The 143,313-nt window shown below is 44.8% G+C and overlaps 3 protein-coding genes, 3 long non-coding RNA genes and 1 pseudogene across 12 annotated transcripts; 3 read left to right on the top strand and 4 right to left on the bottom strand.

The window, feature by feature from the left end:
• Positions 1-21,877: 21,877 nt before the first annotated feature.
• On the top strand, positions 21,878-30,421 carry LOC309852305 (uncharacterized protein). 3 transcript variants are annotated; one of them, XM_082708625.1, is made up of 4 exons: positions 21,878-22,329; positions 24,769-24,895; positions 25,366-25,488; positions 26,124-30,421. In XM_082708625.1, exons 1-4 carry the CDS (start codon positions 22,237-22,239, stop codon positions 27,713-27,715), a joined length of 1,935 nt encoding a protein of 644 aa, XP_082564751.1. In that variant the 5' UTR covers positions 21,878-22,236; the 3' UTR covers positions 27,716-30,421. The 3 variants fall into 3 exon arrangements, with proteins under 3 accessions (XP_082564751.1, XP_082564753.1, XP_082564752.1); XM_082708627.1 differs by lacking the exons at positions 21,878-22,329; positions 25,366-25,488 and adding an exon at positions 25,683-25,734 and having other exon boundaries at positions 24,860-24,895; XM_082708626.1 differs by lacking the exons at positions 21,878-22,329; positions 24,769-24,895 and adding an exon at positions 25,683-25,734 and having other exon boundaries at positions 25,377-25,488.
• Positions 30,422-50,771: 20,350 nt separating this feature from the next.
• Positions 50,772-64,160, top strand: LOC309852303 (uncharacterized protein). 2 transcript variants are annotated; one of them, XR_014305163.1, is made up of 5 exons: positions 50,772-51,230; positions 53,674-53,800; positions 54,271-54,393; positions 55,026-57,126; positions 62,455-64,160. XR_014305163.1 is itself a non-coding variant. In XM_082708622.1 (4 exons), exons 1-4 carry the CDS (start codon positions 50,973-50,975, stop codon positions 56,531-56,533), a joined length of 2,016 nt encoding a protein of 671 aa, XP_082564748.1. In that variant the 5' UTR covers positions 50,772-50,972; the 3' UTR covers positions 56,534-64,160. The 2 variants fall into 2 exon arrangements, 1 of the variants encoding a protein (XP_082564748.1); XM_082708622.1 differs by having other exon boundaries at positions 55,026-64,160.
• Positions 64,161-89,171: 25,011 nt separating this feature from the next.
• LOC309852322 lies at positions 89,172-89,899 on the bottom strand. Its single transcript, XR_014305171.1, has 2 exons — positions 89,780-89,899; positions 89,172-89,572 (listed from the first exon to the last, which is right to left on the bottom strand). It is a non-coding gene; the product is annotated as an uncharacterized lncRNA (long non-coding RNA).
• Positions 89,900-90,172: 273 nt separating this feature from the next.
• Positions 90,173-105,642, top strand: LOC309852319. Of its 2 annotated transcripts, none has more exons than XR_014305167.1 (4): positions 90,173-90,295; positions 96,632-96,741; positions 97,693-97,814; positions 101,205-105,642. It is a non-coding gene; the product is annotated as an uncharacterized lncRNA (long non-coding RNA). The 2 variants fall into 2 exon arrangements; XR_014305168.1 differs by lacking the exon at positions 90,173-90,295 and adding an exon at positions 94,586-96,185.
• A 3,574-nt stretch (positions 105,643-109,216) lies between these two features.
• ZNF599 (zinc finger protein 599) lies at positions 109,217-125,671 on the bottom strand. 2 transcript variants are annotated; one of them, XR_014305164.1, is made up of 5 exons: positions 125,260-125,671; positions 123,082-123,208; positions 120,955-121,050; positions 110,120-112,040; positions 109,217-109,759 (listed from the first exon to the last, which is right to left on the bottom strand). XR_014305164.1 is itself a non-coding variant. In XM_082708630.1 (4 exons), exons 1-4 carry the CDS (start codon positions 125,275-125,277, stop codon positions 110,518-110,520), a joined length of 1,764 nt encoding a protein of 587 aa, XP_082564756.1. In that variant the 5' UTR covers positions 125,278-125,671; the 3' UTR covers positions 109,217-110,517. The 2 variants fall into 2 exon arrangements, 1 of the variants encoding a protein (XP_082564756.1); XM_082708630.1 differs by having other exon boundaries at positions 109,217-112,040.
• Positions 125,672-130,587: 4,916 nt separating this feature from the next.
• LOC309853231 lies at positions 130,588-133,085 on the bottom strand. Its single transcript, XR_014305587.1, has 2 exons — positions 132,430-133,085; positions 130,588-131,198 (listed from the first exon to the last, which is right to left on the bottom strand). It is a non-coding gene; the product is annotated as an uncharacterized lncRNA (long non-coding RNA).
• A 5,450-nt stretch (positions 133,086-138,535) lies between these two features.
• On the bottom strand, positions 138,536-141,565 carry LOC309852277 (histo-blood group ABO system transferase pseudogene; annotated as a pseudogene). The gene has a single exon. The product of its transcript is annotated as a histo-blood group ABO system transferase pseudogene (transcript).
• Positions 141,566-143,313: the final 1,748 nt, after the last annotated feature.

Genomic DNA, 143,313 nt, shown 5'->3' with positions numbered 1-143,313 from the left:
ACACTCTCTGTGTGCGTAAGGTTTCTTCCCCAGCGTGTCTGATTTTAGCAGATTCCTTCCCACACTCTCCACCCTGGAAAGTCCTGAATTCTCTGATGTCCTCCCCTTCAATTCCTTGCCTGCATCCTGAGCGTTCTCCCTCTGGGCTGTACCATGTTCAGTTTCTACAAAACAGATGTGTGCCAGGTGGAAACCAGCTGCCCTGAGACAAGTTGGACAGTTCCCTACCGACCGCCCTCGCCCTTGACCTCCCAGTCAGTGTTGTGGGGTCCTCCGTTTCTCGTGAACTTCTGCTTTGTCTGTTCAGCGTCTTGGATGGAAATGTCATTGCTGCTCCTCTCACAGCAAAGACACCCAACCCAAGACAATGACCTGCCCCTAAACTTGGGCTCTCTGGAGAGGAAGCCTAGCATACCTCGAGTTGCCCGTGGATAGGCCCCTTGACAAAAACAGGGCAGGAGGGAGGAAGAGGGATTTTTTTTGCATGTTGTCAACCAGAAACTCCCAAGGGTTTCTTCCTTCTCCCCAGCACCTAGCTTTCTGTTTTGCATTCTCATTTTACATATTTTATTGCCACCCTAAAAACCAAAAGGAGGGGCCCAAAACACGGTCTAAGAAAAAGTGGCCTGCACGCCTTCTCGAAACCTGAAAAACCACATTTTTTTGACCACTTGAGTTCATTTCTGCAAGGAGTTGCCGGAACCAAGTACAACATTTTCTGTAGGACTCATAGCTGCTTTGGGAGTGACCTGCAGCCTCCCCGTGGAATGTCCGTCTGTTTCCCCAGGACTGGGAACTCTCCAAGGAAACTTCCAGATTGAAAGCTTCCTTTCAGCAGCGATGATAGGGAGTCTTCGGATAAACGGCAGCGACATTCTAGGCTGTCCCCTACCCCCTGACACACATTGTCAGCCTCCTTTCTGGAAAATGGAGATCAAGCCTGGACAGAGACACAACCCCTGTCGTCCATGAGTTTACAGCCTTCCCCTGTGAAGTACGGCAAACAGAATCGCCCCCCTCAAGGGGTTCAGAGAGATTATGATAAGATAATATAAATGAGGGGCCCCTGGGTGGCTCAGTCATTAAGCATCTGCCTCCCGCTTGGGTCATGATCCCAGAGTCCTGGGATCGAGCCCCGCATTGAACTCCCTGCTTGTTGGGAAGCCTGCTTCTCCCTCTCCTTGTCCCCCTGCTTGTGTTCCCTTTCTCGCTGTGTCTCTCTGTGTCAAATAAATAAAATCTTTGGGAAAAAAAAAAAAAAAGATAATATAAGTGAAACGCTTAGCCTGGGCTTGAGCACACAGTGAATGCCCAATCGATGTTTTAATTTTTATTACATGTTCCGGGGCAGGGCGCGTTGGGGATGGTGTTTGAATGGACATCTGTGGATCGTGATTTTAGCAGCCACACTCCCAAGATGCTGGAAAGCAGGTGCTGGGGAAATAGGGCAAGGAGTAATGGAAGAATTCTAGAATGCTGGTCATGTCCCTGTGGTGGCTGGGTTTAACTCAGAGTGTCTTTCCACATCACTTATTAGGCAAATTCTTTTTTTTTTTAATTTTATTTATTTATTTGACAGAGAGAGAGATCACAAGTAGGCAGAGAGGCAGGCGGTGAGGAAGCAGGCTCCCCACTGAGCAGAGAGCCCAAAGCAGGCCTTGATTCCAGGACCCTGAGATCATGCCCTGAGCCGAAGGCAGAGGCTAAACCCACTGAGACACCCACGTGCCCCTATTAGGCAAATTCTTAAAATGAGAAAGATGTGCACCCTTGGAGCGGCCAAGGGAGCAACTGGAAGGATTTCATTTTGCTCCGCAGTCAGGCCTGTGAGGCAGAGGGCCCTCCAAACGCGCCAGCTTTGGTAGGGTTGTTTTGTTCCGTTGTGGTTTGTTGTTGTTGTTGTTGTTGTTGTTGTTGTTTCTGCTTTATGTACTGGGATTATGCATCTTTTTTTGTTTTATTTAAAAATATTTGGGGCCCTTGGGTGGCTCAGTGGGTTAAAGCCTCCGGTCATGGTCCCAGGGTCCTGGGATCGAGCCCCACATTGGGCTCTCTACTCAACAGGGAGCCTGCTTCCCCTCCTCTCTCTCTGCCTGCCTCTCTGCCTACTTGTGATCTCTGTCTGTCAAATAAGTAAATAAAATCTTCAAAAAATATTTTAAAAATTAATTTAATTCACTTTTAAAAACTAATGTAATAGGAAACAACCGTCCTTGCCCCTCCAAGCCTGAGCAAAGGAGGGACAGGCGGCGGAAAGCTGGCCGCACCAGCAGATGCTCAGGCCACTAGAGGAACAGACAGCTCTGGGTGGGACACAGCTCTCAGAGGGAGCCCACTGCCACCGATGAGGTTCGCACGTCCATGCGACAAGCCCACTGGGGCCACTTTCAGCTCTTTGTTCGCTGGGCAGAACACTACCTACTCTGGGGCACGAGAATTCTGTCTGCCTTCAGCTCAGGTCATGATCATGGGGTCCCGTGATCGAGCCCCACATCAGGCTCCGTGCTCAGTGGGGAGCCTGCTTCTCCCTTTGCCTGCAGCTCTCCCTGCTTGTGCTCGTGCTGTCTCTCACTCTCTCTGTCAAATAAATTTTTTAAATCTTGGGGGAAAAAAAAACCTACCTATTCTCAGAAACAGGAGAAAAAGTTGGTCTGATTTAGGAAACTCTGCACTCCAAACACTTGTAAACATTTCATTTGGAATGTTGTGCACATTTCAAACAAATCTACATGGATAGCAATACAACTAAATTCTAAATGACACTTGTATTCGTTTCCTGGAGGTGCCATAAAAATCACAAACTTGGGAGCTTATGATCACAGATTCATGATCTCAGACGCCCAAAGTCAGGGGCTTTGCTTCCTCTAGAGGCTCTAGGGCAGAATCCCTCCGTGCCTCTCCCAGCTTGTGGGGGTCCCAGTGTTCCTTGGCTGATAGTTTTGTAACTCCCCATCTCCACCTCAGTCTTCAAATGGCCTTCCCCTCCCCACTGTGTGTCTCCCATAAGGACATTTTGTCACCAGATTTGGGGCCCACCCATATAATCCAAGATGATCTCATCTTGAAATCTTTAACTTAATTACATCTGCAGAGACCCTTTTCCCAAACAATGTTACACTCACAGATTCTGAGGGTTCAGCTGTGGACATATCTTTTGTAGGGGAGGGCCATCATTGAACCTAGCTTGTCACTCCAGAGAAAAGATGGTCAATATCCACCAAAAGAAATGTGCAAGAAAATACTGGCTTTATTCACAGTAGCCCCAGACTGAAACAACCCAAAGGTTCATCCACAATAAGTAGGGTCTCTGGGTGGCTCAGTTGGTTAAGCATCTGCCTTCAGCTCAGGTCATGATCCCGGGGGCCTGGGATCCATTCCTGCATTAGGCTCCTGCTTAGCAGGGAGATTGCTTCTCCCTCTCCCTCTACCCCTCCCTTCTGCTCGTGCTCTCTCTCTCTGTCAAATAAATAATTAAAATAATTTTTTAAAAAAGAACTTATTTTTTAAAAAAGTTTAATTACTGGCACCACTCCCTGAACTCCCCCATCAGACCACACACACACAAGCACAGACCAAACTGTTTTAACAGCGAGTTCTGCCAAACATAATAGGAAAAAGTAATTCCAATTTCAAATAAAATTGTTTCCAGAAAGAAAAGCAAAGAAAGGGGTGCCTGGGTGGTTCAGCTGTTAAGCATCTGCCTTGGGCTCAGGCCATGATCCTAGGGTCCTGGGATCGAGCCCCACATAGAGCCCCATATTGGGCTCCCTGCTTGGTAGGAAGCCTGCTTCTCCCTCTCCCTCTCTCCCTGTTTGTGTTCCCTCTCTTGCTGTGTCTCTCTCTGTCAAATAAAATCTTAAAAAAGAAAAGTGAAGAGAGCTCTCCCAACTCATTTTATAAAGCCAGCATTATCTTGATACTAAAATACACAATCTCATTATGAGAAAGGAAAATTATACTCATTAAGCATAGATGAAAAAAAATCCCCAAAATATTAGCAGACTAAATCTTGCAATTGGGTTTATGCTATGAATGCAAGGACGGTTTAACAAAGAAAATTGATAAATGTAATTCAATATATTAACAGATCAAAAGATAGGGAAAAAAGCATTCCAAAAAATTCAACATTAATTCATGATTAAAAACTTGCAGCAATATGGAAATGGGAATGGAAAAGTACTTCATATACACTGTAAGTGTTAAGCCAAAAAAGGAAACTCCTAGAAAGCAGAATGTAAGATATAATGGATAGTAAGAGAAAAGGTAAGAAAATTAGAGGATAGGGTGCCTGGGTGGCTCAGTGGTTTAAGCCGCTGGCTTGGCTTGAGTCATGATCTCAGGGTCCTGGGATCCAGCCCCACATCGGGCTCTCTACTCGGCAGGGAGCCTGCTTCCCCCTCTCTCTCTGCCTGCCTCTCTGCCTCCTTGTGATCTCTGTCTGTCAAATAAATAAATAAAATCTTAAAAAAAAAAAAAAAGAAATGTTACAAGAAAAATCCCACAACCGAAAATTGGAAGGGACCTACAAAGTGTGGAGCACAATAATAAAATTATACCTATACTCCAATTATACTCCACAATTAAAAAATACAATAATGATACTTCAGAACATCAGTTCTAAAAGCTTCCAGAAAGAAAAAGAAATTACAGTTGAAGCATTATGGATAGAAGGGCACCAAACTATCAATCAATAGGAAACGGGATTAGAAATTTTCAGACATAGGATGTCTCAAAAAATTGCACTCTTTTTCTCAAGAAGCTTCTAGAAGATATGTCCACCAAAACACAAGGGAGTAAACCAGGAGGGAGATGAGAGGGGAGTCAACCTAGCGAGAGGGTGAAGGGAAGTCCCAGTGAGAGAACTCTGCAGCCTGTGAAAGAGCCACCAGGTCAGTGGTTCAAAAAAAGCAGGTTCAGTGATTCCAAAGGGGGGGGGGAATGGTAAATGGTAACTTCAGTTGTAAAGAAAAACAAAAATCTTGCATGGGGACAAAATGGAAATCACTGCACACTACATAGCTCAGCTCTAACATTTTCCTAATCATAATCACAGAATCACTGAGTGTTGATTTCATAAAAATCATGAAATAATGACGACCTGGGGAGGTTGGATGGGAGGGAAGGATATTGGTGTGTGGGAAAGGATGTGTGTAAATATGTATTATATGTGTGTAAGACATAATTTATCATCGTCCAGTAAAAAGTCAACGGGTAATATATACAGCTAAAAAATCAAGACTGTGTATAAACTTTCTATTTGAAAACATGAAGAGTAAGACAGAAGTGTCCACTAAAAGAGAGTGGTTGATTCTGGAGAGTGGGATCAAGGATGAGAAGGCATGAGGTGAAGAAGACAACTGCATGCTGAATTATTTTACCTTTTCTACTATGTGTGTGTGTATAACTTTGATCAAAATAAAAATTTTTATATTTTTGTCCTTTTTAAAAGATTTTATTTATTTATTTGAAAGAGAGAGATCACCAGTAGGCAGAGAGAGAGGGGGAAGCAGGTTCCCTTCTGAGCAGAGAGCCCAATGTGGGGCTCGATCCCAGGACCCTGAGATCATGACTGGAGCTGAAGGCAGAGGCTTTAACCCACTGAGCCACCCAGGCACCCCTGATCAACATAAAAATTTTAAAGATCTGCATTTGTTCAGCCCAATAATTTTAATTCTAAGCATCCATGTGATGGAACTATTAATAATGTACATAAATATTTTTATGCATTTTTAAACTTCTCTAGTTGTAATACTCTGTCTTTTCATCCATGCACTTACGGAAGCCCTCCCTGTGATCTGTGAATGGAGAAACAAAGCTTTTCTTCCCTTTCACTGGGATACGGGAGATGGTGGGAGGGAAGCAATGGGAGAAGGGACAGGGTAGCTGGTGTGTGTGTGTGTGTGTGTGCAGTGGTGGGAGAGGGTCTTGGGGTGGAGCCTCAGAGAAGAAACATGGGATGGAGGCAGAGCACATCGTTCCACATCCCTCCTCCAACGTCTGGTGAGGGGGAGTTGTTTGGGGACCCCGGAAGGAGAAGGATTTCTACCCAAGATGAGTAAGGCACTTGACAGAAGAAAGAGCTGGAAGTTCCTACTGAAGAAGTCAACATCTGGAGGTTTTCTGAACTCTTCAAAGAACTTTACAGCATTGAGGGCCTGGGTGGCTTGGCAGGTTGAGCGTCATCAGACTCTTGGATTCAGCTCAAGTCATGATCTCAGGGTCATGAGATCGAGCCCCAGGTGGGGGCCCATGCTCTGGAAGGAGTCTGCTTGAAATTCTCTCTCTCCCTCTCCCTCTCGCTTCCCCTCTGATCACCCTGGGCCTCTCTCTCTCTTTCTCTCTCTCTTAAATAAAGAAAGAAAATCTTTAAAAAGAACTTTACAGCATTTCATGTGAGCAGAAAATACATCCAGACTTTAACTTCCTTTTTCTGCACCACAGAAAAGGAACAGGAACAGGAAAAGGGAGTAGGACACAGAGCATTGGCCATTATTTGAGAAGACGAACCCAGCTCTCTTCTGTGGTGCTGACAGTGTGTCTACACATGCCATCTCTCAGGGCACCACAGCACTTGAGTGCCCAGGGCTGGATTGCTTTTCTCTCTCTGCATATACCCCTACTCTCTCCTCCCCCATTTAACTTGGCAAATCCCTCCACTTGATTCGTGATTCATTCGTTCCATAAATATTTTGTTAAAGTGCTGGCGATATGACAGGAAATCAGTGTCCTTGCATTCAAGAACGCTATAATGACATCGTTATCATATGTATATGCTAGCATATACTGAGAATTTAGCGCATCCTTGGTGAAATTTGTGTCGAACATGAGAAATCATAGAAGTCAGTGGACATTTAATAGAAGATTAATTGATAATTCTAGAATAAAAAAACAAACCCTCAATTTGGGGAAGATCGGAGGAGGAAGCACAAGGCTAAAGTCCCCAGAAATGCTCCAGAACAGTGAGTGAGGAAAGAAGTCGGCTATTGCCACATCCCGGAAATAGCACTTAGCAAATGAGGACATTTCGTAAAGTGATTTCTTGTCCTAAATTTGCCTGACTCATCCTGCAAACTCCAGCTAATCCATTCACCTCCCTGTCACTCCGCTTCCCACATCTGTCGTTAACCTAGTCTCAGCCTATGCGGTGGGTCTAGGTACAGTGCGAATGAAGTCCTGTACCTTAAAGGGCAGTGGATTACAAAGCACCTTATCAATGGGGAAGGAGAAAGGTTTTTAAAAGTTCCTCCTAGGGGTGATGGGGTGGCTCAGTCGGTTGGGCAACTGATCCTTGATTTCAGGTCAGGTCATGATCTCAGGATCCTGAGACCAAGCCCGACCTCCAGCTCTGCGCTGGGTGTGGAGCCTGCTTAAGATTCTCCTTCTCCCCTCCTCTGACCTCCCCTGCAAAGAAAAAAAAAGTTTTTTTAAGTTCTTCCTAAAAAAAAAAAAGTTCTTCCTAAGGGGGCTGAGCTCCTCTGTCCTCCAGGTACTTTCTTTCTTGAACTCCCCCTCCCTGGTTCTACCATTCCCAGGAAGGGGGGTGGGGGGACTTCTACCCCCAGCAGGGGTGCCTGGTGCTAGTGCCAGGGTCATTAGCCTTGTGCATGGTGCTTCCTTGGCAGACACTCTGCAGGGGAGAATCAACATGTCTCCTGCTTTCAAGGTGACAGCCAGGAGGCAGCGTCATGACCAAGGATCACAGACCAAGAGGTACCACCACCAAGCAAGAGGCGGGGAACTAGATTTTCTGTCTGAGGAGTGGGTGTTTGAACCCCGTCTTAGAAGCACTTTGAAGATGTGAGAACACTTTTTCAGTCTTGCACATTGGCCCTGACTCCACCACAACCCCAGGGGTCCCAGAGGTCTGGGTTTGCATCCCAGGAGAGCCCCGAGGATGGTACTTGGCGTCCTTCTCCAGTGTCCATACCGAGGCGGTGTGCCCGCTTCCAGCATAGCTCTGTTCACATGCCAGGCTCTCTACAGTCGGGAATGAGCTAGACTTGCAGAGAATCTCGTCCTCGGGTGCATGTGAAAAATCCCCGGTGGAGCCTTTAACACTCTGGCCTCCGGGTCGTTAAAATCAGACTTTCTGGGAGGTCGGGAGCTCTTGCATGGGGAGTGTTTACACCCTCCACCCACCTTCCCACCCCGGTGATTCTAACGTGCCTGGAGTGAGAACCACCAAAAGGCAGCACCCATCAAACTTTCATGCGTACACGAATTTCCTGAGGGTTTTGCAAAACGCAGATTTTTGATTCAGCAGCTCTGGATTGGGGGCCTGAGATTCACCTTTCCAAACAAGCTCCCAAGAGACATGCTGCTGCTGGTATTCAGACCAGGGTGGCCTAGGGCAGCGGGAACTCAGGCGGCAGGGCTCATGGTTCTTGCGCCCTCTGCTGGTCAAAACCTCCCTAGCGGCACCCTGCCGACGAGAACGGATGTCCGGAGTCTCCCGCTATAGATTCCATTTCCAGAGTATTTCCAGATCCTTCCCCAGAGCCCGGCCACTGACGTCTTCATTTCAGCGTTGCAATAATCTGCGCGCAAACCTGCCTGGACTCCTGACCTACAAAACTGTGAAGTAATAAGTGGGTGTTATTTAAGCTGTTAAATTTGTGGTAATTTGTGATGCAGCAATAGAAAAGTAATATAGGGAGTTTTATAGGCTTTACGATAATAGGCCGAGGGAGACTCTCAAGCCCACAGGCATTGAGCCGTGGCCCTGCACGATATCTTTGATGGATCTCTTCCCAGCCTCCCACTCAATGCGAGAAGCGGGAGAAAGGATTGTATTTTATTTTATTTTATTTGCGAGAGAAAAGGGGAGGGGCAGAGGGAGAAACCAAGCGGACTAAGCACTCAGCATGGAGCCCAACGGGGGCCTGATATGGGCTGTCGGCGGAGGGGGGTGGGGGGCGGGGGCTCCATCCCATGATCCGAGGATGAGACCTGAGCCAAAACCAAGAGTGGAAGCCTCAGCTGACGGCACGCCCCAAATGCCCGCTTGTATTTCTTGTTTATCAGCATGACACCTGCTTTCTTATTTCTCATGACGACACACTTCTGTTCACATCATGAGGTCTGTTGTCACTGACTCTCAGGAAGGCTCAGGAACGGAGTGGGGCCCACTTTGCTTTCGGTGGCGGATTTTATCTTCCAATGACAAAACCCATCCTACCTGCCCTTCTTACGGTCTGACCTTCTTACCATGGAGAGACTCCTCCATCAAGATGTGGCATCTATGTTCCCTCCCCCTGAGTTCAGCAGGCCCAAGACTATGGTGGGGATTGCCCTCGGAGTCTTTTGAGGCTAAGTCACAAAAGACAACACACCCTGCCTCAGTTTCTTCCAGGACCTCATCCCCAGAGCCCAGACACCACGCTATGAGGAAGCTCTCTAGCAGCCACATAGAAGGGCCGCCTGTAGGTGTCCTGGTCACAGCGCCCCCTCTGGGAGGCAGCGTCAGTTGCAGACATGTGAGCCAGAGCCTGGAGAAGTTTCTAGCTCCCTGTCCTCAGGCTGGCCGCCCCCCACCCCCTTGCTGATGTTGAGTGCAGCAGACATGACCCGCCCCCGAACATCCCCCCCCCCCCCCCGCTCCAGACCTGTCCAAACCGCAGATCTATAAGCAATACAGATGTTCTACGTCACTGAACTTTGGCTTATTGTTATGGGGCCATCGGTAACTGGTACTCTTTCAAACTCTCCCCTGGGGACAATACTCTAAATGTGACCAGGCAGCATGGGGTGGTGGTGAGTTTCAATTAATTACAGGCGAGTTACCTATTTTTCATTATTTACTATTTTTCCAGGGCCGTCTCAATGCTTAGAAACTATCAGGAACGTGGCCTTAATGTATTTTAGAAAGACTGACATTTTTATAACATTTCTCCTTTGCCATTTAATTCATTGAAACATTTGACTCCTTAGAAACTATCAGGAACATGGCCTTAATGTATTTTAGAAACACTGACATTTTTATAACATTTCTCCTTTGCCATTTAATTCATTGAAACATTTGATTCCTTCAATAGTTCTCAAGAATAGGGATTTTCCTACAGATTCTTCCTCCCTTGTGGAAGGCCAACTTCTAAGAGGCCCTGCCATGCCCTCCCCCAGCACCTGTCCTTGGACTTGCTGTAATTTCCATCCCTGGTGGACCTGAACTTGGGACTGGCTTCTCCTGAATAGAACACGGCAAAGATGATGGGCTGTCCCTCCCTTGATCAGACTTCAGATATTGCGACTTCTGTCTTGCTAGCTGACTCTCTCAAGTGCTTCTTGGCTTAAATGCTTTGATGACATGGCTGCCATGTTGGAGAGAAGGACCCAAAGGCAGCCTCCAGCCAACAGCCAGTGAAAAACTGAACCTCTCCATCCCATAGCCCACGAGAAAGGAGTGAGCTAGAAAGTGGCTCCTTCATGGCTGAGCCAGGAGAGGCAACATCAGCCCTGCCTGACACTTCCATTGCAGCCGCAGGAGAGACCCAGAGCATGGCACCCAGCTAAGCAGTGCACGGACTCCTGACCTCGGAAACTGGGGGTAATACAGGTGTGTTGTTTTTAAGCCACTAAGTCTCTGGGTAATTTGTTACGCAGCAGTAGCTAACTAACACACCACATCTCCTCTCGTTGCCTGCATGTCATCGCTTGATCAGAATCCCCAGTCACTCTCAGCCTAAACACGTACCCACACTGACCACACACGGCAGAGTTCTTGCCAAGCACGAGGACCTGCATCTAAGTGAAGGGAGTACTCAGTTCCACTCCAGCCACATGGCTTCTTTCCTGTGTGTCTCTATCCGTGTTGGCCGAACCCGTCTCAGAAGACTGACTCTCTTCACCGCCCCTGTAAGTCTTCTCCCCTGGAGCCTGGGCTGGATTCTGGTAAAGCCTCAGACTCACACTTCCTCCCTGAATATTGCAAATTCATGCTCTCCCCCACGGGGCCAGGCAGAGCTCAGACCTTGCAGAACGTGCGGCTTCCTGAGGATGTCCTGGCTCTTCCGGTGGCAGGAAGAATCATTTCCTCTGAGCTCGTTTCCCTTTGAGCTCTGGCTTTCCTTCTCTGACAGAGCTGGACTGGGACCCTTGGATCAGAAGCCACTTAGTGCTCCTTGGCATGGGCATCTGAGAAGTCTTGCCAATCAGAGAAGTTGATTGATTGGATCATCAAGAGGACAGCAGCAGCACCAGGAGCAGGGGCGGAGTTTTGGGCTGAGTTTAGTGGGAGAAGGACATTTTAAGGCAGCTGGGGCCACTGGAGTATCTCTGACCCCCCCACACCCCCATACACCCACTTACATATCATGTGAGAACAGAAATTGTTTTCCCCGCAAAGGTTGCCTTCACACCCCTGACCTTTCTTCTTGTCTTCACACATTGTGTTTTAAATTTGCATTCTGTAAACCGGGACTACACACCACAAACCCAGAAAAACAGACCTGTTTTGGTTCTCTAACGCTAGATTTTCCCCCCAGGACTTCTGGGATCACATCTTCTGCAGTTTTCCAAGTCAGACAAGAAAGATGTTTCCTAGATCCTGGAGCCATGGAATCCTTTAGTGACCTCCCCACATTATGAGAAAGGATGACTCAGCAAGGCTGGTTAGGGAACCACCCCAGAGAAGGCAGACAGCGTGATCACGGTCAAGGGGCTTCTTGCCCCGGGGAGAGACTACAGACAGTCTCCTTCTTGGAGAAATGTCCATGCACCTTGCTCTGTGGGGACAGGCTCTGAGTGAGTTTTCCTGTGAGAAAGAAGAGAAATGGAAGGCGCACCCTTGTGTGAGTGCCTTCTTTTGAGTGTGGGCCTGACTTCCTGTCTTGCTTTTAACCAATGGAATATGGCAAATGCGAAGGGATGTCACGTCCATGATGAGGTTACAAAAGACCGTGACTTCTGTCTTACTAGAAGCCTCTTTCAATTCCTTCTGTCTTAGTAGTAGCCTCTTTCAATTCCTTGGACACCTCAATGATGTGAGCCGCCATATTGGGATTATATAGTATGGGGGCCAGTAAAGCAGCATGGGCAACAGGAAATAATGGTTTGGGGAGAGGATGTATTGGCAGAACTATGTGTTAATTTGTGCATCCATTCCGCAAATATTCACTTGAGTATCTACAAGGCATCAGGAACGGTCTTAGAAAGTGGTGCTCCAAAGGAGGATAGGGCATAGAGAGCCATTCTCTCAAATCAGGATCCAACAGGAACAATGCAGAGCCCTAAACATAAGGCATGGGAATCCATGAAATACGTAAGTTAGCATGCCATAGTATTTGTAAAGATCAATGTCAGCTTTGGAGTGTTCTTTCTTTGTATGATGTCAGAAATGTAAAGCCATAAATAAAACACAAAAAGCTAGAAATAATTGCTCTTCATATAACAATGGGTTAATTTGCCACCTATGTAAAGAACTCCTGAAAATCAATAAGAAAAAATAATAATGATATCCTAGAAAATGATATCCTAGAAAAGGTCAATCTAAGGTGTCTAAGACTTAAAAAACCCACTCAAGCTCATTCACCTTGAGAGAAATGCCCATGGCCTTCTACATACGTGCACTATTTTCCACAACACCTTCTGTGTCAGAGAGGCCAGGACACTGCAGCCTCACCACCTGCACACCCAATGCCAGATCACAATTTTGCTTTTGGCTCCTCCCAATATCACTTTTGGCCTCACAACCTGTTTATTTACTGTGTCATCCGTGTATTTATTCATTCGGAAGACTTTTTACGGCCGTAGTGTGTCTTGGCATTGAGTAAGATCTTACTTATCTGTCAATAAGTAAGGTATGTTCCTTGTGCCGAGTGAACTAATGAAATATTTCTTCCTGTAGATAGATCTCACTGAGCAACCATCATGACTAAACCTTTTATATCGAAGTAGAGGTTTTTGCAAATGCTGTAAATTACCTCCTACCCTTCCCCTATGTTGTAGCTAGCAATCTGAAGGACAGAGAAATTGGGTGACCATTTCACAGTTTTTATGCATTCAAATCAGCCTTAGGAGACTCAAAATTCCTATTCTTCACCGTTTGCCACACTGGATTAAACCGTGACTCACTCTGGATGACCCAGGCCCCCCAGGGCTGGACCCAGGCCTGGACGGAAGCCATCCCACACAGGGAACCCAAACCAGGGCAGCCAAGGGGAATTATTCCCTAGTGTTTTCCTTTTACCCACTTTCCACCCAGCCTGCTGTCCGTACCTGCTCCTGTGGTATGCATAACTTCCTTGGGGTCTGCTCTGGGTTGACACCATTCAAGGACTCTGCTGCTCCTGTCAATAAATTCGAGCAGTATTTTTTATTTGATGGATCCTTCAGCATCAACATTTTAATTTGAGAGTCACCTAAGAAATGATAACAACTAATGGCATTTCTCTAGTGCTTTAGAATTTACAAAGTGGTCTCACATACAGGATCCTAGGCAACCCTCATCCGAGACACGAGGAGCCTAAAGCCTAGAGGGAAAATGCGTGGCTTGAGGGAAAGTTAAATCCGGAATTAGAATCCAAATCTTCAGACTTTTCTGTGACAAAACTTCCATGTTCCCGCGGAAGACGTTCTATAAGAGAGAGAAGGTTTGGGAATGATGGCAGGGGATTGGCAAGGTGTGTGACAAGAGGCATGAGGAATTCTGTAGAAAAGGGGGAATCTTATAAGCTAGTAGACATTTTGTAGAAGAATGAATGAAAAGCTAAATACGGAGGAGGAAATAGGGCAACGTGTCTAAAATGATGAGAGGGAGCAATGAGATCGTAAAAGAGAGAATGAGGACACAGTTCTCAGACACTCATCTACACTGACCAGGAATGGAAGCCAGGAGCTCTCTCTTGCTGTGTCTGGAACAGAGCGTAATGGTTGGAAGCAGGTAAGCTAGACCTCGGATGAATGCTGCCTTATCAACCACGTGCCATCAGGATACTCTCTTTTTAAAAAATATTTTATTTATTTATTTATTTGAGAATGAGAAAGAAAGCATGTGAGTAGGGGGAGGGGGCAGAGGGAGAGAGAAAGAAAATCCTCAAGCAGACTCCCTGCTGAGTGTGAAGCCCAAGGAGGGGCTTGATCCCAGTACCCTGAGATCATGAAGTCAAGAGTCTGACACTTAACCTGCTGAATCCCCCAGCACCCTAAGGTCCGGTTCTTATAAGCAATCCCTTATCTCAGTCTCTTCAGAGAAGTTCTGCTTCCCTCGCTGAATTCAGATAGATAGACAGCGATAGTATGATGAGTGGTTCGGGAACAGAAACTGAAGGATGGGAATCTGGACCAGGTACTCTGATTTGATTTGATTTAACCGTGTTCATGCCCCGTTTCTGATGGTAGAGGAGACGGCAGTTGTCCATGGTGGGCAGTGGCACACCAGTGACTAAAGTTATTGCCTGCTGAAATGTAATGCCTGATGTGAAGCGCTGATTGCCAAGGTCTCCATTTCAATAGACATCCGTTCCAGATAAACATATCGCCAGCTGTAGGACGCAGCTACAAGTAAAATAACTAGATAAGGAACTAGGCACCCCCACACCCATAAAGTTCTCCTTTCAGAAGACACTGGGTGATGGCGAAAACTGGCATTTCTTGGGGCGCCTGGGTGGCTCAGCCTGTTGTGTGTCTGACTCTTGGTTTTGGCTCAAGTCATGATCTCAGTGTCGTGAGATGGAGGCCCATGTCGGGCACCCTGCTCAGCACAGAGTCTGCTTTAAGATTCTCTCCCGCTGCCCCTCCTCCGTGTATGCCCGCTCTCTCTCTCTCTCTCTCAAATAAATAAATACATCTTTAAAAAAAAAAAAACAACTGATGCTCCTTGCATGACCCTGCCTCAGTCTCCCGTGCCCTGATTCCCACTCTAATGCTTCAAATGAGCCAATATAGAGTGACCTCGTGAAACCTAATAAAGACCCTAGTAAGACCATAATAAAGGCAGAGCCCCAGGTCTATATTTTCTCTTTCTCTCTGTCTGTGACCTCACTCTGAGGCCCCGGCATGCCAAGACTTCTGAGTTATAGTCTTGTTTTTCAAAATTCCCAGACAGTTTTCCACTAAGTGCATCCTGCAATCAAAGTAAGAGCAACAAGATCCAATCCAGCCACAATACGGGCCCTGGGGGGGCAAATGTCTGGGCCTCCTACAAATAATACAGGCCTGGCAAAGGCCTCAGGTGTTCCTCGCTGAGAACATTACCTTCGGACAGGCTGGGACCAACACCACACCTGTAATCAAAATACCTGTGCTGAAGCATTTCTGGGGTAAGGCTCTAGATGACCAACCACATCATTATCTGCGATAACTGTGATTTCTGCGGCCACAGCTTATTTTAGCAAAAATTTAAAAAGGAGTATAATGAGGTCTCTTGGTTGCTTCAAAGTAAAGAAAGAAGATGAGCTCAGGGCTTCAAATTCTCAGCTCAAGGTCAAGGTAAGGGATAGACAGCTTTTATGGCTGTCCTAAAAGAAACCCTTATTTCCCTCCAAGTTGAGATTTCTGAAACCTGAACCCAAAGTCTAATCCTATAGATGGCTGGATTATAATATAAATTGTGTATTTTGAAAGGAACAGCATCAGAAACACTCCTGGCATAAAATGGACATCTTGATTACTAGTAACTTGGTGGCTTTATATCCATTTTCTTCTGAAAGTTCACAGCAGCTGAGCCATGAATCAAACCCGTGCCTGAGCAGACTCACAGATGTGAAAATCACTGTCCTTCCTCTCCTGAGATGTCATAAAACAAATTTCCTTAAAGACATACAAAAGTACACTAGTAACTTAAAAACATAAATGACAAACATTAATTTTGGAACTATAATTTGCAAAGACAGTCTGAAAAAGAGGGGGGATACCTAAAAAGAGATATAAACCCCCAAAGAAATCTTAAAAGTAACCTGAGAGGCACTGTTTCCACACCACAGACAATAAGGGATCAGACCCAAGCACCTTGACAACCAAGTCTCAAGAAAAGTGCTAGGGAATTCTTTTTGGATGATTTGAAAGGGGATTTCTAAATTCAGTGGAAAGAATTGAGAAGGAAATAGTAATACTTTGAAAACAATCAGTAATAAAGAGGCACTAGAAGACATCAACAGACATTTCTCCAAGGAAGACAAACAGATTCCCAATAGACACATGAAACAATGTTCAACATCACATTGTCAGGGAAATGCAAATCAACAGTACAAGGAGAGATCACCTCACACCTGTCAGAATGGCTAAAAAAATCAGCAACACAAGAAACAACAGGTGTTGGCAAGGAAGTGGCAAAAAAGGTGCCCTCTTACACTGTTGGTGGGAATGCAAACTGGTACAGTCACTTTGGGGAAAAAAGTATGGAGGGTCCTCAAAAAGTTAGAAATAGAATTAACCATATGATCCAGGAATCGCACTACTGCGTATTTAGCCATAGGACACAAAAACACTAATTTGAAAGGATACAGGCACTCCTTTGTTTACAGTAGCCAAATTTTGGAAACAGCCCAAGTGTCCATCAACAGATAACAGATAAAGAAGGTGTGGTACACACACACACACACACACACACACACACACACACACACACACAACGGGATAGTATTCAGCCATAAAAAGAATGAAACTTTGGGGCACCTGGGTGACTCGATCGATTAAGCTTCCAACTCTTGGTTTAAGCTCAAGGGTCCCGGTTCCGAGCTCAGGGTTAGGCCCATGTTCAGTGTGGCGTCTGCTTGAGATTCTCTCTCTCTCTTTCTCTGCTCCTCCCGCTCATTCTCTCTCTCTCTCTCTCTCTCTCCATCTCTCTTTAAAGTAAATAAATAAAATCTTTAAAAAAAAGAATGAAATCTTACCACTTGCAATTATATGGATGGAATTGGAGTGTATTGTGCTTAGTAAAATAAGTTAGGCAGAGAGAGACAAATACCATGTGATTTCACTCATATGTGGAATTTAAGAAACAAAACAAGTGAACAAAGAAAGTAAAGAGACAAACCAAGAAACAGACTCTTTACTAGAGAGAACAAACTGATGGTTCCTGAAGGGAAGATGGGTGGGCAGCATATGGCATTACAGATTTCCAGAACCCAATGAATATGAGACTTAGCCCAACACAAAATCATCCAGGGAAGAGAATTCATCCCAGATAGCAGAACTTGGCATTCTCACAAGGGCCTGCACTTTAGTTAAGACTAGGAAAATTAATATCTGCATAGACACAGACAGTAGATCGCTTTTGAGCTGTGAAATGTCACTTAACATGGAATTGGGAGGCCAGAAGGGGGAGCTCTCATACTGTACCACTCCTCACAGCACTTTGCAGAGCCAACAGGAAAAGACCTACTTTGCATTTTCCAACAGGAGGAAGCCTCCTTTACTACCCCAGGATGGGGAAGGAAGATTTCCTCCTTGCCCAGCAACAGCCCAGCCAATGAGAGACTGTCACAACTCAACTAATGAAAAGTGAATAGACCTTGGACTCTCCCTTGACTCCAATGGACTTTTGTTTACAACAGCCTCTCCCAACTCCCCCCTTTTCTCCATAAAAGAGCATTCTTCTCCTTTGTTCTTTGGACCTGCCTATGGTTTATGATACAGCCAGTAAAAAGGATGAGCTCGTGAGATTTGTGACAACATGGATGGACCTAGAGGGTAGTATGTCAAGTGAAATAAGTCAGATTGAGAAAGACAAAAGCATTTCATTTCACTCATATGTAGAATGTAAAAAAAATATAATTCCAAGTGAATAAACAAATAAAAAGCAGAATCAGACTTATAAAAATGAATTATGATTAATCCTTCAGGGCATTTGGGACATTAAAAATCTCTGCTAATCTGAATGTTTTTTTCACATTAATTGAATGTAATAGTTGATGTGGTTGGGTTTTGTGGTTTTCTTTGCCTCACTTGGTCTTTACCTAGTCCTTTAAAAATCCTTTCTACTCATTTATAATCCATAATTTTTTTCTAGTTTGGAAAGCATATGCTTTGATTTTACTTCTTCTTTTAAGCTAAAAATTATAAAACTTATCTTAACATGCTGGTGCACAGAGTTATAAATACCTTTACCTTCCACCTGGGCAATATAGGGAACTTGGAATATTCATCCCTTTGTCCCATTTTGAGTACCATGATTTATTTTTAAAGATTTTACTTACCATTTGAGACAGAGAGAGAGAGAGAGAACACAAGCAGGGGAGGGTCTGAGTTAGAGGGAGAAGCAGGCTCTCTGCCAAGCAGGAAACCTGATATGGGGCTCAATCCCCTGAGATCATGACTTGAGCTGAAGGCAGACGCTTAACCAACTGAGCCACCCAGGCGCCCCAAGTACTATGATTTTTAGGATATGCATGGTAATGCCTTTGTTCTAACTCCACAGGAGATAATATTCACATTTGATACAGAGAATATACTATTAGAGGAAGCCACAGACACATGCCTTTCTCAGAACCTCACCACATGTCCCTGAAACACAGGTTGTACTAGGAGTGAGAGGTGACAAGTAGCCTATTTTGTTAGAGTCTCCTGGGATTAGGTTAGGTTAGGAGCATAAGTACTAAGACTGAGATTGAGGCAGTGACTGGATAGGGTTTTGGGGCTGTCACATAAAAGAGAGGCAATGAGTGTTGAATGAACAAGAGGAATAAAAAATGCATATTTGGATACCAAATTGATGGATTGTCTTGAAACTCGTAATACGCTCATCCATCTCTCTTTATAAAAAAGATTTATTTATTCATTTGAATGAGAAAGAGAAAGAGTGAGAGTCGGGAAAGGCCAGAGGGAAAGGTAGAATCTCCAACAGACTCTGGGCTGAGGGTGAGCCGGACACAGGTCTCAACCTCACAGCCCCTGAGACCATGACCTGCGCCGAAATCAAGAGCAAGATGCTTAAATGACTGAGCCACCCGGGTGCCCTCAGCAATCTCTTTTCCTCCTTCTGTAAACCCTGCTTCCCTTCCCTTTCATTTGGACCACATAAATGAGTTTGGGGCAATGAAAAAGGGACAGAAGGGACTGTGAGATTATGTCCTCATTATGTCTTCATGTCGTGCCTTGTTCTGGTATGGCCTCCTTGGGCCTTGGTGTCCAGTTCTCCAGGAATCAGTGATCTCTGGTGGGCTACAGGTTTGAGTGGTGGACTGATGGAGCCTTGATGAGGACAAGGCCTGGTAACCTCCAGCTGATGGACCTCAAGGCTATCTCATGATCAGATATTTGAACCTGGCTTTGGCTCTTCTGAAGGCCACAGGATAGTCAGGAGAGGGGCAAGTGTTGGTTCCTGTGACAAAGATATTCTCCTTGACCAACCTCTACTTAGGCTCTTCTGAATTCTCTTCTCAATGAGGCCCTGACATTCAGACTTCCATGTTACTGTCTGCGTTGTAGCAAGAATCCCAAAGTCAGTTTGACCAGAACTACCCTCTGTATCTGATCACTGGTGATATCTGATCAGGTCCCTCATTCCCCAACACCCCCTACCTGACAGCTGATAATCCCAGTGGGCCTTCAGCAAGAATCCTGTTAGGTTTAGCCAGAACCTCTCTTACCCTTCTATGTCTTCTCTTAGTAACTTCCCATCCCCGAGCCCCCACCTGTTCCTTGACTATTAATTCCCACTTTTCTTTGTTCTACCTGGATCTCAGCCCCCCCTCACTAGAAGCTCCTATGGTAGTGGTCCCTATGCCTAGCACAATAGGGCTTGAGAATTGAGTCTGCCTTATCATTCCTCAGCAAGTGTCTTGAATAATTTTTTCTTCAATGCCTACGAATTAGACATGAGTGATGACATGACACCCTGTGTAATGAACTTGACACCATGTCATTTCCATGATGTCCACTCAAGCCTGAGGTGCTAACATCTAACCCTGATGTTCTCCAACGTTGAATCATGTGGCCTGTAAGAAGCTGTCCTTACACAATAGGCCTACCTCTTGTTTATGAAACTCTCCTGCGTGATGTATTTCTTTCTGATGTATTTTAAGTAATAAAATAGCCAAATGGTAAAAAGGGTGCTTTCATGTAAACATTATCACTATCACCCATGCCATTTTTTGCTGAATTAGAGAGTCATTATTTTGACAAATATCCCAGTTATCCTGTAGAGAGCTGTCTCTGATTCGCCCTCCCACAGAGGGACTTGGGATGACAACGTTTTTGCTGCTGCTGATGGCTCTTACCTACACAGCAGTAAACATGTGTGGGCCCTGTACCAAGAGAGAGACACAAAAACACACGCACACACCATCACGAGACTGGGCCCCACCTGCACAATTTCCGAGTCCCTAGGTTTCCATTGTAGCCCAAGACCTTGCATTTTTAACAAATGGTGCTGCTGCTGGTTTGAGGAGCACTGAATTAGAGCTACCTTCACTATGAGTACACAGACCCCGCAGATCAGGTGTTGATTTTTCATTAGTCAGTGTGAACCTGGGTCCTCCAGAAGGTCTGAAAGTGTAAGGGCCTACTTAGCCAGATCAACTCCACGTCAGTGAAACAGCCATTTTGTTGTTTGTGCAGTAAAACTTACACTGACCCTGTCCCCCCGCCACCCTAGAGGAGTTTACTTAGAAGCAAGTCTGGGAAATCAGCAAAATATGGTCGACCAGTACCTGATAACAGAGCCCAAACACAAGGTCGGGTCAGGTCGGGGGGGAGATAACAGAGCCCAGAATACAAGGACGAGTCACGCCAGGGGGAGACATCCAATCCATAAAGCGCACAGACTATCTTCGGAATCACCAAAGAATGTAAACCCTGCCTTTTGGGCGCGAAACTTGGGCGTCAATTCTGACCAGAGTGATAGGTTCGTTCAAACAGCTACTACAAGGTAAACTGTAATTTAATTACCCACCTAACATGACTAATGCAACTCTCTCTGTGTGTTACAATCGCATTGGCCAGGCTCAACCACATGGCCTTTGCTCTATAGAAGCTAGTCTGTGAGCCTGCGGGTGGTGGCCCTCTCCACAAGAGACTCCCCGCTGGTAGGTTTCATCTTCAGTGCTGGCGCCAAATAAAGCTTAGTTGACCTTCGCTTTGTATCTATCTTGCTGATACAAAGAGTTATAAATACCTTTACCTTCCTCTTGGGCAATACAGGGAACTTGGAATAGTCATCACTTTGTCCCATTTTGAGTACAAAATTTTGATCACGGACCATTTTGATCACCATCCCGGAACCCATGGTGGAGCACTCACCTGCACCCACGCACAAATTTGTCTCCCGTCAGAGTCCCCTAAGGGCGACTGGGACTTGGCTCCAGACAGAGCAGTCTGGGGATGGCCAGTGAAGAGGATAAAGCTGCGGGACCCCCGAACATCGGAGAACCAGCAGGAACCAGGGAGAAGCAGGAAACCTGCGCACGCACCGCCCCTCCGTGGTATCTTCTCCCACCTAACACCGCCCCCCCCCCCCCCCGGCGCAGCTTCCAAGCACCGCCCACTCCCACCGTCCCCAACACAGCCACCCCAGCACTACCAGCCGGCTCCGCGCAGCCCCTCGCGCCCCCCACATCCCGCACCACAACCCAGCCCCGGCCCCTCGCGCACCCCTCCCAGGTCCGCGTTCCCGGGACCACCTCCTATCAACCCGCCCGCACCACCACCCAGCGCCCCCGCCCAGGACACTCCCCCAGGCGCATCGGTACCCAGCGCCGCCGTCCCAGCACCACCTCCTAGAACTGTACCCCCCGACCACCATCCAGCACGGCCCTCTCGGACCGCGCTCCCAGCACAACTACTTAGCCCCGACTCCCCCAGAACCGCTCACTCAGCACCTCCACCACCACCGAACCACCACCCGGCATCGCCCTCCCAGCACCGCCTCCCGGGACCGCCTCCAGTCCCCCCACTCAGCACGGTTCCCCAGTACCCCAACCTTGCACCGCCCACCGGCGCGGCCGTGGGCGGGACGGGAAACGCGGTCGCAGGAGACTGAACCCGGAGTCGCCTGGCGCGGGGCCAATAACAGGCCGGGAGCGCGGCGCCGCTTGGGGCCGGAACTTCCTGCGTTCCTGGCCAGCCATTCCCGGCCCGGGCCGGGGGTCGCGCACCCGTGTTACCCGGCCTCTCCTGAGCTAGGGGGCGAGACCGGGAGGCTGGGCCCCTGCTGCGCCCGGCACCCCAGAGACGCGGGTCCGCCAGGTCCGCCCGCGCCTGGCGTCGCACGCCGGCATCAGCTGGAAGTCCCAGGGCCCGCCGTGCCCCGGGACAGGCGAAGCTAACCGGTCTCCACCGACTCCGCTGAGAGCCCCGGCACGGATGGCGGCACTGGGGGCTGACCTGACTCCGGCGGCTCCGCTGCGAGCCTGGGCAGCGATGGTGGTGGCGGCGGCGCTCAGGGTCCCGGCACAGGTGAGTGCACAGGTAGCCGCCGCGACCCCCACGCCCTTGTCTGTCGCTCTCCTCTCCCATTTCTCCTCGGATTTTGAGTCTGGGGGCGCTGGAGGGGAGCTACGCCCAGCCTGGGGTGCTGGATCCAGGCCGGAGGTGGTACCTCCAGAGCGCTTCGCATTTCCGAAATCTAGTGGCAGGAGGCGAGGAGAGGTGTCCTAGACACAGGCACCAGCGTTGCGCATAAGCTTGGCGGAGAGATTGAGCTGAGTGTTTGGAGAGCAGGTGGGAGACGGTGAGGCCCCGAAAGGCGGGCTGAAGAGCTGTTCTGAGGGTGCTGGTAGCCATAGGCGGTTTCCAGTAGAAGAGGGAGGTGATCTGACTTGGGTCTTGACGGGCTCCCTGTGGACTCAGAGTGGAAAAAGGACTTGGGGATAAGGTGGAGACAGGCAGGGCAAGAAGCGCGTTATTGGAGTAGTTCAGTTGAGTAGTGCAGGTGGCTGGAGGCAGAAGTAATTGGATTGTGGATGCCTCTTTTAAGTCAGGCCGACCAGATTTTCCGAGGTGGAAAGTGAAAAAGAGAAGGGATGGTTTTTGGCTGCAGCAGCTGGAAGGATGGATGCGCCATCAACTGAGATGGGGAAGTTGGTTCTAGAAGGAATTTTCATTATAAGAACAGAAGTGAGGTTTTGGCCCTGCTGAGCTCTGATGTCCCAGAGACCCCTGAATGGAGTCGAGCGGGCAGCTAGACACCGGATCTGGTGTGTGAGGGTGGTATAGGTCAGGTCAGGAGAGGCCTAGTACACAAAGGGACAAAGGCCAGACCATATATAAAAATAGAATTCTTAACCCACAACCTGCAGGGAACTGCCCAGGAAACCAACCTCTTTATCTACAACAAAGAACCCAGGACTCTAGCCCACTTAAATTACACTCTCAGGAAGCCAGATTGCTATCTCTAGTGACAATCCAGAAACAGTACCTTCTGTAACAATCCACCCCACACGACTAGGGCTGGATTAATAACTGCCAGCTTCTCTAATTTTTGTTCCTACTTCCAGTCTGGGACCAAGGAGAGAAAACCAAACACGCACGCCTAACCAGTCACATAGGATACCCCGCATCTAGCTAGCCTGCCTACAGCCTCTCCTGGCCAGCAGGACCCCAGTCAGGGCACATCTGAAGCCTTCCCTTTCCCACTAAAAGCTTTCCCACTCCTCTGCCTGCCTTTGAGTCTGCCAAAACATGAGTGACAGGGACTCTCTCTTCCTGTCGCAAGCTCAGTATCAATAACCTTTGCTCTTCTTACTTGGTTAGTCTTTCCACAGTTAAAATATCTAAAATGTGGTATTTGGTACATGGACAAGAGTGTGGTTGTGTGTCCAGTTCTAGAGGGTGAACCTTCAGGTCATGGTGGCAGTGGTGTTAGAGGGAAAGAGGAAGGCAGGGCCTCTGATCGGAGAACGGGGTCTCTCGCTGGGACACCATGGTTGGTTTGTTGGGCGTCATGGAGACAGACATGGAGGAGTAGTTGTCTGGGTGAGGGGGGCAGGCAAAGGGGTCTGGCAGGTGGTGTAGCTATGGGAGGGATGGGTAGGCTTAGTAGTAATGAAGGTAGTATTACAGCGAACCCTACGCTGGTGCTTGTTCACCACTTTGCATTCTCAGCAGGCCCTGTGGTGCCCCTTGATGGGGCCCGGGGGTTTTCATTTGGGTGGGGAGATTAACTCAGTGGCAAATGGGGTCAGCTGGGAGTGGGTGACCCTGAGGGTGAGAATCGGAGAACCCATGTGCAGCATAGAAGAGGGAGAGTCCCGAGGGTATCTGATGTCTGTGTGGCTCTGCGTGGCTCAGGCTGAAGCTAGGAAAATGCTGGGCGAGGAGCCCTTCAAATCATGGGCAGGTGTTGCTCTTGGCAGTGGGAGCCATCCAGGGGTCTGGATGGGATCATGGTTGTGTTTGCTAAGAACGTTCTGGTTGTCGTGTGCAGAGTGATGACATGTGAGGGTCTGTAGTGAGGCTGTGATGTGGGCTGGGATGGGGAGAGGGTACAGTGACAATGGGGATGCAATGATGATGTCCAGAGTCTGAGGAAGGTGCAGTCCAAGAAGTGATACGCATATAAGGAGTGAGTGTGAGCTGTTGGCCCCAGGGCCTTGGTCCTGGCCGCTAAGGGAGGAGATTGAGTCCATGTTTGTATATGGGAAAGATAATGTTGGTGACTTGGGAGGGGCCCACAGAGGAGGACGTTGGGCCCTGGTGTCTGTCTGCCTCCCTGCCCGTTGATGCTGTGGACTGACACAGAGGTCAGGTGAGGCATAGAAAAGAGCAAACAGCAGTGGAGCTAGGGCCTGGGATCTCCTGTGAGTTGGGAAACTGGGGAGGAAGGGGAACAGGGGACAGACGGGAGTGCCTGTGGAGAGAAGCTGATCCTGGAATGAACTGTCCCCGTTATGGCAGGGCTGTGTGACCTTTGAGGACGTGACCATTGACTTCTCCCAGGAGGAGTGGGGGCTCCTTGATGAGGCTCAGAGGCTTCTGTACTGCGATGTGATGCTGGAGAACTTTGCTCTAATAGCCTCGCTGGGTAAGGCCTTCACCCCCACTGGGTGCCTGAGCTCATTTCCACTTTTCCCCTTTTCTTTCACTTCACCAGCCCTATTGGCACCGCTTCTTTCCCCACTCTCCCAAGATATGCGCTGCACGTTCTGGGCCCAGGCCGAGTGCAGTGTCCCAGCCCCTCCAGGAGCTGCGCCAGTACCTGCTGCCGCAAAGCATTGTGGGGTGGGGCCGGGAATGAGGAGTCCTGCGGGTGGCCCAGTGGAACCCGGCAGGCTCGGCCACTCCCTGCCTGGGTGAGCACATCCTTTAGCTAACGTTTCCTGGGGCCTGACCGCCACTACGCTGATGCGGTTCCCGCTTGCCATGACCACTGGGATGGTCTTGCCGTACCTCTTGTGTGTTCCTGTTGTACTCTTTACTTTCTTTCCTGTGGTCTGTCATCAGGTGGGTCACCTGGCCAGGTGCTGGCCACTTACCTGCCCTGTCTTTCTTCAGGTCTGACGTCTTTCGGGTCTCACGTAGTTGCCCAGCCACAGATGGGGGCAGAGCCGTGGGTGCCTGACAGGGTGGATATGACGTCAGTCATGGCAAGAGGGGCGTACAGTGGACTTGTCTCTGGTGAGTGGGGGATGCGGGGACAGGTGATGTCACTGCTGTCTTCAGATCCTACCTGCAGTGTTTCCTCAGGCTCATCATGGTTTTGGTGCCAAGCCATTGTCCACATCTCTCTTCTACCTTTCCTTTCCTGCTCTTGATGCACAGCCCATTTGTTTCTCCTCTGATTTGCGTCCCCCGGCTCACTCTTTACACAGCTCCCTCTGAGACTGTCTCCAGCGTGGAGCTACACTTACTATGTCATGATAGGTGCGTATTCCCTTTCATAGTTTGTAAACATGAGCTGCTCAGTTGTAGTCAGACTTTACTGGGCCTTGACCCACCATTCTGCCAGGGACTCGTGTGCTAACAGCGGCCAAGGCCCTGCCACAAAGCCTTTAGAGAGGAGGGAGTTGGAGACCCCACCTTCCAGCCCAAGACTAAGCCCCATCCTTGTGTCCTTAGGCCTGGCAAGGCCTCCCCTGGTTCGTAACCCTGCCAGGCACGGTACTGCGGCAGACCATTCCTTACCCCGACGTCAGGGTCCTCCTCCTGCCAGCAGTCCCAAGGACTCATGCCAGGGTCAGACATGATTTGTCACGGGCTGCTTCCTTCCCTTAGGGATCCTGGGAACTTCACCAGCATTTCTCTGCTTTCAGGTTTTGGCTGTGGAGTGGAGGGTGAGCGTAGTGTGTCTGCAGAAGGAGTGTCACAGGACAGGAAGCTCAAGGAGGCTCTGTGCAACCAGAAAAACTACTCACGTGACACACGTGGCCTGCCCTTGAAAGACGTTTTGCACCTGATTGAACACCTGGCAACACATCCCAGGCAGAAACCAGATGCATGTGAGGCTACTGGGAGAGGGTCGGAGTCCAGTACAACCCTTCAGCAGCAGCAGAACATAGACAAGCCTGGCAGAAGGGATGAGGACAGGGCCTCCCTTGTGAAGACCTGCAGAGATGACACATCAAAGGAGCCTCTCACAGTCAGGGCAGATGGGAAGGACTTCGCGGGCGGTAAGGCCACATCCAGCTTTCTCCAGCGCCAGGTCGTTCACAGAGTGGAGGAGCCTCCCCAGAGCACTGGTCCACAAAGTCACAACAAGTGCAGTGAATTTGGGAATGCTTTCCCTGACAAGCCCGCACCTGTTCGGCACCAGAGAACCCACACTGGGGAAAGGCCTTTTGAGTGCAACAAATGTGGGATATTCTTTAGCCACGCCTCCGGCCTCTCTCAGCACCAGAGAGATCACAACAGAGGAAAGCCTTATGAGTGCTCCGAATGTGGGAAGTTCTTCAGCCAACACTGTAGTCTCATGAGACATCAGAAAGTTCACACTGGGGAAAGCCCTTATGTGTGCAGCGAATGTGGGAAGTTCTTTAGCCGAAGCTCCAACCTCATTCAGCATAAGAGGGTGCACACTGGAGAGAAGCCTTATGAGTGCAGTGAATGTGGGAAGTTCTTCAGCCAGCGCTCCAATCTCATTCATCATAAGCGGGTCCATACGGGCAGAAGCGCTCATGAGTGCAGAGAGTGTGGGAAGTCTTTCAACTGCAACTCCAGCCTCATTAAGCACTGGAGGGTTCACACTGGAGAAAGACCTTATAAGTGCAATGAATGTGGGAAAGTCTTCAGCCACATCGCCAGTCTCATCCAACATCGTATCATCCACACTGGTGAACGGCCTTACGGGTGCAGAGAATGTGGGAAAGCCTTCAGCCGGAGCTCTGACCTCATGAAGCATCAGAGAGTCCACACTGGGGAGCGGCCTTATGAGTGCAGCGAATGTGGAAAATTGTTTAGCCAGAGCTCCAGCCTCCATAGCCATCAGAGACTTCACACTGGGGAACGGCCTTATCAGTGTCCCGAATGTGGGAAATTCTTTAACCAAAGCTCCAGCCTCAATAACCATCGGAGGCTTCATACCAGTGAGCGGCCTTATGAGTGCCTCGAGTGTGGGAAAACCTTCAGGCAGAGGTCTAATCTGAGGCAACACCAGAAGGTTCACAAACCAGACAGGCCATATAAGTGCGGTGAATGTGGAAAAGCCTTCAGCCAGAGGCCTACCCTCGTCCGGCACCAGAAAATTCACACGAGAGGAAGGAGTGTAGAGAGTGTGCACCCTCCTCCAGCACAACGATGTGCACAGGTGATAAGCTCTGAGAACAGTCTTGATGAGGGGGCCATCAGCCAGAGGGTGAACCTTGTTCATCCCATTGTCCACAATGGGCAGAGTCCCTATGAATGCTAGTTCTTCTGGAAGCTTTCTGGAACAAAGTAGCATTTTTCTCACCATGGACTCTACCAGAGCCTTGCCACTGTGAGTGTTTGAGGTAGAAGCCATGGAGCTCTGGCAGGTCTCCAAGAATATGTGTCAGCCAGTCCTTATGTTCGGACCTCTTCCTTTTCTGAGAGGGAATCCTGAGTAGCCTGAGGCCAAGGAAGATGTCATTCCTTCCCTCTGTGACCAGTGTAGCTATGAACATGACCTGTCTTTGACTGTGAAGACCTGAGCTGGGTTCTGCTGGCAGCTTGCAGAGAAGGTTTCCCTTCTTTCAAAGACATGGCTGATCTCATATGATGCTCATGGTAGATTTATCCAGACTCCACATTACCCATCCCAACAAGCACCTACTTTACATTGCCTTAATGATCAAGCCACCTATAATCAGATGTGTTTTGATCACTGTGAAGTGGGTTGAAAACACAGTTAAGGTCTACCAAACGAAAAGGGTTTCTAAATGTATTGCCTTGGAGAAAGAGCAGGATGGTGGAGAATAGCTCTCGGTCCAGATTTGGCCTCCATTGTGTTGCTACTCAAGGTCTCCTGGGAAAGATGGTAGGACTTTATGGGCCAAATGTTGGGATCTGAGTGGCGTGAATTTTTGTGAGCCAGGGATGACCCTGAGGACGGGGCAGTTATGACAACCTCCTCTGCATCTGGGAGCAGCATGAATAGGGCCCCGTGTTTCCACAGGATGCCTCACGTTCCCTAGCACTGTTAAGTAGACACTGTTTACCTGACACTTTCCAAGGAGCCATGTGTCTTGAAGTTTAGCCTCTGGTAGACAGGTGTCCTAACTGTCGGATATACTGGCCCAGTGAGACTATAATTTGTATGGAAACACTGGACGTGAGAGTAGAATAGGTGAGTCTGTAGCAAGCTAGAGGGAATGTACCTGTTCTAAAAGTACATCCACAAATGTTCCTTTGAATAAGACTGTGCAGGATTCAGGCTTTGCAGAAATTCTCAGGACCTCCAGACCTCTGTTCTATGACTTAGGTCACTGACAGAGCAAATATCTAAAGATTTTGTGGGTAATAAGGCTCCCTGCACTTTTCGTGCCACAGCTGTTGCTGCTTTGGCGGGAGAATGGGGCTGGGAGAAGGCAGATCCTGTACTCCAGGGGTGTAGCATTTGTCACATAGCCATTTTTGCTGCCAAGGCATGAGAGAGAGTCAATGTAGGATTGCCAAATCCTCTAATTTCTGACATGAACGAGAGATCAGATTTTTATGTGCAACAATTTCTTTAAATCTTTGTTGAGATACAGTTGTCATGCAACAGTCATCCGTATTTGATCTGTACTGTTTAAGAAGTTGTTCAGTATGTATACACTCAGGGAACCAACACAGAACTGGGACAACAGACCTATCCATCACCCACAAAGCTACCTCATGCCCTTTACTATCCCTTCTTGCTTTCCCAGTAAACCATTGTTTCATCTGTTTTCTTTTACTACGTAATTATATGGAGAATTATCCATGCTGTATGTATGTACAGGTCATTCTTTTTGCTGTTGCGTAGTGCTCTCGAGTGAATCCACTATTTTTTATGCTTTATTTTTTAAATTAAAAAATTTCTGGTAAGATACACATAACATAAAATTTACCATCCAGACCATCTCTAAGTGCATAGTTCAGGAGTATTAAGTACATTCATATTGTACAGTCATCACCACCATTCACATCCCGAGCTCTTTTCATCTTGCAAAACCAAAAGTCTGTAGCCATTAAACAATAACTCCAAAGTCGCTCCCTGCTGCCAAGCCCCTGGGAACTGCCGTTCTACTCTCTGTCTCTCTGAACTTGATTACCCCAGGTACCTTCTATGAAGAGAGTCATCTAGTATTTGTCTTTTTGTGGCTGGTTTATTTCACTTAGCATAATGTCCTCAAGGTTCATCCGTGTTTTATGCCATTGTCAGAATTTCTGACGATGTATTTCTGTGCCATATTTTGCTTATTCCCTCATCTGTCGATGGTTATTTGGTTTACTTCTACCTTTTAGCTGTTGTGAACCATGCAGCTGTGAACATGGTTGTACAAATATCTCTTTGAGATCTTGCTTTCTATTGTTGTTTTATTTAAGATTGTATTTATTTGACAGAGAGCAAGCAGGAGACAGAGAGCAGGAGTAGGGTGAGCGGCAGAGGGAGAACCCGACTTCCTGCTGAGCAGGGAGTCCAGTGTGGGTCTCCGTCCTGGGATTCTGGGATCATGACTTGAGCTGAAGGCAGACAGTTAACCAACTGAGCCACCCAGGCACCCCCTCACTTTATAGATATATCTGGAAGTGGTAATTATATTTTTAATTTTTTGAGGAACCTCCATACTGTTTCCCACAGTTGCTCTATCATTTTATATTCCTACCAATGGTATACATGGGTTCAAATTTTTCCACATCCTCAGAAATGCTTGTTTTATTTTTTTAAAAAATTGTTTTAAATGCTTGAATAGTATCTGGCTTGATAGATATAGTTTCCTTCTGTCCTAGCTTATTGAGTGTTTTTATCATGAAAGGATGTTGGATTTTTCAAATGCTTTCTTTGAGTCAGTTCATAGGGTCCTGGGGTTTTTCCTTCCATTAATGTGTATTACACCAATTTTCATATGTTGAAACTTCCTTGCATTCCAAGAATAAACATGGTATATAATCCTTTCAGTATGCTGCTAAATTCTGTTTACTAGTATTTTGTTTGCTAGTATTTTGTTAAAGATATTTGTACCACTGTTCATAAGTAATATTGGTCTGTACTTTCCTTGTGTATCATTTTCCGGCTTTGGTATCAGGGCAAATGAATTAGGAATTATTCTCTCCTCTTCCAAGATTTTAGAAAATCCTAACAAACATTAGGGCTATTTCTTTAATGTGTATAATTTCCCAGTAAAGTCACTGGGTCCAGAGCTTTGTTGTGGGGAGGTTTTTGGTTTTTATTCATTATACTTACTAATTATAAGTTTATTCAGATATTCTCTTCATGGTTCAGTATTGACAGGATTTGTGTTTCTAAGGATTGTTTATTTCATCTAGGTTCCATTGTGTGTGTGTGTATATGATTGTTCGTAGTACTCTCATAATTCTTTTTATTTCTGTAAAATTGGTAGTAATGTCTCCACTTACATTTCTGATTCTAGTAATTTGAGTCTTCTCTCTTTTAGTCACTCTAACTAAAGATTGGTCAATTTTGTTAGTCTTTATGAAGAACCATCTTTTGGATTTGTTTGTTTTTCTCTATTTTTCTATTCTCTATTTTTTTTAAAAGATTTTATTTATTTATTTGACAGACAGATCACAAGTAGGCAGAGAGGCAGGCAGAGAGAGAGAGAGGAGGGAGCAGGCTCCCTGCTCAGCAGAGAGCCCAATGTGGGGCTCGATCCCAGGACCCTGGGATCATGACCTGAGCCGAAGGCAGAGGCTTTAACCCACTGAGCCACCCAGGTGCCCCTCTATTCTCTACTTTTAAAATCTCTCGTTTAGTACTTCTTAACTTTGTCTACTCTTGGTTTAGTTCTTTTTCTAGTTCTCTAAGTTGCAAAGTAAGGTTGTTGATTTGAGATCTTTTAATATAAGCCTTCTTCCTTCCCTCCCTCCCTCCCTCCCTTCCTGTGCACGTGCCCATATGGGCAGGAGGTGGAGGGGAGAAAGAGAGGAAAAGAATCTTAAGCAGACTGTGCATGGAGCGTAAAGCTTGACCTGGGGCTTGATCTCACAATCCTGAGATCATAACCTGAGCCAAAATCAACAGTTGGACACTTAAACGACTGAACCACCAGATGCCCTGTGTTTTTGTTTTCTTTCATCTTGGGTGTTTTCTCATATTCCAAGTGATTTCTCCTTTGTTCCATTGATTGTTTAAGCATGCATTATTTAATTTCCACAGATAGGTGAATTTTCCAATTTGCCTTTTGTCGGTTTCTAACTTCATCCTTTTGATAGTTTGTATAGTATCTATTGAAACCTATTTAGCTTTAATTTGTGACCTAATGTGGTCTATCATGGAAATGTCCCATATTGCACTTGAGAACAATGTTTTCTCTTGATGGTGGCTAGAGTATTGTGTACATTTCTGTTAGATCTGATTGGTTTATTGTGGTGTTCAAGACCTTTATTTTCTTAATGACTTTTTTCCATTATTGAGAGCAGGATATTTAAGTCTCCAACTATGGTAAAATTGTTTTTTCCTGTCAGTTTTTGAGTTTTATATTTTCTTGGTCTGTTAATAGTTTTATAAATGTTTATCGTTGTTATACCTTTTGCCATATAAAACCTTTTATTAGGATAGAAAAATGTCCAAATTTATGTTGTATACTTACTTGTATGGAATGTTTTTCCATCCTTTCACTTTCCACCTACTTGTTTCTTTGGCTGTAAAGTTGGTCTCTGTAGACAGTATATAGTTAGATAACTTTTTGAACAGCCATTGTGTCAGTCTGTGTCTTTTGATTGGAGAGTTTAATCTATTTACATTGACATAATTATGATGAGGGATTTACTTCTGTGATTTTGCTATTTGTTTTCTCTGTGGCTTTTTTGTCCTCCATTTCCTAGATTACTGTCTTTTGTTTTTTTATTTTTGTAATGTGAAGTGTTTTAATTCCCTTCTCATTTCCTTCTGTATATATTCTATCGCTGTTTTCTTTGTGGTTACCATGGAGATTATCTTGAATATTCAAAAATTATTGACACTCTGGGGTGCCTGGGTGGGTCAGTGGGTTAAAGCCTCTGCCTTCAGCTCTGGTCATAGTCCCAGGGTCCTGGAGTAGAGCCCCACGTCAGGCTCTCTGCTCAGCGGGGAGCCTGCTTCCCTTCTTCTCTCTCTGCCTGCCTCTCTGCCTACTTGTGATCTCTGTCTGTCAAATAAGTAAATAAAATCTTCAAAAAATATTTTAAAAATTAATTTAATTCACTTTTAAAAACTAATGTAATAGGAAACAACCGTCCTTGCCCCTCCAAGCCTGAGCAAAGGAGGGACAGGCGGCAGAAAGCTGGCCGCACCAGCAGATGCTCAGGCCACTAGAGGAACAGACAGCTCTGGGTGGGACACAGCTCTCAGAGGGAGCCCACTGCCACCGATGAGGTTCGCACGTCCATGCGACAAGCTTACTGGGGCCACTCTCAGCTCTTTCGTTCCCTGGGCAGAACACTACCTACTCTGGGGCACCAGAATTCTGTCTGCCTTCAGCTCAGGTCATGATCATGGGGTCCTGTGATCGAGCCCCACATCAGGCTCCGTGCTCAGTGGGGAGCCTGCTTCTCCCTTTGCCTGCAGCTCTCCCTGCTTGTGCTCGTGCTGTCTCTCACTCTCTCTGTCAAATAAATTTTTAAAATCTTGGGGAAACAAAACTACCTACTCTCAGAAACAGGAGAAAAAGTTGGTCTGACTTAGGAAACTCTGCACTCCAAACACTTGTAAACATTTCATTTGGAATGTTGTGCACATTTCAAACAAATCTACGGGGCGCCTGGGTGGCTCAGTGGGTTAAGCCGCTGCCTTCCGCTCAGGTCATGATCTCAGAGTCCTGGGATCGAGTCCCGCATTGGGCTCTCTGCTCAGCAGGGTGCCTGCTTTCTCCTCTCTCTCTGCCTGCCTCTCTGCCTACTTGTGATCTCTCTCTGTCAAATAAATAAATAAAATCTTAAAAAAAAAAACAAATCTACATGGATAGCAATACAATTAAATTCTAAATGACACTTGTATTCGTTTCCTGGAGGTGCCATAAAAATCACAGACTTGGGAGCTTATGATCACAGATTCATGATCTCAGACGCCCAAAGTCAGGGGTTTTGCTTCCTCCAGAGGCTCTAGGGCAGAATCCCTCCGTGCCTCTCCCAGCTTGTGGGGGTCCCAGTGTTCCTTGCCTGATAGTTTTGTAACTCCCCATCTCCACCTCAGTCTTCAAATGGCCTTCCCCTCCCCACTGTGTGTCTCCCATAAGGACATTTTGTCACAAGATTTAAGGCCTGCCTATATAATCCAAGATGATCTCATCTTGAAATCCTTAACTTAATTACATCTACAAAGACCCTTTTCCCAAACAATGTTATACTCGCAGATTCTGAGGGTTCAGCTGTGGACATATCTTTTGTGGGAGAGGAGCACCATTGAACCTAGCTTGTCACTCCAGAGAAAAGATGGTCAATATCCACCAAAAGAAATGTGAAAAAAAAAAAAAATACTGGCTTTATTCACAGTAGCCCCAGACTGAAACAACCCAAAGGTTCATCCACAATAAGTAGGGTCTCTGGGTGGCTCAGTTGGTTAAGCCTCTGCCTTCAGCTCAGGTCATGATCCTGGGGTCCTGGGATTGAGCCCCACATTGGGCTCCCTGCTTGGTAGGAAGCCTGCTTCTTCCTCTCCCTCTCTCCCTGCTTGTGTTCCCTCTCTTGCTGTGTCTCTCTCTGTCAAATAAATAAAATCTTAGAAAAGTGAAAAGAGCTCTCCCAGCTCATTTTATAAAGCTAGCATTACTTGATACTAAAATATACTATCTCATTAGAAAAGAAAATTATACTCATAAGCATAGATGCAAAAAAATTCCCCAAAATATTAGCAGACTGAATCCTGCAGTTGGGTTTATGCTATGAATGAAAGGACGGTTTAACAAAGAAAATCGATAAATGTTATTCAATATATTAACAGATCAAAAGATGCAAAAAAAAAAGCATTCCAAAAAATTCAACATTAATTCATGATTAAAAACTTGTAGCAATATGGAAATAGAAATGGAAAAGTACTTCATATACACTATAAGTGTTAAACCAAAAAGGTAACTCGTAGAAAGTAGAATGTAAGATATAATGTATAGTAAGAGAAAAGGTAAGAAAATTAGAGGATAGGGTGCCTGGGTGGCTCAGTGGGTTAAGCCGCTGGCTTGGCTCTGGTGATCTGTGATCTGTGAATGGAGAAACAAAACTTTTCTTTCCTTTCATTGGGATGCAGGAGATGGTGGGAGAGAAGCCATGGGAGAAGGGACAGTGTAGCTGGTGTGTGTGTGTGTGTGTGTGTGTGTGTGTGTGTGTGTGTGTGTGTGTGTTTGCAGTGGGGGGAGAGGGTCCTGAGGTGGAGCCTCAGAGAAGAAACATGGGATGCAGGCAGAGCACATCATTCCACATTCCTCCTCCAATGTCTGGTGAGGGGAAGGTGTTTGGGGACCCAGGAAGGAGAAGGATTTCTACCTAAGATGAGTAAGGCACTTGACAGAAGAAAGAGCTGGAAGTTCCTACTGAAGAAGTCAACATCTGGAGGTGTTCTTAACTCTTCAAAGAACTTCACAGCATTGAGGCCCTGGGTGGCTCGGCAGGTTGAGCGTCATCAGACTCTTGGATTCAGCTCAAGTCATGATCTCAGGGTCATGAGATCGAGCCCCAGGTGGGGGCCCATGTTCTGGAAGGAGTCTGCTTGAGATTCTCTCTCTCCCTCTCCCTTCCTCTCTGATCACCCTGGGCCTCTCTCTCTCAAATAAAGAAAGAAAACCTTTAAAAATAACTTTACAGCATTTCATGTGAGCAGAAAATACATCCAGACTTTAACTTCCTTTTTCTGCACCACAGAAAAGGAACAGGAACATCAGAGGAACAGGAAAAGGGAGTAGGACACAGAGCGTTGGCCATTCTTTGAGAAGACGAATGCAGCTCTCTTCTGTGGTGCTGACAGTGTGCCTACACATGCCATCTCTCAGGACTCTGTGCCCACCACAGCACTTGAGTGCCCAGGGCTGGATTGCTTTTTTCTCTCTGCATATACCCCTACTCCCACCTCCCCCATTTAACTTGGCAAATCCCTCCACTTGATTCGTGATTCATTCGTTCCATAAATATTTCGTTAAAGTGCTGGCGATATGACAGGAAATCAGTGTCCTTGCATTCAAGAACGCTATAATGACATCGTTATCATATGTATATGCTAGCATATACTGAGAATTTAGTGCATTCTTGGTGAAACTTGTATCGAACATGAGAAATCATAGAAGTCAGTGGACATTTACTAGGAGATTAAATGAGAATTCTAGAATTAAAAAAAAACTAAACCCTCAATTTGGGGAAGATCAGAGGAGGAAGCACAAAGCTAAAGTCCCCAGAAATGCTCCGGAACAGTGAGTGAGGAAAGAAGTCGGCTATTGCCACATCCCGGAAATAGCACTTAGCAAATGAGGACATTTCGTAAAGTGATTTCTTGTCCTAAATTTGCCTGACTCATCCTGCAAACTCCAGCTAATCCATTCACCTCCCTGTCACTCTGCTTCCCACATCTGTCGTTAACCTAGTCTCAGCCTATGCAGTGGGTCTAGGTACAGTGCGAATGAAGTCCTGTACCTTAAAGGGCAGTGGATTACAAAGCGCCTTTATCAATGGGGAAGGAGAAAGGTTTTAAAAGTTCCTCCTAGGGGTGATGGGGTGGCTCAGTCGGTTGGGCAACTGATCCTTGATTTCAGGTCAGGTCATGATCTCAGGATCCTGAGACCAAGCCCGACCTCCAGCGCTGAGCTGGGTGTGGAGCCTGCTTAAGATTCTCTTTTACCCTCCCTCTGCCCCTCCCCTGCAAAGAAAAAAAAATTTTTTTAAGTTCTTCCTTAAAAAAAAAAAAAAAAAGTTCTTCCTCATGGGGCTGAGCTCCTCTGTCCTCCAGGTACCTACCTTCTTTCTTGAACTCCCCCTCCCTGGTTCTACCATTCCCAGGGAGGAGGGTGGGGGGATTTCTACCCCCAGCAGGGGTGCCTGGTGCTAGTGCCAGGGTCACTAGCCTTGTGCATGGTGCTTCCTTGGCAGACACTCTGCAGGGGAGAATCAACATGTCTCCTGCTTTCAAGGTGACAGCCAGGAGGCAGTGTCATGACCAGGGATCACAGACCAAGAGGTACCACCACCAAGCAAGAGGCGGGGAACTAGATTTTCTGCCTGAGGAGTGGCTGTTTGAATCCCATCTTAGAAGCACTTTGAATATGCAGAACACTTCCTCAGTGTTTCACATTGGCCCTGACTCCACCACAACCCCGGGGGTCCCAAAGGTCTGGACTTGCATCCCAGGAGAGCCCCGAAGATGGTACTTGGCGTCCTTCTCCAGTGTCTACTCCCAGGTGGTGTGCCTGCTTCCAGCACAGCTCTGTTCACACGCCTGGCTCTCTACAGTCAGGAATGAGCTAGACTTGCAGAGAATATCGTCCTCGGGTGCATGTGAAAATCCTCAGAGGAGCCTTCAACACTCTGGCCTCCGGGTCATTAAAATTAGACTCCACAACACCTTTTGGGTCAGAGAGGCCAGGACACTGCAGCCTCACCACCTGCACACCCAATGCCAGATCACAATTTTGCTTTTGGCTCCTCCCAATATCACTCTTAGCCTCACGACCTGTTTATTTACTGTGTCGTTGTGTATTTATTCATTCGGAAGACTGTTCTTACAGCCGTAGTGGGTCTTGGCATTGAGTAAGATCTGGGGTTGTTCAATAAGTAAGATGTGTTCCTTGTGCCGTGTGAACTAATGAAATATTTCTTCCTGTAGATGGATCTCACTGAGCAACCATCATGACTAAACCTTTTATATCGAAGTAGAGGTTTTTGCAAATGCTGTAAATTACCTCCCACCCTTCCCCTATGTTGTAGCTAGCAATCTGAAGGACAGAGAAATTGGGTGACCATTTCACAGTTTTTATGTGTTCAAATCAGCCTTAGGAGACTCAAAACTCCTTATTCTTCACTGTTTGCCACACTGGATTAAACTTTGATTCACTCTGGATGACCCAGGCACCCCAGGGCTGGACCCAGGTCTGGACGGAAGCCATCCCACACAGGGAACCCAAACCAGGGCAGCCAAGGGGAATTATTCCCTAGTGTTTTCCTTTTACCCACTTTCCACCCAGCCTGCTGTCCGTACCTGCTCCTGTGGTATGCATAACTTCCTCGGGGTCTGCTCTGGGTTGACACCATTCAAGGATTCTGCTGCTCCTGTCAATAAATTCGAGCAGTATTTTTTATTTGTTGATCCTTCAGCATCAACGTTTAATTTGAGAGTCACCTAAGAAATGATAATAACTAATGGCATTTCTCTAGTGCTTTAGAATTTACAAAGTGGTCTCACATACAGGATCCTAGGCAACCCACATCCGAGACACAAGGAGCCTAAAGCCTAGAGGGAAATTTTGTGGCTTGAGGGATAGTTAAATCCGGAATTAGAATCTAAATCTTCAGACTCTTCTGTGACAAAACTTCCATGTTCCCGCGGAAGACGTTCTATAAGAGAGAGAAGGTTTGGGAATGATGGCAGGGGATTGGCAAGGTGTGTGACAAGAAGCATGAGGAATTCTGTAGAGAAGGGGGAATCTTATAAGTTAGTAGACATTTTGTAGGAGAATGAATGAAAAGCTAAATACGGAGGAGGAAATAGGGCGACGTGTCTGTAAAATGATGGGAGGGAGCGATGAGATCGTAAAAGAGAGAATGAGGACACAGTTCTCAGACACTCATCTACACTGACCAGGAATGGAAGCCAGGAGCTCTCTCTTGCTGTGTCTGGAACAGAGCGTAATGTTTGGAAGCAGGTAAGCTAGACCTCGGATGAATGCTGCCTTATCAACCACGTGCCATCAGGATACTCTCTTTTTAAAAAATTTTATTTATTTATTTATTTATTTATTTGAGAGAGAGAGAGAGAGAGAGCATGTGAGTGGGGCAGAGGGAGAGAGAGAGAATCCTCAAGCAGACTGCCCGCTCAGTCCAAAGCCCGAGGAGGGGCCGATCCCAGGACCCTGAGATCATGAAGTCAAGATTCTGACACTTGGAGTGCCTGGGTGGCCCAGTGGGTTAAAGCCTCTGCTTTCAGCTCAGGTCATGATCTCAGCATCCTGGGATCGAGACCCACATCGGGCTCTCTGCTCAGCAGGGAGCCTGCTTTTCCCCGCCTCTCTCTACCTACCTGTCTGCCTACTTGTGATCTCTGTCAAATAAATAAATAAAATCCTTTAAAAAAAGAGAGAGAGTCTGACACTTAACCAGCTGAACCCCCAGGCACCCCAAAGTCCGGTTCTTAGAAGCAATCTCTTATCCTAGTATCTTCAGTGAAGTTCTGCTTCCCTCGCTGAATTCAGACAGATAGACAGTGATGGTATGATGAGTGGTTCTGGAACAGAACTGAAGGACAGGAATCTGGACCAGGTAGTCTGATTTGATTAGATTTAACCCTGTTCACGCCCCTGTTTCTGATGGTAGAGGAGATGGCAGTTGTCCGTGGGGGGCAGTGACACACCAGTGATTAAAGTTATTGCCTGCTGAAATGTAATGCCTGATGAGAAGCGCTGATTGCCAAGGGTCTCCATTTCAAAAGACATCTACTCCAAATAAACTTATCGCCAGCAGCTACTAGTAAAATCACCAGATAAGGAACTAGGCACCCCCACACCCATGAAGTTCTCCTTTCTGAAGACACTGGGTGATGGTGAAAACTGGCATTTCTTGCGGGCACCTGGCATTTCTTGGTTTTGGCTGAAGCCATGATCTCAGTATCGAGAGATGGAGGCCTGTGTTGGGCACCCTGCTCAGTACAGAGTCTGCTTTAAGATTCTCTCCCGCTGCCCCTCCCCCTGTGTATGCGCTCACTCTCTCTCATTCTCTAAAATAAATAAATACATCTTAAAAAGAAAACAACTGATGCTCCTTGCGTGACCCTGCCTCAGTCTCCTGTGCCCTGATTCCCACTCTAATGCTTCAAATGAGCCAATATAGAGTGACCTCGTGAAACCTAATAAAGACCCTAGTAAGACCATAATAAAGGCAGAGCCCCAGGTCTATATTTTCTCTTTCTCTCTGTCTGTGACCTCACTCTGAGGCCCCGGCATGCCAAGACTTCTGAGTTATTAGTCTTGTTTTTCAAAATTCCCAGACAGTTTTCCACTAAGTGCATCCTGCAATCAAAGTAAGAGCAACAAGATCCAATCCAGCCACAATACGGGCCCTGCTGGGGCAAATGTCTGGGCCTCCTACAAATAATACAGGCCTGGCAAAGGCCTCAGGTGTTCCTCGCTGAGAACATTACCTTCGGACAGGCTGGGACCAACACCACACCTGTAATCAAGATACCTGTGCTGAAGCATCTCTGGGGTAAGACTCTAGATGACCAACCACATCATTATCTGCGATAACTGTGATTTCTGCGGCCACAGCTCATTTTAGCAAAAATTTAAAAAGGAGTATAATGAGGTCTCTTGGTTGCTTCAAAGTACAGAAAGTAGATGAGCTCAGGGCTTCAAATTCTCAGCTCAAGGTCAAGGTAAGGGATAGACAGCTTTTATGGCTGCCCTAAAAGAAACCCTTATTTCCCTCCACCACCAAGTTGAGATTTCTGAAACCTGAACCCAAAGTCTAATTCTGGGATGGCTGGATTATGATACAGATCCAATCCCCAACTTCACATGGTCTCATGTTAAGGCAAAAGAATCTCGGAGGTTGGAAAACCCAGGGGTTATAAGAAAACAGCTGGTTGACTCAGGGATGTGTATCGGCTGTATTTGGGTTATATGTGAGGGAAAAGGAAGATACAGAATGTTCGTGAATAGTGTGGCGATTCCATTTAATCCTCAGGGGCTGGAATCCCGAAGAGTGGTCCCTGTGAGCAGAGGGTGGCTTGGCTGACGTTTTGGAGAGAACAGTGAGAAGCCATGCAATGCTGGCATGTAGTTTGGGGTTCAAGTCTTGCAAAAATAGATAGCACTATCTTTTGAGGCAGTTGTTGGTAAGAACTTGTGTATTTTGAAAGGAACAGCATCAGAAACACTCCTAGCATAAAATGTACAGCTTGATTACTAGTCACTTGGTGGCTTTATACCCATTTTCTTCTGAATGTTCATAGCAGATGAGCCAGGAGGCAAACCCATGCCTGAGCCCAGACTCGGAGATGTGAATATCACTGTCCTTCATCTCCTGAGATGGCATGAAAACAAATTTCCTTAAGGACGTACAAAAATATACTAGTAACTTAAAAACATAAATGACAAACACTAATCTTGGAACTATAATTTGCAAAGACAGGCTGAAAAAGAGGGAGGACACCTAAAAAGATATAAACCCCCAAGAAATCTTAGAAGTAACCTGAGAGGCACTGTTTCCACACCACAGACAATAAGGCATCAGACCCAAGCACCTTGACAACCAAGTCTCATGAAAAGTGCTAGGGAATTCTTTTTAGATGACTTGAAAGGAGATTTCTAAATTCAATGAAAAGAATTGAGAAGGAGATAGTAATACTTTGAAAACAATCAGTAATAAAGAGGCACTAGGAGACTTCAACAGACATTTCTCCAAAGAAGACAAACAGATTCCCAATAGACACGTGAAACGATGTTCAACATCACATCGTCAGGGAAATGCAAATCAACAGTACAAGGAGAGATCACCTCACACCTGTCAGAATGGCTAAAATCAGCAACACAAGAAACAACAGGTGTTGGCAAGGATGTAGCAAAAAAGGTGCCCTCTTACACTGTTGGTGGGAATGCAACCTGGTACAGTCACTTTGGGGAAAAAAGTATGGAGGGTCCTCAAAAAGTTAGAAATAGAATTAACCATATGATCCAGGAATCCCACTACTGGGTATTTAGCCATAGGACACAAAAACACTAATTTGAAAAGATACGTGCACTCCTTTGTTTACAGTAGCATTATTTACAAGAGCCAAGTTATGGAAGCAGCCCAAGTGTCCCCAAACAGACGAACAGATAAAGAAGGTGTGGCACACACACACACACACACACACACTCACACACTGGAATAGTATTCAGCCATAAAAAGAATGAAACTTTGGGGCACCTGGGTGACTCGATCGATTAAGCTTCCAACTCTTGGTTTAAGCTCAAGGGTCCCAGATTCCAGCCCACAGTTGGGTGCATATTCAGTGTGGCGTCTACTTGAGATTCTCTCTCTCTCTCTTTCTCTGCCCCTCCCGCTCATGCTCTCTCTCTCTCTCTCTAAAATATTAAATTTAAAAAATCTTAAAAAAAAGAATGAAATCTTATCACTTGCAATTATATGGATGGAATTGGAGTGTATTGTGCTTAGTAAAATAAGTTAGGCAGAGAGAGACAAATACCATGTGATTTCACTCATACGTGGAATTTAAGAAACAGAACAATGAACAAAGAAAATAAAGAGACAAACCAAGAAACAGACTCTTTACTAGAGAGAACAAACTGATGGTTCCTAGAGGGAAGATGGGTGGGCAGTATATGCCATTACAGATTTCTAGAACCCAATGAATAGGAGACTTAGCCCAACACAAAATCATCCCAGGGAAGAGAATTCATCCCAGATAGCAGAACTTGGCATTCTCACAAGGGCCTGCATTTTAGTTAAGACTAGGAAATTTATTATCTGCATAGACAGTAGATCGTTTTTGAGCTAAAACAGTGAAACTGAATAAAAGGAAATGTCGCTGAACATGGAATCAGGAGGCCAGAAGGGCGGGGCTCTCATACTGTATCACTCATCACAGCACTTTGCAGAGCCAACAGGAAAAGACCTACTTTGCATTTTCCAACAGGAGGAAGCCTCCTTTACTATCCCAGGATGGGGAAGGAAGATTTCCTCCTTGCCCAGCAACAGCCCAGCCAATGAGAGACTGTCACAACTCAACTAATGAAAAGGTACTAGACTTTGGACTCCCTGTTGATTCTAATGGACTTTTTGTTTACAACACCCTCTCCCAACTCCCCCCTTTTCTCCATAAAAGAGCTTTCTTCTCCTTTGTTCTTTGGACTTGCCTAAGGGTTTTGTTGTTGTTGTTGTTTTTTAAAGATTATTTATTTATTTATTTGACAGACAGAGATCACAAGTAGGCAGAGAGGCAGGCAGAGAGAGAGGAGGAAGTAGGCTCCCTGCTGAGCAGAAAGCCCGATGCAGGGCTCAATCCCAGGACCCTGGGATCATGACCTAAGCCAAAGGCAGAGGCATTAACCCACTGAGCCACCCAGGCGCCCCTGGACTTGCCTATGGTTTTGCTGTAGTTTGCCAGTCTGGAGTTGTAATTCTCTGCAATTCCTGAATAAACCCATTTTGTTAGTAAAATTACTGACAGTTTTATTTTCAAGGTTAACCCAAGCCAGAGCTTGTAGTGAGTATTAAGTGTCGGACTCCAAGTTACTGAACCCAGTAGAACTTAGAAGGTCCTCCACATATTGAGTGAGCATTGAATTACAAGAGAAGCCCAGAGTCTTCAGATTTACACAAAATATTCAGGTAAAACAAGTGGGGACGTTGGAAAAACCCTTGAGCATGACAGTCTAGGTACACTGTTGATTTTCACATAGGAAGGCGAAAAGGCCTTGGGAGTTACATACAGGGGGTCTGCCGAAGAAAGCAGAGTGTAAATCAACCATGATGAAAGAAGTGGTGTCAGAGGGTATAAAAGCAACGATAGTGTTGGGGTTGGGAAAAATAATACGCATTTTACAATTTTATTTATGGCTCGTAATTCTTGTACAAATTTGCAATCCTTTCCATGAGACAGGTAGGGAGGGTCAGAATTGAGCCAGGTTTGTAGGACACAGAGTCAGTGTCTACTGAGAACTGGAGAACTGCATGTTGATCTTGCAGAGCTCAGAAATGGACCGATACAAATGGAGTCAACTTATCTGTGATAAATGAGCAAAAACAGTTTGATGGAGAGAGGGTAATCTTTCCAACAAATGGCACTGGAACAACTGGACATCCCCATATGAAAATAAATAAGTAAAGAAGGAATTTAGACACAGACCTTTCATCTACACAAAAATTAACACGAAATTGTTCACAGTCCTAATTTTTTTAAGGATTTTATTTATATATTTGACAGAGAGAAATCACAAGTAGGCAGAGAGGCAGGTAGAGAGAGAGAGGGAGAAGCAGACTCCCTGTTGAGCAGAGAGCCTGATGTGGAGCTCGATCCCAGGACCCTGAGATCATGACTCGAGCTAAGGGCAGAGGCTTAACCCACTGAGCCACACAGGTGCCGATACAGTCCGAAATTTAAAGCACAAAACTGCAAAACAAAATCTGAATCACCTTGTGTTTGCCTGTGACTTTTTATATACAGTACCAAAGGAAAGCCTAAAAGAAAGAAATTGATGAACTGGGCTTCCTTCAAATTAAAAACTTCTGCTCTGTGAAAGGGACTGTCAATAGAATAAGAAGACAACCTTCAAATGTGGAGGGCATTTTGTACAAAATGTGTATCTGATAAAGGACAGTGACTAAAATGAAGGACTTCTAACTCGACAGAGAAAGTCAACCACCAAATAAAAACTGGGCAAAAGGCTGTACAGACACCTCCCCAAAGAGATACAGAGGGTGAGTAAGCATATGAAAAGATGCTCAGCACCACATATCTTTAGGGAAATGCAAATTAACACCACAGTGTCATACCACTACACACCTCTCAGAATGCCACAATCCAAAACACTGACAACACCAAATGCTGGTGAGGATGTGGAGCAACAGGAACTCTCATCCATCACTGGTGGAAATGCAAAATGGTACATTGGCTTTGGAGACAGTTTGGCAATCTCTTGCAAAACTCAACAGAGTCTTAACACAACTCAGCAGTTGCTCTCCGTGTATTTCCTCGAAAGAAGCGAAAACTTCTGTCCATACACACAAACTTGCATATGGATGTTCATAGCAGCCTTATTCATAATCGTAGAAACTGGAAGTAGCCAAGATGTCATTCAGTAGGTGAATGGAAATGTAAACCATGGTCTATTCAGAAATGGAATATTACGCAGTGCTAAAAAGAAATGACCTACCAAGATATGAAAGACTTAGAGGAAACATAAGTGTATACCACTAAGTGAAAGAAGCCAATATGAAGAGGCTAAATAGTGTATCATTCCAACGAAATGCCATTCTGGAAAAGGAAAAATCATGGAGGCAATAAAAAAGGCCAGTAGCTCTGAGGAGTCCCTGGGGGCAGAAGGGGTGGATGGGTGAGTAGATGGAACACAGGGGATTTGTTTACGGCAATGAAAGTACTTTGTATGCAAGTATAATGGTGACTACAAGATGTAGAGGTCACTTTTAGGCAAAGAGGCCTGACCAGTGGAATGTAAAAAGGGCCCACAGGGACTCCCCGGCTGAATCCAGACAGGCCCATCAGGTGACCCACCTCAAAATCTCCACAGGCCCTAAATGACCACTGGACTACTTAGAACCAGGCACAGTTACCAAGAACGGAGAATTCCATCCATCCATACCTCTTCATCTCCCTCCTTTAAAAACAGTCCCCACCCACTGCCTCTTTACACGCAGCCTCTCCTCTGCTGTCCTGCCCCTTCTCCACTGCGGTGTATCAATACATGGAAATCTCCTTTGTTCTGCTTCAGATGAACACTTTCACGGCCCACACCACCAGCTTCCATCCAATTGTTGCTCCACATCTGGGGGCCTCATCTGATCTGGAGAGACACCCCATTTAGACACCACATGTGATAAATATTTGTCAAATCCCATAGAAAGTGAGGCACGTAGGCGAGGTCTGAGGACCCAGAGGGGGACCTACAGGACCAGCCAAGAGCATCCTTGGCTTTGTGCAGGAAGGAGATCAAACATGAGCCCTCAGGAAGTAAGAGCAGGGTTTATTGAAGGTGTAGAGAGTAGATGCAGAGAGAACATCTGGAAGACTCGAAAGGAAAGGAGAAAGAGTCATCTTCGTTTGGGGGCTGGACTTTCTATTGGCGATGGTGATCTGGTACACATGTCCTCTTAGGCATCCAGGACCTGGTCTAACAAGGGTGAGTGCTCAGGTGTCCTCTCTAAGTCACCTATACCCTGGAGCCAGGGGTCTTGGCCTCAAGGCATCTGGAGTCAGTGGCTTGGAAAACATACAGGACAACCTCACCTGATCAAGACTTTAGATGTTAGCTATTCTGCTAGAAGACTCCGAGAAATCATGAACTCCTTGACCTTCACAAGGACGACATACATCAAGGCCTGTGTAAGGGGGTGCAGGTCCTAGGAGGAACAGAGACAAGAAAGGGGCAAAAAACCAGTTTTGTTTTGTTTTGTTTGTTCTTTAAGTAGGATTCCTTCAGTTTCCCTTTCTCAGAAGTACAACACAGGGAACTCTAATGTAAACTATGGATTCATTTTGTTTAATACTGATGTGTCAGTGTTAGTTCATGGATTGTAACAAATGCACAACCCTTCCCATATGTCAAAGGAGGGAGGACCTGCGTGCATTGGGTGGGGGAAGAGGTATATGGGGACATGTGTGTTCTGCTCAATTTTGCTGTGCATAAAACTGCTCTGAATATAATACCTGTTATTTAAAAAATTAATCCTTCACCTTACGCCTCCCAGATTGGCTGAAATGAAAGAAACAGGAAATAACAAGTGTTGCAAGGATGTGGAGAAAAAGGAGCCCTTGTACACTGCTGGTGGGAATTTAAATTGGTGCAGCCGCTTGGAAAACGGTATGGAAATTTCTCAAACAATTAGTAGTAGAAATATAGTATGATGTAATAATTCCACATCTGGGCATGTATTTACCCAAAGACAGCCAAAACACGAATTCAAAAAGATACGTGCACTCCTATGTTTCCTGCAGCATTATTTACAATAGCCAACATAGGGGAGCAACCTAGGAGTTCATCGATAGATGAATGGATAAGGAAGATTTGGGTGGAATATGATACAGCCATTAAAAAGGATGAGCTCGTGAGATTTGTGACAACATGGATGGACCTAGAGGGTAGTATGTCAAGTGAAATAAGTCAGATTGAGAAAGACAAAAGCATTTCATTTCACTCATATGTAGAATGTAAAAAAATATATAATTCCAAATGAATAAACAAATAAAAAGCAGAATCAGACTTATAAACATAAAAATGAATTATGATTAATCTTTCAGGGCATTTGGGACATTAAAAATCTCTGACTGCTAATCTGAATGTTTTTTTCACATTAATTGAATGTAATAGTTGATATGGTTGGGTTTTGTGCTTTTCTTTGCCTCACTTGGTCTTCACCTAGTCCTTTAAAAATCCTTTCTACTCATTTATAATCCACAATTTTTTTCTAGTTTGGAAAGCATATGCTTTGATTTTACTTCTTCTTTTAAGCTAAAAATTATAAAACTTATCTTAACATACTGGTGCACAGAGTTATGAAAACCTTTACTTTCCTCCTGGGCTATATAGGGAACTTGGAATATTCATCCCTTTGTCCCATTTTGAGTACTATGATTTATTTTTAAAGATTTTATTTACCATTTGAGACAGAGAGAGAAAGAACACAAGCAGGGGGAGGGTCTGAGTTAGAGGGAGAAGCAGGCTCTCTGCCAAGCAGGAAACCTGATATGAAGCTCAATCCCAGGGCCCTGAGATCATGACCTGAGCTGAAGGCAGACGCTTAACCGACTGAGCCACCCAGGCGCCCCAAGTACTATGATTTTTAGGATATGCATGGTAATGCCTTTGTTCTAACTCCATAGGAGATAATATTCACATCTGATACAGAGAATGTACTATTAGAGGAAGCCACAGACACATGCCTTTCTCAGATCCTCACCCCTCTCTCCCTGAAGATTCTGCCTGGAATTACTTTTTATTGTTCTTAAGTTATAGTCATTAGAATCACATTTTATGTCGGTTACTTTTCCATTAAAATTTTCCTTTGGGTCTTGAAATAATCTTATTTCAGTTATCTTTTTTCTTGGGACACACTTTTGCTATGTATAGAAATTTAGGTTGGTAGTAATTCAGTAGTTTAAAAAGGTCCTTGCACATGTCCCTGAACCACAGGTTATACTGGGAGTGAGAGGTGACAAGTACCTATTTCGTTATAGTCTCCTGGGATTAGTATAAGTACTAAGTACTTATAAGTACTAAGGAGTATAAGTACTAAGACTGAGATTGAGGCAGTGACTGGATAGGTTTTGGGGCTGTCACATAAAATAGAGGCAATGAGTGTTGAATGTACAAGAGGAGAAAAAAAAATGCGTATTTGGTTAACAAATTGATGGATTGTCTTGAAACTCATGATACGTTCATCCATCTCTCTTTATGAAAAGGATTTATTTATTCATTTGAAAGAGAGGGTGAGCCGGACACAGGGCTTGACTTCACGCCCCTGATACCATGACCTGAGCCGAAATCAAGAGCGAGATGCTTAAATGACTGAGCCACCAGGGTGCCCTCAGCAATCTCTTTTCCTCCTTCTGTAAACCCTGCTTCCCTTCCCTTTCATTTGGACCACATAAATGAGTTTGGGGCAATGAAAAAGGGACAGAAGGGACCATGAGATTATGTCCTCATTATGTCTTCATGTAGTGCCTTATTCTGGTATGGCCTCCTTGGGCCTTGGTGTCCAGTTCTCCAGGAATCAGTGATCTCTGGTGGGCTACAGGTTTGAGTGGTGGACTGATGGAGCCTTGATGAGGACAAGGCCTGGTAACCTCCAGCTGGTGGACCTCAAGGCTATCTCATGATCAGATATTTGAACCTGGCTTTGGCTCTTCTGAAGGCCACAGGATAGTCAGGAGAGGGGCAAGTGTTGGTTCCTGTGACAAAGATATTCTCCTTGACCAACCTCTACTTAGGCTCTTCTGAATTCTCTTCTCAATGAGGCCCTGACATTCAGACTTCCATGTTACTGTCTGCGTTGTAGCAAGAATCCCAAAGTCAGTTTGACCAGAACTACCCTCTGTATCTGATCACTGGTGATATCTGATCAGGTCCCTCATTCCCCAACACCCCCTACCTGACAGCTGATAATCCCAGTGGGCCTTCAGCAAGAATCCTGTTAGGTTTAGCCAGAACCTCTCTTACCCTTCTATGTCTTCTCTTAGTAACTTCCCATCCCCGAGCCCCCACCTGTTCCTTGACTATTAATTCCCACTTTTCTTTGTTCTACCTGGATCTCAGCCCCCCCTCACTAGAAGCTCCTATGGTAGTGGTCCCTATGCCTAGCACAATAGAGCCTGAGAATTGAGTCTGCCTTATCATTCCTCAGCAAGTGTCTTGAATAATTTTTTCTTCAATGCCTACAAATTAGACATGAGTGATGACATGACACCCTGTGTAATGAACTTGACACCATGTCATTTCCATGATGTCCACTCAAGCCTGAGGTGCAAACATCTCTAACCCTGATGTTCTCCAGCGTTGAATCATGTGGCCTGTAAGAAGCCGTCCCTTACACAATAGGCCTACCTCTTGTTTGTGAAACTCTCCTGCATGATGTATTTCTTTCTGATGTATTTTAAATAATAAAATAGCCAAATGGTAAAAAGGGTGCTTTCATGTAAACATTATCACTATCACCCATGCCATTTTTTGCTGAATTAGAGAGTCATTATTTTGACAAATATCCCAGTTAACCTGTAGAGAGCTGTCTCTGATTCGCCCTCCCACAGTGGGACTTGGGATGACAACGCTTTTGCTGCTGCTGCTGGCTCTTACCTACGTAGCAATAAACACCTGTGGGCCCTGTTACGTACCAAGAGACAGACACAAAAACACACGCACACACCAACGCAAGACTGGGCCCCACCTGCAGAATTTCCGAGTCCCTAGGTTTCCGTTGTAGACCTTGCATTTTTAACAAATGGTGCTGCTGCTGGTTGGAGGAGCACTGAATTAGAGCTACGTTCACTATGAGTACACAGACCCCGCAGATCAGGTGTTGATTTTTCATTAGTCAGTGTGAACCTGGGTCCTCCAGAAAGTCTGAATGTGTAAGGGCCTACTTAGCCAGACCGACTCCACGTCAGTGAAACAGCCATTTTGTTGTTTGTGCAGTAAAACTTACACTGACCTTGTCTACCCCCCCCCCCCCCCCCAGGAACTTACTTAGAAGCAAGTCTGGGAAATCAGCAAAATATGGTCGACCAGTACCTGATAACAGAGCCCAAACACAAGGTCGGGTCAGGTCAGGGCAAGATAACAGAGCCCAGAATACAAGGACGAGTCACGCCAGGGGGAGACATCCAATCCATAAAGCGCACAGACTATCTCCCTAACCACCAAAGAATGTAAACCCTGCCTTTTGGGCGCCAAACTTGGGGCCCAATTCTGACCAGAGTGATAGGTTCCTTCAAACAGCTACTACAGGGTAAATTGTAATTTAATTGCCCACCTGCATGTGACCTAACATGACTATGCAACTTCCTCTGTGTGTGTTACAATCGCATTGGCCAGGCTCAACTACATGGCTTTTGCTCTATAAAAGCTAGTCTGTGAGCCGGCGGGTGGTCGCTCTCTCTATAAGAGACACCGGAGCCAGTCGGTTTCATTCTCCTTGCTGGCGGGAAACAAAGCTTTGCTTCACCTTCGCTTTGCATCGGTGTCGCTCCTTTGATCACGGACCCCATCAAAAGGTGCAGGACTCACCTGCACCCACGCACAAATTGGTCTCCCGTGAGAGTCCCCTAAGGGCGACTGGGACTTGGCTCCAGACAGAGCAGTCTGGGGCAGGCCAGTGAAGAAGATAAAGCTGCGGGACCCCCCAATACCAGAAAACCAGCAGGAAACAGCGCGAAGCAGGAAACCTGAGCACGCCCCGCCCCTCCGCGCTGACCTCTCCCACCTAACACCGCCCCGAGGGGGCGCGGCTTCCCAAGCACCGCCCACTCGCACCGTTCCCGACAAAACCGCTCCACTCCACCGCTCCCCACCTCCCGCACCACAACCCAGCACCGCCCCTTCGCACCACCCTCCCAGCTCCGCGTTCTGGCAACCACCTCCTGTCATCCCGCCCGCACCACCATCCAGCGCCCCCGCCGAGGACCGTCCCCCAGACGCATCACTACCCAGCGCCGCCGTCCCACCACCACCTCCTAGAACTGTCCCCTCACACCGCCCTCCCAGCATCGCCCCCGTTCCCAGCACAACTACTTAGCCCCGATGCCCCCTCAGAGCCGCTCACTGAGCACCTCCCCCACTACGGCACCGCCACCCGGCAACTTCCCAAAACCGACACCCAGCACCGCCTCCCAGAACCGCCCCAAGCACCTCCACAATAAGCACCGCCCCACCCAGTACCCCACCTGGCAACGCACACCAGCGCGGCAGGGGGGCGGGACCGGAAACGCGATCCGAGGAGACTGAACCTGGAATCCGCCCCGGGCGCCCGGCCAATGACAGCCCGGGATCGCAGGGCTGCTCCGGGCCGGGACTTCCTGCGTTCCAGGCCAGCCAGCCCGGCCCGTGCAGCGGGTCGCGCGCCCCGGTCTCCCGCCCGTTTCGGAGCTAGGGGGCCGAGATCGGGGGATGGGCCCCTGCTCCGCCCGGCGCCCCGGAGACGCAGGTCCGCCGGGTCCGCCCGCGCCTCGCTTCCCGCACGCCGGGATCAGCCGGGAGCCCCAGGCCCGCCGTGCCCCGGGGTCAGGCGAAGCTGTTCGGTACCCGCCGACTCCGCTGCGAGCCCCGGCACGGATGGCGGCATTGGGCGCTGATCCGTCTCCGGCGGCTCCGCTGCGAGCCGGGGCAGCGATGGTGGTGGCGACGGCGCTCAGGGCCCCGGCACAGGTGAGTGCACAGGTAGCCGCCGCGACCCCCACGCCCTTGTGCCCGGCGCGGACCCGCGGAGGTGGCCTTGTCTGTCTCTCTCCTCTCCCATTTCTCCTCGGCTTTTGAGTCTGGGGAAGCTAGAGGGGAGGTACGCCCAGCCTGGGGTGCTGGATCCAGGCCGGAGGTGGTACCTCCAGAGCGCTTCGCATATCCGAAATCTAGACACAGGCACCGGCGTGCGCACACGCTTGGCGGAGAGATTGAGCTGAGTGTTTGGAGAGCAGGTGGGAGACGGTGAGGCCCCGAAAGGCGGGCTGAAGAGCAGTTCTGAGGGTGTTGGGAGCCATAGGCGGTTTCGAGTAGAAGAGGGAGATGATCTGACTTGGGTCTTGACGGGCTCCCTGTGGACGCAGAGTGGAAAAAGGACTTGGGGATAGGGTGGAGACAAGGAGGGCAGGGAACGCGTTATTGGAGTAGTTCAGTTGAGTAGTGCAGGTGGCTGGAGGCAGAAGTGATTGGATTGTGGATGCCTCTTTTAAGTCAGGCCGACCAGATTTTCCGAGGTGGAAAGTGAAAAAGAGAAGGGATGGTTTTTGGCTGCAGCAGCTGGAAGGATGGATGCGCCATCAACTGAGATGGGGAAGTTGGTTCTAGAAGGAATTTTCAATATAAGAACAGAAGTGAGGTTTTGGCCCTGCTGAGCTCTGATGTCCCAGAGACCCCTGAATGGAGTCGAGCGGGCAGCTAGACACCGGATCTGGTGTGTGAGGGTGGTATAGGTCAGGTCAGGAGAGGCCTAGAACACAAAGGGACAAAGGCCAGACCATATATAAAAATAGAATTCTTAACCCACAACCTGCAGGGACTTGCCTAGGAAACCAACCTCTTTATCTACAACAAAGAACCCAGGACTCTAGCCCGCTTAAATTACACTCTCAGGAAGCCAGATTGCTATCTCTAGTGACAATCCAGAAACAGTACCTTCTGTAACAATCCACCCCACACGACTAGGGCTGGATTAATAACTGCCAGCTTCTCTAACTTTTGTTCCTACTTCTAGTCTGGGACCAAGGAGAGAAAACCAAACACGCACGCCTAACCAGTCACGTAGGATGCCCCGAATCTAGCTAGCCTGCTTACAGCCTCTCCTGGCCAGCAGGCCCCCAGTCAGGGCACATCTGAAGCCTTCCCTTTCCCACTAAAAGCTTTCCCACTCCTCTGCCTGCCTTTGAGTCTGCCAAAACATGAGTGACAGGGACTCTCTCCCTTCCTGTCGCAAGCTCAGTATCAATAACCTTTGCTCTTCTTACTTGGTTAGTCTTTCCACAGTTAAAATATCTAAAATGTGGTATCTGGTACATGGACAAGAGTGCGGTTGTGTGTCCAGTTCTAGAGGGTGAACTTTCAGGTCATGGTGACAGTGGTGTTAGAGGGAAAGAGGAAGGCGGGGCCTCTGATCGGAGAACGGGGTCTCTCACTGGGACACCGTGGTTGGTTTGTTGGGCGTCATGGAGACAGACATGGAGGAGTAGTTGTCCGGGTGAGGGGGGCAGGCAAAGGGGTCTGGCAGGTGGTGTAGCTATGGGAGGGATGGGTAGGCTTAGTAGTAATGAAGGTAGTATTACAGCGAACCCTACGCTGGTGCTTGTTCACCACTTTGCATTCTCAGCAGGTCCTGTGGTGCCCCTTGATGGGGCCCAGGGGTTTTCATTTGGGTGGGGAGATTAACTCAGTGGCAAATGGGGTCAGCTGGGAGTGGGTGACCCTGAGGGTGAGGATCGGAGAACCCATGTGCAGCATAGAAGAGGAAGAGTCCCGAGGGTATCTGATGTCTGTGTGGCTCTGCGTGGCTCAGGCTAAAGCTAGGAAAATGCTGGGCGAGGAGCCCTTCAAATCATGGGCAGGTGTTGCTCTTGGCAGTGGGAGCCATCCAAGGGTCTGGATGGGATCATGGTTGTGTTTGCTAAGAATGTTCTGGTTCTCGAGTGCAGAGTGATGACATGTGAGGGTCTATAGCGAGGCTGTGATGTGGGCTGGGATGGGGAGAGGGTACAGTGACAATGGGGATGCAATGATGATGTCCAGAGTCTGAGGAAGGTGCAGTACAAGAAGTGACACGCATATAAGGAGTGAGTGTGAGCTGTTGGCCCCAGGGCCTTGGTCCCGGCCGCTAAGGGAGGAGATTGAGTCCATGTTTGTATATGGGAAAGATAATGTTGGTGACTTGGGAGGGGCCCACAGAGGAGGACGTTGGGCCCTGGTGTCTGTCTGCCTCCCTGCCCGTTGATGCTGTGGACTGACAGAGAGGTCAGGTGAGGCATAGAAAAGAGCAAACAGCGGTGGAGCCAGGGCCTGGGATCTCCTGTGAGTTGGGAAGCTGGGGAGGAAGGGGAACAGGGGACAGACGGGAGTGCCTGAGGAGAGAAGCTGATCCTGGAATGAACTGTCCCCGTTATGGCAGGGCTGTGTGACCTTTGAGGACGTGACCATTGACTTCTCCCAGGAGGAGTGGGGGCTCCTTGATGAGGCTCAGAGGCTTCTGTACTGCGATGTGATGCTGGAGAACTTTGCTCTAATAGCCTCGCTGGGTAAGGCCTTCACCCCCACTGGGTGCCTGAGCTCATTTCCACTTTTCCCCTTTTCTTTCACTTCACCAGCCCTACTGGCACCGCTTCTTTCCCCACTCTCCCAAGATATGCGCTGCACGTTCCGGTCCCAGGCGGAGCGCAGTGTCCCAGCTCCTCCGGGAACTGCGCCAGTACCTGCTGCCGCAAAGCATTGTGGGGTGGGGCCGGGAATGAGGAGTCCTGCGGGTGGCCCAGTGGATCCCGGCGGGCTCGGCCACTCCCTGCCTGGGTGAGCTCGTCCTTTAGCTAACGTTTCCTGGGGCCTGACCGCCTCTACGCTGATGCGGTTCCCGCTTGCCATGACCACTGGGATGTTCTTGCCGTACCTCTTGTGTGTTCCTGTTGTACTCTTTACTTTCTTTCCTGTGGTCTGTCATCAGGTGGGTCACCTGGCCAGGTGCTGGCCACTTACCTGCCCTGTCTTTCTTCAGGTCTGACGTCTTTCAGGTCTCACGTAGTTGCCCAGCCGCAGATGGGGGCAGAGCCGTGGGTGCCTGACAGGGTGGATATGACGTCAGTCATGGCAAGAGGGGCGTACAGTGGACTTGTCTCTGGTGAGTGGGGGATGCGGGGGCAGGTGATGTCACTGCTGTCTTCAAATCTCACCTGCAGTGTTTCCTCGCATTCATCATTGTTTTGGTACTGAAGTCATTGTCCACATCTCTCTTCTACCTTTCCTTTCCTGCTCTTGACGCACAGCCCACTTGTTTCTGCTCTGACTTGCGTCCCCCGGCTCACTCTTTACACAGCTCCCTCTGAGACTGTCTCCAGTGTGGACCTACACTCACTATGTCACGATAGGTGCGTATTCCCTTTCCTGGTCCGTAAACATGAGCTGCTCAGTAGCAGTCAGACTTTCCTGGGCCTGGACACACCGTTCTGCAGGGGGCTCGTGTGTTAGCAGCGGCCAAGGCTAACAAAGCCTTTAGAGAGGAGGGAGTTGGAGACCCCACTTTCCCGCCCAAGACTGAGCCCCATCCTTGTGTCCTTAGGCCTGGCAAGGCCTCCCCTGGCTCGTGACCCTGCCAGGCACGGTACTGCGGCAGACCATTCCTTACCCCGACGTCAGGGTCCTCCTCCTGCCAGCAGTCCCAAGGACTCATGGCAGGGTCAGGCATGATTTGTCACGGGCTGCTTCTTTCCCTCAGGGATCCTGGGAGCTTCACCAGCATTTCTCTGCTTTCAGGTTTTGGCTGTGGAGCGGAGGGTGAGCGTAGTGTGTCTGCAGAAGGAGTGTCACAGGACAGGAAGCTCAAGGAGGCTCTGTGCAACCAGAAAAACTACTCCCGTGATGCACGTGGCCTGCCCATGAAAGACGTTACACACCTGATTGAACACCTGGCAACACATCCCAGGCAGAAACCAGATGCATGTGAGGCTACTGGGAGAGGGTCAGAGTCCAGTACAAACCTTCAGCAGCAGCAGAACATAGACAAGCCTGGCAGAAGGGATGAGGACAGGGCCTCCCTTGTGAAGACCTGCAGAGATGACACATCAAAGGAGCCTCTCACAGTCAGGGCGGATGGGAAGGACTTCGCGGGCGGTAAGGCCACATCCGGCTTTCTCCAGCGCCAGGTCGTTCACAGAGTGGAGGAGCCTCCCCAGAGCACTGGCCCGCAATGTCACAACAAGTGCAGTGAATTTGGGAACGCTTTCCCTGACAAGCCCGCACCTGTTCGGCACCAGAGAACCCACACTGGGGAAAGGCCTTTTGAGTGCAACAAATGTGGGATATTCTTTAGCCACGCCTCCGGTCTCTCTCAGCACCAGAGAGATCACAATAGAGGAAAGCCTTATGAGTGCTCCGAATGTGGGAAGTTCTTCAGCCGACACTCTAGTCTCATGAGACATCAGAGAGTTCACACTGGGGAAAGCCCTTATGTGTGCAGTGAATGTGGGAAATTCTTTAGCCAAAGCTCCAACCTCATTCAGCATAAGAGGGTGCACACTGGAGAGAAGCCTTATGAGTGCCGTGAGTGTGGGAAGGCCTTCAGCCAGCACTCCAATCTCATTCATCATAAGCGGGTCCATACGGGCAGAAGCGCTCATGAGTGCAGAGAGTGTGGGAAGTCTTTCAACTGCAACTCCAGCCTCATTAAGCACTGGAGGGTTCACACTGGAGAAAGACCTTATAAGTGCAATGAATGTGGGAAATTCTTCAGCCGCATCTCCAGTCTCCTCCAACATCAGATCATCCACACTGGTGAACGGCCTTACGGGTGCAGCGAATGTGGGAGATCCTTCATCTGGAGCTCTGACCTCATGAAGCATCAGAGAGTCCACACTGGGGAGCGGCCTTATGAGTGCAGCGAATGTGGAAAATTGTTTAGCCAGAGCTCCAGCCTCCATAGCCATCGGAGACTTCACACTGGGGAACGGCCTTATCAGTGCCCTGAATGTGGGAAATTCTTTAAGCACAGCTCCAGCCTCCATAGCCATCGGAGACTTCACACCGGTGAGCGGCCTTATGAGTGCCTCGAGTGTGGGAAAACCTTCAGCAAGAGGGCTACCCTTGTCCGGCACCAGAAAATTCACACAAGAGAAAAGAGTGCGGAGAATGTGCACCCTCCCCCAGCACAACGATGTGCACAGGTGATAAGCTCTGAGAACAGTCTTGATGAGGGGGCCATCAGCCAGAGGGTGAACCTTTTTCATCCCAATGTCCACAATGGGCAGAGTCCCTATGAATGCTAGTTTTGCTGGAAGCTTTCTGGAACAAAGTAGCATTTTTCTCACCATGGACTCTACCAGAGCCTTGCCACTGCGAGTGTTTGAGGTAGAAGCCATACAGCTCTGGCAGGTCTCCCAAGAATATGTGTCAGCCAGTCCCTGTGTTTGGACCTCTTCCTTTTCTGAGTGGGAATCCTGAGTAGCCTGAGGCCAAGGAAGATGTCATTCCTTCCCTCTGTGACCAGCGTAGCTATGGACATGACCCATCTTTGACTGTGAAGACCTGAGCTGGGTTCTGCTGGCAGCTTGCAGAGAAGGTTTCCCTTCTTTCAAAGACATGGCTGATCTCATATGATGCTCATAATGGATTTATCCAGACTCCACATTACCCATCCCAACAAGCACCTACTTTACATTGCCTTAATGATCAAGCCACCTTTAATCTGATGTGTTTTGATCATTGGGAAGTGGGTTGAGAACACAGTTGAGGTCTACCAATCGAAAAGGGTTTCTAAATGTATTGCCTCAGAGGAAGAGCAGGATGGTGGAAAGAAAATAGCTCTCGTTTCAGATTTGGCCTCCTTTGTGTTGCTACTCCAGGTCTCCTGGGAATGATGGTAGGATTTTGTGGGCCTGATGTTGGGATCTGAGTGGTGGGTATTTTTGTGAGCCAGAGATGACCCTGAGGATGGGGCAGTTGTGACAACCTCCTCTGCATCTGGGAGCGGCATGAATAGGGCCCCATGTTTCCACAGGATGCCTCACGTTCCCTAGCACTGTTAAGTAAACACTGTTTACCTGACACCTGCCAAGGAGCCATTTGCCTTGAAGTTTACCATCTGGTATTCAGGTGTCCTGTTAGGTTTACTGGCCCAATTGAGACCATAATTGGTATGGAAACACTGGGTGTGAGACTAGAATAGGCGAGTCTGTAGCAAGCTAGAGGGAATGTACCTGTTCTAAAAGTACATCCACAAATGTTCCTTTGAATGTGACTGTGTAGTATTCAGGCTTTGCAAAAATTCTCAAGACCTCCAGACCTCTGTTCTATGACTTAGGTCACTGACAGAGCACATATCTAAAGGTTTTGTGGGTAATAAGGCTCCCTGCACTTTTCGTGCCAGTGCTGTTGCTGCTTTGGCGGGAGAATGGGACTGAGAGAAGGCAGATCTGTACTCCAGGGGTGTAGCATTTGTAACATAGCCATTTTTCCTGCCAAGGCATGAGAGAGAAAGAGTCAATGTAGGATTGCCAAATCCTCTAATTTTCTGACATGAATGGGAGATGAGATTTTTATGTGCAACAATTTCTTTAAATGCTTTGTTGAGATACAGTTGTCATTCAACAGTCATACGTATTTGATGTGCACAGTTTAAGAAGTTTTTCAGTATGTTTGCACTCAGGGAACCAACACCAGAACCATGACAATGGACCTATCCGTCACCCACAAAGCTACCTCATGGCTTTTACTATTCCTCCTTGCCTTCCCAGTAAACCATTGATTTCCTTTTCTTTCTTTTTTTTTTTTTTTTTTTAACTACAGATTTGTTTGCCTTTCTTAGAATTTTATACATCTGGAATCATAAAGTATTTATACCTTATTTTTGGTCTATTTTCTTTCACAACATAATCATCTGGAGAATTATCCATGCTGTATGTGTGAACGGGTCATTCTTCTTGCTATTGCATAGTGCTTTAGAGTGAATTCATCAAAATTTTTTATGCTTTATTTTTTAAATTAAAACATTTCTGGGAAAATACACATAACATAAAATTTACCATCCAGACCATCTCTAAGTGCCTAGTTCAGGAGTATTAAGTACATTCATATTGTACAGCCATCACCACCATTCACATCCCGAGCTCTTTTCATCTTGCAAAACCAAAAGTCTGTAGCCATTAAACAATAACTCCAAAGTCTCTCCCTGCTGCCAAGCCCCTGGAAACTGCCGTTCTACTCTCTGTCTCTCTGAACTTGATTACCCCAGGTACCTCCTATGAAGAGAGTCATCTAGTATTTGTCTTTTTGTGGCTGGTTTATTTCACTTAGCATAATGTCCTCAAGGTTCATCCGTGTTTTATGCCATGTGTCAGAATTTCTTTTTAAGGCTGAATAATATGCCATTGTATTTCTGTGCCATATTTTTGCTTATTCACTCATCTGTTGATGGTTATTTGGTTTACTTCCACCTTTTAGCTGTTGTGAACCATGCAGCTGTGAACATGGGTGTACAAATATGACGTGGGGCTCAATCCCAGGACCCCAAGACCACTACCCAAGCCGAAGGCAGCATCCCAACCCACTGAGCCTCCCAGGTGCCCCACTAATTATAAGTTTATTCAGTTATTCTCTTCATGGTTTAGTCTTGATAGGATTTGTGTTTCTAAGGATTATCTATTTCATCTAGGTTCCATTTTTTTTGTGTGTGTGTGTACAATTGTTCAACGTACTCTCATAATCTTTTTATTTCTATAGAATTGGTAGTAATGTCTCCACTTGTATTTCTGATTCTAGTAATTTGAGTCTTCTCTCTTCTTTTAGTCACTCTAGCTAAAGATTGGTCAATTTTGTTAACTTCATGAAGAACTGTCTTTTGGATTTGTTTGTTTTTCTCTATTGTTTTTCTATTCTCTATTTTTAAAAATCTCTCATCTTTATTATTTCTTAACTTTGTCTACTCTTGGTTTAGTTCTTTTTCTAGCTCTTTAAGTTGCAAAGTAAGGTTGTTGATTTGAGATCTTTTTAAGTATAAGCCTTCTTCCTTCCCTCTCTCCCTTCCTCCCTTCCTGTGCACGTGCCCATATGGGCAGGAGGTGGAGGGGAGAAAGAGAGGAAAAGAATCTTAAGCAGACTGTGCTTGGAGCGTAAAGCTTGACCTGGGGCTTGATCTCACAATCCTGAGATCGTGACCTGAGCCCAGATCAACAGTTGGACACTTAAACGACTGAACCACCCAGGTGCCCTGTGTTTTTGTTTTCTTTCATCTTGGGTGTTTTCTAATATTCCATGTGATTTCTCCTTTGTTCCATTGATTGTTTAAGCATGCATTATTTAATTTCCACAGATATGTGAATTTTCCAATTTGCCTTTTGTCGGTTTCTAACTTCATCCTTTTGAGATTAAATAGTTTGTATAGTATCTATTGAAACCTATTTAGCTTTAATTTGTGACCTAATGTGGTCTATCATGGAAATGTCCCATATGTACTTGAGAACAATGTTTTCTCTTGATGGTGGCTAGAGTATTGTATACATTTCTGTTAGATCTGATTGGTTTATTGTGGTGTTCAAGACTTTTATTTCCTTAATGACTTGTTTCCATTATTGAGAGCAGGCTATTGAAGTCTCCCAACTACTGTAAAACTGTTTTTTTCTTATCAGTTTTTGAGTTATATATTTTCTTGGTCTATATTAATAGTTCCATAAATGTTTATCATTATTATACCTTTTGCCATATAAAACCTTTTATTATGATAGAAATATGTCCAAATTTATATTGTATACTTACTTGTATGGAATGTTTTTCCATCCTTTCACTTTCCACCTACTTGTGTCTTTGGCTGTAAAGTTAGTCTCTGTAGACAGTATATAGTTAGATAATTTTTTTTTAAAGATTTTATTTATTTATTTGCCAGAGAAAGAGAGGGAGAGAGAGAGCGCGCGCAAGCGAGCACAGGCAGACAGAGTGTCAGCAGAAGCAGAGGGAGAAGCAGGCTCCTGGCCGAGCAAGGAGCCTGATGTGGGACTCGATCCCAGGACGCTGGGATCATGAACTGAGCCTCAGGCAGCTGCTCAACCAACTGAGCCACCCAGGTGTCTTTTTTTTTTTTTTTAAAGATTTTATTTATTTAGTTAGATAATTTTTTAAACATCCATTGTGTCAGTCTGTGTCTTGCTTGGAGAGTTTAATCCATTTACATTGACATAATTACGACAAGGGATTTACTTCTGTGATTTTGCTATTTGTTTTCTCTGTGGCTTTTTTGCCCTCCATTTCCTATATTACTGTCTTTTGTTTTTTTATTTTTTTAATGTGAAGTGTTTTAATTCCCTTCTCATTTCTTTTTGCGTATATTCTATCACCTTTTTCTTTGTGGTTACCGTGGAGATTATCTTGAATATTCAAAAATTATTGACACTCTGGGGTGCATGGGTGGGTCAGTGGGTTAAAGCCTCTGCCTTCGGCTCAGGTCATGATCCCAGGGTTCTGGGACCGAGCCCCACATGGAGCTCTCTGTTCAGCGGGGAGCCTGCTTCCCTTCTCTCTCTGCCTGCCTCTCTGCCTAATTGTGATCTCTGTCAAATAAATAAATAAAATATTTTTTAAAATTTATTAACACTCTAAGTTGAATTTATATCAACCTAACTTCAATACCATACAACAACTCTGCTCCCATGTAATTCCATCCCCAACTCTTTCAGTTATTGATACTGATACTATACATTTTATGTCCAAAACATAGGCTAATGATTGTTCTTAAAAATGCACAAGCTGCATGAACTTTTTAAAAAAGATTTTATTTATTTATTTGACAGAGAGACAGCAAGAGAGGGAACACAAAGAGGGAAGTGGGAGAGGGTGAAGCAGGCTTCCAACTGAGCAGGGATCCCGATGCAGGGATCCTGGGATCCTGATTGTGATCCTGAGCTGAAGGCAGCCGCTTAATAGCTGACCCACCCAGGTGCCTCCTGCATGAACTTTTAAATCATGTAGAATTTTTTAAAAAGATTTTATTTATTTATTTGACAGAGATCACAGGTAGGCAGAGAGGCAGGCAGAGAGAGAGGAAGGGAAGCAGGTTCTCTGCTGAACAGAGCACCTGATGCAGGGCTTGATCCCAGGACCCTGGGATCATGACCCGAGCCCAAGGCAGAGGCCTTAACCCCCTGAGCCACCCAGGTGCCCCAAATCATGTAGAATTTTTAAAATGGTAAATTGTCCATGTATTTATATTTACAAGTGATCTTTATTCCTTCATAATGCCCTTTGATTTCAAGTGGAAGGACTCCCTTTAGCATTTCCTGCTGGGAAGATCTAGTGGTAACAAGCTTCCTTGGATATTGCTTATCTAGGAATTAATTCTCCTTCCTTTTGAAAGACAATTTTACCAGATATGTGATTCATGGTTACCATTTCTCTTTTCTTTTAATATTTTGAATGTACCAGCCCACTGCCTTCTGGCTTCTAAGGATTCTGATGAAGAATCTGTGGATAATCTTACTGAATATCCTTTGTATGTGACAAGTCCTCTCTCCTGTGCCTTTCAAATTTTTCTGTCTTTGTCTTTTGACTGTAATTTGTCTTGATTTGGGCTTCTTTGAATTTATTCTTGAGGTTCATTGAGCTTCTTGGATGCTTATATTCATGTATTTCATCAAATTGCGGAAGTTAATTCTTCAAGTTATCTCTCTCCTTTCTCTCATCTCCTGGAACTCCTACAATACGTATATTGTTCCGCTTGAAGGTGTTCCAGAGGTACCTTATATTCTGTTCACTTTCATCTTTTTTTCTTTAATTTTCCTATCTTGAAGTTCACTGATTCTTCTGTATTGTCACATCTGCTTTTGAATCCCTCTAGCAAATTTTTCATTGCAATTATGGTAATTTTAGCTCCAGAGGGTTTTTTTTAATTTATTTTTATGTTTTCTGTATCTCGAGATATTTCCATTTTGTTCATACAGTACTCTCTTGCCTTTCTCCTTGTCTTCCTTAGTTATTTGGTCATCTGTAAGATAGTCTTTTTAGTCTTTGTCTAATGGAGCTGCCATCAGATCTTAAGAGATAGTTTCTGATGATTTTCTTTCCCCCTGAATGGGCCATACTTTCCTGTTTCTTTATATGCCTTGTGATTTTTTTTTTTTTTTGAACAGTGGACAATTTAAAGTTAATAATGTGTTAATTCTGGAAATAAAATTTTTTTAATACTTATTTATTTATTTGACAGAGATCAGAAGTAGGCAGAAAAGCAGGCGGAGAGAGGAGGAAGCAGGCTCCCCACTGAGCAGAGAGCCCAATGCGGGGCTTGATCTCAGGACCCCAAGATCACGACCCAAGCTGAAGGCAGAGGCTTTAACCCACTAAGCCACCCAGGTGCCCTGGAAATAAGATTCTTAATCTTTCCCCAGAGTTTGCCATTTTTACTTAATTTTTAAAATTTAACTGTTATAAGCTGTCTCTGCTGGGGAACAGCCTGTGGTATATCTCAGGTCTTTTCTGAGCCTGTGCCTTGACTTTCAAAATTCTCCTATATATGTGATTTCTTTGGAATGTCTTAATCGTAAATATTTGGCTCCCAAAAAGAGAGAGTGGAAAAATGAAGGGGAAAAAATGTGCTGGTACTTTCAATTCCCTGGAAGTCACTCTGCCAGAGAGGGAGGGGCTTGCAGCAATTGGATAAGGGTTGCACAAATGGCTGCCCACTGTGTGTTTTCATCTCTGCTATCAGGTTGGAGCACAGATCCTCAACATTTGGAGAGTGGGGTTATACCTAGACTCCCAAAAATTGCATGCAAGATGCTCCAGGGACACACAAATGGCTGCCTGCTACAGGGCAAGGGGATAAGGGATGGGAGCTGCTACAGTGCTAAGGACTGACACTGACCCAAATTAACTGTCATTTACTACAGCTTAAGCCTTCCTCTGGAAGTTGTAAGCCTTTGAATGGACCCCAGAGTTCCAAAGTAGTTACAATAGACACAATTCTGCCAGTACAGTTTTTGTCAGAGTAGGGAGATGACTTCCTAATGCTTCTTATCTACTGTCTTTGCAGAATCCTTATTCAAACACACTGTAACTTTTTAACATTTTTATATGTTATATGACATGGGTTTTTAGCTATTCAAAATTAAGCTATGACTGTGAATGTACAGGTCTTCATAGGGGCTGATGCTTTTGTTTCCCTTGTGATAATATCTAGGAGTACAGTACCTTTGTCACAAGGCAGAGGAATATTTAAATTTTTAGAAATGGACAAACTGTGTTTTAAAGTGCTTATACCATGTTACTTTCCCCCAGCAGTGAATGAATTCCAGTTCTTCCATATACTAGACAACAATTGCTATGATCAATGTTTTTAATGTTTGCCATTTTAACAGGTAGGTAGAATCTCACTGTCGCTTTACCTTGCATTTATCTAATGGCTCATGACCTTGAGCATTTTTAAAATGTTATTTACCACCCACATATCTTTGGTAAAATGTCTTTGCATTCATATCTTTTGCTTATTGTTGAAATAAATGTTGGTTAATATTCCTCTTTTCATTAACAAGAATACAATGAAACAGCAAAGAACTTTGTTGGAACTTCAGTCATTTATCAATGATATTGGTAACTTATTTACTTTGAGGTAGTAAGTTTGAATATTGAAAATATTTCCTCAAAAAGTTATGTTGTTCCCAGTAGAAAACTATAGACATAGTACCCTTTTAATTTGAATTACTAACATGTCTATTTTCTTAAATCATCACAGCTAATGAAACAATAAGTCAAGCTCTGAGTTAGAGTGTTTACCATGTGGCCATTTTCAAGGTATGACATGCTGTCCCTGACTGGGAAGTTGGAAACTATGTGGACACCATTCTATTCTATTCTATTTCCATCACAGAGATGCAACAGATGTAAATAAACTTATTATTTAACTTAATAGATATAGGACTACACAGGTTATCTATTTTTTTGTTATGTAAACTTCAGTTATTTCTGCCTTTAAAGGAATTTATCCATTTCATTTAAGTTGTTCATTTATTGGTATAGATAGGCTCATGATTTTCCCTTATTCCCTTTCAGTATTTGTATAATCTAGTAGTGCTGTCTCCTTTCTCATTCTTGATATTGATAATGTGTGTATTTTCTTTTTTTAATGTGGTAAATCTTGGCTAGAGACTTATCTATTTTATTTTTCTTAAGACTTTTGGTTTTATCAACCTTATAGTTCAGTCTGTTTACTTCCCTGATTGCCACTTAGATCTTTTATTTTGTTTTCTTTTGCTTTTCTTTTCCTAGTTTCATTTTACTTTAAGATTTATATAAAGTAAACTCTTGACCCAGCGTGGGGCTTGAACTCACAACCCTGAGTCAAGAGTCACATGCTCTACTGACTTGAGCCAGCCAAATGCCCCTTCTTTTCCCGTTTTGTTTTTTCTTAATTGTGGAAACAGATCTTTTTCTTGATATTTTTTGTGCATTTAATGTTTGTTTATTATTCACTTACCCTTCAGTCCTAACAATTTCCTCTTTATTTTTTTTTAAGATTTTATTTATTTATTTGACAGACGGAGATCACAAGTAGGCAGAGAAGCAGGCAGAGAGAGAGAGGAGGAGGAAGCAGGCTCCCTGCAGAGCAGAGAGACCAATGTGGGGCTTGATCCCAGGACCCTGGGATCATGACCTGAGCCGAAGGCAGAGGGTTAACCCACTGAGCCACCCAGGTGCCCCACAATTTCCTCTTTTATTTCCTTCTCAATATTTTGTACTTTTACATTTTATTTCAGTCTGTGATCCATTTTAAGTTCATTTTTATTTACAGTAAAAGGATTTTCTTCCTCTTGTGTCTCACATTTGGGCAAGCTGATAAGATTGCCCTATTAGTCCCTTCTTTTGCAAGATTCAAACCATGCAAGGCCCTGCCCAAGCAAGGAAATGGTATTTACCTCAGCCCCACCTTCAGATATTCTGGGTATGCTGGTCTGTTTCTATTAATTTAAAAAAAAAAAACTAATTAAAAAAAAGAAACTATATTTGGAAATTTTAATAATAAAAAGTTATTAAAAACTAATATAGTCCTCTCCAGACACAGAGAGGTGAGCTACATCTCTGGCCTGTTACAATTTGAGCAATAGAAGAGAATATAGATCATTATGGGTTAAAATACATTGAACACATAAAAATGAGCCCAGAAGGAGACTTCTTTTAAAAAGATAAGCAAAAAGGTTTTACATGCCATTACATCTGTATGACATTGCAGAAAAAATAAGTATGAAGCTTTCTATGAGTTTAAGCTCTCATAAAAGGATTAGGCAAAGAATAAAAAAAATGTAAGTGAAATTTCTATAAAGTGGATACATACCAAATTCACATTGATTGTTACTTCTGGGGAGGTAGAATATGTGAGTAGGTATTCAGACAAAGAAAAATTTCTCAGACTCTTAAAAAAGAAGAAGAGGAAATCCTTCCAAACTTATTTAACAAGGCCAACATTACCCTGATATCAAAACCAGACAAGAATACCACAGAAAAAGAGAATTGCAGGCCAATATGCCTAATGGACATAGATACCAAATCCTCAGCAAAATATTAGCAACCCAAATCCAACCAACCAAGTCCAACCAAACCCAAATCCATTAAAAAGAACATACACTGTGATTAAGTGGGATTTATTCCAGGCATTAAAGTTCAACAGCCATAAATCAATCAATGTAATAAACTACATTAACAAAATGAATCGAAATCATATGGTCATCTCAATAGTTACAGAAAAAGCATTTGACAAAATTCAACATCAATTTATGATTAAAAAAAAACTTTCAATAAAGTGGGTATAGTGTGATCAATCTCAACATAATAAAGGCCATTTATGGCAAAGTCACAGCAAACATACTCAACAGTGAAAAGCTGAAAGCTTTTCCTCCAAGATTAGGAATAAGACTAGAATGCTCACTCTCTTCACTTTTATTCAATATAGTATTGCAAGTCTTGGCCAGAGCAGTGAGGTAAAGAAAAGAAATAGAAGACATCCAAACTGGAAAGGAAGAAATAGAACTATCACTATTTGTGGACAGTAAGATTTTATATATAGAAAACCCTAGAGATTCAAAAAAAAAAAAAAAACAAAACAACCCTATCAGAATTAATAAATTCAGTAAAGTTGCAGGATACGAAATAAATAAAACAGTTGTTTCTATATAAAAACAAACTGTCAGAAAAAAATTAAGAAAACAATCCCATTTATAATTACATCAAAAAGAATAAAACAACCAGTAAATTTAATCAAGGAGGTGAAACATCCTTACATTGAAATTTTAAAGACATTGATAAAAGAAATCAAAGACAAATAAATCTAAAGATATTTCATGCTCCTGGATTGGAAGAAATAATATTGTTAAAATGTCCATATTTGCTTGTCCCCAAGCAATCTATGGGTTCAGTGTAATTCCTATCAAAATCCCAATGGCATTTTTCATAGAAATAGAACAATCCTAAAATTTGTATGGAAACACAGAATTTGTACTACATAACCAAAGCAATCTTGAGAAAAAAGAAAAAAGCTGGAGGCATCATATTTCTTGATTTCAAACTGTATTATAAGACTACAGTAATCAAAACTGTGATACTAGCATAAAGCAGATACAAAAACCTACATGATGGCATAGAGAGCCCATAAATAAATCCGGCATACACAATCAAAGTTCTGAGAAAGGAGCCAAGAGTAAACAATTGGGGAAAGACAGTCTCTTCAATAAATGGTGCTGGGAAAACCAGATAACCACATGCAAAAGAATGAAACTATACCACTATCTTACACCATTCACAAACTTTAACTCACAATGGATTAAAGTATTGAATAATAGATGAGAAACTATAAAACTCCTAGAAGAAAACAGGCAGCAAGTTCCTTGATGTTGCTCTTGGCGGTATTTTTTGGATCTGACTCCAGAGACAATGGCAACAAAAGCAAAAGTAAACAAATGGGACTAGATAAATTAAAATGTTTCTGCACAATGAAGGAAACCATCAACAATATAAAAAGGCAACCTACTGATTGGGAGATGATGTTTGCAAATGACTCATTGATAAGGGGTTAATATCCAAAATATATAAAGGACTCATACAACTAGGTAGCAAAAAACAATCCAATTAAAAAATGGGCAGATCTGAACAAAGATTTTTCCAAAGAAGACATACAGGTCCAAAGAAGACATATGTCCACAGGCATATGAAAAGATGTTTATTACCAGTCATCAGGAAAACACAAATCAAAACCACAATGAGATCTCACCTCACACCCGTCAGAATCGCTATTAGGAAAAAAAAAAAAAAGAAAGAAAGAAATAACAAGTTTCAATGAGAATGTGGAGAAAAGAGAATCTTTGTGCACTGTTGGTGAAACATAAATTGGTGTAGCCACCATGGAAAACAGTATGGAGTTTCCTCAAAAAAATGAAATATATAACTACCATACAATCCAGCATTTCCACTTCTAGGTATTTATCCAAAGAAAATGAAATCACTAATTCAAAAAGATATATGTACCCCTATGTTCATTGCAGTATTATTATGGGAACAATCAATGGATGAAGAGATCATGAAAATGTGGTATTTATATACAATGGGATACTATTCAGCCATAAAAAGAATAAAATCTTGCCATTTACAACAACATGGATAGATCTTGAGGGTATTATATTGTGATATAAATCAGGAAAAAACAAATACCATATGATTTCACTTATATGTGTAATACAGAAAAACAAAACACAGATGCAGAGAACAAATTTGTGGTTGCCAGAGGGGGTTAGGTAAAATGGGTGAAGGAGGTCAAGATGTAACATTTCTAGTCATAAAATAAGTTATGGGGATGTAACATACAGCATAATGCTACAGTCAACAATATTGTATGAATACAATATTGTATGTAGCTTTATATGAGGATAGAAGGAAACTAGACATTATTTCATTTCACACCATTTCACAGTGTATATACAAATGTTGAATCATTATGCTACATACCTGAAACTAATATTATATGTCAATTATGCCTTAATTTTAGAAAAAAAAATTGGAAACAATGAGGCACTAACACTGCTGACTTGAAACTGTGTGCTTCTAATTATGGTAGAGTTGTGTTGGTTACCATCATTTCATCTGGATAATACCAAATATCAGTATCTATAATCATATTTTTGGATGTTGCATAGTTTACTCAGAAAGGAAACATTCAAACTCCATCAAAATGAGTACTATATAGTAGCAAAATGGAAAAGATAAATGGAGACATAAAAACTCAAATGATGATGTGAATGGCCATCATGGTAGGGGAGGGTCCGGATGGAAGCTGGGGCTCCAACATAAATACTATGGAGCCCATGGAGTCCAAAATATATAATCAAAGAAGGAAATGGCTATAAATGGATCAGAAGTTGTTGAATGGTCTCAATCATTATTCATAACATTTTTCTGATACATCTAATCTTTCTTGGTCCAGTCATAGGCACGATGATATTTACTGGGAGGTGGAAGATTCATTTTTGACAAAAGTTCAAAGGCAATTCAATAAAGAAAGAATAACCTTTGCAACAAGTGGTGTTGGAACAATTGGACATTCAAATGCAAAAAAATGAACTTCAACCTGTAACTGCACATATTACACAAAAATTATTTCAAAATGAATCATAGACACAAAATGTTAAACAAAAAACTCTGAGAAGGGAATACAGGAAAAAATCTTCATGACCTTGGGTTAGGCAGAGTTCTTAGATAAAAGTACTGTATATAAGGTAAGCTGACAAAATGGGAGTACATGAAAAATTAAATACCTTTGCTTTATAAACTAGTTAAGATAATAAAAAGACAAACTGTATTGGACAAAACATAAATCATACATCTAACAAAGAGCTTATATCTAGAATATATAATAAACCTCAAAACTCAACAGTATGAGAACAAATAGCCCAATACATAAATGCTTCGCAAGATATGTAGATGTTAAATAATCACTTGAAAAAGTGGTGAACGTATTAGCCACTAGGAAAATGCAAATTAAAAACACAGTGAGGTACTATCAGACACCTATGAGAGTACCTGAAAACAAAAACAAATTGACAATGCCAAGTATAGACAACAGTGTAACAACTGGAACTTTCACACTGATGTTAGGAATGTAAATGAGTACAGTTCTTTTGGAAAATAGTCTGGCAATTTCTCCTGATGTTAAAAACATATAGTTACTATATGACACCACATCCACTCTTAGGTATTTACCTGAAGAAATAAAAATGTCCACACAAAACTGAGAGCAGTGCCTTTATTCGTGATTGCCAAAACCTGGAAACAACCAAAACTGGTATCATCTGGTGAATGGACAAATGGATTGTGGTTCAACCATAAGGAATACTTCTCAACAATATATATTATATTTATTCAACAACAGCATTTATCAAAACCTCAAGAATTATGGCATACTTAAGGATAAGTTTAACAAAATATGAGGAAGACTGAATATTACACAACATTGCTAAGAGAAATTAAAGACCTAAATAAAAAGAAACATGTTCATGAATTGGTGGACTCAACAGTGTTAAGATGTGAGTTATCTCCATATTGATCTGTAGATTTAATACAATCCACATTATAACCCTCCAAAACACTTTCCCCCATAGCAACTGACAAGCTGATTTTAAAATATGTAATTGAAAAATACTTTCAACAAAGCAGTAGCAGTTTTGAAATGTGCAGTAATCAACACTCTTTGGTATTGTTAGAATGATAGACACATGGTACAATGGTATAGAAGAATATTCTGAAATAAATATTACATAGTCTACTAATTTTCAGAAGGCAACTCAATGGGAGAGAGAATTCAAGAATTCAAAACTCATACTGTTGAGTTTTGTCCTAGAACAAATGTGTATGATTGTCCCTTAATAGCTTTATTCATTGCATACACTGTGACAGTAAGCTTTTAGTTAATTCATTTTTTTTTAAGATTTTGTTTATTTGTCAGAGAGAGAGAGAGAGAACACAAGCAGGCAGAGTGGCAGACAAAGGCCGAGAGAAAAGCAGGCTCCCTGCTGAGCAAGGAGCCTGATGTGGGTTTTAATCCCACAACCCTGGGATCATGACCTGAGCTGACGGTAGTCACTTAACTGACTGAGTCACCCAGGCATCCCAACTTTGTTATTTTTAAAATTTATGTTCCAGAGACACCTGGGTGGCTCAGTTAGTTAAGTGTCTGCCTTCAGCTCAGGCAGCGATCCCAGAGTCCTAGGATCAAGCCCCACATCAGGCTCTCTGCTCAGTGTAGAATCTGCTTCTCCCTCTGCCCCTCCCCTGACTCATGCTTGTGAGCTCTCTCTCTCTCAAAATAAATAAAATTTTTTTCAAAAACTAATGTTCCAATTACAGTTCTGACCTCATATCGAAATTTCTGATATCTTCTCTGAGTAGAACGTTATTTCATAGCATTTGGTTTTCTCTTTAATCCTAAACTTATGGATACACGTGATCACTTCCCAAATTGAGATGTTAAAAATAGCACTATTCAGATGATTAATTGCAAAAGAAGCTATACAATGGAAAGCTCCAGTAGTGACGACCCTACCAAAGCTTCAATATTTAGTATTACTAATTATGTGAAACACCGATGTTGTGTTTACAAAAAATGCAGAATTATCTTGGAAGTGTTCTTCAGAACCCAACGAAATGTGTAACTTCCAACTTGGAAAAAAATCTGGGTAGAGGAACAAGTTAGGTGACAGTGTGAGGAAACAAACAAACAAAAAAATGTGAGGCATTCTCTAATACAACTTCCTTGGACTTTTCCCAAAAAATCATGTAAAAAAGGTGGGACTCTAGGGTAAAAGGCTAACATTTAGGAATAAAGTCAACAACTTCCTCTTACATGTAGAAATAAACATGTACATAGAGATGGGGTACCTGGGTGGCTGGGTGGGTTGGGTCCTTTGCCTTCAGCTTGGGTCATTATCCAGGGTCCTGGGATCAAGACCCGAGTCAGGCTCTCTGCTCGGCTGAGAGCCTGCTTCCTCCTCTCTCTCTCTCTGCCTACTTGTGATCTCTCTCTCTCTGTCAAATAAATAAATAAAATCTTTAAAAAATATATAGAGATAAAATAAATAAGGCAAAATGTTACCAAAGATGGTGGCAATTTTGCTATTCTTTCAACTTTTCTCTATGTTGAAATTTCTATGAAAAAAAAAGTTAGAAAAGAAATTTCTAAGTGGATGTTTTTCTGTCCCATTATTAATTTTGAACCTACGCTGAGTTTTGGATAAAGAATGTAGATTATATAGGTTGTTCTCAACAACTTCACACACATTAAATCCTGCGTATCTTTCAAGAATTGTTTGATTCAACTTAAGGGATGAGTTCTAAATGAATATCCTCTCGTGTTTCTTTTTTTCTATGAAGTTTTATCCAGAAAGAGTTATCCAAAATTGTACAATGGATAAATATAAGGACATTTCTAAATTAATGACTCCTGCAGGGTCTTACATTCAAAATTTCACTAGCAGTTTTAAAAAAATGCTAATAATAAATAATGAGCATAGATTTTTACAATCACCACCATTTTAAAGCAATGTCCTGAAATAAAAGTAAGGGGCCTACTGCCAAACAGTTTGAAGGTGGTGGCATGACAATGATGAGAATTGACATCTGTGCTGTGGCAGGCTTTCCAATATATAGATAACTGTTCTTAAGAAATCAGGATGAATTTCATGTTCAGCAGTGACTTAAGAGTAACTGGAAGGTTTTTTATTCACTCGTTGATTCAGCCATATCAGGAAATTTCATATAAAATTTCATGCTATCTATGCTGTATTGATGTTTCCCACCTTTTCCGAATTGGCCATAATCCAAAGTATTCAGATTCAGATATCATATACACAAGAATGACAAATAAAGGCTTTCTTATGTTTTCTAAACTCCATTATGAATTCTCTAATGGGAGATATTTTCTAAAGACCTACCAAGATTTTAACATCCATGTTTCTCATTAGCATAATGCATTCTCTGATGCTGAACAATGTTTAAACCATATATAATGGACTTTCCAAATTCTTTAAATTCTTAGGGTTTTACATGCATATGATTTCTCGGATGTACTTCAAGGGCTGACTATATCTACAGGTCTTTCCACATTTTTTACGTTTAAAGGGTTTCTCACTGGTGTGTATCCTCTGATGTTCACTAAGGAACGAAATAAGTCTAAAGGTCTTGCCACATTCCTTACATTCAAAGGGTTTCTCACCAGTATGAACACTCTGATGTCCAATAAGTTGTCCATACCTTGGAAAGGCCTTTCCACATTCCTTACATTTATAAGGTTTCTCACCAGTATGAATACTCTGATGCTGAATTAGGTAAGAGCCAGAACTAAAGGCCTTACCACACTCCTTACACTCATAGGGTTTCTCACCAGTATGAATTCTTCCATGTTGTACAAGGTATGAGGCACAATTGAAAGTTTTTCTACATTCCTCACATTTATAGGGTTTCATGTCAATGTTGTTGTGTTCTGTTCTGTTGTGTGAGATGTACATGTACTCTAAAGGCCATCCCACATCCCTTACATTCATAGGAATTCTCACCACTATGAACCCTTTGAGGTACAGTAAGTTGATGGCAACTAATAATAGCCCTTCCACATTCCTTACACTCAAAGTGTTTCTCACCAGTATGAATCCTCTGGTGTTGACAAGGTACGAGCCAGAACTAAAGACCTTGCCACACTCCTTACACTCAGAGGGTTTCTCACCTATATGAAGTCTTTCATGTTGAACAAGGTATGAGGCATGACTAAAGGTCTTCCCACATTTCTTGCATTTGTAGGGCTTTACCCCTGCATGATTTCTCTGATGTACATTAAGAAATGAACTAAGCTAAGTCCTTCCCACATTCCTTGCATTCAAAAGGCTTTTCATCAGTATGAATCCTCTGATGTCGAGTAAGTTGTCGATACACAGTAAAGGCCTTCCTACATTCATTCCTTGCATTCATAGGGTTTCTCACCAGTATGAATCCTCTGGTGTCTAAGTAGGGGTGAGTTACTACTGAAGGTCTTCCCACATTCTTTCCATTCATAGGGTTTTTCACCAGTGTGAATTCGCTCATGTTGAACAAGGCATGAGAAGGTACTGAAGGCCTTCCCACATTCTTTACATACAAAAGGTCTTTTTCTCCAGTATGAAGATTCTGATGCCGATGAAGCTTTCCACACACTATAAAAGCTTTCCCACATTCCTTGCATGCATAGGGTTTCTCACCTTTATGGATTCTTTGATGCTGAGCAAGGTATGAGCTACTAATAAAAGCTTTTCCACATTTCCCACATTTGTATGATTACATACCACTATGAGTACTCTGATGTATAGTAAACTGATGGCTACTACCAAAGGTCTTCCCACATTCCTTAAATTCATATGGTTTCTCACCTCTATGAATTCTCCCATGTTTAATAAAGGCTAAGCCTCTAATAAAAGCCTTCCCACAATCTTTACATTCATAGAGTTTCTCAACAGTGTAAATTCTCTGATGTTGAACAAGGTATGAAAAGGTGGTAAAGGTCTTCCTACAATCCTTACATTTATAAGGTTTCTCACCAATATGAAATCTCTGATGTATGATGAGTTGATGTCCATTACTAAAGTTCTTCCCGCATTCTTTACGTTTGCTGGGTTTTTCACTAGAATGTGTTCTCTCATGTTGAACAGGGTTTGAGCCTTGACAAAAAGTCTTCCCACATTCCTGGCATTAACATGAGTGCTCTCTATTAAGCATTCTCTGATGCAGAGCAAAAGATGGACACTTCTCAATGGTGAGCATTTCTTTAGAGCTGACTGTGTCCTCCTTCAGCTGAAAATCTGAAGGAAAACACACACACACACAAAAATCCAAATATTTTGTCTTCCTATATGAAAAAAATGTAGGAATATAGATTCCTATGGAAGAAAAGGTACACACTGAAAATATCTATTAGAAATAAACCTAGGATCTGTCATTTCCTGACTTGTTGATTTTAGCCATTCTGACTGGTGTGAGGTGATATACCCCTGGGGATAAAAATATATGTTTGTAAGAAATAAACCTAGGGGGCACCTGGGTGGCTCAGTGGGTTAAAGCCTCTGCCTTCATCTCAGGTCATGATCCCAGGATCCTGGGATCGAGTCCCTCATCAGGCTCTCTGCTCGGCAGGGAGCCTGCTTCCCACCTCTCTCTGCCTGCCTCTTTGCCTACTTGTGATCTCTGTGAAATAAATAAATAAAATCTTAAAAAAAAAAAGAAATAAACAACCTAGTACTGTTAAAAAAAAACAGGTCAAAGAGAAATGCAAAGATTAATAAGAGTTTATTTAAATACTAAGGTTGGTGACAGAATAGGTTTCACTTCTGATGTGTGGATCAGAATCTTTGAAGAGCTCTTTGAGAAACTGTTATTCCAGCACCATTCAGACCTCCCAAATCAGAATACATGAGGCAAGTTCCTCGGCACTGATATGTTTAACATTTCTAATGAATGGTTCTGAAACAGATGAAATTTTATTTCCCCCCATTGTGGCTTCTGTTTACACTTTAAATAAAATCCATGTATCTTTCATTAATTAAAATGGCCCCTGCTTACCTATCAGGCCTCATATTAAGTCATAATTTTCTTTGTTCCTTATTTACCTCACTTTCCCATTTCAGCAATTGGAATGTGTCATATATTTTCTCATCTTTTGGTTCCTCCTGCAGGTGATGTCATCTCCCCAAAATTCTTTGGCATGTGTTATTTGCATAGGGATCTTTCTCATCCTATATACATTTAAGATAAAGTGTCACTTTATCAGGATTACTGTAAACTGCTGACCTTGCCTAAGGATGTCCACGTTTTACCTTCTGTTCTAACCCTTAGTTCTTTTAATTCCTACCTGTTCTCAATTACACAATTATCTCTCTTTGTCAAAAAGTTTAACTTATGTCTCCCAAACCTACCTGCGGTAGATACCTTCATGACCTTTGCCGACATCACAGCTGTAAATATGTTGCACCAAATGCCAAAAGATATGTAATTAAGGTTACAAATTAGTTGATTTAAGATGGAGACATTAACCTGGCTTATCCATGTAGGCTTGCATTACATTCTAGATGACAAAATGGTATGTGGTGTACTATCTTACTAATATTATTTACAGTAAAAAAAGACCACTGAGAGACAAATTGCATACAGACTGAGAAAATAGGAAAACCCGTCGGAGGGCCAATTCTGTAGTGCACTGGGGGTTATGGTGGTCTGGATTAGAATGTTAGTGGTGGAAAGTGGTGAGAAGGTATAGCACTCATAACATATTTTGAACACAGAAGTAACAACATGCTGGTGTTCCTGCTTTGTGGTATTTTTTGAGTAGTTAAAGCCAACTGGATCAAAAAAGGTAGTCTTAGTCTGAATGTTCATTTGAGCCTAAGATGACCCTCTCATAGGCACTGGTTATGAGAATAATGTCCTTATTCTTAGGATATTCTTAAGTATTAGGGATAAAATGTTATAATTTATGCAACTTACTTAAATGGTATCAGCAAAACTTTTTTATATAGATACAGAACAAAGTAACAAAATACTAAAAATTGGTGAATCTATGTGGTGGTTTCAAGGACTGCTATATTACTCTTTCAACTTTTTGTGAATTTTAATTCAGTTGGCAAAATAAAAAACCAAAACAAACTACCAGACTTGCCAAGACTACCAGAAACCACCAGAAGCTACAAAGGGGCAAAAAAAGGATCCTCCCCCAGAACCTTCAGAGACAGCTTGCCCTTGACTTCTTGATTTCAAACTTCTGGTTTTGAGAATTGTAAGGCAGTAGATTTCTGTTGTCTTATGCCACAAAGTTTATAGTAATTTGTTATAGAACTAATTTACAAATTTGTGGCAATTTATTATGGCAAAAACTAATACACAAAGATAAATATATAATACAGAAAGAGCTATGAAATATGTGTTAAAGATTTTTTTTTCTTCAGGTAATTTCCATTTCTGAAAATCAATTCTAATCAAATACTGAATAATTATAGGAATAAATAGAGAGTTAGTGTCAATATAAAAAAAATAAGTGGGGGCCCACCAAAATATGTGACACAGAATTGAAACTAAATAAAAATTTTAAAGGCAAATGATTATAGACTCTGAAAAAAAAGATGAATTTTAAACACAAACATTTTCTGTTCTTTTCTTTTTTATTTTAAATTATTACTTAGTTAACATACAATGCAATACTGGTTTCTGGAGTAGAATTCAGTCATTTGTCACTTACATACAACAACCAGTGCTCATCAAGTGCCCTCCTTGATACCCATCACCTGTCTAGTCCATTCCCCAACTACCTCCTTCCATCCCCAACTACCTCCTTCCAACCCTGTTTGTTCTCTATCTTTAGGAACCTTTTATGGTTTGTTTCCCTCTCTCCTTTTTTTGCCCCATTCCCGTCCAATGTGAACATTTTCTATTAGAACTTTTATCAACTTTTTAAAAAAGAAGCTGAATTTCTTCTGTTTGCTTTTTAAATGAAAAAGAATTAGTTCATCCTCCTAACTATATGATTTTCAACCATAGAACTGTATTTGAAATGTTGCAAAAGACCTTCATTGTATCAAAAAGACATGATCTTTTTCATCACTGCTAGGACACTGCACTTTGTTCTAGGACATTCCTCCTTCCCAGCCACTCATGGGCATCTCTCCTCAGCAGACTCCAGCGTCTACATCTCTTGCCCTCACTTACATCTCCATATCCTACTAGAGCATTTGTTTTTATTAAATTGTGAATGCCACTTAGTTATATATTCTAGCTCACATATTAAGGCTAAATTTCATTGTAAGTTTTAAGTAAAAAAGAACACAGAGGCTACCATGGCTCCCATTTGCCAAATATGAGATAATTTGAATATCAAAATGATAGTAGAAGATTACAACCAAGTGAATACAGTAAGAATGCCTGGATTCACACTGTATTAACAAATGAAATGTTGTTCAAATCGAAGAACAATATGTAAAGGACATGTACTTATCAAAAATGCCAAGGTCAGGGGCACCTGGGTGGCTCAGTGGGTTAAGCCTCTGCCTTCAGCTCAGGTCGTGATCTCAGGGTCCTGGGAGCCCGCATCGGGCTCTCTGCTCAGCAGGGAGTCTGCTTCCCCCTCTCTCTCTGCCTGCCTCTCTGCATACTTGTGATCTCTCTCTCTCTGTCAAGTAAATAAATAAAATCTTTTAAAGAAATGCCAAAGTCATAGGCAAGGAGAGACCAAGAAATTTTTTCAAATTAAAGATTAAAGTAAGAAGTCTATTAAGTGAAATTCATGATTTTTGTCTTGGCTACTGGGTTGAATTTTATTTGTTTTTCTATAAAGGATACCACGGAGGAGGCGCCTCCATGGCTCAGTCAGTTAAGCATCTGGCTCTTGCTTTGACTCAGGTCATGATCTCAGGGTTGTGAGACTGAGCCCCGAGTTGGGCTCTGCACTCAGCAAGGAGTCGGTCTGGGATTCTCTCTCACTCCCTCTGCCTCTGCCCCTCCCCCTGCTCATGGGCTCGCTGACACACTCTGTCTCTCTCTAAAATAAAATAAAATAAAATAAAATAAAATAAAATAAAGAAAAAAAGAAATACACAGTGAAACATTTAGGGTAAAGGTGAAGTCATTTCAAGGGAAAGGGACAGAATGAGAATTATAAAAAGCAAATATATAAAATTTTAACAGTCTCCAGGTAAAGGGCACATGTACGTTCTGTGTTATTCTTACAAATTTTCTGGTTAGAAATTATTTCAAAATAAATAGTTTTATAAAACCATCAGTTAAGAACCTTGTACATATTTGTTTACAATCTCGGCTAAAAGAATATATAAATGCAGAATGGCACGGTGATTTTTAAAGATAAGCCAGATTCTGTCTAAATTATAGTCCTAACTAGCTCCCTAATTAGGAAAATTTCTTAATCATTCCAAGTCTTAGTTCCCCCAGATATAAAATACTGATAGCAATCTGAAAAACATCTCACAATGTTGCTGTGAGAATCAATTAGGCAATACGTGTAAAATGCTTAGAACAGGGTCAGGCATAGAGTACAGAATCAATAGAGTAACTGCTATTATCACCACCATTGCTGGCTGCATAAGAGACAATGGTTAAAAAGGGAATAAGTCAGGGGCACCTGGGTGGCTCAGTGGGTTAAGCTGCTGCCTTCAGCTCAGGTCATGATCTCAGGGTCCTGGGATCGAGTCCCGCATCGGGCTCTCTGCTCAGCGGGGAGCCTGCTTCCCTCTCTCACTCTCTGCCTGCCTCTCTGCCTACTTGTGATCTCTCTCTGTCAAATAAATAAAATCTTTAGAAAAAAAAAAAAGGGAATAAGTCAGTATAGCATGAGTAAACTCAACAACAAAGATTTCATACCTCCCCTCACTAATTTTCAGGTAATAATTTTTCTTCTTACAGCTCTGAGAAAACACAAGATAAAAGATACATACTCGTTCCTCTACTATATCAATTAAGTTATCTACATCCATATCCACGGTCAACATTTTTTCTTATGCACAGGATTCCACCATCTTACCCACCCAGCTCAAGGCCATCGCTTCCACAATAATGTCCTCCTCATTCACCCATTTTTACCACTGTGGAACCGTTCCCAACATCAATTATGCAGGTGTAACCCCCTGTCCCAACCAACCCCATGTCTTCACAGGCAATTCGTCTACTGAACATGGTACTCACTGTCATCACTGCCTCCCCTCATTCTGCTTAAACCTCTCCTGTCAGGCTTTCACTCCTTGAAGCCTCTGAGGATTTCCCCTTCGGGGAAGGCCAACTAGTGAGGCCAATGCTCATTTCTTGCTTTAACTCATGGTTCAGTGACCATTCGTCCACCTTGAAACATTGTCTTCGTTTGTCTTTCATGGTACCACTTTCCTGGGTTTTTTTGGTGATTTTTGTTTGTTTTGTTTTGTTAAGATTTTATTTGCTTATTTTACAGAGAGAGAGGCGGAGGGGACACAAGCACAGGGAGTGCGAGAGGGAGAAGCAGGCTCCCCTCTGGGCAGGGAGCCTGATGTGGAGCTCGATCCCAGGACCCTGGAATCATGACCTAAGCCAAAGGCAGACACTTAACCACTGAGCCATCCAGGTGCCCCCCACATTCCTGTTTTAATTCTGCCTTAAAATGTGCTTTTTCTCAACAGTCTATTTTGTAGCTTCTCTAACAGACAAACTGTGAGACTCCTCTATCTGCACTGGTCCTCTGGGAAACTTCATGTACTCGCCTGGCTTAAAATGCCAGCCATATGCCAATAAAACCCAATGGCTGAGAGCCTATACTCTCCCTGAGCTTAGGCTTGCATATTCAACAGCCTAGTCAGCATTTCTAATTAGATGATTAACAGCCATCTCAAGCTTCACATAATCAAAGCACACATCTTTAGATTTGCTCCCCATCCTGCCTTTTCTCTCTCTTTCCCATCTCAGGCAGTGGTGTCACTATTCACCTGCGAGGGTCAAAACCTGCTCATCCTTTTCCGTGTCCCTCTGGCACCGCCCCCATTTATAATTCACCAGCCTATTGTTGTTCTATGGTCAAAATACATTATGAGTGCCATACCTTCTTACCACTTTCCACCACTAGCATTCTAATCCAAACCACCATCACTCCCTGTCTGCACTACAGAATTGGCCTCCCGACAGCTTTTCCTGTTCTTACCCTTGTCCCCGTTCAGTCCACCCTCTATGCCTCTGTGCAGGAGAAAGCAGAGGGGAGCAATGGAGGGACTCTACAGACCTGAGGACTTCAAAATAACCAGCAGATATCCATCCAAAAGGTTAGCAGGCTAATTGGAGGAGAGGTAGTGGAACCAATAGTGAGGTTTGGGGTGCTTGGTAAGGTCTGATGTTGCTGGAAGTGATCTAAGGGAAGGAGGAAAGTGGGTTGTGATTAGGTAGAGGCAGGTAAAGAGCTTAAGGGTAGTTGGAGAAGTTTTATCTCCTCATTTGGAGAATCTGGGTGAAGAGAATATGAAAACTCTTTGTATAATTCTGCAACTTCTCCATAAACCTGAAATTATTTTATATTTAATTTATTGTGGTTTTTCAAAAGATTTTTATTTATTTATTTGACAGAGAGAGAGGATGATCACAAGTAGGCAGAGAGGCAGGCAGAGAGAGAGGGGGAAGCGGCTCCCTGCTTAGCAGAGATCCCAATGTAGGGCTCGATCCCAGGACCCTGAAATCATGACCTAAGCTGAAGGCAGAGGCTTAACCCACTGAGCCACCCAGGTGCCCCTATTGTTTATTTTTTAAAGATTTTATTTTTAAGTAATCTCTACACCCCACATGGGGCTTGAACTCAGCCCCAAGATCAAGAGTTGCTCACTCTACCGAATGAGCCAGACAGGTGCCCCTGAAATTATTATTTTTTGCTCAGGGTACTGTTTTAAGGGTATCTGCCTTATAATAACTCATTAAGCTATATATTTTAATATGGCTTTCTAGTTTTTATCTCATTTAAAAATTTTTTTAATTTTAAAATCAGAAAAATATAAATTAGATTGTGGCTTCTACTTTCAGAAAATAATCCAGGTTCCTGATAATTAACCAAAAAACAGACATGACTTGGTCCCTTCTGATATCCCCCCTTTTTTCTTGTTACGCTCCCCTCATTAATTGTGTTCCACTCTGCTCATTGCTCCTGAATCACACAAAGCTCATTCCCACCTCAAGGAATACACATTTGCTATTCACTCTGCCTGGAATGTTCTATATAATAATACAACCTAAGCCCTCCTTGTTCTTGTCTCTGCTCAGTTATCACCACCTCAGAATACACAAATAAATCTAAATGCAGAAGAGGAGTTGAAAGCAGTTCAATTCAAAATATAGCTGAAATATTAAAAATATTCAAAATATAAAAATATTCAAAAATATTCAAAATATAGCTGCACTGGGAAAATAATAGACCAAATAAGATCTCATAAGGGAAATATGAGAAGGCGTGGGATGATAAAATCAGTAAAGATGAAGTTTTTCTAGAAATTTTGGTGAGATATTCATCTCTTTCCCAAGTTTCAGGCTTTCCGTGCAGGCCTTGTTGGAGCTTTAGAAGGGACATCTCAGAGATGTGTCTACTCCCTGACCCCATGGGTTACTTCCAGTTGTGAGAGCTTCTCTAGCTGACCCGCTCTTACTCATCCGTGTATGGTCTTCTTTGATCTTTCCTCACTATCATCCACGGCTCTTTCCAGTGTTCCAATAAAGTAATCACATGTGGTTTAGAAAGGGAATGTCCAGCCTATAAGGTAAGAATGCCATACAGTGTAGAAAAGAAATAAAATAGAAATGAAAAAAAAAAAAAAACTTTGAGCTTAGGTTAAACATGGAATAAACTAAAGGTCAAAATGACATTGAGAAGTACTTCTGGGAAGGGCAAGGGGATTCAAGAATCCAAATAGATGGTCAAAAGATTTTATTTTTAGTGAAATCTATTTTCTCTCTCTCTCTCTCTCTCTCTCATTCTCTCTCTCCTGTGTCTTGACAGAAAGCATGACCTTATAATTGAGAACACAGACTCTGGTACCAGAGTGCATGGGTTCAAATTCCTGCTTCTGCCTCCTACCAGCTATGTGACCTTGGGAAACTCACTTAAACTCACTGTGTTTCAGCACTATCATCTGAAATGGTTATCAAAATAGTCCCTATCTCGGGCGCCTGGGTGGCTCAGTGGGTTAAATCCTCTGCCTTCGGCTCAGGTCATGATCCCAGGGTCCTGGGATCGAGGCCCACATCGGGCTCTCTGTTCAGCGGGGAGCCTGCTTCCCTTCCTCTCTCTCTGCCTGCCTTTCTGCCTACTTGTGATCTCTGCCTGTCAAATAAATAAATAAATAATCTAAAAAAAAATAGTCCCTATCTCATAGGGTGGTTGTGAGGAGACAAATCAGTTAATACAAATCAGATACAAACATTCAAAGAGCTTAGAATAGTGACTGGAACATAATAAGCACAACAGGAGTTAACATTATTACTGTTATTTTTCTAGGAAAAAAAAACCAAGAAGTTTCTTAAGACATCTCTATCTATAGGATACTCATTTGATCTGAAATGCAGAGTTCATGAGTTATAAATTGTAACCACAAAATCAAGGTAATTGTTTTGCAAGAAAGAAAATGAGGTCCCTTCAGGCTTACATGATTTGTTGATCCAACCCCCCACTGTATAAGCTGTGCAGGCTCTTCAGATACGACAAATCAGGACCTTGTATCTTGCTGTTTTGCCTGAAGTTGGGTCAGAGAGTAATAGTGCATTTATAGCAATTTTGAGCATAAAAATAATAGGAAATTTGGCTTTTGTCAATGTTTATGCAATAAACACCCCAGAGTTCTCATCCTGCCATTCTGTCCTTCCCAGCCTAACAAAGCTCAAACCATTTCTTTGGGGAAAGAGGGAAGAAATTACATTCACTTCTTAAGATAGCCCTAAAATGTCTGATGAAGCAAGCATTTTGGATAGAGGAATTCTAATTTATTTGAGAGAGGCAAACTTACCCAGTGAGACCAAGTTACTATTGTTCTCCAATATCACATCTCTGTACGAGTGCCTCTGAGCAGAATTCAGACTCTCCCACTCCTGCTGAGAGAAGGCTATGGCCACATCCCAGAATGTCACTGCCCCCTGAAACTGCAAACCCATATACATCTGGTGAAGTTTTTAAAAAAATGTTTTCAAGATGAAAGAAGAGGAGATAATAAGTTTCCATGTAGCAAGGGAGCAATCACAGAGCAATCAAATAGGCTAGAAGCTTATGATATCATAATGAATCAGAATATCTGCATATTCAGGAAGAAGGCTGTTGCTATAAATAAAATTTTCTGTATGTTGTGGGATACCACGGTACTCCAGATCTGTTGCAAAATTGATAAAATAATCCCAGTTCCTCTGTTAAATAAAACAGCATACACAAAGACACCGTCTGCTCAGTACCTAACCTAATAAATTCTCAAGAAATATTAATCTGTACATTATTTTCTCTAAGAGAAATAGTCATTTTTTCAAGCATAAAATCCTTATTTGAGAAAAAAGATATTACAGAAATTTGTTAATTTCTCAAGCTTCAGGATTATTATGTCAGATCGTACCATAAACATTTTTCCCTATATTAATGAAAATTTTTTCTTTTTTTTAAGATTTTATTTATTTATTTGATAGACAGAGATTACAAGTAGGCAGAGAGGCAGGCAGAGAGAAAGGGGGAAGCAGGCTCCCTGCTGAGCAGAGAGCCTGATGTGGGGCTTGATCCCAGAACCCTGAGATCATGACCCAAGCCAAAGGCAGAGGCTAAACCCACTGAGCCACCCAGGGCCCTCAATAAAAAAATTTTCGTGATGGCATCACAGTACTTCCTGTGAGTATATATCAGAATTAGTCATTATTTTAGATTTAATTCATTCAAATCAAATGTCTCTGATTTCTCCAATTCAGGTAGTCTGCGTTAATCTATAATTTATGATAAGAAGCTCATATTGTCCTGCAGCATTCCTCACTCAACACTTCTGCTGTTTTTCAGTTAGTGGATTACGGTGAAGATGATTCAGAATCAAACGAATGTCACCCAAGTCTGACAGGCCCCATTCCACCACAAAATTGACCCACTGCCACTCTCACACACCTGCCAAGAATGATGGTAACGATGTTTCCAGGTCACAGTTATGGCCCTAATGTGTCCCTAAAAGCCTCAGAGAGCACAAGAACTCATCATAGTAAGACTGAGACCAGTCAGTACAAAATCCCATCCTCGCAGGTCTGTGGAAAATGTTAAATCTTCTGCTGTGTGGACAAACTCACCAAACCACTGACGCAGGGAGCTCAAATAATTCAGGAAATTTCACATCTTCACTGTTCCATCACAGTCCTTCCACAAAGACTTATCACGTAGGACCTTTTCAGTAATTTGCTCAATGAATTAACCAACACCAAGTAGAGAAGGAGACCTCACAAGGAAGAAACAATTATTTTTGACACTGTTTCAATGAGGAGGAATCAAGCAGATAATGAGATGGTGCTTCATGAAAAATGTAGTCTAAAAATCCAGTATTTCACAGAGAAACAACTTATATGGGCCATGCTTTTAGAAATGTAAGAACCGATCAGTCTTCCCAGGGGGTTCCTCTACCAGAGAAGTTCAAACTCTAGAAAATTCAGTGCTGAGAGAAGAAAAGGATTTCGTGTTCCCAATAACTTCAACCAATAAACCTTCCTGTCCCTGCACTCTGGCTTCCAAATGATGTTATAACCACCCTCACATAAAATTTTGGAGAACAGAGGGATTCTGGATAAATCCAAACCCTGGTGAACCAAGCCGCATACAGATGGATGCAGAACAACAGTGCTCCTTCACGGAAGCCAGAGTTAGACACGTTGGCAGGTTTTCTGGTCAGGCCCTCATTTTGGGGAGGCTGATCTGGATTTAATATAGGCCTGTGCAGTTCTGCTTTGAACAGATCCTCCTACCTACATTCCTACATTATTTTTTTTTCTTTTGGTTGGAATTTTTTTTTTTGAAGTATAGTTGACATATTAGATTCAGTTCCTGGTGTACAACACAGTGACCTGACATTTATTCACATTATGAAATATCACCCAATAAATCTATCACCTGCCACCATACAAAGCTATTATAATATTATTGACTATATTCTCTATTCTCTATATCTGTTACTTACTTATTTTACTGGAGGTTTATATCTTGTAACCCCTAATACTTATCTCACCCATCTTCTTCTCTCCTTCCCTCTGGCAACCACCCATTTGTTCTCTGTATTTTTTTTTTAAGATTATTTATTTATTTGACAGACAGAGATCACAAGTAGGCAGAGACAGAGAGAGAAGAGAAAGCAGGCTTCCTGCTGAACAGAGAGCCCTGATGCAAGGCTCGATCCCAAGACCCTAAGATCATGACCCTAGCTGAAGGCAGAGGCTTTAACCCACTGAGCCATCCAGGTGCCCCTGTTCTCTGTACTTTTTAGACTGTTTCTGTTTTGTTTTGTTTGCTTGGTTGTTTTTTTATATTCAACATATATAAGTGAAATCATGTGGCATTTGTCTTTCTCTGACTTATTTTACTTAACATAATACCCTGCAGGTCTATCCATGTTGTCACAAATGACAAGATTTTATTCTTTTTTTTATGGATGAGTAATATTCCATTGTATGTATGTACTACATCTTCCTTATCCATTCCTCTACTGATGGATGCTTCCATATCTTAACTATTGTAAATACTGCTGCAATGAACATAGGGGTGCAGATATTATTTCGAATTTTGTTTTTGTTTTCTTTGGGTAAATACCAAAGTGGAATTGCTGGATTGTAGGGTAGTTCAATTTTTACCTTTTCGAGGAACCTCCATGACACTTACTACAGTGGCTGCACCAGTTTGCATTCCTACCAAAATGCACAAGGTTTCCCTTTTCCCCACATCTTCACCAACACTTGTTATTTCTTGTCTTTTTTATAATAGCCATTCTAACAGTGTGAAGTGGTGTCTCATTGTGGTTTTGATTTACCCTTCTCCTGATGATGAGTGATACTAAGCATTTTTTTTTTTTTAACTAAGCATCTTTTTTTATGTGTCTGCTGGCCATCTGTACATCTTCTTTGGAAAAGTGTTTATTCAGGTCTACTGCCTATGTTAAAATCATTCCCACATTCTAAATGAAAAAGAAGCCATATCACTAGAACTTCTTTTGTGGCCTCAGAATGATGTCAAGACATGAGAGAGAGAAAATATTGAAGACATTGATCAGGAATTTACTAATAACTCAGTGGCTCAGTTTTCTCGTCATTAAAATGGGGATAAAAACTACTACATATGGTTATCTTAAAGAATAAGATAAGTATTCTTATCTTAAAGAATAAGTAAGAAAATCCATTTAAAACACTTACTAGAATAATGGCTTAACGTGAATTAGCTATTATTATTACTGAAGAACATGACATCCCCCTCATTTCATTTTTATAAAGGACATAATTTGTTTCCATTTTTTACTTCTCTCCAGTATGTTTTATTATAATTTTAACAAAAATACATAGATCCTGACCTTAAGACTGCAACTTTTCTTTTTCAAAATAGCAGGAAAGATTTCTCTAATGTTTAAATTTTCTCTCTCTATAGAAATGACAGAGAGATTGGCACCTGGGTGGCTCAATGGGTTAAGCCTCTGCCTTCGGCTCAGGTCATGATCCCAGGGTCCTGGGATCAAGTCCCTTGTTGGGCTCTCTGCTCACTGGGGAGCCTGCTCCCCCCTCTCTTTCTGCCTGCCTCTCTGCCTACTTGTGATCTCTGTCTGTCAAATAAATACATAAAATCTTAAAAAAAAAAAAAAAAGAAAAGAAAAGAAATGACAGAGAGGCACCATTGTGTAATAAGATGCAAAACTGAAATAACAAACGATGGTTGAATCCTGTTCTTACTGTGCAACTTGGAGATTGGTACACATGTTTATAACTGCTATCATCTTACTCTCTTCTTACATAAATTTGTCACTGGAAGAGTAATTTGTACAACAGATCCTTGGAAAGTCCTTTCACCTGCACCTATAATTTTTATATGACATTCCTATAATCCCATAAGGTGTAAATACTGATAAGGTTTTTCAAACAAGAGTATCACTAGTGTTTCTCTCTTATTCCTGCTGCATGCAAACAATATTGAGTCCTATGGTTTCCCTTTTTTAGTCTAAGAGTCTTTGCTGCTTTACATAATCAGTTTGTGTGACTGTATTCTGCAGATACAATAAAACCCTATATATCTGCTAACAAAAAAATGGGAGGGGGAAAATGCACACCAAAATATTATTATTATGTCTGTATTTAGGACACATGCATTGGTTTCCTCTACTCTCACAGTGCTTCTGATACCAACTATGCATTTTTTAAAAAACACATCAATTCTCTGACACCAACTGGATGCCCTACAGTTTAATTCAGCTCTGAGGTCTGACACCATCTACCTGGAATTAGCATCAAATCTCACAAGTTAAGAGCTCAGTCCAAGACTGTCCCCACTTCAGAAATCAACTACACATCCAAGGTTGTCATCTGTACTTCTGACCAACTAGCTATAAATTGGGGTTCCCACAACCTCCTCCTCAGGTTCAAAAATTTGCTAGAACAGCTCAGAGAACTCAGGGAAACACTAAGTGTACTGGCTTATTATACATTAAGGGATATGATAAAGTATACAGATGAATAGCCAGATGAAGATACACAGGGTAAGGTCCGGAAAGCCTCCAAGTGCAAGGGCTTCTGTCTCTGAGGAGATGGACCGGTGTGCCATGCTCCTGGCACAGGGATGTGCTAACCAGCCCAGAAGTTCTCCAGACCCTATACTTTAGGGATCTTTATGGCAGTTCATCACATAGGCATGATCGATTATTAACTCATTTTCCAGTCCCTTCCCCCATCCCTGTCCTGAGACCAGGAGCTAGGGCTGAAGGTTCAACCTTCTTCTTCTTCTGTTTTTTTTTTTTTTCTTTAAAGACTTTATTTTATTTTGTACAAGATCATTCCCAGCTATTAAAATCTTTGCTTGCACACTAATGGTTGTAAATATTTTTATCACATATGCCACCTTTGTTAATTGAATAAATCACAATGTTTTTCTCCAGAAAAATACACGTATACTGAATTCTGAAAGGAATGACCCAGAATCACCAATGATGAACAGTTAATACTTCCGGAGTGCTCATTAGGTTCCAGACATTGTTTTAAGGAACTTTGCACATATTAATACATCTTATCCTTGTTATATTCCTATGAAGCAGGAACTACTGCTGTATCCATGTGAAAGATTTAGGAAACAGTGTATGCAGAGTGTAAAGACTGTAAACATCTAGTAGTGGCAGAGCCAAGATTCAAAGCCATCTGGCTTTGAATTTAAGACTCAGAACTCATACTCTTCAACAGCATACCACACTGCCTCTCACTGTCCAATGATATTTAAACAAATTCTCCTGTCAAATATGAAATAAGGCCTAACAAATTTAAAAAAATTAAAACTTTTAAAAAATTAAAATTAGGGGTGTCTGTGTGGCTCAGTCAGTTAAGCGTCTGCCTTCTGCTTAGGTCATGATCCCAGGGTCCTGGGACCGAGCCCGGATCAGGGTCCTGGGGTTGAGCTCCACATCAGGCTCCCTGCTCTGCGGGGATTCTGCCAGTCCCTCTCCCTCTGTGGGCACACTTGCTCTCTATCTCTCTCTTAAATAAATATTTATCTTTTAAAACTTAAAATTTAAGAAACAAAACAAATGACTAAGGACACAGATCTACCAATGTGTTCAAACCTACGATCACATTCCCACTTCTCAAAGTTTCACATGTAAAAGGACTGTTATATGCTACTGAAACTATTGAACCAATGCCTATCTTGCTGAACTTAACAATGAAGCCTTGGGACAAGGTGAGTATGGAGCAGCAGCACTATACCATCCAAATAGTAATACTAATCTTTTTACTCTATTAAAGTCTAAAATAAAGCCCTGAAAGCAAACTTCAGAAGTTGTATTTCTACAACCTACTATCACAACGCTTAGAAAGGGGATCACAGAATAAGATGTAAATGATTTGTAATCAGTAGTGAGAAATAACAACTAAAATGGTAACGAGAATATTGGGTATAAAGAAAGATGAAGGGCCACAGGGAGAAGGAATCCTTCTCTAAGGACCCCATCATTCACTGTAAAGAAGACACAGAGAAGGTCACAATTACGTGGAGCACCTCCGGCAAAGACAAACAAATGTACTCTTAAGACAATTTAGAGAACAACAAGGAAACACAAGACCCGCGTAAATCTTAATTTTTGGATGTGCAACAACCACAATCTCTTTGGGGTTTTGCTTCTGGAGAGTAACAGAGCTGGAGAAGAGACTTGTAAGACCCTTTATTTTTTGGAGTTTAGAATGACTCAGAAAACACTCTGCCAGATCTAACGCGACCTCACACCCTTCTTCGCCCTTAACACTTTTTTACTTGACTTGCTCGTTAAGTGAAGGCAAAGCGGGTGTCTGCGGTCAGCGATGTGTTAATGCTGTGGTTTTCAAACCTGTGAAAGGCCCTCACAGAGGTCCCCACCGGGGAACCCTGTCGGGAGGGAATGCCACTCCGGGGATTTCCCATCCAGTCTTCTCGGGAGCTCTTCTTGGAGAAGCTGCAGGCTCTAAAATTCCCATCTCCGGATCAGCGCCTGGCCTTCCCGCTGGGAAGCTTTCCTTCAAAGGCTCCATTACCTCCCTCTGGCGACCGGCTGTCTAGGGCAGACCACTTGCTGGCGAGAGGAAAGGGGCAGGAGACAGCAGGAACCGAGAACACGGCTCACGGTGGCACGTCCCTCCCCGAACCCCCCAGCCTCCGCCGGGCACAGCTCTCGGCCGAACCACCCAAGCGCCCGCCCGCACCCCGCCACTCCCGCACACACACGCGTTGGGGACGCGGGCAGCGCCGGCCGGCCCCTCTTCGCACGCCCTGCACCCACTGTTTTCCTTCACACAAGTCGACGCTGCCTTGTGGGCGGGGTCGGAGTCTGCAGTGCCCTCCTGGTGAGGCTGGGTGTTGACTTTTCCTTCCCACACTTCCAAACTCGCAGCCGCGCCCAACGTCACAAAACCTCCGGAGGGAAAGGCGGACGCCCGGGTTACCCCGGTGGCCTTTGGGAAATGTAGTCCCAGGCTGATCCGGCCTGATTGCAGTAGCCTGTGGGAAATGTAGTCCGGGGCGGTAAAACCGTAGAAGCTATGCGGCCCACCGCCCCTAAAGACCGACCACTCCGCGCCCGGGAGACTTCTGGGAGTTCCCTTCGGTCCTGGGATTACGCAGGCGTGTAGGCTCTCGCTGAACTGACTGCTGGACCTGATTCTGCCAATTTGGGGGCTGGACGAGTTTGTTGGGCTGGTGGTTGCAGCGCAAAGGAAGCGAAGAAGTACTTGACCTGACCAGGGAAGGCAGAGATGAGGATTCAGGAGTTCACCATCACCCGATACTTGATGCCAAGGTAGAGAGCCAACCCAGGACACTGCTGTACCAGACCTCCCCAAACCATAATAGAATCTTCTAAACTGTGTTATTATTTTTGTAAGGGCCTACTTAGCAAGAGCGAGCCATTTTGTTGTTTATGCAATAAACTTAGATTGAACCTGCCCCTTCCCCCCAAGAGAAAAGCGCTCAGAAACAGAACTGGTGAAATATGACTGACCAGCCCCTGATAACGGAGCCCACATACAAGCACGTGTCTGGCCAGGTGGAAACGTCCAATCAGTGAAAGTGCACGTATTACCTCCCTACCCGCCAAGGATGAGCCAGGCCAGCTGGAGATGTCCAAATCTTTCCTTGACCTTAGCTTTGTATCAGTCTCGTCCTTTTGTCTATGGACCCTTTCTATTTTAACATAAAAATATAGAAAAAAAGGCATTTGAGATTATTTCTTTCTGAATTGTTTACTTTTCTATTACAGATGTTACTAAATCAAACATCCATAGGACTAATAGTGGCAATTAATAATAGTAAGACAAACGTGTGAGACAAATGTTTCTAATCCCTGACACAGCCCCTTCCTACTCTTTGAATTTGGTATATTATTTTGTAGTCTTAAGATACATAAATGTAAGAACACCTGTGTGGCTCAGTTGGTTAAGCAGCTGCCTTTGGCTCAGGGCATGATCCCAGGGTCCTGGGAATCCCACATCAGGCGCCCTGCTCATCAAGGAAGCCTGCTTCTCTCTCTGCCTCTGCCTGCCTCTCTGCTTGTGCGCTCTCTCTCTCTCTCTCTCTCTCTCTTTCTGACAAATAAATAAATAAATAAAATCTTTTTAAAAAGATACATAAATGTAAGAACTTTAAAAAGAAGAATGTAAATAAAGTAGGACTAATTATGTATATATATATTTAAAAGAAACATTTTTCTAAATATGTGCATTTCTATATATATATACATATATATACACATTTAAAAGAAATGTTTCTTCTTGTCTCATCATACATTAGGATATTTTTACTCTTTCTTTTTCCAATAATACTTGTCTAAACTGTTCATGGGCTTTAAGGCGTTCTTTTTTTTTTTTTTCTTTTTATGTAGTACGAAAACAATATGAACAATTCACTTTTACTTGCAGATCTTGTCTTTTTCTTTAAAATTTAGTATGTTGAGGGACGTCTGGGTGGCTCAGTTGGTTAAGCGGCTGCCTTCGGCTCAGGTCATGATCCCAGCGTCCTAGGATCTAGTCCCACATGGGGCTCCTTGCTTGGCAAGGAACCTGCTTCTCCCTCTGCCTCTGCCTACCACTCTGCCTGAGCTCGCTCGTGCACACTCTCTCTAACAAATCAATAAAATCTTTTTAAAAAAATTTAGTTATTTTGAGAGAGAGAGAGAGAGAGCATTAGCAGGGAAGGGGCAGAAGGAGAGGAAGAGAATCTCAAGCCGACTCCACATTGAACCTGTCACTAGGGCTCTATCTCACCACCCTGAGATCAGTACTTGAGGAGAAACCCAGAGTCTGTAGCTTAACCGACTGAACCACCCAGGCACCCCTGCAGATCTGGTCTTACTAAACCTACATTACACTATTTTTAGTGTTAGCCTATAACCAGTGTTATGATATCAAGTTAAATATACTTTCAGCAAAGTGTTTGCATATGGAATACTTACTTTACTTAATAGCAACACTATGTTTTCAGCCTTGTAAGAATTAGTTTCCAGCTCTCCAAAAATGTCCCTCCACTTTCTGAGCTACAGGGTTTGTGTTTTTCTTGTTTTCTTTCTTTCTTTTTTTTGGTAGAGCACCTATTTGTTGACCACGCCCTTCACCTTATAAGCACTCCTCAACTCAATTCAGTCACTATAATTATGAAATTTTGATGGCTATGAATTATTCTATTTTATTAATAAAATAACATTTAACTTATTTTCTTCTTTTAAGTTACTGATGTTACAAAGTGGCAGATGGAGCCCCCACAGCAGGGTTGCTGTTTCCACCGGCACTGATTCATCTAAATTCACATTCCCTAGGGACCTGGGCTCCCTACACCCATGCCACACAGGTCCAATTGCCTCGTTCATATTCGCCCTCCTGGTCCAAAGCCTACTTTGCTTAGCCCAGTGTTTCTACTCCCTAAAAGACTCCATCACCAAGGTCTAATTCAAGGTCAAAATATCGAGGGGCCAACTGTATTGTAAGGCCTGAGTTTTCTTTTTTTTTTAATTCATCTAAATAAAAAATTGATATATAATTTTGTTAAAGGTACACAGTGTATTGATTCAATGCTTGTATATATTGCAATACGATCTCAGCCATAGCATTAGCTAACACCTCCATCACATCCTCTAACTATCATCATTTTTTGTGTGTGTGGTGAGATCATTTAAGATCTAGTCTCTTAACAACACCCAAGTATATAGTACAGTATTGTTGTCTATAATCACAATGTTATGCGTGAGGTCTGCAAAACTTACTCATCTTCTAGTTGTAAGTTTGTGTACTTTAACAACATCTTTTAGTTGTAGGTTTGTGCACTTTAATCCTTCTAGTTACCCCATGCCCCCAGCTCCTGGCAATCACAGTCCTACTGTTTCTACACATGTGGCTTTTTCACATCCCACATGTGGTACCATGCAGATTCACTTTCTCTGACTTATCTCATTTAGCATAATGCCTTCAAGGTCCAACCATGTTGTTACAAACAAAAGGATTTCGTATTTCTCATGGCTGAATAATAGTTCAGTGTGTGTGTGTGTGTGTGTGTGTATGACATCTTCTTTACCCATTCAAGCTAAGTGACAGTCACTTAGCTTGTTTCCATATCTTGGCTATTGTGGATAATGCGGCAATGAACGAGGCCTTTGTGAATTCTTCAAATTTTCTGTCAACTACATTAAAGTATGCCAAGAAGGATATCATGTAGGATTGGGGCAGGGTGAAATCTCTATGTGAAAATTGTGATAAAAACAGGTGTAACATAAAATTTATACTGTAACCATTTCTAAGTATACAATTCAATGGCATTAAGAACATTTACATTGTTGCGCAACTAACACCAGTATCCATCTCCAGAACCTTTTCATTGTCTCAGACTGAAATTCTGAAATTCTGTGCCCATTAAGCAAGAACTGCCCATCGATGTCTGGGTGGCTCAGTCGGTTAAGCATCTGTGTTTGGCTCAGGTTATGATCTCACAGTCCTGGGGTGGAGTCCCCCATCAGGCTCCTCGCTCTGTAGGGAGCCTGGTTCTCCCTCTGACTCTGCCTGTCTCTGTCTCTCATGAATAAATAAAATCTTAAAAAAAAAAAAAAAAGAACTTCCCATCACCCCCCATCTCTAACTCCGGACAACCAGTGTTCTACTTTCTCTCTCTATTGACTTGAATACTCTAGATATCTCGTGTAAGTGGAATTGTATGATATATGCCCTCCTATTTCACTTAGCATGATGATTTCAAGGTTATCCATGTTAAAGCATGTGTCAGAATTTCATCTCTTTTTAAGACTGAAAAATAGTCCATTATATCTGTATACACCACATTTTATCCATTTATCTGTTGGTAAACACTGGAGCTGTTTGCACTTTGGGGCTTTTGTAATAATGAACATTGGTGTACATGTGTTCATGTCCCTGCTTTCATTCATTTGGATATATACCCAAAAGTGGAATTGCTCCATCATATGGTATCTGTTTTTAATTTTTTGAGGAACCTCTATATTTTTCCCCACAACTGCTGATTTTTCCACCAGCAATGCACCAGGGTTCCAATTTCTCCATATCCTTGCCAACACTTAATTTCAAAATTTTAAAATAAATAAATTTTAAAATAATAAAATATTTGAGAGAGAGAACACACAGTGGGGAGGAGCAGAGGAAAAGAGAGAGCGAGAGAAATGCAGACTCCCTGCTGAGCAGGGAGCCAACCTGGAACTCCATCCCAGGACCCCGGGGGTCATGACCTGAGCTGCAGGCAGACCCAATTGACTGAACCACCCAGGCACCCCAAAGTACAATTATTTAAATAAAAAGGTAAGTAATGCTGTGTGCCATTTTGGACCCGGGTGGTAAGGATCCTTTGAGAAATCGGATGGAATATCTTCAGAATTGTCCCACCAAAGCATGGGGAGGCTGGGGTGCTTGTCCACAGCTTCCCACCCCCACTGGTTGAGAGGTGCTCCTACTGTCTGGTGCCTGTGGATGGCTGAGCAAGCTTTTGTGTTTTCCTATAACATCTCAGGTACATGGACATATGCACTCATAGATTTTCTTTTTTATCAATAAGCAAGACAATAACCACATATTTGGTCTTTATTTAGATGCTTTAGATTCATTTTTTTTCTCATTTTCCCCTCCATGTTTTCTACTATTTTTAAGGTTTCCTTAATATATTAAAAAACAATTCTCACATACTTTCTTTTTATATTTCCTTTTCTAAATATTTCGTCTACCATCTATATAACATTGCCTCTCCTTTGTAGATTTCTATTGTTCAGATATTATACCACATTCCAATTCTTCAAAGAAGCTTTCAAAGGGGCTTAGGAGTTTGGGGACAGCTGACTCGGACCTCAAAACAATGGCAGTGGTGGCCTCAGCGGGGGCACTGGAATTTTGTTTGCAGAGCCTACTGCTGGCAGGTGTGGGTGGACAAGTCCTATTTGACATCATATTCTGAGATGTCCCTGGCTCTTCCACGGCTTCTGAGGCACAGTGAACAGGGTTCATCAGCTCTTCCTTTGTTGAACTTTCTGGCAACACTGGAGCCCACGGAGGATGGGCCAGAAAACACCCAGATTATTCCTCCCAAGAGGCAGTTCTGCTCCAGCAGGACACCTGAGCTGGTGATGACTTAGCCTTTGATGAATGAGCTCCTATGTCTCCCGTTTCTTACTCTTCTGGGTGGTTGGAATGGAGGTTTCCCCTAGAGGCTCAAGCCTGCGGGGGAAGGAGTCTTAAGACTCCACTGCCTCGGGGGTAGATGATTGCACTCCCCCGCTGCTGTGGTGGGGCCCCTTCTATTGTCCTGCCCTTCGGTTACTTCAAATCTTTCTCCACCTTCACTATCCCTTCCTGATCTCTCTTGGAGTCCTCTGTTCAGTCTCCTTTAGGCCAGGATTTAGGAAGTGTCTGGGTGGCATTGACATAGAGGAGACGGCCTGCTCAGGTGGCAGTTGGAGTGTCAGTTTGCCCCCTGGACAATCTACTTAACTTTCTGGAGTGAGCAACATTATGGACTTGCGGGCAGACAGCCCTGGGCTGACCTGAGAGCCCTGCAGGGACACGGGGTCGGGACTCCAACACGGAGCGCTGAGCCTGTGGGATCAGATAACCCCTCCTAGGGACGGAAAAACCGAGCGGAGGAGACAAGTGATTGCAGTAGGTTCCGGGGTGGGGTGGGAGGCAGGGTCAGCGTGGTGATCCCAGCGGGACCCATGCAGCACTGGAGGGTGGTGGCGGTGGGGGTGAGGACCGAGGGTCGCCTCGGAGGGTGCGGCGAAGAACCGTTGCGCGCCGCGGGGTCCTCGGGAGCGGGGTGGGGAACGCAGGGAGGTCTCCGTCTTGCAACCCCTCCGCCACGCAGCTCGCGCTGCCCTGCGGGGGTTGGACCAACTGCAACCGGTGACGAGAAACCGTGCGCCAGCCAAGGGCGCGGAGATCTAGCGGCCAACGGCAAAGGGCGGGGTCTAACGGCCCAAGCCCCGCTGACACCCCGGGCCTTCGAGCCTTCTTCCCTCGCTTCGTTACGGGCGTTTGGCACGCAAGAGCTCCCTCCAGGTGTGGAGACCGTCCCGTACTGCCGAGGCTCTCCTGACATCCAGGCCTGTGAGCCCGCCAGCCCTTCCTGCTCGGGTCCCGGGAGGACAACGGGCTCCCCCCACCCAAGGCAGGAGCGACCCTGATCCTTCCAAGGTGCGGATGCGGCTTATGGGGCGGGCCAGGCCGGTGCTGTTGGCGCGGTGACCGACTCTCCGCGTGGGGTGGGGGTGCCGCGGGCCAGTGCTGGAGGGTCGTGGCGAGGGGTGAGACCAGAGCAGCCGCGGTGCTAAGAAGCCCCAGCGTGTCCCTTCCAGGCAGCCGCCCGAGTGGGCACGTTTTCCGTCCCTCCACCCCCACACAGGTAGTTTAGAGCCCCCCCCCCCCGGAACTTCTCTAGTGCCGGACAGGGCCCCGGAGCCAGGGAAGGTACGAGCCTACGGCATCACCAACGGGGCAGTGAACTTCTCTTGAGGCGCAAACAAGATGCCCCCAACGGCCTGGATGCGGCTTTCCGCACCTCTTCCTAGCAGGCAGGTTCTCTTCCCGGCTCTTTTGGTGAATTTGGTAAAACAGCATTTAAGTCTTCGAACTTTTCTCAGGTTCTACAGGTGGTAGTGGCCGAGCCGGCACTGGAACCCAGTCTGTGTCATTCCAGACCTCCTGAATGTAGCCGCGGGACTGTGGCGCCTCCTCATTATGGAGACATCAGGTATTACCATTTCTAACCGTCCTTAGGGTGCTTAGCATCAAGGCTCAGCTGCAGTGAGCGCATGCGCGGCTATAAGAGTCAACTTGTAAGTGGACCATTGGCTCCTCAGAAGATGCTGGCCAGAGACCACCAGGTGGCAGCATATCCCCAGAGCGGATTTTTCTTCTGATGGATCCTTGCAGTCAACCACATAACTGGGCAGAGACAGGAGATACACAACATCAGATGAGTGAAGGATCCATCATGGCTTAAAAGCCTTGTGCCCCAAGGGCACCAAATAACTTTTGAAATCATTCCATAGACCAGTTTTCAGAATTCTACTTGAAACTGACCACATTATATTAATTTTTGCAGTCTACTGCATGGGACCTAACTGTACGTAATTAGGTCTTTTTCATTTTCTCTGTTTTGTAGCAAGGAACAGCAAATTACAGCCTATGGGCCAAATTCGGCTCATCTGAGGATGGTGAACCAACCATTGTAACATTTTAACATTTAACATTATAAAAATTTTAAAGAGCTATAAAATTAAAAAAAGAAGAAGAAGATGTGATAGAGACTATATGTGAACCACAAAACTACATTATTTGCTCTCTGGCCCTTCACAGAGAAAGTTTGCAACTCCTGCTTTGTAGTTCTCTGTGAACGGGTCTTGCATAGCTTTTGTTAATTTATTCTGAATTCCTAATTTTATGAGATTTGTAAATTTTATTTTAAATGGTGTCTTTTAAATAGATAACTAGTAGTACATGGAAAATACAATTCTCTCTACGTATACTAGGACCTTGCTAAGTTTACTTTTGCTTCTGGTGGTCTCTTTGCAGATTCCTTTGAGTTTTCTACATACACCAAGTGTTTTCTGTAAACTACATATCTCTGAATAATGTCAGCTTTACTTCTGCTTAATCTGCATTGCCTTCTATTTCTCTTTCTAATCTCCTACATTTGCAGAAACCGACAATTGTCAGCACAGCAATATTGGGCATTTCTCTCCTAGTTGAGCCTTTCAGCTGACTATACGGCTGTTGATGAGTGATCTTCTCCCAGAGGCAAGGAGAGGAGATGAGTTTCAGGTGGGTGAAGTATGCACCCTGGCTTAAAAACCAAGGACTGCTAGATATCTTATGATAATTCCACAACCAGGGGTGCCTGGGTGGTTCACCTATTAAGCATCTGCCTTCGGCTCAGGTCATGATCCTGGGGTCTTGGGATCGGGCCCCACATTGGGCTCCCTGCTCAGCGGGAAGCCTGCTTCTCCCTCTCCCACTCCTCCTGCTGTGTTTCTTCTCTCGCTGTGTGTCTCGGCCAAATAAAATCTTTTAAAATAACTCCAGGGGCACTTAGGTGGCGCAGTGGGTTAAGCCTCTGCCTTCAGCTCAGGTCATGGTCTCAGGGTTCTGGGAGGGAGTCCTGCATCAGGCTCTCTGCTCAGCAGGGAACCTGCTTCTCCCTCTCTCTCTGCCAGCTGCCCTGCCTACTTGTGATCTCTCTTTCTGTCAAATAAATAAATAAATAAATAATTTTTAAAAAATTAAAATAAAATAATTCCATAACCAGCTTTTAAAGTCCTGGCTAAAAATGCCTACTTACCAATATAGAGACATAAGTTCAGGTAGCGATAGAGGCATAGCTACAGATGATATATAGACATGGATATGTATATCTGTGTTCCTATCTAGATATGGTTTTGGTAATGATTTTGGGGTTTTTGTCACCAAAAGCAAAGGCAACAAAAGTAAAAGTAAACAAGTAGAACTACATCAAACCAAAAAGCTTCTGCACACACACAAAAAGAAAAACAATGAAATGCAAAGCCAAACTGCTGAGTGAGAAAAATATTGGCAAATCATATATCTAATAAAAAAATTAATATCCAAAGTATATAAGGAACTCATGCAACTCAATAACAAAAAAATCAGATTTGAAAATGAGCTGAAGGAGGGAGACAAACCATAAGAGACTCTTAATCTCACAAAACAAACTGAGGGTTGCTGGGGGGTGAGGGGTGGAGGGAGGGTGGTTGTGGACATTGGGGAGGATGTGTGCTATGGTGAGTGCTGGCAAGCGCGTGAACCTGGCATTTCACAGACCTATACCCTCCTGGGGCAAATAATACATTATATATTAATAAAAATAATTAATAAAAAAAGAAAATGAGCTGAGGAAGGAAAAATAAAAATAAGAATATAGAGGGAGGCAAACCATAAGAGACTCTTAACTCTAGGAAGCAAACTGAATGTTGTTGGAGGGGAGATAGATGTGGGGTGATGGGCATTAAGGAGGGGCACTTGACATAATGAGCACTGGGTGTTACACACACTGATGAATCACTAAACTCTATCCCTGAAACTAATAATACACTATATGTTAACTAAATTGAATTTAAATTTAAAAAAATTTTTAAAGATTTTATTTGACAGAGAGAGAGAGGGAACACAAGGGGAGTGGGAGAGAGAGAAGCAGGCTTCCCACCAGGCAGGAAGCCTTAGGCAGGGCTCCATCCCAGGACCCTGGGATCATGAACTGAGCTGAAGGCAGACGCTTACCTACAGAATCACCCAGGCACTCCTAAATTAAAAAATTTAAAAATATAAAAACAAGCAGAACTGAATAGATATTTTTCCAAAGAAGACATAGGGTTAGCCAAAAAGTACATGAAGACATGCTCAGCATCAGTAATCACCAGAGAAATGCATCAAAACCACAATGAGGGAAAATACACACACACACACGCGTGCACGCACACACACACACACACACACACACACAATGAGATACCTTAGACCCTGTTAGAATAGCCATCATCAAAAGACAAGGAACAGTAAGTGTTGGTGAGAATGTGGAGAAAAGGAAACCCTTGTGCACAGTTGGTGAGAATGTAATGGTGCAGTCAGTATGGAAACAACTGTAGAGGTTCCTCAAAAAACTAAAAATAGAACTACAATATGATCCTGCAGTTTCACTTCTGGATATCTGTCCAAGAAAAGGAGAACACTATCTTGAAGAGATATCTGACCCTCATGTTCATTGCAGCATTATTCGCAGGAGCCAAGCCATGGAAGCAACCAAGGTGCCCATCAATGGATTAATGGATAAAGAAGATGAATGGATAGGAGTATTACTCAGCCCTGAAAAAAGGAATTGAATCTTGCCATTTGTGACAACCTGGATGGGCCCTGAGGGCATTATACTAAATGAAATAAGTCAGGCAGAGAAAGGCAAATAGTATTATGATCTCACTTACATGTGAAATCTAAAAAAAAAATTGAACTCCTGTATAAAGAGAACAGAACGGTATTTGTCAGAGGTAGGGGTTAGAGGTGAGTGGAATGAGTGAAGGGGAAGGTAGTCAAAAGGTACAAACTTCCAGTTATAAAACAAATAAATCCTGGGTATGTAATGCACAATTTTATATCCTTGAAGTTTTCTAAGAGAGTAGATCTTAAAAGACCTTGTCACAACAATTTAAAAAATATAACTGTGTGGTGATGACATTAACTAGACTTACCACTTTGCAATACATACAAATATTAAATCATTATGTTGTACGTGTGAAACTACGTGTGAAACTCATGTCATATGTCAATTGTAATTAATTACAAGACATCGTATCAATGGAAACTTTTAGAAATCTCATGATCATCCTAACAGATGCAGAAAAAACATATGACAAAATCCAACATCCTTTTACTATAAAAGAACTCAATAAAGAATAGAAGTGAACCTCTCAATCTGACAAGGTCTGGACAAAAAACCCACAGCAAATATCATACTTAAAGGTAAAAGATGGGTGCTTTATCTCTAAATTGACGAACAAGATTAGAATGTCCACTCTTACCACTTTTACTTAATATTTTACTGGGCTTTCTAGCCAAAGCAATTAGGTAAGAGAAAGGGGGAAGAAAGTGCCATCCAAATTGAAAAAGCATGAGTAAAACTATATTCACAGATGATATGCATCTAATATAGAGTATATCCAAAGGAATACACTAAAAAATATTAAAACTAATAATTTCAGCAAGATTACAGGACACAAATCAAGGTATAAAAATCTATACCCTTATGGTGGTGAAATAATACGGAAACGTTTTCAGTACCATCATAAAAATGAAATGTTTAGGAATAAATTTAACAAGAGAATTTTCTGTTTATACTCTGAAAACAAAACACTGTTGAAAGACATTTTAAAGGATTAAACAATATGAAAAACAGCCCATGTTCACGAATAAGACTTGATTTAAGATGGTGACACTTCCTAAAGTGATCTACAAATTCAGCATGATCCCTGTTAGGATTCCAGTTGGCTTCTTTGCTGAAATTTATAATCTGATTCTGAAATGCACAAGGAATGGCAAAGGACCTCAGTTAGCCAAAGATCTTGAAAAAGCAGAGTCTGCTGGGCTAAAAGTTGCAGTCGTGTATGACATGGTTGCTACTTACTGCTGTCTTTCTTCTTTCCACAGTGAAACTTCTCGTGGCCGGTATGTTGACTTCTGATGAGCCTTCTCTGAAATGACGCCATTTTACATGTACACAAACGTGGCTGAGGTATTGGGCTTCAGCTCACTCTAGAAGGACATGGTGTAGGCTAAGTTTGTTCGCCATAACCAGAGGGGCTGAGCCTCTACCCATTCATGGCAGTGGGTGGTCAGCCACCATTTCTAGATAGCCTTTGCTGAGCTATTGTTTCTTTCAGTAGAAGAAAAATGAATGGGTTGGTGACCCAACACTTCTGTCTCCAGAGAAATCTGGGCAGGTGACAAAGGTGCCCCAGGGTGAGAGTCCGGCTTGCAGTGCCCTATGCCAGAGCTATGTTTGCTCTGAAAGACAGCAGCAGAGGTGCTGAAGTTTGGACATTTCCTTAGTGGGGTTGACTACTCCACATCCAAGAGAGTACTCTTGTCTAAGTGGGTCCCAAATGTTCTGAGTGAAGGTGAGAGGAGAAACTCTTCCTCAGAGTGACCCTGTCCCGTGAGCCTGCGACAGATGTGCTCTGACCACAAGTGTCCCAGCTGCTCTGAATGATGGAACAAAAATTTCCTGAAGGGCAGGTGTGGTGCTGACTTTCCCCATGGCACTGCCTGCGTTCTGGACCATGTCCCTCAGGCGCGCTGACGTTAGCATTTCCAATCACAGGTACGCTGCCAGCCCCTCAGATGGTGACAGAGATGCCCTGGCCTGGTGGACACTAGAGCCTGATGGAGGGCAGGAACAGGAGTAGCTCATGACACACATTTCTTCTCAGTGGTGCAGGCTTCTCCAAAAATAACAGGTTTTCTGTGACTAGATGGTCCTCAAGTGCTCAGTCCCGATGCGGGAAGAGAATCCTCCCAACACCCTGAATGGTGTTGGCCTTTCCCACCACCAGCCACGCACTCTTTCACGCGGGGCCCAGGACTTCTGACCGCAGGTAGGACCAGAAAGCCCTCCAGGCACAGGTGTGGCATCTTCCCCTTGATTGCCATAGATGTCCTCTGGCTGGATGGGGCCCAGGTTATCTGAACACAAGGAAGACCCAAAGCACCTTGTGCCCCATGTTCCTTCTCAGTGATGCTCTCTCGTCCAATAGGAGTCAGCGTGTTATGGAGGGGGTGGCTCTGGGTGCTCTGATTATAGGTAGGAAGGAAAGTGTTTCCAAGGACAGATTTGCTCTCAGCAGGGCCGGCCTCTCTAGTTGCAACAGGGGTGCCCCAGGCTGACCACATCCCCAACACGAGCTGTGCTGCTAGGTATTGCACTGGGCCTTGCTCCAAAGCTGAGTGTTCCAGACATGAAGCCACTGCCTGGGATGTACACAGTGATCCCAAATTTTGCCACTACCCAAAAGGTGCAGGTCCCATAAACCCCAGTGGGGCTGGAGCATACCTGCAAAAGGTGAGCAGCTCCAGAGGAGGTCTAATGGACTAGAGGGCTCTAGCGGTGGGGAGAACAACTAAAGGGCAGCCAGAGCTGGCTGGGTGCTCCCTGAGGCGCCGCATTTGGAACAGTTGGAAAAGTTGACCGCTGATGGGGGCCAGGCCTGCTGTCGAGGCTAGGCACGGGGGTTCTGCGGGAGCTGCCAGCTTTCCCAGAGGGAAAGGTGCAGAGAAGAGACAGGAAGAGAGCAGGCTGGGAACTGAGTGTGGTATCAGAGTCCAAAGCCGGCTTGGATGGCGAGGCTGAAGTGTCCTGGAGTGAGGCTACTGCAGAAGCAGTGGTAGGTGGGCCAGAAAAAAACAGGGGCCTTGAAGAGAGTGGCTTCCTGCCACCGCCCAGATCGGCTCCCACATTTCAGCTAAAGGGTGGTTCCTGCCCTAAAAGGAAGGGGGAAAGCTGAGGTAGGGCTGCTAGCCATAAAAGCAGGTGGCAACCTTGGCCTTGGCAGGGTTGTTTCTTCCCTATGGGGAGAAGCCTGGTCCTGAGCGACGGGGCTCATGCTGGGTCCCGGCGGAAACCTGAAGACGAAAGCATGGCAAGGCAGAGCGGCACCTGTGACAGTCACACCAAGGCCAAAGCACCCACTGGGGTCCGTTTTGCAGATGCACTGACTGTGATGCTGGGGTGGGGGTGTTTGCAGAGGCTGGTGAAGACCGAGACACTGGCTAAAGGGACTCGAAGGGGGGGAGGCTATAAGAAAAAGGGAGGAGAATCCACACACATAGAAGTGGGTGATTTGACTTTAAAGACAGGCGAGGAAGAAGGATGAGATGTTAGGAGGTGTGGGAGGAGAAGCAGAAGATCCTGCTGCTGTGACTGAGGGATTGGGATGCAAGGGGCCTCAATTCTCATTATTAAGTGGAGCACCAAAGAGGGGTTGGGATCTAAAGGCAGCACGGGCCAGAGCAGCAGTGGGAGCATTGAAAATTGTGCACCCGTTTCATGACCCATATCCGGTGTCGGGGGAGATAAAGGGGCAGACAGGTCCAGGCCCCAGTAGACAAGTCAGTCAAGTCAATGACTGCTAATTTGGTAATTTCTGGAATCTGCGAGGGGAAAGCAGCCAATGGCAAAGTAACTGTGTTCCCTGCAAGAAACGGGGAGCGAGAAGAGGCAGGCTGAATGGAACGGCTGTGTGACGTGGTCTTCAGTTTCGTCCTCCAGCCTCGTGGTTCCGCTGCTGCTGTGTTTTTCTCCAAGCTGAGGTCTTCAGCAATGACAATCCAAGGAAGGTAGGAGGTAGGAGCAGACTCGCTTCTTCTACTGCACCGTAGTGGCAGTGACAGCAGCAGTGGCCCTGAAAATTTCTGTTTACAGAGGCTACGTGGGTGGAGAATTTCTCCTTGACAGAGTGTCTGAAAGCTTTTCTCTCTTGGGTCTTCTTTGACATCAATAAGGGGCGGAGAGCTGAGCCAATGGCCTTCATCAAGCTCTTCCTTTCTCAGCCCCTCTGGCAGCTGGCCCCGATGGCCCTCATGTACCTGGATCACTCCTGTAAAGAGGCAGGAAGCCTCCAGCAGGGCTGTATGAGCTGCTGAAGGCATGGCCTTTGGTGAAGGACTTCATGGAAGATGTCTATGATATCTCACCTAAGCTAGCTTCTTGGAATAGAGGTTTCCCCAAATGTGTGACAGCTCCACTTGTAGCCAGGAGCCTACATGCTGATGGTACACTCCCACTGCTACGGTGACCCCTTTCTGGTAGTCCTGCCTTTGGCACACTTTTGTCTTCCTTTGATATCCCCTGCCTTCACCCTCCCGGTGACTTCAGCTCTGTCTCCTTTAAGCAAGGATGTAGAGGGGATTGGATGACCCTGGCCATCTCCAAATTCGAGTTGGGGAGATTGGGGGACAAGGGCAAGAGAGAAGCTTGCTAAGGAGGTTGCCCATACAGGACAGTTTGGACACTGTCGGGTTTTGGGAGTGTAGTAACGCAATTCGGAGAGCGCTCTCCTAGCTACCTGCTCCTCTGTGGCAAACCGTGCTCTGTTTAGCCTGATGCTTGGGGCACAGCGCCAGAACGTGGGGCGGAAAAGCACCCCGGCTCCACCTACACCTGCAAAGGGGATGCACCCAAAGTGCCAAAGACAAAGGGCAAGGCCCAGAGGCCAAATCCCAGCGGGACTTTCTAGCACTTCCTGACTTTCTGCTGCTGGTTGCTTGGGTGTGACACCAGATGGGCCTGGTGGTTTGGTGAGACCGTTAAAGACTAGACATTCCAAGAGCCTGCATGACCATCACGTCAGTGCCTAACTGTAAGGCAGTGGCAGAGGCCACCTGAGTTTGGAGGGGGGGGGGTCTGCCAGCCCTTTTCCCTATGGTCCCCAGAGGGCAGAGCCTGCTCAAGGCCAGAGCAGGAGAGCAAAACGTAGATCCTGCCCACATGGGGCATGGCTTGTGGGAGGCTGGGGTAGACACAGGAAAGCTAGGGAGACTGGGGGTTGGTGCTGTCATGGTGCGTCCAGTCAGCATGGGATGGCAACAGCAGGGTATGTGCCTATGAGATCTTCCTTGGCTCAGCTCATGAATCAACCATTAGCTACACCAGGCTCCAGTCTAAGAAGAGGGCAGGGTCTGTGAATTGGTAACACAGCCCTCTCAGACATTTTTCCTCAATATGAGCCTTGCAGCAAACCATGAAACTACAAGAGCTCTTCTCCCAGGTGCGTGAGTAGCAGGTGCATATCAGGTATGCGCTGGAGCTAGCCTGGCTTACAAGCCTTCTGCCCCAAGGGCATCCATATCTCTTGTAATAATTCCATAAGTCAGCTTTCAAGGTCCTAACTTACCAATATTAACTTTTCCAGCTACCGGTTGGTACAAATTTTGTTGAGGTCTTTAGATTTTATTTCTCTCGGTATTTTGTAGCAGAGTTCCAGAAATTATACATCATAGAGAGCATGGGTCAAATTTGGCCCACAGTCTGTTTTTGTAATGCCAATTAGCTTTAAATGATGTTAACATTTTTTAAATGTTGTAAAATCAATTAGCAATAATCGCGCCTCGGATAAACCTCATTGGCTACGATACTGCCACTGCGCAAAGCTAAATGTTGTAAAATCAAAACAAAACCATCACATGTGATAGGGACCATACCTGCAAAGCCTGCAAATATTTCCTAGCTGGTGCTTTATAGTGAAAGTTTGCCAATCCCCAATGTGTCCTTTTTTCGGTCTGTAGGTCTTATATACAGTATCTGCTGATATACTCCTTACCGTTTTGTGAAATTTAAAAAGTGCTATTGTAAATGGTACCTTTTAAATTTTAGTTTTCAATTATATGCTAGTGGTAGCATATAGAATATATAATTGGTTTCTATATATTGGTCTTGTATGCTGTAAGTGTGCTAAATCTCCATGCTTCTGGTATTTCTTTGTAGATTTCTTATGATTTTGTAATACACATTCATGTTTTCTATAAATAAAGAGTTTTACATAATCCTTTTCAATCTGTATGCCTTTTACTCTTCTTTTTACTTTTACATTTGATCTGACAGCCTGTAAAATACTGAGTATCAGTAAAGATAATGAACATGCATTCCAGGTTCCAATCTTAAAAGCGTTCAGTATGCTGTTAGCTGAAGGTTTTTTTGTTTATGTGCTTCATATCAAGGAAATCCCCTCCAATTTCTATTTTGCTGGAGATTACTTTGAAAGAATTACCAAATTTTGTCAATTACTTCACATAGAGATTTCAGATAATATGGCTTCTCTCCTTTAGCCTGTAAATATGAATTACATTGACTGTTTTTTTCAATGCTAAACCAACCTTGATTCTTGGGACAACACCCCCTCACCCCACCCAAGAGGTGGTCATGTGAGACTATCCTATTGTATTTGATTAGATTGATTTCCTGAAATGGTCATTAAACACTTTTATGTCTATGTACCTGAGGGATATTAATCTTTAAATTTCTTTATTATGTTTTTGTATTAGGGTAATGCTGGTTATTATGTTTTTGTTTTAGGGTAATGCTGGCTTCTTCATAGAATGAGTTAGGAAATGTTTCCTTGTTTTCAGAAAGAGTTTGTGTAACCTTAGTAAAATATCTTCCTAATAATTTTTATACAATTTACAGGAAAACCATATGCATTTGCAGTTTTCATCACAGAATGGTGTTTACAGTCACTTGTCATCTCTTTAGTGTATATCAAATCTACAGTGATGCCCGCCCATCATTCCTGATATTGGAAATATCATTTTTTTCTTTTCTTTTTTTTAATTTCCTGGTCAGGTTTTCTAGGGGGGTGTCAATTTAATTAGCCTTTTAAAAATCTATTTCTAGTATGTTGATTTTTCTGTTTATTTTTTATTTCTGCTCTTAGCTTTATCATTTATTTCTACCTAATTTGGACTTAATTTCTTTTTTTTTAAATTTACTTATTAGAAAGGAGAGAGAGTGCAGCAGAGTGTGGGGAGAGGGAGAATATCAAGCAGACTCCACAGAGCATGGAGCCCAACACAGGGCTCAGTCCCATGACTCTGAGATCATGACCTGAGCCAAAATCAAGAGTCAGCTACTTGACCAACTACGCCACCGAGGCATCTGGTGCTGTCCAGTGTATGTAAGTGCAAGAGGGCTGTGATGGACCTTAAAGTACACACATGTGTTAGATGGACTACCTTCGGGCAGTTGTACTGCTGTTGGCTCAGAGTTCAATGTCAATGAATCAACAATATGGCATATTCTCAAGTAGGACGAAGAAATGCACTGATCTGTACATGAAGTCATTCCAGAAAATGTTAAAAGTATCTTTCATAGTGGGTGACGGAGCTATGAAAAAGATTTTAAAAAGCAGCTCAAATTGTGGATTTGCGAGATAAAGACCCATAAAAAAGTATAGGAAGGCACTGTTCTGAGGCTGAAAGCCAAAATTTAGTCCTTACCCAGATAGGGACAATGCGAAACCTGATCAGCTAGTTGGCTGGCTTGCACATTTCAAGAGACAATACGGTATGAACAGTGTGTAGATAAAGCAAATCCTGCAGATCAGGAGGCTGTGGAATAATTGTTTAAATACCTGCTAAATATTAATACAGAGAAAGTGTTATGTGGAAGAGCAGGTTTCAATGCCAGTGAGACGGGCTTTTCTTTTTTTCTTTTGTTTTTATAAAGATATTTATTTGACAGAGATCGCAAGTAGGCAGAGAGGCAGGCAGAGAGAGAGAGGTGGAAGCAGGCTCCCTGCTGAGCAGAGAGCCCAATGCGGGACTCAATCCCAGGATCCTGGGATCATGACCTGAGCCGAAGGCAGAGGCTCAACCCACTGAGCCACCCAGGCACCCCCTGGCTTGTTTTCATTGACTTTTGACAAATGATCCTATACAATGCAAATGGCCTCCAAATCCCATCTTCAAATTATTCAAATATCATGCAGTCTTGCTACTGTGTGTCAATACCCACAGCAGCCGACTTTAAGTGCAAACCCCTAAAGGTATACAGAGCCCCAAATCCACAAGAACGTAAAAGGAAATTCCAGAAGTTTGAGATAATGACATATGAGATTTCAGAAACATTCTGGGATCGCTTCCACAACTGCTCATCCAAGAAGCTGACTGCTATCTCTAAGGCAGAAACCTTGCCTCCAAGGTTGTATTGACTTTGAATAATGCCCCAGTCCATTACCATGAAGAACTTTCAAATGTCCACCCCAACCTAGATGTTCTTTTCATGCTCCTAAACATTAGGTCACCTAACCTCTCAATCAGGACATAATAAAGCTTTCGTGGCGCACAACATGAGGGAAATTTATGGTAAACCAATACAACACCAGCAAGGAAACCACATGACGGACTACTGGAAGTTGGTTTCTCTATGCTCCATTGGTGATCATGGTGCACAGCCTGGTACAGTATCAGGCAGACCACTATCAGTAATATCTGGAAAAATGGGCAGACTGCCTGAAAAATTTCAAAGGCTTTGGCAAAGTTATGGAAAATATAAAGGTCAGTGTCAAACACATAATGCGTATCGGAAGGCAAATAAGTGGGAAAATCTTTAGGGACACGAGGATGTGGAAGAAACTTTGGTAGAAAAGGTAGTAGAGCCCACTAAGACCCAGAAGGATGGCAAAACAAGGCACTGAAGTCAGTAATGATGAAGATAGGGATGAAAATACATCTACCGCTGAATGAACTGTCTCTCTCACAGCAGCCATAATATCAGAATGAAATTCTGCCTTGGAAGAATTTTCAATGACATGAAACAATGGGACCCTATTAGCAAATGCAGCCTTGTGCAATTTTTCAAGGCACTTCAGTGGCATGAAATAAGTACCATCAACTACTCCTTTGGTTTTCTTGGGGTAAGCCAAGGTCAAGACGTTTATCCAAAGTGCACTGCCCCCCGCCACATCCCACAGCTCTATCAAAACTATTTAATATTAATCTTCGATTAATTTTAACTTTTTCTGCACTTTCTCTGAATGACTGTACAGTTATAGCATAGTGTAGGTGTTCACATTATTGTACTGTTTACTGTGTTTACGTACAAGTATTAAATTGTGTGTATTGTATGAATGACTTAAAGTACAGTAATAACAATATACTATACAAAATGATGTAATTGAAATATTTTTATTATAATACTGCAAATAATTTATTTCTGAGAAACATATATTCAATTCAGGTGCCTTTAAATAGAAAAAAAAATCCATGACAGGTTATGCATTGTTTGGTTGATGAAAATGTAAACAGAGGCTCAGATGAACGTGTCTGCATTTCCCTTAGGAGCAATGGTTCAGTATTAATTCAGTGTTTGTGATGGATGTATAGAACACAACTACAATGAATAACAAGAATTGACTAAATATACGAGTGTGTGTATGTGTGTTAAGTATTTCATGACTTGGGCCTCTAAATCTCTCACCAACATTTATGTTCCTCAAGGGTAAAAATGACAATGTTTTAGAATAAGGAATATTTTCAAGAAATGTTGACAGCAGAGCTGCCTTCAATGTTCCAGTTCTCCTGATGATAGATATATAAAAAATACACAGGGATGCCCAGTGGCTCAGTCAGTTAAGCATCTGCCTTCAGCTCAGGTCATGATCCTGGGGTCCTGGGATTGACACCCACATCAGACCCCCTGCTCAGCAGGGAGCCTGCTTCTCCCTCTCCCCCATCCATGTTCTCTCTCGCTCTCTCCCAAATAAATAAATCTTAAAACACACACACACACACATAGAGGGAATGAGGTCTTTCTATCTCTCATACCTACACCATTCCCCACCCCAACCCCAATGACAAATTATCACAAGCTTGGCAGGGAAATTGGAAAGAAGCCGTACACTCTTTTCTTTTCCCTTTCTCTTCTATATCTCCTCCTCTACCTCTCATTGTACTTTTAAAACACCCTTGAGGTGGTTTTATAGTATAAATATAGGAAGAATTCTTTTTTTTTTTTTTAAGTTTTAAGCAGGCAGAGAGAGAGGAGAAAGCAGGCTCCCCGCTGAGCAGAGAGCCCGATGTGGGGCTCGATCCCAGGACCCTGGGATCATGACCTGAGCCGAAGGCAGAGGCTTTAACCCACTGAGCCACCCGGGTGCCCCAAATATAGGAAGAATTCTTGCAGACATATTTCCTAAATGCATAACCACTGGGTCTCACTCATGGATGACTCTCGAGGGTAGTGTAAGGGTCTAGGCTGGGTCAATTTCTAATATGACCCTTGAGATGACCTGCCACAAAAAGCTTTTACACGGATGGCAATTATGTTTCTCTTCAGTATGAATTCTCAGATAATGAGCAAGATATTTCACCCGACAAAAGGTTTTTCCTGAATGGTTACATTCAAAAGAAAAGGTATTTCACCAGTAGGTGTTCACTAAAATTGACTGATGTAAACAACCTGCACAGGCCTTTAAACTCTGGTATGAATTTTTCGATGGTGAGTGAAGGAGGAACTGTGGCTGAAGGTTTTTCCACACTCACCACATTCAAAGGGTTTCTCTCCAGTGTGAGTTCTCATGTGCTGAGTTAAAGCAAAGTTGTCACAAAAAGCCTTCTTACAGTGTTTGCACTCATATGGTTTTTCTCCAGTGTGGATCCTATTATGACGAACAAAATTTGCAGGTTGGGTAAAGGCCTTCCCGCATTCTCTGCATACGTAGGGCTTCTCGCCAGTGTGGATCCTCATGTGTCGAGTAAAGGAAGAGCTGTAGTAAAAGGCTTTTGCACATTCTTTACACTCCAAGGGTTTTTCCCCACTGTGGGTCCTATGATGTCGGATAAAAACAGAGTGGTGTGTAAAGGCTTTTCCACAATCACTGCACTTATAGGGCCTCTCGCCAGTGTGAATCCTCATGTGTTGGATTAAGGAAGAGCTGTCGCAGAAGGTTTTCCCACATTCCTTGCATTCAAAGGGCTTCTCTCCGGTATGAGTCCTCTTGTGCCGGATAAAAGTAGAGCGGTGAGTGAAGGCCTTTCCACAGTCGTCGCACTCGTAGGGTTTCTCTCCAGTGTGAATCCTCATGTGCTGAGTGAAGGATGAGCTGAGGCAAAAGGCTTTTCCACATTCTTTGCACAAGAAGGGCTTTTCTCCGGTGTGGGTCATATTGTGCTGGATAAAAGTGGAGCGGTGAGTGAAGGCCTTTCCACATTCACTGCACTCATAGAGTTTCTTTCCGGTGTGAATCCTCATGTGTTGAGCAAAGGAAGAGCTGTAGTAAAAAGCTTTTCCACATTCTTTGCACAAAAAGGGCTTTTCCCTAGTGTGGGTCATATTATGTTGGTTAAAAGAAGAGCGGTGGGTGAAAGTTTTACCACATTCTTTGCACTCATAGGGCTTATCTCCAGTGTGAATGCGCTGGTGCTCTGTGAGGTGAGACCTGCGTTTGAACGCCTTCCCACACTCAACACACTTGTATGGTTTTTCCCCAGTATGAAACCTCATGTGTCGAATGAAGTCTGCCATATAACGACAGGCTTTCCCACATTCACTGCATTTAAAGGGCTTCACTCCGGCATGAATCTGCTGATGCCGAACAAGAGCCCAGTTCTTGCTAAACCTTTTCCCACATTCTTTGCATTTATACAGGCTATTCCTTGCCTCTATCACAAGGTCTTTGCCTGGTCCTTGCTCGGGTTCACGTAGATCACCTTGTGTAGTGACGCGCTCCTGCAAAACCGTAAAACCCAAACGATCACCGGTCTCCAAATCATCACGTTTATGGGTCAGCTTCCTAGGGCATGTCTCCTTGTGGGGGTCCGCCCCTGGCCTCAAGTTCACTTCCTGCACTTCTGATAGCTTCTGCTGATCCCTTGCTTGCCCCAACCTGGAATCCCTTGAGACTCCCTGGGTCACTTGTTCCTCAAAGGGGGCTTCCTCAGTGAAGGCGAGCTGAGAAGCAGTAAGCTCTGTGGTCTCAGGTTTTGCTTTTTCACCTGAAGGGAATCCAATACAGAAAGGTGTCTATTAGTCACGTCGACACAGAACAAACAAAATTACCAATAGGGATAGAATGAAGATGAAAATAATTCCTCTAATGCCTGTGGCATTTATACACCTACTAAGCCCAGGCTTACAATTTCTTTCTTCACTAATCCTTGGACTCTAGATGTCTCTAAAAGGCAACTCAGGAAGAAAAGCTGGGGCAGGGCATGCAGAATCTGGAATGGAGGTCCCCTCACTCTCCAGAATAGGGGAGGGCGGGCACAGTAAAGACTACACTGCGTGTAATGACTGTGCCCTAACAGCACAGGGAAGGGGCACCTAACCTGACCCACATGGGAGACAGAAAGAGGTCAGTGGAGGCTATGTGGAAAAGGTGCTGTGGTAGCTTATTTCTAAAGGAGAACAGGGTTTCCCTAATAGAGGAATTAGGGGGGAAACTGCAGCAGATGACGGAAGAACAACATGTGGTGTGTTAAGAGAATTCTGGATGCCAGGCAAAGTGAAGTGGATGGGAGGATGGTGGAGATGAGGCTGGAGCAGCAGGCAGGGGCAGAGGAGAAAAAAAACCTCAGGATTCTGGGCTGTGAGATTGTGGGAGATGATGAGAAACTGCTGGGTGGGCGTACTGAGTCTGCTTCATCTGAGTAAAGACCAGGTGAATAGACACCAAATAGATACCTATTCTAGATTCATCTAGATTCTAGATGAAGAGAATTATAAATTTACCACATTAATGAAGATCTATATGAAAAGGGGGATTGCATTATCCTTAAATTCATCTATAAATTCAATACAACTTCAGATAAAGTCCTGATAGAATTTTTCAAGGATGTTCACAAAATGATTTCTCACTTTGTGGAATTTATACAAATGAACAAACAGACCAGGCTATCTCCACAGAAGAATAAAAAAGGGAGTCTTGCCCTTTGAGGAACTAGAATTATGATGATTATGTACATCAAGGCAGTATGATGTAGGCACAGATTTAAGATCAACTGTCAAACTGTCAAAGGAAAAAACAGAAATAAGAGCTCAGAAATGTATGTATGAACTTTGAAATACGACAGAAGTCACAGAGAGGCCCAGTGGTAAAAGGAGGGACTATTCCACAAATGGATCTCGAGAAATCATTTCCCATATGGGGAAAAATGAAACCACATTCCTACCCTCACGCCAGACTGATTAAGACCTGTCAGAAGTACAACACTCACAACATTTAGTAAACAGTAAAAATAATTATCTTTTAGATCTTGGGAAACTGAAAGATTTCATAAACAAGATAAAAAACCATTCACTGTAAATGCAAAAACTAGTCAATTTGACTAAACTAAATATAATTTTTTAAAAGGCAAACAAGGGTATCTAGATTAATATCAGATACCATAGACTACAGAGCAAAGTAAATGAGAAAAAGAGGGACATTATAGAATGATAAAAAAAAAAATCAATCCACCAGGAAGACATAACAATCCTAAATCTGTACGCAACAAATACCACAGCCTCAAAATAACCCAAAAACTGAGTTCAACAGAGAAACAGATAAAACCACAATTACAGTGGGTAAGTTCAGCACTCCACTTCCAAAATGAAAATTAAGCACATTGGTACGAACTGACATTTCACAGAAGATCTACATTAGCCAATCAACATATGAACAGGTGCTCAACTTTCCTGGATGAGGGAAGGAGCAAAAATACCAAAAGGAGATACCATATTATATTCACCCGATTGAACAAACTTACGAATGTAATAGTTGGAAAGGATGCAGAGCCACAGAATCATTAATACAATGCAGGTGAAGTGTAAACAGGTAAGATACCATTTGAGAAAACAGCAGGGCAGCATCTACTGAAGTTCTCCTTTTGCTCACCTATAATCATCAAAAAATTCTAGCCCTAGGAACACTACTAAGAGAAATTCTTACACATACTCATGAGGACATATATAGGTAAATTTCTACAAGAGCATTCTTTGTGGGTATAAGAAACTAGATACATGAAAATGCCCATGAAAATAAATGAATACATTGTGTTATATTCATGAAAATGACTACAGAAAAAAAGAGAGTGAACTATACTACACGCATGAGGAATCTTTTTCTTTTTCAGATTTTATTTATTTATTTGACAGATAGAGATCACAAGTAGGCAGAGAGGCAGGCAGAGAGAGAGGAGGAAGCAGGCTCCCCGCTGAGCAGGAAGTCCTATGTGGGGCTCGATCCCAGGACCCTGAGTCGAAGGCAGAGGCTTTAACCCACTGAGCCACCCAGGCACCCCACGCATGGGGAATCTTAATAATATACTGCTGAATAAAAAGTACAAATCATATAAAACAATATAACCTATGTTATACTTTCCATAAAGTTCAAGTAAGTATGTGTATACTTGAGTATAATGAAGTAATGTTTAAGCCTGTTTTGAGAATGTCAGTTTATGTGGCGTTATAAAAACACATACATAGGATACATACATCTCTGTGTTTACTGCTACGTTATTTACAGTGACCAAGATACAGCCCAACTGTCCACTGACCGATGCATGGATAAAGAAGATGAGTTATACGTACACAATGAAATATTATTCAGCCATAAAAAAGGAAAGAAATCTTGTCATTTGCAACAACATGGATGCAGCTACAGAGTATAATGGTAAGTGATCAGAGAAAGACAAATACCATATGAGTTCAATTATATGTGGAATTTAAGAAACAAAACAAATGAGCAAAGGGTAAAAAAGAGAAAGACAGAGAGACACAAACCAGGAAACAGATTCTTAACTATAGAGAACAAACTGATGGTTACTAGAGGGGAAATGAGTGGATGGGGGGATGGGTTAAAAAGGTGATGGGGATTAAGGAGTGTACTTGGCATGATGAGCACCAGGCGATTAATATATATATATATACACATATGTATGTATGTGTATACACATATGTATGTATGTGTATATATATACACATACATGTATATTCATTTTTTAAGCCTTATTTACTGTGGTAAATACATAACATAAAATTTAACATGATAAAACAATCTTAAAATGTAATAGAATAATTAGATGAAGTGAAAAACTCCTTGAAAGATTCAAATTACCAAACTGACGCAAGAAAAACAATATATGAATAGCCCTTATATTTACTCTAAAAGCAAATTTTGTTACGAACTCCACGTTTGTGTTCTCCCAAAATTCATGTGTTGAAGCCCTAACCTCCAATGTGAATTTGGAAATAGGGCCTTTATGGAAGCAACTGAGGTGAAAGGAGGTGATCAGGGTAGGTCCCCGATCTGGTAGAATTAGTGTCCTTCTAAGAAGAGACACTAGAGTGTTCTCCCTCTTCTCCTAACCGTCACCAGCATTCATACGACACCTAGGAAAGAGGATGGTCTCACTTTGTCTTCTTATGAGAACACCAATCCCATCACGGGGGCTCCACCCTCATGAGCTCCTCTAAACCCAATCATCTCCCCAAATCCCAACCTGACAGCATCACACTGGAGGCCCTAACCCCCAGCTCCAATTATGAATTTGGGGAGGACACATAACAATGTTCACAATAACATAAGAAAAGGTATGTCAATCAACCATCCCAGGACACAGCAAATGTTCAGTAAGCTGTACACCCCTCTTATCATGATTAGAGGTCCTGCACTTGCCAGCCAAAATGTCAGCAGTAACGTGAGTAAGAACATTTTCAGTAGTGTGGTGCTGAAAAACACTACTGGGTCTCAAATAATAAATACCTGCTCCCCAGTATGCATAGCAGCTGACGACTCTTACGCATGTCTACTGGGAATGTGAAATAATGTGGTCGCTTTGAAACTGTTTGGTGATTTGTACTGAAGCTAATCATGTATCTACACCATGATCCAGCCAGGCCACTCATTTGCATATTCCCAACAGAAATGTGTGCTTAGATCCAACAAAAAATATGATCAAGAATATTCACAGCTGCATTCTTCACAATATTCTGAAACTGTAGAACAAGCCAGATAACAAGAAAATGGATATATAAAACCTATTCATTCACTGAGACATTGCCCAGTTAAGAAATAACTCTGAATTTTGCAACCCAGATGAGGGAAACTCGGAGCCACAATTATCAAAAGAAGACAGAGACGTAACAGTATTATGCACTGTGGGGGTCCATTCCTAGGTCTTTAAAACTAATCTAGTGATTGAGTTGAATGCTGGCTACTTCGGTAAAAGGGGATATTAATAAAGAGGGAGCAGAAGAAACCTGGGAGGTACTGGAAATATTTCTTGACCTGTGTGGTGGATAGTTGGGTTTATACATGTAGTATTTCATGAAGATGAACCTTTAAAATCTATATATTTACTGGGGCGCCTGGGTGGCTCAGTGGGTTAAGCCTCTGCCTTCAGCTCAGGTCATGATCCTGGGGGCCTGGGATCGAGTCCCGCATAGGGCTCTCTGCTCGGCGGGGAACCTGCTTCTCCTCATCTCTCTCTCTGTCTGTCTCTCTGCCTATTTGTGATCTCTCTCTCTGTCAAATAAATAAATAAAATCTTTAAAAAAAATCTATATATTTACTGTAAGTTACACCTTCAAACAGCAATTAAAGAAAATAGTAAAACCGTAATGGGGAAGCCTAGAAGTCCTGGGTAGCTGTCTCTTCAGAGAATGAGAAAAGTCCTCCCAGAAGCTTGCTTGTTCCCATGAAATAGAGTCGTCAACAGTTACATGTGCTGGACAGTCAAGAACATTTTGGTTTCATGCTTCCCCCACGTGTCCGAAACTTCACTGTGTTTTCCGTATTGAGTTGAGAGAAGGTGAAGATACAGAAGGGGCAGGAAGTAAGTGAAGATCAAGGTTCCGGAGGCAGCAGCCTCCTGTATGGAATCTCCTAATTCCTACCTCGTGGTGCTTATACCCTGCTATGACACTCTCGGGCGAAATGCCAGATTGGCTTGATTGGCTGCCTGTGGCTGGGCCCAGGCAGCGGAATGTACAAGATGGGGCTGTGTCCCCTCTTGCTGGAGTGTCTCCCACCACCACCTGATCTCAAGAAGGAAAGTGACAGGTGTGAGGGGTCCCTGACTGCGGCATGAGGCGGACCCCTCCAAGTTGTGCCTGCACCTCCAAGCCACAGATGGGTAACAGGAAATAAGGGATATTTTGAGCTATGTTTGTGGGAATACTGCCAGGCAGCAACAGATAACTAATATACCTGAGAAGTCAGGCGACAGTGTGATCTAGACTCTGCTGGGGGAACTCTCGTCACGCATGAGAACTCTCCCACAGAAGTGAGAAGGAAGGCGCAGGATGAGTCTATCCAGGGTAAACGGAAAGAAGGCTGAGTGTGTAATCTCTCTTCTGAATGTGAAGTAGGTCACATGGTGAGTTACCAGCGGCAAGGTGGGTGGTGGTATCTGGAAGGATGGTGAGCGGATAAGGAAGCAGATGGAAGACAGAGAGGGGACCAGAGGCAGGCAGCAGATACAGGGAGAGTGACTGGGGGTCTGCTAGCATCATCAGGCAAGAAATGAGTATGGCTTGGACGAGGAAGCTCATGGGCAAATGACAGAGCTGGTGAAGGTGACAGATTCTGGAGATATGGAAGATAAAACGTGATTGAGATTCAGGAATGGTGGCCTAGAGGGTAGGAAGAGATGCAGGCGGTATGGGGTCTTCCTTTTGTTCCTGGCTTCCTTGACTTACGGAATGGTATGACCAGTAGTTGAAAATGGGGAGATGGGAGAAGAGGGCCAAATCATGAGGTTCTTTTTAGGATGACAGTGGGAGACTGGAGTCCTGGAACATTCATTCAAGTGAAGACATGGAATGGCAGAGTGGGGTGATGGTATGAGACAGCCTCTAAGGGGTAAGGAGGGGAGGGCAGGACACTTGCTGGCAAAGCAGCTGGAAGGAACATGAGTGGGGAGAGATCACAAATCTGCAGCAATGCCTCTCCTTCCATGGCTCCAGCAGCTCTTAGTTCAACTGTGAGGCTGACAAAGGCAAATATCCCCTTGAGGTTTCATAAGACAGGAGGCCAAGAAGAGAACAAGGCTAGGGACTGCGTCCAAATATCTGCTTCGCAAATGGAAGGATGGATACGTGCAGGGATGTGCATGCCACACACATGTGCCGTGCCACACCCAGTTGTGGGCCCCCAGCCATGCTTGTGTTTTTCCCAGGAATGCCCCCCCACCAAGCCAGCACTGCAAGCTCTGCCTAGCCAGACACCCACAGGTGCCATTGCACACCCTGCCCAGTCATTCCTACCAGCCACTTTCACGGGCCACGACCAGCCACACACTCCCCATCATCAGCAGGCACTGTGCCCAGCCACTGAGTGCCCAGCTGCTGCCATGCGCTACACCTAGCCACCAAGACCCCCCAACCACTGCACTGTGCACGGCAGCCTGCTCCAGCCAACATTGTATGCTGTGCTCAGCCTTGTGCCCCCAGCCACCGCAGGACCTCAGGAGATCCTCACAGGACTAGTGGTCTAGGGCCAATCTAGCTAATATGGCCACCCTGCTCCTGAGTTCCCAGGTGGGCACTACTCCCAGGAGCTGGCCTGCCTGGGTCCCACTAACACCACAGAGAACAAGCATAGCCTACAACAGGCAGAGTCAGTGTGGACAACAGCACTGAAAGGAAAAGTGACTCCGACACAGCAGCAGGATGTAAGCAACATGTCGGATACTCTCCTGAAGGACCAAGGTTCTGAACAAGGGGACATCACACAACAGGGCACTCCAGGACCTCTTCATAGAGTCACTACTTTCAAGAGCGGAAGACACAGATGACTTTTTTTTTTTAGGCTGACTTATCTTAACACGCAGAAACAGGCATAGAGAAGCAAAGTGAGGAGACAGAAAAATTTATCTGGTGGTAACCATGTATCAAAAATCACTTATAAATATGCAAAGAATAAAGAGAAAGAAATCTAAATGTATCACTCAAGAAAATCAGCAAAATGTGAAAGAGCAAAAGACAACAGGATCTGAGAAAAACTACAGAAATAACCACAAAACAAGTAATAAAATGGCAGCCAATATATATCCATCAATAATTACTCTGAATGTAAATGGGCTAAATGCTCCAATCAAAAGCTAAAGAGTGAAAGAATGGATATAAAAACAAGACCCATCTATATGCTGCCTACAAGAGACTCGTTTTAGACCGAAAGATTCCTGCAGATTGAAAGCGATAGGACAGAGGGATGCCTGCGTGGCTCAGTTGGTTAAGCCTCTGACACTTAAAATTTTTTACTTAAATTCAATTTAGGTAACGTACAGTGTATTATTAGTTTCAGGGGTAGAGTGTAGAGATTCATCAGTTGCATAGAATACCCAGTGCACATTATATCAAGTGCTCTCCTTAATGCCCATCATCCATTTACCCCGTCCCCCCACCAACCTCCCCTCCAGGAACCCTCAGGTTGTTTCCTATAGTTAAGAGTCTCTTATGGTTTGCCTCCCTCTCTGCTTTTATCTTACTTCATTCCTTCCCTTCCCCTATGTTTATCTGTCTTGTTTCTTAAACGCCACATATGAATGAAATCATATGGTATTTGCCTTTTGCTTAGCATAGTACCCTTTAGTTCCATCCACGTTGTTGCAAAAGGCAAGATTTCATTCTTTTTGATGGCTGAGTAATATTCGTGTGTGTGTGTGTGTGTGTGTGTGTGTGTGTGTGTGTTTACACCACATCTTCTTTATCGACTCACCTGTCAATGGACATCTGGGCTCTTTCCATAGTTCAGCTATTGTAGACACTGCTTCTATAAACATTGGGGTACATGTGCCCCTTCAAATCACTATGTTGGTATCCTTTGGATAAATACCCAGCAGTGAAATTGCTGGGTCACAGAGTAGCTCTATTTTTAACTTTTTGAGGAACCTCCATACTGTTTTCCAGACTGGCCACCAGTATGCACTCCCACTAACATTGTAAGCACGTTCCCCTATCTCTGCATCCTCGCCAACATCTGTTGATTCCTGAGTTAATTTTAGCCATTCTGACTGGTGTGAGATGGTATCTCATTGTGGATTTGACTTGTATTTCCCTGATGTAATGTTGAGCATTTTTTCATATGTCTGTTAGAAACCTCCAACATTTTTTTAAATATTTTATTTATTTATTTGACAGAGAGTGAGAGATCACAAGTAGGCAGAGAGGCAGGCAGAAAATTAGGGGGAAGCAGGCTCCCTACGGAGCAGAGAACCCGATGCGGGACTCGATCCCAGGACCCTGAGATCATGACCTGAGCTGAAGGCAGAGACTTAACCCAATGAGCCACCCAGGCACCCCTAGAAGCCTCCAACTCTTGATCTCAGCTCAGTTTTTGATCTCAGGATCATGAGGTCAAATCCCATAGTGGGCTCTGCACTTGGTGTTGAACGTACATTAAAGAAAGAGAGAGGAAGGAAGGGAGAAGGAAAGAAGGAAGAAGGAGAAAAAGAAAGGAGAGAAAGAAAGAAAGAGAGGGAGGAAGAGAGGGAGGAAGAAGAGAAAATGAGAGGACAGAGAAACATCTATCATACAAATGGAGGCCAAAGGAAAGCCAGAGCAGCAATACTTATTTTGGACACGTTAAAACAAAGACTAACAAATGACATAGAAGGACACTATATAATATCAAGGAGGACAGTCCAAGAAGAAAATATAACAATCGTAAATGCTTGTGGCTAACGAAGCATTTAGAGCTTGTCTGGTACTCTGCATACCAAGTCTTAACTAATAAAGAAGAGTGTGATGGGATGGAAAGACAGGAGAAACACAGTGTGGAGTGCTCCATGACCAACCAAGACCCCAGGAAGACCATGAAAAGAAGCTGCCTGTGGAATTTCAGACGCAGTGATCTCCCGGGGGTCTGTCAGTTGCCATAAAACCCATATGCCAGGACACCCACCTGCCAGGCTCTCAGCCACCTACCTGTATACGTGCTTTTGGAGAGGCCTCTCATCACTGTCCACAGTTCCTGCCCCTGCTCCACCAGGGAGATCAGCTCTGCTTTGGGAACAGGATGCCCTGTGCATGGAGAGATAAATGGGGCGTGGGTACACAGGGAAGGACAAAAGGAGGTCTCGAGCACACAGGAGCATATACCTTTCACACACCACCATGAAACTCCAGAAAGGAAACGACTCTTTCCAGAAGGTGTTCCCTAATGAAGCCAGTAGAATTCAACCTCCCTGTGGATCAGAACTATCTGGAGATGTCTGGTTTGAACACGGAACGAATTAAACCAAATCTCTGGGCCTTAGGACAGAACACAAGAAGTCTAAAAAGCCCCCCAGGTGATCCCAGGGCCAGAAGATGGCTAGAAACACTGGACTAAATCACCTGCTGAACGGCATCTACTGCTGTCAGATGTCTGAGATGTGACCTAAATCTGCTACCCACTCTGAAGAACAAGCCTTTACTCCAAGTTGGGAAGACAGAGCTGAAGGTGGGGGCCTGCCGCCCGACCTGCTGCTGTAGCATCTCATGGCTACTTCGAGGATACCGGCCTGATGGCCTTGACCAAGCAGAGAACGCGAACGGACACGCCTGGGTTGGCATCTGCCAGGCCAGGAGTCAGCGTCACCTCAGGGCTTCTCATCACGTAAAGTCATTACGTCTTTCAGGGGTGAAATCAGCATGAGGACATTTTCTGGGACACACTCCAAATGCATTTTGCCAAATGTGAAGGCTTAAAGACAGGAGGATTCTAGAGAAACCATTGACTAAGGCACCGGGACCGTCAGAAGCTCGGAATAGAAGATCCTGTACTGAAGGCCAGAATGCATCCAGCTGTCCCACAGTGAATGGTCAACGGTGTCTGCCGGATGCCTAGCCCTGAGCTCAGGCAGCGGGCAGTGTCAGAGTTAAATCAGACCTTCCTTCATCTGTCATGGAACTGAATCCCTGTCCCCACTGGGACTTGGCGCCTGTTGGTCCCTCCACCTAGAATACTATTCCCCGTGCATCTCCTTTCAACAACTAGTCACAGTGGTCTCTACCACCATTTACTGCACTGATGACTGACCTCCAGGGAGAGACAATGTGGACACGAGGCTGGGAGAGCCCCATCAAGGTAACCATCAGGACGTCTGGGAAAAGGGAAACCTTGGGCCTCCATCGGTTCGTATTCAAACCGATTTCTGGGAAAATTCACCATTTCAAATTTCAGTGCAAAAATATTTGGGATTTACTGATTAGTACATATAATAAATACATGTGTCATGCTTGCTATGTTCTCAATTCTGTTCTGAGCACTTCACAGATACTAGGTCACTTCAACTAAGTCAAAGTTTACTATGAAAATACAATAAAATGCAAATAACTGTATTTGGTCCCAGGAAGCTCACGCTGCATCTTCAAGGCTCCATGTCCTACAGCTCTTCTTTCTGAAGGGGAAATTGGCCAACAGACACAGGACAGCTAAAGATGCAGCATCAAGCCCAGACTCTTCCAACAACAATAGAAGGCAGGAAAGAGGAAGGAAAAAGGAAGAGCTTTCTTAGATGCCCATCAACACCGTTAGATGACATGTCTGTATACCCTCTAAAATGATCTCCCTCAGCAGCAGAGAAGCAAGGCGAAGGCCTTAGGAAATAAGGGACAATTGTGCAGGTACCAGGGGCCAAAGCCATTTAGCTGAGATTGTGCTGCTTGGAAAAATACCATGAGCACCAATGTCAAATATCTTCCTGTTTGTCTGATTCACCCACTTGGAGAACTTCCTATTACCCACAGGTCCTGTTAAATGGGCTGTGAGGACATTTGACCCAACCAAACTAATCCAATCACTTTAACTCTTATGGAGATCTGGAATAAGGACGTCAGATTGAGGCCAGCTTATGCTGGACACTTGGTAAAAATGTTGAGAACTGTTTCTTATACAACAATCCCTGTTGCACACACAGGGAGGCCAATAAGAGGTTAGCACACGAATATGCCTAGGCTGTGGGGAGACAGGAAGGTGGGTCCCAGAGACCTTCTCAATCAACCATGCTTATAGAGAAAGAGTGGAATGAAAGCCTGTGGGTACCACTCAGGAGAGCACTGAATCCTTACCCAGTGAGACCAGGAGCCCACAAGTCTCCAACATCACCTCCCGGTATAAGGTCCTCTGGGCCAGGTCCAGATGTCTCCATTCCTCCCCAGTGAAGGTCACGGCCACGTCTTGGAAGGACACCAAAGCCTAGAACATCAAGCAAAGATGGTGGGCGGCCATACATCTATTAGATGAGATGCGAACCTATCAGTTGGCCTCCGGCAAAAATCCAGAAAGGCCTAAGGTCTGAACCCCTGAGTATCTCCTGAGAAACCTAGTTCTGTTGTGGGCTCAGGAAGGAGGAACATGGTGCCTCTGACAGAATAAAAGATGTGGAAGAGCAAAGCTTCCTATGCAGGAAGCTACTGGAGAAAGACACAAAACCATGATCACCTCATGTAGGCGGTAAGGAGCAGAGAGTAAGCCCCCAAGGTAAGTGCCATCATCTCCATTCACAAGCAGCAAATGGAGGCTCAAAACCAAGTGGAACAGGGGCACCTGGGTGGCTCAGTGGGTTAAGCCTCTGCCTTCAGCTCAGGTCATGATCTCAGGGTCCTGGGATCGAGTCCCATACCGGGCTCTCTGCTGGGCAGGGAGCCTGCTTCTCCCCTCTCTCTGCCTGTCTCTCTTCCTAGCTGTGATCTCTCTGTCTGTCAAATAATAAATAAGATCTTAAGGGGGGACAAAAAGCCAAGTGAAACAGAGTTGTATGTCTAATGAGAAGGGGCAAGAACTGAACCCAGGTCCCTCAGGTCCAGCCATGGTGGGGGGTTTCAATTTAATCTAAGAATGACATTGTCCCAGAGGGGGAAAACCTTTCATTCTTCAATCCCTTATTGGGCACTGGTCAGTTCCAGCACTGTTCTAGGCCTGGAGATGGAGCAGAGAACAGCAGCTCACACTCTGGGGCTGGGGAAGGGTCTCCAACAAGAAATTAAAGAAATGACCAAGATCAAGTCATAGGGCTCTAATAGCTCAAAAAACAACAATAGAGAATGAACTGATTGCAAACATTAGGAGACTTTATCTGGGGCAACCAGGGAAGGCCTCTGTCAGGGGACACTGGAATGAGGCTGGAGTGAAGTTGGGGAGCAGGCCAGGTGAGGAAAGATCAGTCACTTACATAAGTCCCAAAGGTAGTCGGAGCTAAGACGAGTGAACAGGGTGACATGCTAGAGATTTAACTTCAGTTCTGTTGTGTTTACAACCCAAGAGACACAGCATTCCTGTATATTGTCCATAATGAATATTGGACTCACTCTTCAAGCACAAGTCACCCCCACTACCTGAAAACACAGTGTTCCTAGGAAAACATCCCTAAGCCAAAATGCAGTCAAGTGAAAAGTATCCCCCAACTTTCTCAAGGTCCCTCTTACTGCTAACTTTGCTTTTAGGAAAAACTTATATTAGCACCTGTTCTCACCAACCAAAAGAAACTCCAAGAGGATTTTTGGTTTTGCCTTACTAACCTACTCCCTCCCAAAAGCTAGTGGCTAAATCCAAACCTTTGGAAAGTGGGGGAACCTGAGTAAGAAAATGTGTTCTACAGGAAAATGGATTCACTGCTGCAAGCTGCAAACCGGCTTCACTTATAATACAGAGATGGCAACTGCAAACTTCAGATCGGTGCCTGTCTTATGTTCCCCACCTGACCTAGGACCTTCTACACCAATCAGAGAAGCAGCAGTTCAAAAAAACGCAGCTCCCATCCCCTCTCCCAGCTTCCAGCTGGGTAGAGGTCTGCGGCAAGGAGGCCCAAAGGCCAGACTCTCCCTGGTGTGAGCCTAAGAGCAGAGCAGGACCAGCTTGGTCCCCCTCAGAATCGCACCCAGGCTGATTGCTCTCTGAGCAATGAAGGACACTTGTCACACACATACCCTCTCGGGTTCCCTCAACTGAGAGAGAATAATCGTTAATACACACAGTATTCCGATTTTAGACCCGAAGGAATGGAGGCCAATCGCCGTGAAAAGGCAAGCTGAGGTCAGAGGCAGAAATGGAAGCCTCCCCTTCTAACCCCCGGGTTCGGAACCTCGAGTTAGGGGTGATGAGATCTACACCCTTTCCCGCCGTATTCCCCCGGGGACCTCCAGATCCAAGAGCATTAAGAAGGAATGGCGAGGAGTCCCAGGGTCAATATCACTGCGGGCTGAACCGTGAGGACCCAATCGCGTGAGCCTGCGCGACCCTCCACTCACCAGCGCCGGCGCCTCCATGAGGCCCACGGACCGAGCGAGACCGCGAGAAACAGCGACTCTACCGCGCGCGTCCAGCGGGCTCAGCCGACCCCTCACCCCAGCCCTGGGCCGGGTGACCAGGGACCTCGGTGTCCGCTGTGTAAAGCCTCAACAGGGTCCCCAGAGAGTGCCTCGGGAACGAAGGGCTAGTGCCGAGGCGCCGGACAGGCTAGGGGGACAGCCCCGTGACAGGGTCTGTCGAGCTCATATAAAACCGTGGATTTAGGTCCCATCCTCCTCACTGTCCTTCGCTCAGTCTGGAAGACCCTTCTGGGAGCGGCCTCTCCACAGCGTTCAACCTAGACGCGCGGACCCACACAAACATCGCTACAGCCAAATGACGTCCTAAAGCAGCAGCAGCTACAAGTCCCGCCCACGGTGCGGGAGAAACGCCCCTCTCCACTCACTGTCACTGGCTGAGCGTCAGTCTTCGCCGTCAGAAGCACACGGCTTTCTGGGTAATGTAGTTTCTGACTGCATCTAGACAACAAACTTTCTATTCTCGAAAGAGATACCTGGTGTTAAAGTTCCAAAAACAGAGACGCCTGGGTGGCTCAGTGGGTTAAACCTCTGCCTTTGGCTGAGGTCATGATCCCAGAGTCTTAGGACTGAGCCCCACATAGGGCTCTCTGCTCAGTGGGGAGCCTGCTTCCTCCTTTCTCTCTGCCTGTCTCTCTGCCTACTTGTGATCTTTGTCTGTCAAATAAATAAAATCTTTTTAAAATAATAATAAAAAATAATAATAATAAAGTTCCAAAGACAGGGGTGTGGCTTTTAAGAGTTCCAAGGAGAAGCTCACATATTTCAGTGACCCTTCAAGCAACCCTTCACCTCAAATAGGTGAGGCATACCTTGACCTTCCTCTCTGTGTAGGGTAGTGGGATAACTCACTTCTCCTTTCCGAGTCAGTATTCACAATGAAAAATGCAGATAATCCTTGAATGTAGTAATTTTTAAAGTTCCTCTAATCAGCAGTTTCCAACCTGCGGACCAGTACAGCATGGCCTGGGAATTTGTTACAAGTACAGGCCTCCCTTCACTCCTACTGAATCAGGACTCTGGGCTAGGTCCCCACGTCTTTGCTTTAATAAGCCCTCCAGAGGAGTTTAATGCTCCAGAACAGGTGAGGACCAGCCTCTTTAAATTCCAGTGAATAGATGAGATAAAACTACCTCTTTTGTGGGAGATGACTAAAAAGACCTTAGTAGCAGACCTGGAACATAATGGCAAGTACAGAAGAGCTAGGGCCGTCATTACGATTATGATTATGGTTATTTTATGTTAGTATCATTGGCAATGTCATGCCAAGGATCTGGCATACACTCCTGTGAGACAGGAAGTCTTGTTTTCAGAGGCATTGGGGACATTTGTCAAAATAAATAATACTTTGATTCAACAAGGAGCCTCCTAAATAGTATTTAACATTTTTACATAATACACTTGAATCAGTCAGAAGCGTTATTTAAGACTGCTTTTTGGCTCCCTTTATGACAGGGACTCTTCTATCATGTGGACACTGAAACCAAAGCAAATGGTAAGAAGGATGGGTGCAGTATAGAAACATTTTCAGAGAAATGAGAAACCAAAAAAGTCACACAAAAATTATGATGTAGTTCCACAAAGTTATATCAAGTGTGCCTGCCTCTCCTGCCTCCCCTTCCACCTCTTCCATGTCTGCCTCACGGGCCAGTGAGACTTTCCCCTCCTCTTCCTTCTCTCCTCCTCCCACTCAATATGAGGACAATAAGGTTGTAGACCTTTATGCTGATCCAATTCCACTTAGTGGAATTTTTTTTATGTTTTTTTTTAACTTTTTTATAACATTAGTTTACACACTTAAAAACAACTTCACTGGGAAGACATAAATATGTCTATCGTGCTTAAATGCAGAACTTTGAAATATATAAGGGGAAAATTGACCAAACTCAAGGATAATACACAAATTTCAGTCATAACTAGGGATGTTAACACTTCTTTCTCACTAATTGTTAGAACAAGCAAACAAGAAGCAAATCAGAATGCAAAAGATTTATCTTGACTTAATGGTATTTGTTAAAACACTAGATCCAACATTAGTGGAATACACTTTTTCTTTTTATAAAAGGCATGGATGAAACATTTATTCTGTCTTAACTGAATGAGGTATATTTCAGGAAAAGTGGCTGATATCAGACTGTTCTTTTCTTTTTTAATTTCAATTCAATTTTACTAACATACTATATTATTAGCTTCAGGGGTAGAATTTAGTGATTCATGAGTTACATACAACATCCAGGGCTCATTACTTCAGGTGCCTTCCTTAATGCCTGTCAACCACATACCCCAACACCCCAAGAACCTTCCCTCCAACAATCCTGTTTGGTTTTTATAGCTAAAAGTCTATTATGGCCTCCCTCTTTGTTTTTATCTTTAGTTCTCCTTCCCTTCCTTTTATGTTTTGTTTCCTAAATTCAACATAGGGGTGAAAGCATATGGTATTTTGTCTTTCTCTGACTTATTTTGCTTAGGATAATACCCTCTAGTTCCATCCATGTCATTGCAAATAGCAAGATTTCTTTCTTCTTAATGGCTGGGTAATATTCCATTGTGTATATACACCACCTCTTCTTTATCCATTCCTCTGTCGATGGGCATCGGGGCTCTATCCATAGTTTGGCAATTGTGGACATTGCTGCTATAAACATTGGGGTGCACTTGCCCCTTCAGATAACTATGTTTATATTCTTTGGGTAAATAGCTAGTAGTGCCATTCACTGGGTCAAACATGTTTATTTTTCAAGTGAACCGGATGGGGGCACCTGGGTGGCTCAGTTTGTTGGGCAACTGTCTTTGGCTCAGGTCATGATCCTGGAGTCCTGGGATTGAGCCCACATCAGGCTCCCTGCTCGGTGGAGAGCCTGCTTCTCCCACTCCCTCTCTCTCTGCCTGCTGCTTTGCCTACTTGTATCTACCTATGTCTCTGTCAAATAAAAATAAATTAAAAAACAAAAATCTTCAAGTAAACTTGGAATGTCCTTGAGTTAGGTATTTATTGGGTCAAAATGTGTTTCAACAAATTTCCAAAGTTGAACATAGATACAGTTTTTTTCTCTGAACATGGTGGGATTAAACCAGAAACCAATAACTAAGATATCTAGGAAATCTGCAAATATTTAGAAATAAAGGAAAACATACATTCACATAACCAGTGGATCAAAGAATGAACAATAAAAAGTTAGATATAATTTGAACTGAATGATAACTGAAACAAAGCAAATAAAAAAAATTTAAGATTTTATTTATTTGACAGAGAGAGCAGAAGCAGAAGAACCAGCAGGCTAGGGAAGAAGCAGGCTTCCTGCTGAGTAAGGAGTCCAACTCTGACTCCAGCACTCGAACCCAGGACCCCAGGATTATGACCTGAGCCGAAGGCAAAGGCTTAACAGACTGAGCCACCCAAGTAACCCAGAGGAAACCAAATTTGTAGAATGTGGTTAGAGCAGTGAGTAAAGGAATGTTGCATCTTTACGTGTTTATTTTAAAAAATAAGAAAGATCTAAAAACTTGGATATAACTTTCTATCCTAAAAAGACAAGTGAAAGCACATTTGTTACAAAATAGAAATAGATAACAAATATTGGTATGGAAATGAAAATAACACAGAATATTAATAAAGCTAAAGTTAGAGTTGTAAAAGACTAATATAATTGATAAATGTCTACTAAGATCAATCATGAAATAAAAAGTGAAATTTTAATTATCAATATCCGGGAAAAGGGAGAACATTGCTATAGATTAGAAGACATTCAAAGGATAAGGTGATTATAAACACCTTTTTTAAAAAAAGATTTTATTTCTTTGACCGAGAGGGAGACAGCGAGAGAGGGAACACAAGCAGGGAAAGTGGGAGACGGGGAGGCAGGCTTCCCAGTGGAGCAGGGAGACCAAAGTGTGACTCAATCCCAGGACCCCGAGAGCCACTCAGGCGTCCCTATAAACACCTTTTTAGGAAGAAAATTGTAGGTTCAAAGATTTCTCCTGGTGAATTTCATCACACATAGCAGATATTTCACCAGTGTTATACAAAGTCTCAGAAAATAGAGGCACTTTCTCCGAATCCATTCTATGAGGTTAACACGACCTTCCTACCAAAATACAATAATAAATGTATGGATTACTATACCTCACAAACACAGATATGGCAACTTGAACATGCTAGAAAATCAATCCTAACCAAATTTAAAAAGATCCTCTAGAATGACCAAGTGGAAGCAGAAACTTGCAGCAGAAACTACAAGCTTGGTTTCCTATGTAAAAGCAGTCAGTGCAACTGACCATAGTAAGAGACTAAATGAGAAAAGCCATCTGCATTCTCAAAGCTGTAGGGGAAGTAATTGATGAAGTTGACCATAGCTTTCCAAAAGGTCTCTGGTAAAGTAGGAATTGGAGGGAATTTCCTTCTCCCGAAGGCAGAGCAGGGTTAAGTGACCAGGAGAGGTTGTGCCTTGGGACCTGAGGCAGTGACAGCTGAGCAGATTCTGCCCCAGCTGCAGCGCTTCTAGTGTCCTTGCATCTGGGAGAAGAGTTCCCACGAGGAGCTGTGTGGTTGGCCCCAGGCTACAACACATGCGACACGGGATGATGCGAGGCGACTACTGCCTCTGTCTTCCACCTTCTGAGCAGCCTGGAGCCCAGGGTGGCCTGTGTGGGCCTTAGGAGAGCAGCCAACTCAGACCTAGTGGGCGCCATGGGATCCTCACAGGGAGGCGGGGAGCTGGTCATCGGGACTGGACAAATGGTCATCCATGATGCCTGCTTGATGAGGGGGCTCGAGTCGGGGGTGCATGCATGAGCTCTGGAATCAGACAGACCAGCTTCAGCCCCCGCCTTCACTCCCATGTGGGACCTCATGAAGACCCCTGAGCGTTCGTGCTGTTTGTCACTTGTCAGATGTGTAAAAGGAAGTGAAGAGAAGCCAGCTGCCTGGAGGGATGTGGTGGGCTACAGCACCTGGGCAGGCTAGGGCACCCCAACGGCCCCCACTGCAAAAGCATTACAGCCCACGTGGCGATGCTTAAGACTCACACTTTTCCAGGACTGCAACAAGGCTGTCCTTGTCTTGCTCCAGGACTAGAACAGACCACAGACAGCTCCCTTGTAAGCAGATGTTCCAGAAACCAGACCCACCATCATGGAGGAAAGGTAGGATGTGAGGGGAAATGGGTGTTGCCTGTGGCGGCCGCCTGAAAGGAAGAGGCCGGGAAAAATCACTCCCTGTGTGGCTGGGGCACTCCTTATCCCCCTTATCGCACATCCAGTGAAGCCATTCCCTGACTCTGGGTGCACCTTTTCCCGTCAGAAACAGAGCCCAACATCAACAGTTCCCGTGGCGTTTCTCCCATACTGACCTAGAGTGAGCCAGGCCCCCAGACCATCCAGATGTGGGGTGCTCCAGAGCCTGGCTCTGAGCAGGCTCTGCTTCCTCTGACCCCAGGAATAGTGGCTAGTGGAACTAAGAGGCACAGAGTGCTTCACCTACAGCCCCAGGCCAGATGCAGAGGAAACCTCAGACCCAGAGCCCCAGCAGTCCCCCTGCTGCTGGCAACAAGCACCAGCAGTCCCGAGTGTGCCCACATGCAGGGGGAGTGTCTGGGGGGGGGCGGTAGAGGGTGTGGGTGGGATGGGGAGGAGGAGGAAGGACAGTCCCCAAGCCCTACAACCAGGGGCAGAAATCCCATAGGGACTGGAGAAGGGCCAAGAGCCCCACCCTTTGCCCTCTGGTGCCCTTGCTTCCGCCTCTTTACTGGACAGTCCTTTCCTGTCACACATTCCAGTGATGAGTCACAAGCATTGGGCTCCACAGCGCAGTTTTCCGTGGAGGAGTAGGCAGTCGGGGCACATCCAAACAACATACCGGGTTCCTGGGATCAGAGGCAAACACAGCTCTTCATGGGCAATGTAAAGCAAGCTTCCCTTCCTGACCAGCTCCTTTCCCCAAGCCCGGGGCCATCACCCGTTCATCCAGACCCGTGTCCCTCCTCCACTTCCACCAGTGCTCACTTTTCACTGACCCAACCATCCCTGCTTCCCCATCTCTTCCCCCGGGGCAGTCAGCACCTCCGTACAGGTGACCTCCCCGCGTGTTCTGGACCTGGGTGTCACCACGTGGGCTCAGCTCCCCATTCCCAGGCTTTTGCCTTCTGCTTTCCCTAAGGATCCACTGTTGTTACCTCCTCATTAACCGGGACCCGCCAGGGTGGAACCTGTCCAGTCTCCACCAGTCCACCTGCCATATAATCAGCAGCCCGACCCCAACTCTGAACCTCTGCCTGAGCCCGGGAGCCACACTTCCGTCACATGTGGGGTCCTGATGGGCAGGAGCAGAGTCACCCTCCCCAGTGCCCCCAACTTTACTAGCTGGTCGGTCCCTGTTGTTGCAGTAGCCGACTCTCCAACTGGCAGAACAACAGCCAACTGAACATCCAGGCCTGCCTTTGACTCTGATGAAATTGATATGGCTGCCAGGCCCCTTCCGAGGCTTCTCCGGACGAACCCTTGCACCCGGCTGCTTTGCTACCTCTCACCCCTTGGGAAACCTGGCCTTGCAACACAAGCGGCAGTCTGAACCTCTGCGTCCCACCTTTGGCATCTTGGCAGCCAGCCTCATCTGCTGATGTGGGGCCATCATTGGGATGCCCGGCACTCGGCAAGGCTCAGCTTTGCTAACATGACTTTAGACCATTTCTTTTCAAGGCATCTGCGGGTCCTTTGGCTAAAGACTGTTCTAGGGCCAGGGTGTCCCCCCAGGCCCCAGCTCCAGGACTGAAGCACTCTGCCTTAGTGCAGGGCCGAAGGGGACACTCCGGACCTAAGCTCATGCCGGGGGAGTCTGAGACCTGAACCCCCGAGTCCTGCCAGCCTGTAGAGCCTCCATCTCACCTGGAGACAGAGAACCTCCCCTGGGAGACACAGTCCTTCCTGCCCAAAGTCACACCAGCCAGAATACCCAGGCCAAGCACATTGGTCCCTCCAGCAGAGATACCATCTCTGACAACAGACACGACAGAAGACACTTGGGCTGGTCCTCCCGTCCCGGCACCTGCAAGCCATCGGCCAAAGCCCTCAGCCACAGTGAGAGCGGCCACACCACACCTGTGCTCGGAGCTCCATCTCCTCCCACGTGCAGTCCGGCCCCCGCGCTCCACTCGTCCAGGGCACAGGGAGAGTTCCAGTGAGAGGGTCCAGGACAAGAACTGGCGTGGAGAAGCTGCGTTCCCTTTCTCTGTCTGCTGGGGACCTGTCTGGCCAGAGCCAAACTATTCCGGGTAGAAAAGCTACCACCAAAGAGAAGAAAGCTGGGCCTTAGGATGCTGTTGTTCGTGCTTCTGCCAGATGCCTCTGGGCCACCTGGCCAGGGCACCTCTGTTGCCATCAGAGGGGCTGGCACCATGAGTGTGGCTGGAGAAAAGACTGTCCTTGAACACATTCTGGGCACTTGGCGTCCGTGCAGACAGGGAGCGCTGTGGGAGGCGACAGCACGTGAGCCGTGGTTGGGCACACTTCCTCGTTCCGTGAGCATTCGCAGCGGCTGGGAAGGCTCATGGCCAGAGCACGTGGCTACAGTCAGATGGGACAACGTCACTTTTAGGAAGACACCTGGGGCGTGGCCTTCATTCAGACCGCTGGAACCTTCCCGGCCGGGATGTCCCCCTTGACTTTGTAGGAGCGCACACGACTGAGAAAATACCTGAGCTTGGGGCCTCATTCGCCTCCCGTCGACCAGATCACAGCTGCCTCTTCAGCAGGACCACCAACCCGTGGGTCATCTTCTCCTGCAAGAACCAGGATCTCGGCAACTAGGAATCAAAAGACTACTCTGCACATGGCGGCAGCCACAGGCCCTCACTCCCGGGTTTGCTCTCCTGGACACAGGCTCCGGTGCATCTAGTTCCATCAAAGAAACTTAAGCTGTTTTCTGTTTTCCTAGAGCCAGCCAGAGGCCCGACAGCTCGGGGTGTTTGTGCATGTTTGCGTGCCTGTGAGGTCCGATGGCACTGGTCGGAGGACACACTGGCTTGGAAAGGTGCACTGTGGAGAGAAGGGAGAGAACCGTAAATACCAAGCGTGCAACAAACACTCTGCTTTCCACTCTTGGCCTGGAAGGCTCGAGCTCTAGGCTGGTTTTCCTCTAGTCTTAAAACCGGCAGGACACCCACTGCTGCCTGCAGCTGCCCCGGGCCTCCCCCCAGTGGGTTTCAGTGGGCCCTGACCTTCCGTTCCCAGACAGAACATACACGGACATACGTTGTTCTTGTTAATCGAGCCTCTGCTCATGTGTTTGGCTTCTTCAGCTCGATGAGAGAAGCAGAATTGACCTGTACAAGTGGCATTGTGTTGAGCCCAACGTCACTGTGCAAAGCTTCCGTGGCCCAGGAAGTAGGCTGCAGAGGCAGTATCGCTAAGGCAGCAGGAGCTGACTTCTGCAGTCTGCTGTGTCAGGGGCAGCAGCCCGGAGGGAAGCAAGGTGCGGGGGCGGACACAGGGCATGCTCCCCCTCGCCTCTTCCTTCTGAGTTTCTCCCCGGATGCCCGGCTTCCGTGGAGGCCACACCAACTTGTAAGCCAACCACGCTCTACCACTGTAGTCTGTGGAAAGTAGCTCAGTGTCCTCGTTCATTTGGACTAGGCCAAGCATCCACACACATTCACACGCCACCCAGGGAGAACTGGCTTGGTAGGGAAAAGGAAAAACTCAAGTCTCTTTTATAATTTTTGAAAAATTTCAGTCAAGGATCAATATATAGATACTGTTCTCATGCTGCCTTAAAGCATCTGACTGAGCATTTTCCTCTGAAAGGGGAGTCAATTTTGTCAATTGCTTTTCCTGCAACCAAGAGAGGATCCTGTGGCTTTCCCCCTCAGTCTCTTAATATGGTGATTGTACATTAATGCAGTCAACAGCTGGGTAGGTTCTATTTTGAAAAGCAAGTCTTCCTCCTGTTGAACCCTCTGATATGTCAAATGCAAGAGTTAGAACGTCACTCAAGCTTGGCTGGCCTTGGAGTCAGGCCGTGTCTCCACTAGACTTTATTGCTAAAAACAGAATCTTTTCTAACTCATTTTGCAGCCCATAAAACCACCTTAAGCTGGGGGACAGCAAAAAGGCCAGCCTTTCCCTCAGCTTCTTACCTGTTCTTTCATCAAACATTTATTTGGGGCTGACCCTAGGCTTGACGTTGCGGCACAGCCTCGTGACGCAACGTTTAAAGGCGTCTCTTGCTGCACAGGAATTTACGATATCGAGAGAGTCTGACGAATAAACCAAATATTACTGAGGAGGGGAGACTGGTGGGGATTTCGATGCTGGTGGGAAGGACGTAAAACCAAGGGTGGGACGGATGGAACTTTACATTCGAGAAGAACCAAGTGGCCTGGTAGTGAAGGACTACTTTCAGGTCAGGGAAATACCACATGAAAAGGCAGGGAAGGAGGAGCAGTCACAACCCAGTGCCCACCACGAAGAATATTCTCTCTGACCACAATAGGATTAAAGTAGCATCAATAGTAAGATGAGTAGAGCCTCCTCAAATACCCAGACATAAAGCAAAACATATTCTTTTAGAACCAGTGAGTCAAAGGGGAATAAGAAAAAAATGGGACAATAAAGTAAATGATAATTAAAATGAGAAGGTAAAATTTGTGAGAAACAGCTAAAGCAAAGTGTGTCAGGAAACTTTGTAGTTTCATGTGTTTATATGAAAAAAATAAGAAAAAATTAAAAATCGTGGTTCAAGTTTCCATCCTTAGACAAGAGCCATTGGTTTAAATAAGATCTAAAATAAGAAACTGAAATTACACAGTGCTGAAAACTAAGCTGACAGAGGAATTTTTAAAAGATTGATAAAACTCACAAACCCCTACTGTGACTGAAGGAGAAATAAAAAAAGAATTCATATTTTATGAACATCAGGGCATTATGACAACCCAACAGGAAGACAGGAAAATGGTAACAAGGATGTTACCTTGCAAGGATGACATTTCTGCCTCCAAATGTTTTGTGTTTTTCCCTGATGAACTCTAGAAAACCTCTAATGACATTATTTAACAGTGCTATCCAAATTTTCAGAAAATAGACAAGGAGGCAACTCTTGCTAACCCACTCTAGGAACCCAGTGTTAGTTACACTCAGCCCCAAACTCACCAGAAACAAAAGGACAGGAGAATGCCTCTGATGGCCCTAGAAATCTTTGATAACCTTCTCAGAAGTCAAATCTTCCCAAATATACAAGCATGATCTAGCATGATTAAGTGGGCTTTTTCTCAAGAACATAAGGTTGCTTTGAGTGATTAATAATGCATTAATGTATGATCATCAGATTAAGAGACCAAGGGGGGAAAGTCATAGGATCCTCTCAATGGTTGTGGGGAAAGCAATTGACAAAATTGACTCCCCTTTCAGAGGAAAAGGCTCAGCAAGGTAGGAATTGGAGAGTTTCACTTGTGTGATAAAGCCCATCTACCAAAAAACTCCAATTAACGGCACAATGAATGTGTTTACCCTCTGATCAGAAACTGGGAAAGGATGACCTTAGTCTCCACTTGTCTCCACTCAATATGTTCCTGGATTTTGGAGCTAATGTCGAAGGTAAAGGGAACTACTCAAAGACCTACATGTTTAAAAAGAAGCAAAAGTGCCTTTCTCATAGAGAATGTGATTGTGCATGTAGAAAACCAATCTACATGTTTACGAAGAAGCTCCAAGTAGGAGGAAATGAAGTGAGCCAGTTTCCTGTGTCAGGTCAACATACAAAAGGCAACTGCTTTGTCTGTGTGCTACCAAACACCAACACGCGTGTAATGCATACATACAATATATGTACAGATCCATATATCCTACTTGTGCCCGGGAAAAGGTCACACTGCTATGTTGTCCATTTCAGTCAGGACCCTGAACGATGGGCCGTGGAAATATTATACGGGATGTGGGTGCCCTTGGGTTAAGCTCTTAAGCCAGGCTAGATCCTGTCTCCTGTCCTTGGACCTGGGAGATCATTCACAGACAGCTGTGTAGTCAGCTGCCAAGTCTTCCCAAGACAAGAAATGCCTGGCGGTGCTATGCTGACTGCTGTTACTCTCTGCAGAAGGAAAAGAATGAGAAATTCAAGGCATGCAGATGAAAAGGGAAGTCAATTAGCTTTAGTCATAGAATCACGATTCAGAGGAAACATTACTGCATATGTAGAAAATCTTAAGGAACCTACAAAGAAGCTTCCAGATTGCAATAGCTATGTGATCATAGCATGTTCTGTAAAGTACCAATGTACTACTGAAAAATAAACTTCACAAAGCCCACACAGTCCATAGGAATAAATTAGCAAAAGCTGTGGAAGATCTACAGCCACAAAACTATATGAGGGTGGTTGCAAACATGCTCTTAAAAGTCCAGAAAATAGATATTATAGGCTTTGTGGCTCACAAACCTCAGTCACATATTTATGCACGTGCATGTGTGTATGCTACAAGTACTTTCCATTGTTGCATGGTTCTTTGCTCTCTCACCTTACAAAAACAGGCTGTGGGTTGAATCTGACCCAGAGGCCTCAGTGTTGGCTGCTAGTGGAAAATATTGCATAGAGAAATTTAGAAAGACCTCATATATGGAGATGCATACCGTGTTTGTGGCCTAGAGAAGTTAATACTGGCCAATTGTCCATTTTGACTAGGACTCTGAAACCTCATCTATGGGGTTATTCTGCGAAAAGTTGGTGCCCTTGGGGTATAAGAGTTTTCAGAGCAGGGGATCCTGTGCCCACCTGATGGGCCTCCCCCATCCCCGCCCTGGGGGAAGACAGCTCCCAGCCAGCCCTATGGTTTGCTGCAAGAGGCAATCACCAGAGAGCTCTGCCATGGAGATGTGCTGACAGCTGTGGTCCCTGCCCACATCCTCCTATAGCCTAAGGCCCGGTTGGTCAAGGCCCACTTAGAGGAGTTGTGCCCCTAGCTAAGTACCTTAAGGTCTTAAGAAAAAAAAAAAAAAAAAAAAAAGGACCACCTGGTGGGGAGTCACCAGGGTCTGGTGGGTTCAGGCTGATCTGTAGAATCAGACAGCTTGGGTCAAGCCCTGGCAGGGCCACTACTGCCTGTGTGAGCTGAGGAAAGTTCTAGGCCTCCCATATGGTTTGGCCAAACCTGTAAAAGCAAAGAGAAGAGGCTCTGACCTCCAGGAAAGGGTGATGTGGGGCGCCGTCTGGGAAGCCAACCCAGGGGCGCCGCTCCTACTAAAGGCTCGGGCCTTCCCAGGGTGGCAGCTGAGGGGGCGGCCCCAGAGAGACTCCCAGAGGTCGGGGCCCGGCGCCCTGCGCTCCCCGCGGGCGGCGGCGGGGGCCTGGCATAACGGCTTCGGTCCGTGGCGGTTGGAAGGACGCGGTTGGCGGCCCTCGCGGCCGCTGCTGCTCTATCCCGGGTCCCTCCCCGCACCGCCCCCAGCCCCGCATCCCGGACACTGCCCCTGCCGCCGCCTCCCTGGAGCCCTGGGTCCCCCAGTTCCCTGGCCTGCGCCCCCCACCTTCCCCGGCATCAGGCTGTATCTGGCACTGCCGCTGAGTCAGCTCCTCGCTCAGACGGTCGCGGCCCCGGTACTCCGGACGACTGGTACTGCCCTTGGGAACCCGAAGGAGAGAACGGAGGACCCTGGACCCCCACGCCAGAGCTGTCCGGAACCAGACGCGCAGGAGGCCGACCCGCTTCCCGGGAGCCATTCCCGCTGTCCCGGACGGTCCCCACGCGAGCGCGCACTTCACCCGGTGCCGCCAACTGCAGCCCGGCGCGCGAAGCTCCAGACAAGCGAGTCCCGCGGACCGGGTCCTTGCCCTCGCTGCCTTTCCCTCCAGCCCTTTGCGCGCGGGTTCTCTGTCCCCATGGCCAGTGGCCCTTCAGAGTCTTGGAGAAGGGTGCGCCGGCCACCGAGGGCTCTGGTGCTAGGACACGTCGCTGACTTTTCTGCTGAGTCCAGGGATTCCTCGCACACAGGCGGCTCCTCCCCAAAGCTTCTGCAGCCAGCGGGTGCCCTCTAGTGTTCCCCCATCAGGCCTGGGTCACCCCTGTCCTGCCCCTCACTTGGCATGCTTGCAGGCTCCTGGGTCTGCACCCTTCCTCCCCTGTTGCCTGGCAGAGCTGGGAAAGGTCTCATCTCTGATCCTTTGTCAGGACAGGCTGGGACCACCCCCTCGTGGATCTGAAAGGGCAGTGGGAGACCACAGTGAGAAGCTAAGGGTGGCGGCCACTCTGGGACTTTGTATCTGAATCCAAGATTCAGCCCAGCTTAAATATGTGTGTTTGGTGGTCTCAGGAGGACAGGGGAGGGGATGGCATTAGGTCTAAGTTCAGAGAGGGTACTTCTAGGCCTCAGGCAGGCAGGAAAAGGGCAGTAGAGTCTACCCTTCATGCTAAAACTGGTTTTAGGAGGAAGACTCAGGGAGCTGAGCATTGCTTGTCTCTGAGCCCTTCCGGGAAGTTTTGCTCACCAGGCTCTCAGACTGTAATTTGTCTTCAAGGCTTTAAATCTTTTCTGCTTTATGATTTTGGATGAGATCAATTGTCGGGCTTTCAAATAACCCATTTGAGGATTCTGCCACCCGTACTAGGGGGAGAGGACCTTGGAGGGCTTGTGGGAAAGGAGGTATTTGTTCAGACGGCTCTCATCATCCCACACGGCCTTAATGTGGTTGGCTTGGTCCACCGTCATGGTTTCGTGGCAGGCCCTGGTCAGCCTGTAAACCTCTGACACTGACCCCCCAAATCAGACTCCTATGGAATAAAAGTCCCCTCATCTTCAGGAATATGGGCATGTGACTGAGGCTGGCATTCATAGGGGAAGTCGGTCTGATTGAGCCCAAGGTAGGCGAGATGGAGAGTCCCAAACAGGGAGGCGAGGATCTCCACGCCCATGTGGTCGCTGAAGCTCACGTCCACATCCGCGCACGCGAGGTAAGCCACCTCCCGCCACAAGCACCACTGGGAGAAATTGCTGATGGTCTCCATGCAGTGCGTGGAGACGTCCTGCCAACAGGTATAGCTCGGGACCTTGAGGATGATGATCTGCTTCCCTTCCTGTCGGCTGAGATGAGGAACATACTCTGGCTTGTCAGTGAAGATACAGTAGTTCACCTTGTGTCCCACCAGCGGACTGCAAGAATTGCTTTAGGAAGATCGTGTAGGACCTCACAGAAAATACAGTCGATCTGAGGGTCGTGGTTCAGAGCTGGAACTGCTCATTCACGACAGTCCCCTCCCAGATGATGGGAGCCAGCCAAGGGGTCATGACGAGGACATCTTTCCTAGAGGGTGTTAGACCATCTGGTTGAGGATACACCATCCTTGATAATTTTACACTTTGCAGGCCGTTGCGTTCTCTCACAGGCATGCTGACCTTACCCTGATGCTTTCCAGCTTCCGGCTTCTTGGGTTCAGGTAACCCTGATCGCCAGAGAAGGTCATGATGGGCGTTAGGAGAAGAAGCGAGGCCACTTGATGAAGCAAGCAGCGTTTCCGTGTCACAGTGAGGATCTGGAGTCACTGGGCCATGACTGTGTGACTGAGGATGCACTTTTTGTCTCCCCCAAGATACGAGGGTACTTGTCTCTCCTGACTTCCCCCCTCAGTGGTCTCCCTGAAGCGAGGTGAAGCTGATCGCCCGACCCTAAAACATCCACACTCACACTTTCTGCTTACTAGTCCAGCAGCCCAGGCTATCCTGAGGCCTGGGCCTGCACAAGTGGGCACCTGGGCATGGGGACATCGTGGATGCCCTGTGGACAAAGACAGGATCCAAGGAGACCTTGATAAATTCAGGTTTCGTTTGAGGTGCCGTCAAGAAACCAGGTGTCAGGTCTTAGTCAACAGATAGCTGAACTTAAGGACCAGTGTATAAGAGACAAATCAGAGCTCGAGCTCCTGAAACAGATTCAGGCGGCTTGCTCAAGAGAGACCACTGAGAAGGTCAAGGCCAGAGATTATGATGAAATCAGGGCAGGGCTGTAGCCCCCAGATCCTGCCCAGAGGGTCAGGACAAATGCTCTGGCCTTCCCTTGGCCCTTAACCGCTGTGAGTTAAGCACCGAGTTTCCTGAAAAAAAATCCACAAAGTCAAGATCAGACTGTCTTCAAGATCATATCCATGCAGCTAACATGGGCCATCCTCCAGAGGCCTGATCTGGAAGACGCGGTGAAGGGGACAGAAGATCTACAGGCTGGAAATGTTTTTCCTTTTTTCTCTTAATAATTACTTAAAATCCATAGCATTTGCTTTTTATGCTACTGGCCTTACACTGTTGTTAGGATTAGGCTGCTTAAGTGTGCACCGTCTTATTCAATCCTTACAATAAGTTTGGGGATGGATGCGATGTCCTCCACCTCATACAGATGCAGGAGAAACAGCCTCTGAGAGGTGGGCGAGTGGCCCGTGAACACGCGGCTGGCTGGTCAGAGCTGACAGTGCTGACAGCGTCCCACACCCTGCCTCATGACCCCTCCACCAGTCTCAGGGCTTCAGGGAACCCAGCAGAGGATTCGCCACCCAGCCCAAGTTTTGCTGACACCTGGGCCCGGCTCACGAGCTCCCCCTGCAGACACGCCTCCTCAGAGCTGGCCTGCCTGGGTCCCTCCAGTGTCACAGAGAGCAAGCATTAAGCTCACAAGGGGCAGAGAGTCAGGACAGACAGCCGCCCCGGAAGAAAAGTGACTGAGATGCAGCAGCAGGACGTAAGCAGACGAGCCATGTCTCAAACAGAGTGAACGAGGGACACTGGCCGGCAGGACCTCCTCTTCATAAAATCACTCCTCTCAAGGGCAGAAGACAGAGCTTTCTCAGCACACAGCAAATTGTATGTTGCAACTATTTTACTACAATAAAATGACTGAGAAACCTCAAGTGTCTCCCATACCTGAATGTTGGCAATCACGGAAAACTGATGGGTAAGACCCAAAGTGAGAGCATAAAGGTTTGCTTTCTTGTGCATCAGGGAGTGATTGGGGACGTGTTCTGAGTAAGGATGGGGGATTTCTGGACACCCCTCAAGTGACCTCGAGAAGAATTCTGTTGAATAAGTTTATCCTTCTTTAATACTTTGAAGAAAAAGACATCGAAGGGAATCTTCTAGCTAAGAAAACAGCAACTCCACGAGCTACATTTGCAATCGCCAATTTTCCTCACAAGCATTGGCGTGAGTACTGTATATAACTGGTCCTGGATCTAGGATTCTTCTTTTGTGGGGGACATATCTCAATCCTGTTGCCGCTGTAATGGGGGGCACCCAGAGTTTGCTCCATATTTCTCTTTCTGCTTGGATCCCAGGCCTGAGCAAGTGGCTAATGCATCCTTCTGTCTGGAATCCCAAGGATTCCCATAGGCTGAGGTTAGAAGGGTGCCATAAGAACATGTTTGCAGGACAGTTTGGGAATCTACAAAGCATGATCCCTCGATAAACCTAGAGACCTAGAAATACCTCTAGGTAAACCTAGATGTCCCTAGAAACCCTCTCTACCCAACCAAGGTTCCCTCTGAAGGATCAACAACCTTGCCCTGTCCCTACCCTTGACCTTCCTCTCTTCTCTGGCCTTCTGTTTGGTAGTCTTTCCTTCTGGCTTAGGCAAGTATACCTGGTTCACTATATAAGTTGAGTTCTTGCTAAAGCAGACTCTGAGACAAAGTTGTCAAGACAGAATGTTCATTTGGGATGTGATTTCAGGGTGAACAAGTGAGAACCTGGGAGGGAGAAAAGCCATGGCAATGAGCAACTAGGTCCTGAAGCTAGTGGGACCCCTCTCAGAAACCGTATGGAACTTACCTCGGAACCAACCCACTAGAGATCAAGGAGGTTGTATATTTTTTAAAGGTTTCTCTGTGTATATTAACTACCCTCCCTGCTTTCCGAACGAGCTTGACCATGACCCACCAACCTTCCATGTGGTAGAGAAAGCTACCAAATGGTAAAGATAGATACAAGTGTTTGAGGAGGCAGTATGTCTGCTGGGACGTGGTGGGGGAGACTGTCCACTTGACTCAGGTAAGCCTACGTGAAAATAGGGTAGGGGATCCCATGATTATAGAGGAAATGATAGGTCAGAGGTAAATATGAAAAGCTAAATCTGGCTTTTACCTCCAAATCCTAAATTTGGATATCAAATCTGTAGGGTATCCTATCATGATATTTCCCCCAACAATAGATTAGATAAAGATTGTATAGTTTGGAGGCAGGAAGTGAGAGGGAAGGGAATACATGGACGACACTGAGAGTTTCCACGGGTGCCCAGCAGTCCTCAGAGAGCTCTGTGGAAGTCGAGCGACAGCAAGTATATTACGAATGTTGTGAGGACAAACTAATTGTCTCATCTCTTCCTCAGCTTTGGATAGGGCACCCATCCTATCCATACACTCATCTGTAGGTCAGAGTACTTATCCAAGACGTTGTGCCCATCCATTTCATCTGGGTGGCTAGTACGTTTTCAGTAGCTGTGGAGAGGGGAGAGTACTGGCACATCTCCAGTTCCCATGCACTTGGAGTGCAGATTATCTGCCCACAACCTCCCTGTGTCCCCCTCCTTCCACAGAGGCAGAGACTCATGCCCCATTTTAGAAGCAGCCTCTACCCATGACGTAGAGTGGGGTTGAAGGGTGAGGGCAGCCCCAGAGTCCTATCTCATCCTGAGCAAAGTAGCCTTCCCTTGTCACCTACCAAGCTCACATGACAAGGAGATGAGTGACTGTCAACGTGTCCAGCTCAGGAAACATTCCATAGGCTCCTTGCCATAAGGATTGCAGAAACACTGAGAGGGTCCCTGAGGTGAATGCCTAGCAGGGTCTTTTCTCAGGTAGCTCTCAGTGGGCTGTTACTGAACTGTAAGAGAGTGTGTGGGTTAGGCATAAAAGAGTTCCAGAATCATGCCTATGGAGCAGAGGCACAGGAGGAATTCTAAAGCACCCAGGAACCCTGCTCTGTATGTAAGACCCACCTTGTAGCGACAGTAAGTGACAGAAACTC

Source organism: Mustela nivalis (genome assembly GCF_964662115.1).
Source record: "Mustela nivalis genome assembly, chromosome: 18".
Classification (NCBI taxonomy): domain Eukaryota; kingdom Metazoa; phylum Chordata; class Mammalia; order Carnivora; family Mustelidae; genus Mustela; species Mustela nivalis.
Note: the sequence above shows the minus strand (reverse complement) of the source record. Positions and strands in the feature narration are given on the sequence as shown.

What these genes read in the sequence shown, in the direction of transcription:
- LOC309852305 (XM_082708625.1), top strand. Translation starts at nt 22,237, where the DNA reads ATGGCGGCACTGGGGGCTGACCTGACTCCGGCGGCTCCGCTGCGAGCC. An exon ending in CGCTCAGGGTCCCGGCACAG is followed by an intron (nt 22,330 to 24,768) that starts GTGAGTGCACAG and finishes CCGTTATGGCAG; the next exon opens with GGCTGTGTGACCTTTGAGGA. An exon ending in GTACAGTGGACTTGTCTCTG is followed by an intron (nt 25,489 to 26,123) that starts GTGAGTGGGGGA and finishes CTCTGCTTTCAG; the next exon opens with GTTTTGGCTGTGGAGTGGAG.
- LOC309852303 (XM_082708622.1), top strand. Translation starts at nt 50,973, where the DNA reads ATGGGCCCCTGCTCCGCCCGGCGCCCCGGAGACGCAGGTCCGCCGGGT. An exon ending in CGCTCAGGGCCCCGGCACAG is followed by an intron (nt 51,231 to 53,673) that starts GTGAGTGCACAG and finishes CCGTTATGGCAG; the next exon opens with GGCTGTGTGACCTTTGAGGA. An exon ending in GTACAGTGGACTTGTCTCTG is followed by an intron (nt 54,394 to 55,025) that starts GTGAGTGGGGGA and finishes CTCTGCTTTCAG; the next exon opens with GTTTTGGCTGTGGAGCGGAG.
- ZNF599 (XM_082708630.1), bottom strand. An exon ending in TGGGCTCCTGGTCTCACTGG is followed by an intron (nt 121,051 to 123,081) that starts GTAAGGATTCAG and finishes CTCCATGCACAG; the next exon opens with GGCATCCTGTTCCCAAAGCA. An exon ending in CTCCAAAAGCACGTATACAG is followed by an intron (nt 112,041 to 120,954) that starts GTAGGTGGCTGA and finishes GATTCCCTTCAG; the next exon opens with GTGAAAAAGCAAAACCTGAG.